Source organism: Aphelocoma coerulescens, chromosome 20 (genome assembly GCF_041296385.1).
Source record: "Aphelocoma coerulescens isolate FSJ_1873_10779 chromosome 20, UR_Acoe_1.0, whole genome shotgun sequence".
Taxonomy (NCBI): domain Eukaryota; kingdom Metazoa; phylum Chordata; class Aves; order Passeriformes; family Corvidae; genus Aphelocoma; species Aphelocoma coerulescens.
Window position 1 is genome coordinate 1,831,034 of NC_091033.1, and position 139,218 is coordinate 1,970,251.

General features: G+C 57.2%; 2 protein-coding genes across 7 annotated transcripts; both read right to left on the reverse strand.

Annotated features, from left to right (window-relative positions):
- Positions 1-6,882: 6,882 nt before the first annotated feature.
- Positions 6,883-13,899, reverse strand: AAR2 (AAR2 splicing factor). Of its 3 annotated transcripts, none has more exons than XR_011156084.1 (4): positions 13,101-13,899; positions 11,325-11,554; positions 8,082-8,826; positions 6,883-8,022 (listed from the first exon to the last, which is right to left on the reverse strand). XR_011156084.1 is itself a non-coding variant. In XM_069034322.1 (3 exons), exons 1-3 carry the CDS (start codon positions 13,846-13,848, stop codon positions 8,659-8,661), a joined length of 1,146 nt encoding a protein of 381 aa, XP_068890423.1. In that variant the 5' UTR covers positions 13,849-13,899; the 3' UTR covers positions 6,883-8,658. The 3 variants fall into 3 exon arrangements, 1 of the variants encoding a protein (XP_068890423.1); XR_011156083.1 differs by having other exon boundaries at positions 8,062-8,826; XM_069034322.1 differs by having other exon boundaries at positions 6,883-8,826.
- A 1,349-nt stretch (positions 13,900-15,248) lies between these two features.
- EPB41L1 (erythrocyte membrane protein band 4.1 like 1) lies at positions 15,249-79,758 on the reverse strand. Of its 4 annotated transcripts, XM_069033876.1 has the most exons (23): positions 79,644-79,758; positions 70,506-70,555; positions 43,070-43,260; positions 42,321-42,485; positions 40,775-40,879; positions 40,656-40,698; positions 39,925-40,000; positions 39,504-39,722; positions 39,329-39,416; positions 38,898-39,050; positions 38,084-38,181; positions 37,772-37,947; positions 37,164-37,312; positions 34,741-34,932; positions 33,459-33,557; positions 24,338-24,736; positions 22,920-23,012; positions 22,427-22,507; positions 22,178-22,240; positions 21,165-21,257; positions 20,261-20,341; positions 19,280-19,396; positions 15,249-18,178 (listed from the first exon to the last, which is right to left on the reverse strand). In XM_069033876.1, the coding sequence occupies exons 3-23, from the start codon at positions 43,241-43,243 to the stop codon at positions 18,170-18,172; spliced, it is 2,673 nt and encodes an 890-aa protein (XP_068889977.1). In that variant the 5' UTR covers positions 43,244-43,260; positions 70,506-70,555; positions 79,644-79,758; the 3' UTR covers positions 15,249-18,169. The 4 variants fall into 4 exon arrangements, with proteins under 4 accessions (XP_068889977.1, XP_068889979.1, XP_068889978.1 ...); XM_069033878.1 differs by lacking the exon at positions 33,459-33,557; XM_069033877.1 differs by lacking the exon at positions 22,427-22,507.
- Between the last annotated feature and the right edge of the window lie 59,460 nt (positions 79,759-139,218).

Genomic DNA, 139,218 nt, shown 5'->3' on the forward strand with positions numbered 1-139,218 from the left:
CGCAGACGGATCAGGGACACAGAGCTGTTCCTGTAGCACGCATGCAGAAATTCCAACATCCGCCACCAAACCTGTGAGGATGGAGCCACCCAGAGGTCCCTCTCCTGCTCTGCCAGCCCGGCTCTGCACAGCAGCAGCTTTCCCTCTCTGCAGGGAGCATTTGTTCCATCTGACCAAATTTTAACAGCAATGCTGGATTTGCTGTTGGATGCTCCTCGTGGGAACCCTCCCCAAAAAGGCAGAACAAGCAGCCCCTCTGTACCAGAACACAAGGAAAGATGTTTTTGGGGAAGCAGTAAGAACTCCACCATTAACAGGGCTACTCCTGGAACCTTTAACCCACGAGCTTCTAGCCAGGCCAGGGAAGGGATGAGCACAGCAAGGGCAGAGTCCCACAGGGAACTCCTGTCCTGGCTGGTCTGGGGCACCCAACTCCTGAAAAGCAGTTACTGGGAATTCCCACTGTTTAGAATCCCAGAATGGTTTGGGTTGGAAGAGACCTTAAAGCTCATCCCATCCCACCCCCTACCACAGGCAGGGACACCTTCCACTATCCCAGGTTCCTCCAAGTCCCGTCCAGCCTGGCCTTGGACACTTCCAGGGACCCAGGGGCAGCCACAGCTTCTCTGGGCACCCTGTGCCAGGGCCTGCCCACCCTCCCAGGGAACAATTCCTTCCCAATATCCCATCCATCCCTGCCCTCTGGCAGTGGGAAGCCATCCCTCTTGTCCTGTCACTACATGCCTTTGTTTAAGCAAAGCTAACTCCATTAAAAAAAAAAAAAGAGAAAAAAAAATCTTCACAGGATGAAAGAGGTCAGACTCTCAAGGAAATTCCTGTCCCCTGGAGATCCTTTCCCAATAGACATGACCACCTTTTCACTTGCTCAAGTGCAAAAAGAATTCCCAATTCTGTCCAGTCAAAAGAAACAGCTCTTGTTTCGTGCATCATCTGAAACCTCCACAAATCCACGTCTGCTGGGAAGGGATGTCTTTTCCAAACCCAGCTTTTCAAGAATAATATCCTTGACATACCTCTTTTCCAAACCTCTTCAGCCTCCCCTGTGCCCACAGCTATGCCCAAGTTAAGCTTTCCAGGGTGCTCCAGGCTCTTCCTTGCACTTCCAGCTGCTCCTCAGCTGAGGGAGGAATCAAGGATTTTTGAATAAAAACCAACGGCGATTTCCTTTTATTTAATTTATTTATTTAGAAGCTTGAAACTTGCTTTTGTATTTACTGTAATGTATTTACTGTAAAAATCACAGGGATTCATTTTCTGCTGCCCTCCCCCAAATGTGTGCAGGCACAGCCGCCACAGCCAGGGATGAGAAACAGCTTTTGCTTTTAAAAACCAACAAATGTGGTTAAACCTGCCCTTGGAGGAGGAAAACCCACTAAAAATGCTGAAACCTTTAGTATAGAACTATGTCCCATTTTGGGGAGCCCCGCACATGCCACAGGCAACCAGTGCCCCCCAGCCTCCAGCCCAGGGGGTTTGAGGGGCTCCAGGCTCCCTCCCCTTATCTCCCCACTCTTCACCATCCCTCCTTTACAAATACCAGCTGATTTCTTGAATTATTTAATGGCTGTGATGGGAAGAGACATAATTTTTCCAGGCAGTCACAGTGAGCAAATTGCAGAGGGGCACCGCAGGGGCATTCCCGATTGCTGGCACCTCCCTCCTTCCAGGTCAGCCTTGCCTGGCCCCTGTGAAAGAGCTGCAGCTCCCTCATTGAGGGAGGAAACCTTCCAGGGTTATGGCTTCAGGGATCTGAAGGCTGGGAGACATCTCAGCACTCCTGTTAAACATTCCCAGTTTGATCCATGCAGGACACGGGAGGCACCACCGGCAGCCCTGGGATGGAGCCAAGGGAAGGGAGCCTCAGTTCCTTCTCCCTGGCACTTGGGGGGGGGTCAGAGTGTTGCCACGGAGAATGGCTCTGTCTGGCGTGGGGCCTTGGGAGAGACAAGACAAAGAGCAGGAGGCGAAACAACAAGCAGGAGAGTTAATGGGAGATTGGACGAGGAGATTGTAATCGGGGGTCGTTGGAGATGTAAAACCTGTAACCTTAGAAACGGAAGTTCTGCAGCTGCTGAACTGTTGGTTTGTAACAGCATATAAAGATGTGCCTTGTACAATAAAATTTGTCTTTGCAAGCACCCGGTGAAGTCCGTGTTCAATAACCAACAGATGGTGCCCCGCGTGAGGAGTTCATTACACGCCGATCTGCACATCCATCGGTGAGCCCCGCGGGACTTGGAGTGCTGCTGAGAGAAGCGAGAAACCTGGCCAGCGATAATCCCTGCAAATTGTAGGTGAGCTACGGAGGACGACATGGGGCTGGACAGTCCTCATCGGACAGCCATGTTTTTGAACTCATGTTTTGTTTACTTTAAAAACATGGAAAGTCTGTACCGTCCCAATCCCTTAAAATGATGCTGCGTTGGGCGGCTTCTAATGAATCAGGGGGAGGAGGGGGAAGCAGAGGTTAAGTGATTTGCTAAGAAGCTGTTTGTTAAAAACAATGCATCAGCTTGCTCAACACTTATTGTGCCTACCAAAGCAGGATGAGAAGATAGAAGACTATTGATAATGGGAAGGAATCTCGACCAAAGATCCTGTTTTTGAACCCAAAACTAACTTAAACCAGCCTTGAAGTTTGGACTTGGGCCAGGAACATAAAGAGCATGTGCAGGGAAGCAAGGTGAAAAGTTCAGAAGCAGGAAGACCCTTTATTTTGTCCCAGAGACTCCTGCCCACAACTACCAGACGACACTGCGCAAGCGCAACGCGGATGTAAATGACTTTTGGGCTCATTGTAATAGGAGGCGAGGCTAGGGGGAGCTAGGTGATGAATATGTATAGGCGTACTGGGAAACTCAATGAATATGGAGCTTGTAACCCGATAAATACCAAGCTGAATGCAGCTGTCAGCACACATGGTTTTGGAGGAGCTATCCCCCATGTGTCCCAGTGCTGGAATAAACATTCCTGCTTTACTACTTATTCCAGTAGTGGAGTCTTTTCCGCATATCACTAAAGTGCCTGCACTAAGCCCGAGCAGCGCCTTTACGTCACAGGTGTGGGATGAGATGGGAGATATATTATGGGACCACACTACAAGAGGAGATGAGGTGGCCGCTCAAATGCTGCCTGCCTGGAGGGCGATAATGGAATTAAAGCCCAGAAAAAACTAACAAAGAGAAAGCTGCTGCTGGAAGCGGTTCCCCTTCCATGGAGGGGCTGGCAGCTGACACTGCGCTTTCTCCAACTGACCCTGTGATATGTGGAAAAGACTCCAACTATAGCCCAACTATTTTTCAGCAATTTGTAGCACGTTTTGAGTCCAGTACGTCGATAAGTACCAGACGCGTTAACTTACCATTACACGGATGATCTTTTAATTGCAGCTGAAAGCCATCAACTCATGGAGAAAGCCCCAGCCCGTACCACAGATGCTGTAAACAAAGCGGGACTGTGTATATCCCCAGAAAAAATTCAAAAGCATCCCCCTTGGCAATATTTGGGCTGGTGCATCAAGTTCCAGACCATTCATCCTCAAGCCTTGAAATTGCAGACAAAAATTTCTACACTTCATGATGCACAAAAATTACTCGGGACTATCAATTGCGCACGTCCTCTATGAGGTATTTCACATGTAGAACTTACCCCTCTTTTTGCCTTGTTGAAAGGAGATTCTAATTTGTTGTCACCCCGCACAGTGACACAAGAGGCCGCTGAGGCCCTGCAGAAGGTCACTGAGGCTTTGCAGAAAAGGCAAGCATCTTGATATGACACAGAACTACCTTTTTGCCTAATCCTTTTGAATCCAGCAAAACAGCCATATGCCTTAATTTACCAATGGGATCCTTCTGCACCAGATCCTCTGCTAATTATTGAATGGGTCTTTTTACCACATCAAATGACAAAAACTATTACCACACAGCATGAAATGTTTGCCATGTTAATTATCAGAGTGCGGAACCGCCTTTTCGCTCTAGCAGGACAAGGTTTTATGCAGATATGTTTGCCTGTGATTTCACCTTACTTGCAGTGGTTACTACAAAACTCAGGTGCTTTACAAATAGCTTTATGTGATTTTACAGGTCAGCTTACTTCACATCTGCATGCACACCGCTTGCTGATTGTTTCATTCAACTTATTAGCCACACCAAAGCTGTCTGAAGTTCCTCTGCAAGCCCTAACAGTCTACTGATGGGTCAGGACTACCACATAAATCTGTGCTTCTGTGGATGGACTTAGACACCCATCAGTAGACATCAGCTGTTGCTATGGTGTCAAGTTTCCCTCAAATTGCAGAACTGGCAGCTGTTGTGCGTGCTTTTGAGTGGTGGGATACTGCCTTTAATCTTATCACAGGTTCCTTTTGTGTTGCAGGAATTGTTGAAAGAGCCGAATCTGCAGTTTTGCAAGAAATTACTAACCCATTACTTTTTTCCTGTCTCCAGAAGCTTGTTTTTCTTTTAGATAACCCCAAAAATCCTTACTTTGTTTTATGCACGTTTGCTCACACACAACTCTCCCAGGTTTTATTGCAGAAGGTAACTGACAAGCAGACCTTTTGACATTGCCAATAGAGGTGTTACCTAATCAGTTTGCCCAAGCAAATTAAGCCACTCCTTTTTCCACCAAAATGCTCCTGCCCTGCTACGATCCGTTTCACTCACATATCAACAAGCTAAAGACATTATTGCTGCATGCCCTGGCTCCCAGCGCTATCATTTTACCCCCAGCTTGCATGAAATTAACCCTCAAGGTTTGCAGAGCCTCCAATTGTGGCAAACAGATGTTACACATTTTCCTGAATTTGGTAGCTTAAAATACATCCATTCCTCCACTTTTCAGGACACATTTTCAGGAGCCCTATCTCCATCTTGCCATGCAAGGGAAGCGGCAAAGGATGCTCAACACCGTTTCCTAGCTGCTTTTGCCTTTCTAGGTGTGCCACAAGAAGTTAAAACAGATAATGGCCCTGTGTACATTTCCTATTCTTTAGCTACCTTTTTTGCCTCATGGGAAATACAGCATATCACAGGAATTCCTCACTCCCCCACAGGACAAGCCCTCATAAAATGGGCTCACAGTACACTAAAACGCTTATTGGGGTAACAGAGAGGGGGAACGAGGAGTGCAATATCACAAGATAGATTATACAAAGCCTTACATGTTTTTAATGTTTTAAATTGTTATTCAGATAGCAAAACTCTGCCCATAATGTGGCATTTTGGACAGAGTGCAGCAGCCACTGAAATTAAAGCCCCAGTCCTAGTAAAGGACTTGGAATCAGGCAAAGTACTCCTTTCCCTCTTATTACATGGGGGAGAGGTTATGCTTGTATTTCCACAGATACAGGACCTAAGTGGATCCCTGCAAAGAACATTTGCCCATACGGAGAGAAAAGACCAACGCCACCTGAGAGTGACCAATGTGAAGACGGGGATGCAAAAGCATCGAACACGAGCTTTGATGGCCCTGGAGCGATGGTTTCACCTCCCCCTTCACGTTAGACCCACACAGACATAGAATTTTTGCAGGTTTTAATTGCTGAAGAGGAAAGGGGGAGGTGTGGAGGTTCAGAGTGTCACCACGGAGAATGGCTCTGTCTGCTGTGGGGAGAGATGGGCAGGCCGAATCTGGCAGAGGCAAGACAAAGAGCAGGAAGTGAAACAAAGAGATTGGGCGAGGAGATTGTAATCAGGGGTCGCTGGAGATGTAAAACCTGTAACCTTAGGAACTGAAGTTCTGCAGCTGCTGAACTGTTGGTTTGTAACAGTATATAAAGATGTGCCTTGTGAAATAAAATTTGGCTTTGCAAGCACCCGGCGAAGTCCGTGTTCAATCACTGACAGCTGCCTGCCCGCAGGCCTGGCAGGAGCTGTGGCTCAGGGTTTTGGTTCCCAGTGCATGCAGCCCCTCGAGCTGCGGTGGCCAAGGATGCTGGAGCCCCAGCTCAGCTCCATGGCAAGGGGAAGGTGCCAACCCTGCGGGATGCAGGACATTCCTGCTGCAGCTCCTCCCTTGGGAACACAGGGGCAGGGCAGGAGTGGGACCAGGGCACCCAAGGCAGCGGCTCCATGGATTTTTTCCTCCTATTGATTAACCCATTTGGAGTTCATTTGCATCGAGGCTGCCTTGCGTCATTAGCACTGTCCTAACGAGGCCCCTGCGCAGTCAGTGCCTCCTGTGCATTAATCCCAGGCTCCAGCACAGCCCAAGCTCCCTGCAGCATCCCCCGTCCCTGCTCCAGCTCCACCCTGGTTTGTACCACACTTGTCTCCAGGGGACAGGCTCCCAAATCCCAGCGCAAAGCAGGACAGGAGGTGCAGGATTCAGGAGTGGCTGTGGAATAGCTGAGCACACCAGGAAGGAGTGGCCAAAGACAGCACATCCCTTTGCCAGGGCCAGGGCTGCCCCACATGCCGCTCTGTGGCTGTTTGACAATTACCAGCAGTAACAGGGGTAAATTATTTCCTTTCTCAGAGAGAGGAATCAAGGAGCTCCATTCCATCTTTTTCCATATTCCAGGAGCTCGGTGCCAGCCAGTCCATCTGCAGCAGCTGGTGCAGGCCATGCCCAGCTGCCAAGGCAGTAGCAGATATAAACATTGCTCCAAACAAAGGTGATGTGTGTCTAAGAGACCCTGGAAAACCTCTCCCTCCTGGGAGTTGTTGGAGGCACAAATGGATTTCTATTGTGTTATTTCTGGAGAAAGATAAGGGTACAACAGTAACAAACACCAGGAAAACCTAATAAAAACGGAAGAAGACTGGAACTGAAGCACAGTGGACAGAGACAGGCAGAGTTGCCGCAGCAAAACACAGAGCAATTAAGATAAACAAAATTGCCCAATCAAAATTGATAAAGAAATAACATTTATTATACGACTGAAATATTGGTCTCAAAAGCCACGATCGAGAAAAGCAGCTCCAAGCCCGGGGTCGGAGCTGGGTGAACACGCACAGATCTGATCTCTATCGCACCAGACCTCCCAAGTTCACGACTGCTGCTTTGGCTGGTCCCTTCTTATACAGTTTTTGGGCAGAGTCCGAATTAATTCTATTCTTCTCATAATTTTAGCATATTCATGAAGTTTTCTTGTCCCAGAGTTGGGCTGCACAAAGCCTTTTCTGGGTCTGATGAATCGTCCATCCTGGGTGATGAGTGGGCCATCTCTGATGATGGATGGGCCATCTCTGGTTCCTGGAACAGTTATTTTTAGTTCCCCGAATGTCTGATTCCTTATCAGATGCAGATATCAGAAGGTGGTGATCAAGTGTCATGGTGTGAATGTCCCGGTGATAAGATCCAACCCCACCTAGGTGGAATCCTCACTTATTGATTACATCTGTGAGAGAACTTCTTTTAGTGTTGTGAAATTTTTCTCTCAGCCAGGCTGGTGGAGGGATTTTGAAACTCTGTCTCTGCATGGTCTTATTACATTTCAGTTTTATACATAATAGCATGAATTATATACTTTATTTATAACACAATGAACAAAAATTCAACTTAGCATTGAGCAGGAAAAGAGAAAGCCCCAAGGAAGAGTTGCTGGTTCAAAAAATAATTAACCCTGAGCTGACTCCAGATTTAAAACCGCAGCACTGCCAAGCTTTCCACACCTTCCCACCTGCCTGCCCCCTTTCACCTTGTTTGCTTTTAGAGAACAAGAGCAAGAGCCCCCGGGCTCACATGTGACACCACACAGATTGGTGCTGCTCGAGGGCTGCAGGCATCGCTGCCTCGGAGCTGCACAAACCCAACCTGAACTGCTGAACTACACCAGGAGTGATTCCCTGTGCCACACGGGATCATGGGCACCGATCCACCCCAAAAACGGCAGAAGTGGTCTGGCTGCTGCCTTGGCAGCGGGCAGCACGTGGTGGAAGTTACAGGGGAAGCCAGTGGAGAAAAATGTGTCATTTCTCTTCCCAATAAAAAAGGGAGGAGTGCCATGCTGCGACAGGAAGACAGCTCCCCACAGCTTCAGACAGCCCCCACAGCCTCAGACAGCCCCCACAGCCTCGAACAGCTCCCCACAGCCTCGAACAGCTCCCCACAGCCTCGAACAGCTCCCCACAGCTTCAGACAGCCCCCCACAGCTTCAGACAGCCCCCCACAGCCTCAGACAGCTCCCCACAGCTTCAGACAGCCCCCCACAGCCTCAGACAGCTCCCCACAGCTTCAGAACCACTCGGTGGGCTTGCACCCCTACACCACAGGTGCTCTCCAGGCAGGGCATCAGCCCCAGCCCAGCAGGAGATGGGAGTAGGGATGCAGAAGACAGCTGAATAAAGGAGGATCTTGGCAGTGTTAGATTGAGGGCTGAACTCTGTGATATTGAAAGGTCTTTTGAAGCTTTAATGATTCTGTGACTTTGAATGTGGTGTTATGTTCTGTGAGGAGATGCTGCAGAAGGGCTGGGAAAACCCCAAGGTGTCCGAAGCAGCCACGTGGCAACACTCAAAGTCCTCCAACACGTCTGGTCTCCTCACAAAGCTCAGCATCCTCCTGGGTTTCCCACATCTGCTTCTCCAGCAGAAAGAGGATCAGCTTCAGAAGCATCTCTTAAGAAGCTGGCAAGGTTGGAGGAGGAAAGGGTCATTTTAAAAGCTGTTTGCTCCTAAAGGGGCCTTTGTCTCATTCCACCTGCAAACCCTCAGGCAGCTCCACCACCACAGGGGCACAGTCATCAGGCTCTGCCTCGAAGTCCCATTTGAATTTCTTCGTTAGGTGAGCCTTGAACTTTTCAGCCTTTTTCCTCAGAGTCTCATCCACAGCAGAGCTGCACGTGCAGGAGAACAGCACCTGAAACAACGAGTAGAGGTCAGGGAGAGCTCAGCCATGGCACCAGCTGGACATCTCCTCCCTACAAAGACACCAGGGAGCACCAGGAGAGAGCAAGGTTAGGATCTACCACCCTGGGACTACTCCAGCTTTAGGGGGACCCAACCAAAGCCCACACCACTCACCTCACAGCCTAAACCCATCCTGTGCCTTCACACCACTGAGTCAGCACCAGAAATGTCTGCACTCAGGTAAGAACTTTGACTGAAGCAGGAGTGTATTGGTAACTGAATTTGTACTGTGGAATTCTGAAATGTGCCAAAGTATGAGCTAAGGAAAATGTCTTGGCAGAAGGAATTTTAAAAAATTAAAATACAAGTAGCCAATTTCCAGCAAGTGTCCAAAAGGCCAGTAGATAACTGCACCCTTTGTTTCCATGGGTAGAGATCTCCCAAAGCATTTTTTAATATGGTATTATCAAGTCTTTAGGATATAGACGAAACTTGATGAAAAGGTCTTGAATGTAAGAGAGAGATGGGAGCTGTCTGGAAAAAGCCTGGTTATCCCCAGCACAGCCATTCCCTTGTGCACAGGGTGCTGAAGTCTGGAGGAACCCCTGCCTTCCATCCCCCAAACACAAACCTATTAACGTGTCCCAGATCCACAGCTTCTGCTGGCACCTCAGAGGGAAAGCATCTGTGTGAGTAACGGCACCCAGCCCCAGAGCCCAGCTCTGATCAGCCTGATTCTGCTCCTCCTGAACTTGTGATCCAGAACTAATTTCCATAAAAAGAAACCTCCTCTGGGGAAAAGGCAGCCTCTTATTTGGGAGAGACCTACTGAAAGCTGGGTAAAACACTGACACTGAGCAGCAAAGTCCGTTGCTTTGTGGATGAACATTTGCGTTTTCCTTGCTCACTCTACTGGAAAACTGCCTCTTTCTAACAGAGCTCTTACACAGCAATGCTGCTGGTAAGGAAAAATGGATTAGAAGATTATAGTTCCCACTTCTTCTCAATGAACTGCACATCAAATTAGTTATTTTACCAAGGTTTTTTTTTTCTTTAAGCACTGGTAGTGCTGCACAGTCACTGGTGATGGTGCTCTGCTCTTCTTGCCTTGGATCAAACTCCAAAAATAAAGTTGCTGCTTCCAGAGCTGAGCAGAAGCTGCACAGACAATGCCCTCCCCCACAGCTCTGAGAATCTGCCCACGGCCAGCTGAGGCAGAGAATTCTGATGTCTGCATGTAAAGATAGGGGTAAGGAAAGGCCTAGAGCTTCCCTGGCACTACTGCAGGGAAATCCCATGGGAGCAGAGAAATGGAGAGCTCTGACTGAGGAAGGGCTCAGTCTGCAAGGCTTTTCTTTGTCACTGGGAATGTGGTGACCCCTGCCAGGGCTTGAGGGTGATCCTGACACCAGCACAACTCCTGCTGAGGGAGTAAGACACAGACTGATGGAGCCCAGGGGTGGACAAGACTTAGGCAGCCAAAACCAGCAATAAAGGTTCCTCAAATTCCCCTCAGGGGGAAAGAATGGCTGATTGCCATATTCTGGGTACTGCTGTGAACTGACAGCACTGCTCTGAGAGTGCTGCAAACAGAGCTGGGCTGTCCAGTCCTGTAGTGGGATGGAAAAATATCTACCAACAGAAATAAAATATAAACTAAAACCCCTACAAGACTTGTAAGAATCCCAATTGAAGCAATGCCTCCCCAAACATTTTACCCAGCAATTACACCCAAACACCTCCACCCTCCCCAAAACTACAGCAAGAACTTGGGGTTAACAAGGAGAGGAATGGAACTGCTCCCTGGGAAAGGAGAGGGCACCAAACTCTGACAGCACCTGTAGCACAACTGCCCACAGCTTCCTGCAGGGCTGGTTCCCACTGCTCATCTTCACCAGTGTGCCTGCTTTGGGCTTTTTTTGGTAAACTAAGACAGTTTGCTGCACTGCCAGCACGGTCACCATCAGTGGGAGTAACTGGTTTCACTGGGGCTGAGCTACAGACCTGCCCCCCCCATCTCAGCAGAAGGAGCATCTTCTGCATTTTGGAATAACCATAAATTCCCTCTGGATAAGAACCTGACTACAGGAAATCCTCAGCTGTGCTAAGGAATGGAAAAGCTTTTTAAATGCTATCAGTGCCCTTAGCTCAATAATGTTCTGCTGCAGCTTCCCTGCACACTGAGCAAACCATTCCAGCTGCCCAAAAATCAGCATCATCAGTCCTTTATGCCAAAGCCTTTTGTGTTGATTTTTGTTTTTAAGCAAGAATGGCATTTTGGAAAAAATTAAACAGAAATCACATTGCACTTGCCCTGCCTCTCTTGTAGCTGTTGGGCTGAACTTCTTGCTGAATAACAGAGGAAAAAAGTGAAAGAAAATCCCTGAGTGCTAAGGCAGGCTCCCATCTCCCACAAAACTTAACTCCTTTGGCAGCTTCTTCCCTAATCTGATGCCCCTTATGCCCTCCCTGCCACTCCCACTTCTCAGGGAACAGCCACAAAGGTACCTGTAAGGTGCTGGTTAAAAAGTTGTCCTGGGAGACAATGTCCACAAAAAAATCTGCTGGGATTTCATTGAGCTGGTGATACAGCACGGAAATGAGGTTGATGTAAAGGTCTTGGTACTTCCCTATGGCCTCCTCAGAACGGCACAGGATGTTCAGGAGTCTTTTCCAGTGCTCAAAGGCATCATAGACGTTCCCAATCAGGAAGCAGATGAAGGCAAACTGCAGCTCAGCTGTGTGGGTTCAGAGAAGGGAAACAAAACAAAGCACGTAAGACTAAACAGATATCCTGGGAACGTGTCCTCCCCAAAGCTCTGCATATGATGTACAACCCCTGGTTTGGCTTTTGCAAAGTGCATTCATATTCCAAACACTGACCCTGTGCTGCTCTCCAGCTGGAGCAAAGCAAAGCAGAATGGGGCAGGTCACCTGTGACTGTGATTATCAGCACTGGAGAGACTTTACAGACAGCAAACACCAAACCACAGAGCCAAACATCAAGCCAGAGCCTGCTGTTATCCTGTGAGTGTTCAGCCTGCCTGTGCTGAGTGTCCAGAGTCACATGGGACTGCAAATGCCACTGTCCTGGAATTCTGGGAGAGGTCAGCAATGCATCAACAAGTGTGTTTGCCTTGTTGAACTAAGAGCCGGGGTTCATCGCAGTGGATGCTTGGCATCGACTGCTTTGCTACCTTTCCCTAAGGTAATCTGTTCTCTTTGCATCCTAAAGTTGTCTTTGATAATTTTGAAAAATAATAAATTGTATAATGTTAATGTACAAAAAATGGAAAAAGGGACAAACAAAGGCTTATTCCCAACCTGGGTTCCAGCTGGGAAGCTGGGAGGGCTTCTCCCTCCATCCTGCAACAAAACAAAACCCTACTCCAGGACTTCCACAGATGCAGTATTTATTTGTATCACAGGCTGTAAAATAGGCTGGAGAGTAGTTGAGCTCCGGGAGGTCTGGCGTGCCCACAGCAGGGGTGGCACAGCCGGACACTGCCACTATCACCAGCAGCACATGGAGCACACACAGAGCTGCGCCAGGGAAGGACCGGTCACTGCACCAAGAACCACCAGCTGGGAGGCCCAGACCCCTCCCCAGCCAAACAGGAACAAGGGTCTAGGGGTGTCCATCCCCACCTGATGCACCCAGGACTCTGTAAGATCTGTCCACAAGAGGTTCACTTAGCAGGTAAAGTGCCAGACACAGGGCCAACCGTGACTGCTGCTTTTGGCTTAATCTGGGGCAATCTGGGCTGCAGCACCATGCCTTCACACCAGAGTCATGGGAACAGAATTACAGAATATGCTGAGCTGCGAGGGACCCGCAGGATCATCCAGTGCAACCCCTGACCCTGCACAGACACCCCAACAACCCCACCCTGGGCATCCCTGGCAGCGCTGTCCGAACGCTCCTGGAGCTCTGGCAGCCTCGGGGCCGTGCCCATTCCCTGCAGAGCCTGGGCAGTGCCCAGCAGCCTCTGGGGGAAGAACTTTTTCCTGATATCCACCCTAAATCTTCCCTGACAGCTCCAGCTGTTCCCTCGGGTGCTCTCCCTGCTCCCACAGAACAGAGATCGCAGTTGCCCCTCGGGAGGAGCTGCAGCCCCCGAGGAGATCTGGCCTCAGTCTCCTCCAGGCAATGGGAACAGCCCCTACGGCTAAAAACTCCACAAACTTCTGTCCTGCACTGAAGAGACACCGCGGCGCGCCCGGGAACAGGCACAGGTTCCACCCTGCAGCCGTGGCTTTGCACAGCAATGACTCGGTGCTCACCGAGCAGGCCCAGCGGCCGGCCGGGGTAGCGCTGCTCCATCACGCGCTGTAGGGCGTAGCTCAGGTCCATGCTGTGCCGGGTGATCTCCTCGGGGGTGGCCCCGTCGGGGAAGGCCTGCCGGGGCAGCTCGGAGAAGCGGATCTGGGTGCCGGCCCGCGGCCGCATGCGGGGCAGCCGGGCCAGGCCCTCGGCGTAGCTGCGGCACTCGGCGCCCAGCGGCGGCCGGCGCTGTCCGGCGCGGTCCCGCGTGTGCCGCCCCGCCGCCTCGGGCAGCACCTCGGCGAAGGCGCAGATCTGGCCGCTCTCGGGCTGCAGCTCCTCGGCCGCCGCCTCGCTGATGAAGTTGCTCAGCGACACCCACTTCTTCAGCGTCTCGTAGGGGTAGGGCCCCAGGAAGGGGTCCAGCTCCCGCAGGCTGTCCCGCAGCGCCTCGCCCTGCTCGGGGGGCTCGGGCCGCACGGCCTCGCCTGCGGGGTCCCAGCGCAGCACCCGCACCTCGCGGCGCCGCAGGCTGAGGAAGCGGCCGGAGCGCGGCCCCGCGTCCCGCCCGCCGGCGCCGGCCGCGCTGCAGTGCACGAAGTGCAGCCCCGGCGGCACCATCTTCACGCCGCGGAACCGCGGCCCCACGGCCCACGCGCTGTAGTCGATGCCGAACTCGGTGCCCTCGGGCACGTCCAGCACCACCACGGCCGCGCCCTCGAAGAAGAGCTGCCGGGCCAGCTCGGGGTCCTGCCGCAGGGCCGCCATGGCCGCGCCGCTCCGAACGGCCCCAGCCACCCGCGGGCACCGAGCAGCCCTGCCCGGATATCCGGGGCCGGCGGTTCCGGGCACGGCGGCGGGAGGAGCCTCCGCGCCGCGCGGCCCCGCCCGCGGTGGGGAGGTGTCCGGGCTGGGCTGCCCGGGCTGGCACTGCGGCGGTGCCCAGCGGACAGTGGGCACTGCCCCGCGATTGCTCCCGGCTCGCTTTCTGCTCCCGCTCATCCCCGCCTCGGTCCCTTTTCCCCCCCGGCCATTCCCCGCTCCCAGCCCCCAGCCCGGCGCTGTTCCCTTTTGCCTTTCCATGGCTGGCGGCTGCTCCCCACTGGCCCATTGTCCCCAAAGCCGGTCCCCAGTCCTCCCCCCCAGCTGGCTGCCATTCCCCTGGGCCCCCCGTGCTCCCAGCCCCGCAGCGGGACAGGCGGACAAGAGCCCTGCCTGGGAGTGATGGACCGAGAGCTCCCCCGGGACAGACACACGGGGACCCTCACCGTGACACACAGAGCCCTGAGCAGGACAGACACTGTCCCAGCACCACGTCCTCCCTCCCAGGACAACAGACAGAGTCGGGGTCCCCAGAGAGGGGCAGTTCCCACCACCTCCCTGCATCCTGAGCATTCTCACAACCACCTTCGCTGCCCACGCTGTGTCCGAGGCTCAGCACCTGCGACATGAAGCCGCTCCCGGCTCCACCAGCCGCAATTCCCAACCTGGCATCTTCATCTGCCCTTGATGGGGTGAGATCCCACCTGCAGAACTGCATCCAGCTCTGGGGTCTGCAGCACTGGAGGGACGTGGAGATGTTGGAGTGAGTCCAGAAGAGACCAGAGATACTCCGAGAGCTGGAGCCTCTCCGCTCTGAGCCAGGCTGGGAGAGCTGGGGGTGTTCACCCAGCTGGGAGAAGAGAAGGCTCTGGGGAGACCTCAGAGCCACTTCCAGGGCCTAAAGGGCTTCAGGAGAACTGGAGAGGGATTTTGGACAAGGGCCTGGAGGGACAGGACACAGGGAATGACTTCCTGCTGCCAGAGGGCAGGGATGGATGGGATATTGGGAAGGAATTGGTTCCCTGGGAGGGTGGGCAGGCCCTGGCACAGGGTGCCCAGAGCAGCTGTGGCTGCCCCTGGATCTCAGGAAGTGTCCAAGGCCAGGTTGGACATTGGGGCTGGGAGCAGCCTGGGACAGTGGAAGGTGTCCCTGCCCAGAGAAGGGATGGAACAGGATGAGCTTTATATTCCCTTCCAGCCCAAACCATTCTGGGATTCCATGATTTCTATGATCTTCTCTTTAGACAAAGCCCTCTATTTCCATGTGCAGTACCCCTCATTCCAAGGTTCCCCCTTCATTTCTCCATCCTCTCAGTAGGAAAGAGTCCACCAAGGCCCCAGGCTGATTTAGCATCAAACACATTTATTTCACTTTTATTGAATACAAGAACAGTGAGCACACACGCATACACCACCGAGCACTGAAAAGGAGTATGACCAAAGGGGGAGAGGGAGAACAAGGGAAGAGAAAAGGAGAGTTAGTGAAGGAACAACAGAGTGTTGCAGTTGGTTGGTAAGGTGCTTCTCAAATAAAAATAAATATTATTATTATTGTTACCGTTATTATTACTCATGCAATCGCAGGCCAGGTTCAGAATGAATTTGTGGGATTGGGTAAAAACAGGCACTCGTGTCTCCCACCCCTTTCCACAGAAAGGCCCCTGAAAGAAAACAAGCAGTGGCCAGCTATCTGAAACAGAGCGCGGTGATGTGCAGGCTGGGGCTGAGCAGCAGAAAGCCACACCTCGCCAGGAGAACAAGCAGTGAGCTTTTTTCTTTCCTTTTTTTTTTTTTTTTCTCTTTTTATTTTAAAGAAAAAAATGTTTTGGACACTGCCACCCATGAACACGCCAGGGGAGCCAGGGGCTGCTCACTGCAAACGGAACTCACAGCAGTCCAAGCGCACAGACAGGGAGCCTAACTCTGAAAGGCTGCTCATTCCCACAGGAACCTTCGCTTCCCACACTGTGCACAGCGCCAAAGCAAGTCTGGAGGGTGGCGGTGGCCTTGGCTGGGCTGTGGAGGTGCCCAAGCCAGGTGGGCTCTCCCGAATCTGAATTGTGCCATGTACTGGTGAACACCAGCATGGCAGGCAGGCCCCAGACCCTGGCCCTCACCACCCCTGGCAGCGCCACTGCTGGGCATGGCTGGCTTGGGTGCACTGGGAAAACAAAAGAGAAAAGGAGCCTCTTTGCTACTGCCTTAAGTGCTGTTAGGTTGGGGCTGTGCTCTCTGAGGGCGCGTGGCTGGAGCTGGGGAGCGGCGCTGGCACTGGCAGCAGCCCCTATGCTCTTGCCTTCCACGCCTGCAGGAGAAACCTCTCTGCCAGGAGAAGAGACTCCCCAGGGATGCACTGGTGAGCAACTGGTGAGCAGCTGCCAGGAGCAGCTCCCCTCCTGGGACAGCGAGGGTGGGAGCAGAGTCTGCCCGCGGCATCCTCACGGCTCGGGCGCTCCTGCTCGGGCATCCTGCGAGCCCTGGCAGGAGCTGGCAGAACGTTCCTGTCCCTGGGCACAGTCTGTGTGAAGGGTGAGAGACTAAAGGCAAAATGGTGCAGAATCATGGGCCCTTCTGTTTCTGCAGGAGCTAGAGACAATTCTGAGAAGGAAACCCATTTCTTTCCTTTCCTTTCTGGTTTTGGTTCCGAGCCTACCCGAACTGCCTGGTTCACAGTGTACAGGGCCCTGGGCTTGGCCCATGGTCCCCTTCCAAAGGCAGCCCTGGAGGGAGCCTGTGGCTGAAGGCCGAGCTGGGAGCAGCTCCACTGACCCTTCCTGGGCTCTCGCGTGCAGCCTGGCATGTTGGGGACACTGCAGGGATGGACACAGCACGGTCCCTCTGCTGCCCATCCCTAGGCAGGTCGGGGGAGCACTGCCATGGCCCTGCCAGTGCTGTCCCCAGCCCTTTGCCATCACACCCCGGGTAGTGGGTGAGGCAGGGCACAAACAGCCCCTCTGCCTTCGACCCTACTACAAAACTCAAGTAACTCCTGGGATTTCTGGGATCCAGAAACAAAGCAAACCCACCCCACCCACCGGCACGGCTCTGCGGGCTGGAGGGGAGCCATGAGCCCTGCGGCTCCCACCTTGCTCCCAGCTGATCCCGTGGCTCTGGGGGGGCTGGGAGCCCATCCTGCTTATGGCTGTCGGAGCTGGAGCCTTCCCTGCCCCTCCAGGTGACCGCTGCCCCTCCTCACCACCACACACTGCAGATCAGCCGGCAGGACATTCCTGTCGCCCTCTCCCCTTCCCCCCAACCAGCAGCAGCCGAAACCTTCCCCATTCCCTTCTTGCAGGACTCAGAGTCCCACGTGTGATCTAAGAATCTCCAAATACACCAACCACAGTCAATCCAAGAGTTAATAATTTAAAAATGTCGGCATCGTCTGTACCAGCGCTGTTGAATTATTTCAGCATTGTTCCCTCCCTCCCCCTCCGTTATATAGAATAATATACAGAACTGAAATGCACATCCATATGAAACCCCACAGGCTGCTCGTTAGAGATGAGAAGCCATGTACATATCATTGGCTTTGTTTGAAATGAAACCCATTCCTAAATACCTTCAGAGAACAAGAGGTTGGACAAGTGCACAGAGAAGATAAGGAAGGGAAGGGGAAGAGTTAACAGAACCCCCAAAAAAATGCAAAAAACCAGCATAGAATGAGGAGAAGGGCGAAACGACACTTGTGAATTGGAAAATAACTCTAAGGTCATAACTTGAATGTTTTTCTCTCTTCTTTCCAGAGGTGGGGAATGGTTTTGCTTCTGCTTGTGGTTTTTTACTTCAGTTTGCTTACTTGCTTTGTTGCAAAGCAGTTTTCCTTTCCATTCAGTGTGCAACAAATGAACTCATGATTGTGTGTCCTTTCATGTAACATGCAAGATGGTGGCTAATTGTATTGTTACCGAGATTATTGTTATTATTATGACTTTTTAAATCTGATTTGATCACCAATCCAGGAAATTCTTCAATTTATCTGCAGAGGGTTGGCTTTGTTTGTTGGTGGTGTTGTTTGCTATTCGTTTCCAGCATATAGCAGCAGTGCAAGGATGCATTTTGTTTCCTGTTTATATATATATATATATATGTATGTATGTATATATATATATAATATATTTGCTATTCCTTTTTTAAAAATTTTTGTCTCTTGCCATGAACATTGCAGCCAGGATGTCTATGTCTTGCTGACAAATCCAGCATGAAGGCTTCTTCTCCCCTGTTCTCCAGGTTGGAATACAGATGTTGGCTTCCAGGAACATGTTGGTCAAGATTCCTGTGCAAGGCAGATGGGAAGGACCAAGTCACAGAGTGCCAATCTGTGGAGGCTCCTCTTTGGATGAGGGCACTGGATAGAAACTTTGCAAACACTTGGGGCCACAGTTTGCACTTAATTAGCAGGAGCTCTGGTAATTAGCAGGAATTCAGGCACTGGCTGATGTTGGTGCATGGGGGACGTAAGGGGGAGTTGCTGCTCCCTCCCTTTAAGCCATTCCATTAAAACTGTGGATCCTATGGGATGCAGGAATGTCTGCGCTTGTCTGTGCTGTGGGACAGGACCAGGCAGCTCCACGAGCCTCTCCTGACCCTCCCAGCTGCGGTGCTGGTCACTTTTCCAGGCTTAAAAGCTGCCAATCAAAACCTTCATACGATAAAGAAACGGAAAATCCCAGTTCCGAGGAGCCTCTCCAAACGCACCTGCAGCCTGGCTGCCACCAGAGCCCCCAGAACTGTCCCCTGTCCTCTCCACCCCTGTCCTCACTGCTCCCACACAGGGGTCTGGTGGCTGTGCCAACCCAGAGGAGCTGCAGCTCCTGGCTGACAGGGGCAATGGGGTCAAGTAGGGGGTTTAGTGTGGGGCAGGAGTCCCCAAGCCATGGGGAATTGTCTGGGACTGTGACAGCTCTGGGGTGTCTGCAGGGAGGTGCAAACCTTGTGTGCTGCTGCCTGCTCCTGTGTGTGTATAAAAACTCAGCCTGGGATCCTAGTGGGACTGAAGAAACTGTACGGTTCTTGCACAGAAATTATCATTTGTGCCAGCACTGGTCTGACACTTTGGCTTTGCAGAACCTGTAGCCAAAGCTCCTCAGCCCACCCACAAACCTCAGGTGCCCTCATTCCCTCCCCAGCCCAGGGGGACGAGCAGGTCCTTTCCTTTTCACATCAAATGCCTCAGAGCCCTGTGCTGAGCAGGACAGCAGGGTGACATGCACAGCATTGCTTTTGGTGGCATGGTGGTGGCTTCCTGACCACAACCCGGTGGCCATGCTCAGAGCCACCATGCCAACACCTGTGGTGGTGGGGACCAGAGACTGTGACCTGTTACACCCCCCTTGCCCAGCAGGTGTAAATCACACCTGACAGCTTCTCCACCTACCTGAGGTTTCTTGTCCCTTTCCTCTGGAGAGGGCTCTGTTTCTCTGTACACCACAGCTTTGGTTACCAGCATGTCGGGGTGCTGGAGTTTTGCCTCTTTGATTGCTAAAGCCAGTGCCTGGAAAGCAGAAGGGTGAGAGAGAGCATTTATCCTTCCTCTCCTGCAATCCTCCCTGACTGCAGCCAGAAAGCAGCTGAGGAGGATTCCAGGGAGCACAGTGGGATTCCAGGAGGACAGGGATGCCGGGGTTCAGAGCTGAACCCACAGCAGCCTGGCAGAAGAGGCTGGGGCCCAGCATGGGAATCCAGCATGACTGGGAATTCATCCACCATTGGGAGCCCTCATGTGCTGCCTTTCTGTGCAGTTTTTTGTACAGAGGTGCTACTGAAACCTGGGCAAAGGAAAACACTAGAAAAATCTACAGGAATTATCAAACTCATTATGATAATCCCAAAAATTATTTTAGAGCCTTTTAATTACTTTATCTCTTTACCTTTTTTTCTTAAGCAACAAATCCCAAATGGTGAGGCCACAGGAAAATGACCTTGTGGCCCTAAAGACTTGTGCCAGTCTTTGTTATTTCATCACAAAAGTGTCACTCTTTGTCCTCTGACACCGAGGCAGAGGCAAAACACCACACCTGGAGAGAGTCAACCTGCAGTGAGATTGTGCTGGAAGAGAGAGGTGACCTGGGTCACTGGAGTATTTCAACAGAGAAAGGGCACCTAGAAATGTGTTTATGACTGTAAAAAAGTGATGCCATCATCCCTGTGTTCTGTACTGGGATGTGACCTTTGCCACGGCTTCATGGTGGGACATGGCCTGAGGGTCACTGCACCCATGGGGACCCACCCTGCTGGACAGGTTTGGGGGTCAGTTTTTGGATAAAAGGGGTAAACAGGTTCAGCCAGAGGCAGAAACATGCAGTGCTGCATCCAGGGACAGCAAGAAGTGGGCAAAGCCAGGGCATCCTGCTCCTACCTGGTCCTGGTCCACATCTTCATCTCCCGTGATAATGATGCGCTTCTCTATCCGGGTCTCGGAGAACCCCCCTTTCACAGTCTGCATGAGGAGAAGGACAGCTCTCACCCCCTGTCCCAGCAGCCAGCTCCAGGCAGGGGGAATTCTGCCACAGGAGCAGGAACAGCACCAGCATCCCCTCAGGAACTGCCCTGTAGGTCAGCAGAGCTCCCACTGCCCTTGGCTCAGGGAGAACTGTGAGACACAGCTGCCCACAAGGGGAAGGAGAAGGGCTGGGGGCAGGCCCCAAGCACCCTCCTGCTGCTCAGCTCCTCACTGAGCTGCTGCTGTCTCTGTAGGTAATCACGGAACCACTGAGGCTGGCAAAGCTCTCTGACATCACCAAGCCCAACACTGACCACGTCCCCAGGTGCCACAGCTACCCATCTTTGAAACTCTTCCAGGGATGGGACTCCACCACTGCCCTGGGCAGCTGTGCCAGTGCCTGACCACCCTTTCTGTGAGGGAATTTTCCCAAATATCCAATCTAAACCTCCCCTCGTGCAACTTGAGGCCATTTCCTCTCATCTTGTCCCTTGTTCCCCGGGAGCAGAGTGTGTATTTAATCTGGGGATGCAATGGCCGTGGGTGAGACCCTCTGCTGCAGCCTCATCTCCTTCACTTCCCACCCCTGGCCTGCCCCTGGCTGGATGCACATCCTTGGCTGTGCCTGCCTGCTGTGGTCACACGTGGCTGGATGGGCACAGGGCATGGAGCACTCTGTGGGATCTCCGTTCCCACGGGACACCGCACAGCTCCGGGCTTGTTGGAAGGAGAGGGGCCCTCTCTGCTGTACCAAGCACAATATAAATCCACCCATCCCCTAGTTCCAGTGGCTCTCAGGAAGCCCTGGAGCTGCTCTCACCTTGGTAACGTGGGTGGTGGTGGAAGTGGAGAGCGTTTCCGCAGTGGCGCTGAATATGCTGGTGAGCACCTCCTTCCCAGAGCCGCCGGAGATCTGCAGGACACGGAGTGGTGGAGTCAGGGGACATCGTGGGGGAGCCCCAGCACCAGCTCCCAAAGAGCCAGGACCTTCCCACTGGGATGCACCCACTCAGCCAAGCACGGGAGAGGAGAGCATGGCAAGGGACAAAGGCACTGAGTTGTGTTTCCAACTGCATCGAGGGCTTGGGGGGGACAGGGAGAGGTTTCCACAGGTATTCCAGGCCCACAGCTGCTGGAAAGGGCCTCTGCAGTAGACACAGAGTCTCAAGGCAGCTTTTGGCTCTTCCTCACCCTCCCTCAGGGCCACTCTAGACAGAGCTCTCAGGCTGCCTCTGTCTGTGTCCATTCCACTGTGCATGCCAAGGGCTGGGAAGGCTGGGAAGAAAGGCTGGGAAGGATGCACTGGAACCCCAGCCCCAGTGCCAGCTCTGCTCTCCCTGCAGCACAAAGGGATGAGCCTGGGGCAGCACCTGGTGTTTGGCCAGGCTGGACGCCATCAAAACAAGGGGATGGAGTAAGAAATCCCTTTCCAGAGGAAGGGCTGTGCTGGGCAGGGTGGTTGGTGACCATGACCTCCACTGGGAGTCAGGAGACTTTGTGGGTAGCCTTGGGTGACCCTGCAGGATGCCCAGGGCTGAATGCATCTCAGCCCACTGCACCAGGGACTGGGGTGTTTTTGGGAATTATCCTCCTCAGGCAGGCGCTCAAGGTACGGAGCTGGCATAAGAAAAAGCCCACAGGTCAGGGTCTCCTGACATCTTGCTCCCCAGCCTTGTGAGCATCCTTCTGCCTGTCCCAGCACCAACACATCAGCCAGGTACCAGTGCTGGGAACACGGCACGGGGCCGTGTGGGACCAATCCCACCCAATCCCAGACCCACAGGGTTGCCTTCCCCAGCTTGGCCTGGCTGGTGGCACCACGTCCCCCCTCACCGGAGACAGGGAGCGAAGGTCTGTGCTGGGAGCAGCCCCTTTGCCAGCCTTGGTGCCGTGATCCTGAAAGAAGAGCAGACGAGCATGTTGGCCCAGGTGCATGGGGCAAACCCGGCAGGTGTCACCCTCCAAAGATACCCCCGGTGGGGCAGGGTCCCCCCAGCACAGCTGGCCCCGGTCACTCCTGCCGGAGCAGAGGGACCACAGGGGACAGCGGCTCCCCAGCCCTGGAGGGCCAGCCCCGCTTACTGAGGTTGCCAGTGGCGTCTCTGTGGTGCCAGCCTGGGCAGTGGTGGTGGTGTCCCTGCTCCCCGGGGTGCCTCCATCCACCTGCCGGGGCAAAGGAAACCAGGTGAGCCTGGAGGTGCCACCAGGGAGTGGGTGACACTTGCAGGAACAGTTTGGCCATATCCCTGCTGCCAGAGGAAGCCAGGGAGGGCCGTGAGGCCACAGACAGCTGTCACCCACTGCAGATGTTCCTGTGTGCCAGCACTGCCTAGTGGCATGGCAGGTGGGGCCAGGGACACTCAGAGAATATCTCTGCGTGGGCTTTAGCTTGTGTTTTGGGGACTTCAGCAAGCCAAGGGCGAGCAGAGGCCCCCAACCACTCCACAAAGGCCCCACCCTCCCAGCACTGCTGCCAGGGATAGGCTTTGGTGGGCTGAGGCTTTGGGGAGTCTCAAGGCTCAGCCTCTTTGGGGCTCTGGGGAGCAGGGCCATGGGAACGGAGCCAACACATCACCTGGGCCATGTCTGTGGTGCTGACCCGATGGGGAGCGGAGCCTTCTGCCTCGGGCTTCTTCACAGTCACAGCGTCCACTTTTGGGGCTGAAGGCTGCAGGAGAAACAGCACAGAGTCAGCAGAGCCAGGCCCTGGGGCACGATGCAAACAGCCCTGAGTGCTCTGTCCATGGCAGGGCGCTGGGAAGAGATGACCTTTAAGGTCCCTTCCAATCCAACCACTCTGATTTTGTGCTCCTTGTGCACCAGCCCCTGGCAGAGCATCCCTGCCCCGCTCCTCCACAGGTGCCACACACAGGGTGTCCTCTGAGTGTCACACCGAGCCCTGCCTGGGCAAACAGCAGGGCTGGGCTGCTGCCCTGGGCAGATGGGCACCACCCACAGTGCCCTGTGACCCACACACCCCAAATCAGGCCTGCTGCTCTGTCCCTGGGATTTTTTGGGTAGATTTCTAGACACCATGGATAAGGACAAACTGTTCTTCAAAAGCTAAGTGAGACCCACCAAACCAGCTTCCCCCATGTGCTGCAGCCATTTTGTTGTGATCTGCACCAGCTCCTGGTGGCTCTGGATACACCTGGGGTGTCGGAGCCTCGGGGAGTGGACACAGGCTGCCAGCACTGCCCTGCTGCAGGAAACTGGAGCTGCCAAGGACTCCTGCACGGGGAATGCTTCACCTGTGCTCAGTATTCCTGAGCCAACAGCGCCCTGCCCACACTGGCCCTGGAGCGGATCCCCCACGGCCACAGCACCGGACACTCCACACCAGGGTTTCCAGGCTGGCTCAGAGACAGCTCCCTCTAATTCTGCAGCTCCTTCCTGGCTTCAGGTCTGGACTAACCTCAGCAGCCCTGGCCAGCGCTGGGGACTTACCTGCAGGGCTGGAGGTGGCCCTGGCCCAACACAGAGACAAGGCCACATGGAGCTGGGGCTGGTTCTGCTGTTTCAGCCCCCACGTGCACTCAGCCCCACACACATGCACATGCAGTTTTGGTAGCCCTGCTGTGATCCCTCCCAGCACAGAGTGACCCTCTGTGAGCAGCTCCATGAGGCCAAGCCCTCCCGGCCCCAGCATGACCAAAGAGGTTAGTGGGCAGCACACGGCTCTGCACTACACAGACTGGTCACTGAATTCATGCAAGACACGAGGACAGCCCCGGTGGTTAGTGCCACGTGCCCTCCCTGTGGTGCGCATGCTGCCATGGGCGGGACAGCCAAACACAGGGACTGAGAGGTGACAGTGACTTCTCCTGGTTAGCAGATGCATGAAGCACGTGACAGAGCCATGCAACACAGAACACGTGCAGGAGCAGGGGGGCAGCCAGCATGCTCCTCCAAACCCGCTGGGAGTGCTGGGCACAGGGGACACGGAGGCACGATGGCACCGGGCCAGTCCCGGTGAAGGGCGTCCCTGTGTACCTCTGGCTGGGAGACATCTGGGCTGGGCTGGGAGACCTTATCCCTGCCTTTGACATCCACTTCCAGTCCAGGAACTACTTTGTCAGTGTGCTGGAAGGAAACCAGGCCTTCGTCCTCTGTTTCACTCTTGTCCTTGTCCAGCTCAGGCAGGCTCCGGGAGATGTCCTCAAAGGCTGTGCCGTGGAAGTCCCCGATGACGGTGAAGTCCACCTCCGCTTCCAGGCTGGAGGTCGAGCTGACCGTGATGCTGGAGCACTTGCGCTCGATGGCCAGGTGGTTGTCCTTCAGGAACACCGAGTCCTTCTCCTGATCTGGCTCCTCGTCGCCGGTGTCGCTCTCGGGGGCCCTGTGCCGGGGCGGTTTCACCCTCTCCTCGGGGCCCTCCCTCACGCCCGCTCTCTGAAGGAGACACAATCGTGGAGAGACGGGGCCCGTGAGCACCATGGGGCAGCGCCGGCAGGGACACGGCGGGAAGGAGGAGGAGGAGGAGGAGGAGGAGGAGAAGGAGGAGGAGGAGGAGAAGGAGGAGGAGGAGGAGGAGGAGGAAGAGGAAGGCTGCAGCAAACATCCACAGAGTAGAGTCAAACACAACTCAAGCATGGAGACCGAAACCTTTCTGACAGCAGTGGCTTTGCTGGGGGAGAGAAGGCGACTCAATTGGATTGTGCCGAAAGTTTGGTGGCAACAAATCATCTCAAAAAGGCTCGGTCACACGGAAAAAAAGCTCGGCCAGCTTGGAGGCACTTCAGTGCACTGGTGGAAGCAGATGGATGCAAAACAATGGGTCTGATAGGAGACATTCAGAAAGAGCTCAGACGCAGGGCTATCGGATGTCAGTGACTCAAAAAAAAACAAACAAGGGAAAGAAAGAGAGAAGAGTTTGAAAGGAAAGGGCCCTTCAGCCAGGCACGGTGAGGGAGAAGCAAAGGAGGGTGCCAATTCCACTGAGGAGGAGTGAGCCAATTCCACTGAGCATCCTGCGGAGCATCACCCCGGGGGGAGGTGCAGCCCAACAGCTGCCCCGGGGTGAGTCTGCCCCACTGACACCACCTGCCCTTCCAGAGGCCTCAGGTGAGTCTCAGGGTGACCTGGTCAGTGTAATTGACAGCACGGCCAGAGCCAAGGGATGACCTCCCTCCATCCACTCTTCTCCAGACACAGACATACCTCTCAACTCCACCATCGGAGGGGACGTGTCCCCTTGCCACGCTTTGCCGTGAAGCCATGGGAAATGTAGACCCAGTTGTCCCTTAGGAACAGCTCAAAGCCCATCATGCCAGAGGAAACCCCACCTCCTGGCCTCTGCTCCGAGCGTTTGCAGCCAGAGCCGTCCCCCCACGGCCGGGCTGTGCCGCTACACCCCTCCCTCGGCATGGTGGGAGGTTGAGAGGTATGGGGGAAACACAGGGTGTCCAGCAGCCCCGGAGGAACACACCTGCAGACACGTGTGAGGGTGTGTGTCTGACCAATACATACAGAGAGCCCTGCAAGGGGAGCGGAGGAGCAGCACAGCCCTGGCCGCGGGGCGAGCGCTCGCACTGCCGGGAGAAGCACTTAGCAAAACAGCACGGAGACCTGCGAGACCACTGGAACAGCAGCCTTTACATTCTCTTCTTTCAGGCTGGATTTTACTGATGGGTCACATAAATCCTTTTCTTCCCCACTTGGTTCCTGAGATTTGCTCTGGATTAGAGAAAAGGGTTAGTCGGAAGGAAATGAACTCTGCAGGAGTGGCTCTAGCGCTCACAAGAGTGAGGGAAGCTGCTCCATCACCCGGCCACCAGCTTGCTGAAGGCAGGGCAGGGTGGGAGCTAAGCAAGAAGGGGCATCAACCAACGTAGAAAATGCAGGGGTGAAGCTGGAAGCGTGGGCACGCCGCTGCCGGGGCTGCGTGCCCGTGACAGTCCCAGCTCCTCCAGCCACCCCCCGGCGCCCTCTCCTGCTCCCGGCCCTGGAGCTCGGGTGCCCCTCCTGGGTTCAGCGAGCGGCATTCTCCAGGGAGGCAAAATGTTGGGGGGCGCAAAACAAAAGCTGATGAACCGACTGGGCAGCGGCCGCGCATGCAGCCAGTAAAGCCTGACCACACACACAGACAGAGAGGACAGGGATGCAAAGCGCCGGCTGCCAGTCAATGGATGTGTGAGGAGCCACTGGACAGGGGCAGAGCCACAGAACATGCGCACGAACGTCCTGTCCGGACGGTTCAGTGGAGTTACCACGGCCTCGGCCAGGGTGAGCTCGCAGCCGGAGTCGGGCGAGGCCAGGTCGGCACTGTCTTCTTCGTGCTCGGGGTCAGCAGAGACATTTTCCTTCAGGGAGCAAGGCTGGGAGGTCTCTCCTGAAGCAGCCCCTTGCCCGAGGGCCAAGGAGCCCACACTGGACACAGGTCCCACTGCAGGGGGTGAGGCGAGGCCGGTGCTCAAAGGCACGTCCTGTGCCAGATTTGTCTTCCCCGTGGCTGTCACCGGTGTCTCAGCTTCAGGCACGCGCTCCTGTCCCTCCTGGGCCTCCCTTCGCTCCACTTCACTTTGCTCAAACATCTTGATCTTGGAGGCCACGGAGGTTTCCCTGTAGCTCTCACTGTCCTGCTGGTTTCCTGGGGCTACGGTGGCATTCCCGTGCTCCTGGGACACAGCTCCTGCCAGCCCAGCCACGAACACTGACACCCCAGGCTCTGCTGGATGTGTCCCAGCATTCGATTGTCCTGCCCCGCCTTCATTCCCCAGGGCAGAGAGCTGGCATGTCTCGCTTCCTTGGCACAATCCTGCTGCAGGGGACTGGAAGTGTGGGGCATCAGCAGCTTCTCTGGGAGGAGACTCATCCTGCGGTGGCTGCCCCAGGGCCAGGTCACTGTTCCTGCTGCTTTCTCCCACTGTCGGGCTCCCACCCTGTGGATCTTGCCCTACGTTAAACTCCGAGTCCCGGTGTGGCTCTTGTGCTGTGGGATCTGCAGTGTGGAGAGGCCCTCCAGCCACGGGGCCCTCTTGGGGCACGTCTCTCAGGATGGTCTCAGTCTGATGTTCTGCTTCTTCTGCCTTGGGGGACAGCTCAGCCATGCCAAGGCTTTTGTCATGGGACAGTTCTTCCATCCCAGAGCCTTCATCTCTGGTTGGCTTCCCTGCCCCTGAGCCCTGGAAGAGCTCTTTGATCACGGGCTTCTCCTCCTGTAGTGGCTCTTCGGTGGCAGGGACATTGCTCTGTGCTGTGACAGGGTCCATGTCCTGGGCCACCTCCCTGGTGGCCGGGTCTCTGACCTGGATCGACTCTGCTGCAGTGCCTGCGTTTTGGGGTGGTTCTCCTGTAACAGGACTTGTCCCCTGGTGGGGTTTCCATGAGGCAAATCCCACCGTTTGGGATTGTTCTTCAGCTTCAGGATCGGTGCCCCTGGGTAGTGCCACCTCCGTGGAGGGGCTCACACCCTTGGGCATGGCCACCTCTCTGGCAGGGCTGGTGCCCAGGGACAGGTCCGTGCCCTGAGGCTTCGTGCCCAGAGACGGCTCCGCAGGGACAGGGCTGGGTTTCTGGGGAAGGGGTGGAGGGACAGGAGCACTGGGTTTGTCCCCCTCCAACCCCACAGTGTGAGGGTGGCCCTGCCGAGACCCAGCTGATGAAGGAGGCGACTTGGGCTCTATCTCTTCCATCTGAAGAACCACTCTGGCACTTTCCTCCCTGTCACTGTCTGCTCCAACCCTTCCCGAGAGCCCCTCCAGTGCTGGGCAGATGTCTGCGGACCGTGCTGGGCTCCCTCTGTGCTCCCCAGCCCTGGGGCCATCCCCTGCCAGCCCACACGGCTTCAAGCCTCCCACTGGGCTCTGCAGCTCTGTCTCCTCTGGTACCACCTCCCGGGAACACGGTAGGGCTTCACTTCCCGTGGGTGCTCCCCCAGGCACCCCAGCACCAGGTGCCTTCTCTGGCTGCAGGGACAGCTCTTCCCACCCTGAGAGGGGATGTCCCCCCAGGCTGGTCCCATCACAGCCCATCCCAGGCGGCTCTGGTGCTCCAGTGGGTTTTCCAGACACTGTCCTGTGTTGGTGACTTGCTGAGGAGAGGGGTTGGAACCCTTCTGCCGCGGGTGCCACGTGCCCAGATCCCTCCCCAGATGTGTTTACTGGGGCTTCTGGTCTCTCCTCCAAGCCAAGCCACCCAGCAGTGCCCAAGACCAGGTATGTTTTACTGTCCTTCTCCTCCCCCTCTGGATCTCCTAAGTAGATGATCCTCTGGGTTGCAGAAGTCTCTGAGCTGTCGTCGCCAGCCTTCACTTTAATTTTCAGGAGCTCTGGGGCAATGGGTGGAACTTTGGCCTCCTGCTTCCTGAAGGCTGCAGAAGCACGTTCCTTGGAGAGCACCTCACCTTCTCCCTGGGGAAGCTCTGGCTCCAAAATCTTGGTCCTTTGCCTCTCTTCAGGCTGCTGACAGGGCTTGGGCAGCCCTGGCTCCCTGGTGGCTGTGCCTTTGCCCAGCTCCTGGGGCTCCCCCTCCACACTCTCGGCGGGTGGATGTGCCGCCCCCGGGCTGGGCTCCCCCCTGCTTTCCTTCTCATAGAGCTCATCCTCCCACACGGACTCAAAATCCTCGGGACTAGCAATCATTTTGGCTCTCTTCCTCGTATCTGAGGGTGCAGCTGCCGGCTCTTCATGGCCTGCCACGTCCTTGGCTTTCCCTGCCGTCACCTCCACTTTCATCAGGCTCCCACTCGTGCTCCCATCCGAGGTCCCTGCATGTGCTTCTTCCGTCTTGGCTCTCAGAGTTTTCCTCAGAGCTACAGCTTCCAGCCTAGGGGCTTCTCTCTCTATAAATACCCAGTGCTCTGAGCCCTGTATTGCAATTGGAGCAAGAAGAGTTAAACGCATCAGACACCCCAGCCCCGACTGCTGCTGGCACGAGTGGCACAGCTGGTCTGCCTGGCACAGGGCTGGCTACATCATCGTCATCATTGTCATTGTCATCATCATCATTATCATTGTTGTTATTATTATTATTATTATTATTATTATTATTATTATTATTAATTATTGTTATTATCAAGGCCAGAGTTGAGGCTCTGTACAAAGAGCCTAGAACTCATTGATAGAGAGAGGGACTGCAAATAAGGGGCTGATGCCACACTGGGGACTGAGCCAGTGTGGCCTCTCTGGGGACAGTGCTTTGCTCTGGCTGGCGGCTCTCGGACACAGCTGCAGTACCTGGGGCTGGGTTGGTGGCACAGAATGGGAGTGAAGCTCCCAGCAGACACAGTGACAGCCACCAGGGTCTCTGCAGAGGCAGGGGCACACAGCTGGCTGCCACCTTGTTTTCAGCTGCCTCTGGCAATTCTCAGGGCTGAGATTTCATTGGAAGCAAGGCCCTTATGGGTAGCTTCACTCTCAGCTTCATCCATGTGCCCTAAGAATGTGTCAGGCTGCCACGATCACGAGCAGGGAAAGAATCCACCTGAAGCCATCAGCAAGGCCCTGTCCCTTTCCTACCACATGCTGCAGCTCAGATTCCCCCAAAGGCCATCCCTCCTTTCCAGCTCACCAGGGACATCTCCTCAGAACCCAGCCATGCTGAAAACAAGTGTTGAGAAACTGTCACCTGGGAAAGGTTCCCTGTGAAGTGTAAAAGACCACGGGCTCAGCAGCAGGACCAAGCAAAGGCCACGGAGCATCCTGCTGCATGGACACAGCGAATGTCACCGTGCTGCTGGCAGGGGACACCAGGTCACTGCTGCCAGGGACACCTTGTACATCCACGTGCTCATCCTGTACGTCAGCTAAAGGCCTCGTGAGTGCCAAGGACAAAGCACTGCTAAAATCCAGCCGCTTTTGGAACAGCGGGTAGGAAATAACTCACGGGAAGAGAGTGGCAGGAGAACATCTGCACCGTGAGGCAGCTCAGCCACCCCTGGCAGCACGTGGAGGGCAGTGCTGGGGCTCCCCGTGGGACTGGCACTGCTCCTGGCACAGCCTGCCTGGCACAGCCTGCAACAGGGGCAAGGACGGCCCTCAGGGGCACCAGGATGCACTGCAGGCCCAGGCAGGGGGCTGCCGGTCCGCTCCCAGCTCCAACCAGGACCAGTGATCCATGGAAATGTGAGCCTCGCCCCATGCCGGGGGCCGGGGGGAATGTTTGGAGCAGTTGCACCCAAAATGCACACCTAGTGTTTGATACTGGAGAAGGGGACACGGGGGTCAGAGGGGAGCAGAGCCAGAGGGAGGGAAGGGAAGATAATATTAGAGGAGAGAAAGAAAGGAGGAAAACCAGTTACTAGTGGAAGAGCTCCCACAAAGAAATCAGAAATCAGTGCAAGCCCCCAGCAGAAAAATGCCATTCCCAGCTGCTGCCTTCTCTGCCAGGTGCCAGAGGAAGCAGAGCTCCCTCGGCAGCTGCCCCAGGCTTTGCCAAGATTCCCTCTGCCCCCAAAATCCCCGGGAGCCTGCAGGGAAGCACCCAAGAGAACACCCACCCCTGAGGGCAGGGAGGTGCCAGCTCCTCGAAGTGCCAGGACATCCCCGGGGATGGGCAGCGAGGGCACCCTCCTCCTCTGGTGCCAGAGGGATCCTTGGCAGGGACTCTGCCCTGGCCAGGCAGCCCCGCTGAGCAGCCTGCAGGGTGTGCAGGAGACCTGACCCCAGCCCGAGCCTCTCCCACAGCCCCTTACCCTGCCCCAGCTGCTCCCCAGCTCCCTTCCTCCACACCTGCCTCCAGCGCAGCTTCTGTTCCTTCCCAGCCCACAAACACCGGATCAGAGCCCGTCAGTGCCTGCCAGGGGCACCGGGCTGCGCCGTGGTCGTTCCCGGCCGGGTTTGACCCGTGCCAGCAGCACCACGCCTGACTGGGAGGCTCCGTGGGCTGGTGTCTGGCATTCCCTCAGCACTGCCTCCTTCTGCTCAGCAGCCAGACTCAGCCACCACACCCTCACCTTCCTGAGGCTGCAGCAGCTTCTCTCCTGCTCCTGCTCCTGCCCTGCTGTCCCACTGCTGAACCCATTCCCAGCCAGGACAAGGATGGACAGGTTGTGGGCACATGTACGAATCTCCTCAGCAAAGCCCTCTCATCCCTCTTGTGAGGCTGCAAACCAGAGTCCTTCAGAGGAGACCTTCCCTGAGCAAAGGGGATGAGTTTCTTCAGTCTCCTCCTCTGAGTTAGGGCCCAAGAGAAATGTGGTAGACCAAAAAGTCTGAAGCCTGGAACATGTTCATCCATGACAGGACCTCTTCACCAGACAGGAAAACCCCAAAGCTTCAAATTTATTTCCAGACCAGCTCCTTCCTTCTCCTCAGACTCTTGAGATGAGCACAGCCCAGCTCAAGGGACATCCGGCTACTCCTTGCTGTGACATGAACTCTGCTCTGGAGGGCTCAGTGCCAGCTCAAGCCGCAGCTCAGGGCAGCCCTTGTGTCTCCAGAGCCTGAGGGCTCTGGGGGATGCTTGGAACCAATCTCTGGATACTGGGGCACATCCCCCAGGGAAGGGGGGCACTCGTGAGCCCTGCAGGTCAGTGGGCTGGAGGATGGAGCCACGGCAGAGCTGCCTCTGAAGGGATGATGCTGGGAAGGCTCTGTCCAGAGACCAGCCCTGACTTCCCGAGGGAAAAGTGACTTTCACACTTCCCTGCCGTCCCTCCCTCCCTCCACATCTGCTCTAGGGACAGGAGCAACTGGGACACTCCCGCTGTGGCCTAGGCAGCACAAGGGACAGAAGGAAAAGGTGACAGCAGGGAGCAGAGACAGCTTCTGCCCCACGAACAGGGGCCACAACCCCGGAGAGCCCCAGGCACGCGGGAAGCTTCTCCCCGGGGCACCCTTCAGTGCCCCTGCTGCCCTTCTCTGCTCTGAGGGACACCCAGCTCACCTGCGGGGAAAGCATGAGCCTCAGGCAAGGATAATGAGGGTATCTGAGATGGTGGGACAATACACTCTCACAGCTGGAGAGGCTCCTGGCACTGCCCAGCCCAGCGCTCCTGTCCTCCAGCAGGAGTGGGGACAGAGGGATGGAAGTGCCTGGGGTGACAGACCACGCAGCCATGGCACCAGGGGGCATTCTGGCAGTGATGAGAGCTCCAGGCTCTGCAGATGAGTCATCCTTGTGCCATCACCCTTTGGGGCCATGAATCTCTCATGGAGACTGGGGGCTCTGGCCTGTGGGGATATGTGGGGACACGCCAGTGCTGAGTCTCAGGCACAGATGCCTGGAGAGAAACCACTCGTGAGGCCACCTTAGCACCTGCACCCCAGCTCAGGCTGGGCACGCCAAGGGCAAGACTGGCTCAAGAGATGTGTGTGCACCTCACAGCTGCTGCTTCTGTCCTCCAGCTCTGAAATACTGCAACGTGGAGGGTGCCAGCATGGACCAGGAGATGCTGCTGCTCTGTTGAAGGTGCCATATCCTTGCTGAAGGCCCAGGCTGTGCCCAAGCCCTCCCTGACACCCATCCTGCCTCCTGGGGACTGCTTCAGCTGGCCCAGGTTCAGGCTCCTGCCTGTGCTAGTGATTCTGCATGGACTGAGGGAGCACGAGTGTGCCCAGCCTGTTCCCCAGCCCTCTGCCTCTGCTCCTCCCTGGGGTGCTCAGGCAGGACAAGTGTCCCAGCACCACGGGTCCCTGGGGCCAACCATGCCAGAAGCAAGGCTCAAACCCCAGCCTGCTTCTGCTCAGTGAAGGCACCACCCTCGGCTGTCCCCTGCCCTGAGCTGAACCCGCACACAGGGGGTGCTGAGAGCTCACAGCCCTCACGCCGATGGAGCGTGACCTGGCTGTGCACAGGCAGGGTCCGAGGATGCCTCCAAGGATGCCCTTTGTCAGCGTGCCTGGGCCTAGGGAATTCCAGCTGCAGCCAGGACAGCCTGAGGCTGCTGGCACCAGGCCACCGGGCCACCCCTGCCTGGGGACCCTCAGCACTGGGCTCCAGCACAGCCCCACACCAGCACTGGGAGCTCTCCCCAGGACCACATCCCAGAGCCTGGCAGGAACAGCCAGGGGAGAGGATTCACCAGCAGCCCTGTCCTGGGAGGGGTCCTGCCTGTCACCAGAGAGGGGACCCACCCACGGGCAGCTTTGCTCAGAGGGCACAAGACCCCTCAGCAGGCTGGAGACCCCCACGGTGAGAGTGAGGGGTGGGGGGGAGAGGGGATGGTGACAACCTCAGGAGAGGAGACAAGGCTTTTCTGCGTGAAAGACTCCATGCTTAGGGAAGCTCCATGCTCAGATGCAAAATCGTCTAAGGTGTCCTCTTCCATCATCTGTGCCAGCACGGAAACCCCAGCACCCACGGGGAGAGAGAGAGGGAGACAGAGACAGAGAGAGACAAAGAGAGAGAGAGAGAGAGAGAGAAAGGGAGAATTTGAGAAGGAATGAAAGAACAAAAGGTGGGCAGGTGGGTGGCTGGGTGGATGGATGGATGGAAGGATGGATAGATAGATGGACAGAGGTCACAGCTGTGCCAGCTCTAGATGCTCCATTCACATCTCTGCACCGGATACATTCCATGGTAAAAGCAATGTGGGGGAAAGCCCCTCTTCCTCTCCCCAGCCGAGTGCTTTGCTGAGGGGCCACAGCCCCCCTGGAGCCCCAACCTCCAGGCAGGGCTGGGGGGGCCCAGCAGGAGCACGGGCACATCCCGAATTCCTTGCAGAGCCCGTGCCCCGTCCATGGCAGGGGGCAGCCAGGGCAGAGCATCCCCACGAGTGGCACCCACCCTCCCGGGGCCACGTCCCCTGCTGTGGGCACAGCACTGGCTCAGGGCCCCACAGGGGATGATGGGCAGGGAGGGTCCCTGGCAGGGTCAGGGCATCCAGGCTGGCAGTGGGGACACTCTTGTCACATGCTGCCTGCACAGAGCCCAGCTGTGCCATGTCCACACCCCTCCGGCACCGGGGGCTCTGTCCTGGCACCCTGCACCCTGCACGCTGAACTGCAGCGCTCTCCTGTCACCCCCGTGGTCCCAAAGGCAGCATGCAGAATGCCCAGAAGGGAGGATGTGGGTGTGGGATGCCAGCGTGGCACCACTCATCTTCCACCTCCTCCCACCACCCAGGTTCCACTGCTGAGAGCACCACGGGGCACCTCTGCACAGGGGCCTGGTCCTGCTCTGCCAGGGACACCCCTGGGCAAGAGCTGCGCTGGCACTGCCCCACAGGCTGCTCGTGACAAGGGTGAGCAAAACCCCACCCCATGGGCCACAGAGCCACAGCCCACCTCTCAGGTAGCCCCAAAACACCTGCAGACAAGGGCTGTTCAGCCCCCTGCCAAGGAGATCCCCCCCAGCAGTGAAAATGGTTCAAAAGCTTAGAGACAACACCCCTGTCCCCAGCACGTCACTCCCACCGTGCTCCCTCAGGGCAGCCCCGGAGCAGAGCCCCCGAGCTGAGGGACTCCTCCCCAGCAGATCCTGATCCTCTCTGGAAGAGAAGCAGCAGAACAAACCTCAGTGGCCTTTTCAGGGGTTCCCTTTGGTGTTTCATCCTCGTGCTTGGGTGAGGAAGAGGCTGGTGAGGAAGGCAGCCTCCTGTCCCGGTCCCTGTGAACCAGTTTGCTGTTGGGCTCCTTCAGGGTCCGCTTCAGCTCATTGATGCTGGCCTGATGCTTCAGCAAAACATCCTCTGGCTTGTCTAAAAACTTGGGAAGGAGAGAGGAAGAGAGAGGTGGTTAAAGCATCAGCCAAGTCCAAAGGGATGAGCAGGGGCACTGGGAGGGTTGGCTTCATACTGGGCTGGAATTTAGCCAAATGAGGAGCGCAAATGAGGATTGCCCTGGCCTGCAGGCCTCACTGTAGGAGAGGGAGCAGCTCTTTCACTGCAGGCAGCAGCAGAAGGGCAGCACGGGGCCGAACGTGTGTGGCATCTCCAGGGCTCTGCGTCCTCCTGGCTGGAGACAAGCTAAAGCCTCCTGGAGGGGAGAGTGGGCTCTCCCTCGGGATCAGCAAGGAATGGGGCCCTGCTGGAAGCACCAGCAGCCTGTGCTGCTCTCTGGTGCCCGGCACAAAGGGAGCCCAGGCTCTGTCCCAGAAGGGCAGGCGAGCGGCATTTCCAGCAGAGCTCCTCCAGAGCAGGCCCTGACAAAGGGGTGGAGGTCCAGGGCTGGGCAGGGATGTCCAGCACGGATCCAGGCCTGGATCCCCGTGGAGCAGCCCAGGGTGGGGTGGGTCTGATCTGCTGTGGAGAGAGGACAGCTCAGAGCGCTCAGGGGAGAGGGGTCAGGTGTCGGAGCGTGGCTCGGTGAGGGCACAGGCGCCGGGGTGGCCCCCTCGTCCCGCCGCAGAGGTGGGCAAACCGGCTCCCAGTAGGAACCTGGCTTCTGCCTCCAACCCAAACCCAAAGCTCTCCTGAGGTTCAAAAGGAGGCCCATAAAAACCTCCCCGGTACCTCCTCGGCAACAGAGCAGAGACCCGTGAGAGTCCCAGGAAAAGCCCCACTGAATTTTCCAGCACAGCTCAGGAGAAATCCCGCCCTGGCCCCGCATGTCCGAGCTGAGGAGGCCCAGGTGTGCCCACCTCTGGGCTGGGCGCAGCACATGCACATGCAGTGGGCAAGCGATGAGGTGGGCGGGGGTCGGGGCCGGTGCCCACCCCTGGCGGGGCTGCACTGGGTGCTGCCAGCGTGGCCAACCCCATCCCCTGGCCGTGCTCGCTCCCATTGGCAGCTCCAGCTGGGATCTCTGCTCATGGAGGGGATCCCCTGGGGAGCAGCCCTGGATTTGAGGCCAGGATGAATGGTTCCTGAGGGGCCACTGCAGGCACAGTTTGTGCAGGGAGGGCTCAGCCTCCCTCTCTGCTCGGCCCCTCTCAGGGTGGGCAGGCACAGGGCTGGTGCCAGTGCTGGTCCCCTCAGGCAGCTCAGAGCCTCTTGGCCCCTGTGGGGGTGGGATGGCAGCCACAGCGTTTGGGGAGTCCCAGCCCAGCTCTCGGGGGGCTGCAGGAGAGCTGGGCAGGGGGGATGAGGCAGTTTGGGTCAGGCAGGAGCAGAGCGTGGTCGGGTGCCAGCAGGAGGATGGGACCAGCTCCACAGGAGAGGAGACACACGGCGAGGACACGGCGGGGTCAGGAACATGAGCAGAAGCCAGGTCATCCCAGTGGGCCAGGGGCTCTCCTGCCCTTGGGAGGGCTCTTGCTCACAGGTACGATCAGGACCACCTTACTTAGTGGGATAGAAGATGCCACAGCTGATCCCCAGCTGTCTGTTCCTCGGGCTCCTCCAGCACCCAACCCCCGGCCCGGTGCATCTTGTATTCCAGTAAATAGGGTGCCACATGGACTTGTTTTGGGAAGGATGGACAATATGATGCACCAATGAGGACTAAGATACTCCAGAGAGAGAATACCTCCTGCTTGTGCCTGGGGGTTGTTTCGTGCTCCGGCTGGCAGCAAAGAGAGGGTTAAAAGTAACCAGCAGGGTCAGTTGAGGGCACTTGTCACAAACACCACAGTTAAGTTGATGGGCTGGTAGGGACCCCCCTCCCCTCCCAGCATGGGGCTGAAATGGGCTGGGACAGCCCAGGGACCAGGGCAGGAAGGGGTGGGCTGTGCCCAGGCAGTGGTGGGCACTGATGTGCTCAGCCTGTCCCCATCCCCATCCCTGTCCCAGAACCGGGCTGCTCCCAGCCCTGCCAGGGGATGAGCCTTGAGACCACCTGGAGGGCTCTGGGGAATCCAAGTTAAGCTGAACCCCTGTGACAGCTCCACTTCCACTGGTGGGGCCAAGAGCCACATGCCAAGGGTGCCATCAGCCTGGGGCACAGCTGACAGCGACAGGGCTGCAGGGACCCTGCCCCGAGTGACCCTTCCTGCCTGCGCCCGGGCCCTGCCTGCCGACCCCTCCACCCCCACCCTCCTCTGCCCACCTCGGCTGTACCTTCAGCTCCTTGATCTTCGTTGGGGTGGTCACCTCCTCATCCTCCGTCTCAGAGCGTCTCCTGCTGCCAAACTCACCGTCCTCATCCTGCTTCTCACCCTCGGGCCCGGCGTCGTGGTTCTCGCTGACGGAGGCTGGGCGCGAGAACTCTGCCCACGGGGAACAGCCGGGTCACCCCAGCCCTGCCACCCCGCTGCTGCCCCAGCCCCCCTGCCAGCTCTGATAGCTGGGTCACCCCAGCCCTGCCACCCCGCTGCTGCCCCAGCCCCGCTGCCCCTGCCAGCTGGGTCACCCCAGCCCTGCCACCCCGCTGCTGCCCCAGCCCCGCTGCCCCTGCCAGCTCACACCTGGGGCAGATGGTCCCAGGAGTCGCAGGGCACAGGGGAGGGGGTGATGTGTCCCTGAGCTGCCTGACCCCGGCCCTGCCATGTCCCCACAGTCTGAGCTACCCCTTGGGGAGGGGACAGCCCCTGTGCCGGGGGATGTGGCTGGGGACAGCCTCCAGAAGGAAGCCTGATGCTGCTGTGACCCTGCCCAGAGAGGCCGGGCAGCTTCCCCTGGTTGCTGCCAGCAGAGCAGGGTCCCTCCCTGTCCCAGGGGGGCCGTACCTCCGTCCAGGCTGCGGGACATGGTGTAGCGTTTGCTGGAGGAGCGCTCGAAGAAGGGCGCGGGGCGGTCGATGAGGGCGCTGGCCTGGCGCGTCTGCGCCTGCGTGCGCCCGCTGTACCGAAACTTGGAGCCCATCACCAGGAAGCCCTTGGGGGGTGGCTCTGGCGACACCAGCCTAGGGGTCACAGGGGTGGGATGGTGTCAGCGAGCCCCGGTCAGACCCCCCCGCACTGCCCCCCACATGCACCCGCTGCGGCAGGAGCAGGAGCGTGCCTGCCTCCGGGAAAGGAGGCCTGGAGAAGGTTCCTCACCTGAAGAAGGTGTGATGCTCTATGCAGACCTTCCAGAGCCTCTTGGCCGAGCGGTGGTTGGGCAGCTTGAAGCCGATGGTGCTCTCAAACTGTTCATACTTGGGGGAGACAGAGATAGGCTGTTACCCGCACATCCTGCCCCGGGGGACATGGCAGGACAGCACCTTGCCAAGGCCCTCGGGTTCCCCTGGCAGGAGCCATAACCGTGCAAAAAAACCCCAAAAGTCTTCTTCAAATCTGTGCTGGGACGGTCCATGCCCAGCACCATGCCCAGCAGGGTGATGGGATACACCCCACACCTCTGGCCGAAGCACTTTCCTCAGCTGAAAATGGCTTTTCAGTGCAAGGTAAATTCCCTCAAGAAACAGAAAGCTTTTACAGCTGTTTTGGTCTGAGGGCATCACTCCCAGGTGTGCTGTCCTTGCCCTCCAGCCTGCTGGAACACATGGGTGGAAATGCATTTTCCCACCATAAAAGAGTGAAAATTAAGTCTGAAAATTAATGAAAAAGCTTCCTGATTATTTTTTGTGAAGATGTGACAAAAATGGCCCTCAACCCCCATTCCTGGGCAAGCTCCCTGGCCAGCAGGGTCATGATGTCTGTCAGGGATGGGATCCCAGGGTCCCTCAGCTGCTGAAGTCACGAGAGCACATGGAAGAAAATCCATGCCACAGGAGATGTGCTCTCTTGGCCAGCATGGTCATAAACGTGGGATCCTTGGAGCAGAGGCCGGAGCCAGATGAGGAAATCCTCACCATCAGCCCCAGTCCCTCAGGACAGGCACCAAGGGGCTGCACCAGCGCCTGGCACGCACCTCTCCTGGGCGGATCTTGATGTAGAAATTGCTCCTCTTGTAGGAAATCTTGAGGATCTTGGGCCAGGCGAAGCGGTTGATGCGCAGCCGGTCCCTGTAGATGAGGAGGCCGTTGGCGCAGACGCCCAGCATGATGTCGATGCCCTCCGAGTCCTGGAGGAGGCAAGGGGACAGGAGGGGACAGCTCAGAAGCTCAGCAAGAGCCAGCCAGGCCAGCAGTGCCACATCCTTCCTGCAGAGTGCTGCGGGGGCCTGGCTGGCAGAGGGGGCACTGAACCCCAGGCTAGTGGAGGTTGATCTCCAGAGCTTCTCTGGTGCCACCCAGAGCCAGCCAGAGCCGTGCCAGGAGCCTTCCCTGTGGGAGGAAGGGTGGGCAGGAGGCAGGAGCAGGCTGGGAAGGGGCAGCGCTCTGGCAGCCCCCAGCCCCGTACCTTGGCATGGTGCAGGTCCACCCCGTACATGGAGAGCTTCTTGGCGTTCTCCAGGAAGTGGATCTCTGCTTCCCCGGGGGTCATTCCCCTGCAGGGAGACAGAGAGGGGGACACGTGGCCGGGAGCCCCAGGGGCGTGGGGCAGCTGTCCCGTGCTGTCCCCTCCCGGGGCTCACCGGTAGGTCTTGTGCAGCTCCATGATGCGCTCCTCCAGCTCCCGTGTCTGGTTGGGGGCGAAGCGCAGCTCGCTCACGTAGTTGCCCACGTGCTCCTCGGTGTCGTGGTCACCCAGCTCGGCCTGGACAGCGTAGGAGCCCAGCAGGGCGTGGGTGACGAAGGAGCAGGGCAGGCGCCCAGTGATGATGTCGGCACGGAGCTGCAGGCACAGGTAGTATCTGCAGGAGGGGCACAGGGTCAAAGTGTGGCAGGGGAGCAGGCTGGGGCTCCCCAGGAAGGAATCTGGTGCCCCCCAGGGCAGGCTGGGGCTTCCTGGGAAGGTCTTTGACCCCCTGGAGCAGGCCAGGGCTCTCCAGGAAGGAGATTTGTGCACCCTGCAGCAGGCTGGGGCTCCCTGGGAAGGAGGCCCGTGGTCCTCACCTGGTGATGTCCTCTGTGAGCTGGGCAGGGTCTGGAGGGTAGAACTTCACGGTGAAGGCGAAGTTCCAGGGCCCACCTGGAGAGGGGAGAGAGCAGCTGAGGACAGCACCCGCGGGGCTGCACACAGGGCACAGGAGCAGTCGTGTGCCCACTGAGGATCCCGCTGCTCCCTCCAAGCCTTGCACAGGGCAGGGGCCAGGGGGCTCCAGAGGCTGCAGGGGGCACAGCCCTTGGGACTCCAGCACAGCTTGGTGAATCCTGCCCCAAGAGCTGGGGACAGCAAAGCATCACAGCTGCAGGAGCCACGAGCTCCATGTCCCAGCTAAAGCCTCCTGTGTGCCAGAAGGTGACACTTTGGGCTACAGCTCTACTGCCACGCCAGCAAGGCAACACCATGGCAAAGGCACCCCAGGACCTGTCCCAGCAATGGCCCCTCACTCTCCCCCACCCTCCCTGTACCCCCTGCATGGGGCAGGTGGTGCTCAGAGCGGCACCAAGTCCCAGCCAGCTCTCCAGTGGCACAGATAGGGTCCTTCGTCCCCCCGCCTTTCACAAGTAAGAGAAGAGGTGACTAACAAACAGCTGAACAAGCAACAGTGTCCCTGTCCCCAGGCCAGCTGCCAAAGGTCCCCTCCAGGGCAGGTGGGGAGATGACCTGCCACAGGACAGCCACACTGAGCCATCCAGGACACCCCAGGGCTGGGGAGGATGGACCCTCCCCGGGCACTTACTGCGGATCTGCTTCTTGATCTCCTTGGAGGGGTCCAGCCAGTTCTGCAACGAGGAGACAGCAGGTTAGGGGGGCCCCCACCCTAGGGGGGGTGGCTGCAGAGGGACTCCCCGTGCTCACCTTCTGGCTGTCCGAATCACAGAAGGTGAGGCCGAAGTAGTCCTTCTCCAGGAGGTTGAGGTGCTCACACACCATGTCAAAGAGCACCTGGCCCCGGGCGTGTTTCTGTTGGAGACATGGACAGATGATGGTCAGCTGGTGCCTTGGGCTCCTGGACACCCTTGAGGTGAACACCAAAAGGTGCTCTCACCCAGCGTGGGCTCCACCACGTCCCATCCCTGCAGCCCCAGGACCACCTGGGTGTCCCCACAGTGGTGCCCCATCTCTGCAGCTCCGGGACACCCTTTGGCACCACTGAGCACATCTTTGGGTGACGTGGTGAGGGGCATTGCTCTGCTCTGCTCTGCTCTGCTCTGCTCTGCTCTGCTCTGCCAGCACCTGTGGCCTGAGATTCTCCTGCCATCCCAGTTTGGTTGGCCAGTGCTGCGGGGAAAGCCAGGGAAGGATGACTCTGTCAGGGCTCGTGAGCCCCTGGGACACTCCGCTCCTTTCCTTCTTCAGGAAGATTTTCCTCCTGGTGCCAACCCATCTTTCCACAGCTTTGTGACCAATTTTACTGCTAAAGTGACAGCACAGGGACCAAAGGCCCTGCTCCCCTGCCATGGGCAGGGGCCAGACCCCCCAGCCAGCCTTGGGCTGCTCCCTGCTCCCATCCCCTCTGTTCATCAATCCAGGCAGCTGAGCCCTGGGGCAGGCAGGACCCACACACAGATCTGCTCTGTGCTGCCAGCAGACACCCCTGTGCCCCTGGCCACAGCCAGGGCAAAGGCCTCTGTGGCAAAGGCTCTCAGATCCCTGAGGTTCAGGCTCCTGAACAACCCCAGCTTTTCATTTTTAAGCAAAACTGTTAGTCCTTAAAAATGTCCCTCCCTCCCTCCTGCCTGATGGTGCAGGTTGGAGCAGCGCTGCCTTCCCAGCCTGGGGACAGGAGACAGCAGCAAGTGCTGGAGATGGGAACAGGGGCTCCTGGCATGTCCTTCAGCTCCCTGCTGCCTTGTCCCCATGGCAGGGCCACCAGAACCTTCCACAAACACCAGCCCCAGCTCCTGAGTGAATCCTGGGTGTCCCCCAGCTGTCCTGGAAGGGAGAGGTGCCCGTGCTGATGGTGGCTGAAGCAGCCCCGCAGCATCTCCCAGTGGTCAGGTGGCCACTGCCAGCTGTGTGTCCCCTCTGTCCCTCCCTGCAGCCACTGCCAGCTGTGTGTCCCCTATCCCTCCCTGCAGCCACTGCCAGGTGCCTGAACTGCTGGGCAGAGCTCTATCCCCAGCCATTAAGCTTCTGACTTAGACACTGTTTTCCCCTGTGAGTAGCTGCCAAATTTGGTTTCACTAGGCTGAAATTCCCTGCAAGGGTCTTTACAGATTTTTAATTCATTTTGAAATTTCAGCTTAAATGGCTATTTCTGGGGGTGGTTTTTTCCCTAGGAGAGAGGGGCTACAAAGCTGTCCTAGGAAGAGTCCTGTCCTTGAGGACTCTCTGGACTGGGCAGGATCCCAGGAGTGTCTCCTCCTTGGTGCCAGCACAGGCCCCCAAATCTGGGACTCACCTCCACCTCACACTCATACTCAGAGGCATCGAGCAGGGTCACCCTGCACAGGGCACTCTTCACTTTCTTGGTGGTTTTCTGGGGTGACTTCTGGGTCTTGCTGGGAGTTGTTTTGTCAGAGAGTCCATCGGTCTCGCTGTAGTCCTTGTCCTCCATGTCTGTGCCCTGGAGCGGGGATGCACAGAGGGTTACCTGGCACCGCTGCCACGGGGACACAGGGCACAGGGGGCAGGCTCTGCTCAGCATAGCAGGGCAGCCGCTGAGGGGCCGTCCCCAGCGCAGGCCAGTCCCACCAACCCACACTGCCAGCACAGCCCAGCTCCCTGGAAAATGGACACCCGGGGTCAGTTCAGCACCCAAATCCTCCCTGCCCAACCACCAGTGCAGCAGCGCAGCTCCCCAGCAGTTCCCCAGCCCACACTGGGCGCAGCCGGGGCTCCCAGCCCCGCCCGGGCCGGCTCAGCTGGGGACACGGTACCGCCGCCACTCTGTCCCCGTGCCCCGGCCAGCAGTGCCATCCCCACCCCGCTGGCACTCGGGGCTGCCACGGCTCCTGCTGCCTGTCCTGCCTGCCAGCAGCCCTGCGGGCAGCTGGGGCAGCGGGCACAGCCCCGGCTGAGAGGCTCCTCCCGGGGATGTCCCCCTCGGGCACCGGGGACGTGCCCCCCTCAGCGGGCAGCAGCGAGCGGTGGCGCGTCCCCTCCAGCGCGGCTCCTGCCCGTGCCCCGTCCCCGGCCGTGCCCGCTCACCGGCTCCATGTTGCGGGGGTCGGGCTGTGCCCCGGGCTTCTCATTGGGGTCGGTGTCGCGGCCGGCGGGGCTGGGCGCGCCCGTGGGGCCCTGGGCGGCCGCCTCCAGCTGCTGCTGCGGAGCCTCTTCCTGCGCGTTCCTCACCTCCGAGCCGGGGCCCGTCTCCGTTGTCATGACCGCCGGTCACCGCGCTGCTCACCGCCGCCGGGGGAGAGACGGGAGCTGTCACCCGCGGCTGCGGGATGCTGCCCGGGCAGCCGCCGCTGGGATGCCCTGGCTGCTCGGGGAGGCTGCGACAGGCTTGGGATGTGCCCGTCTCTGCCTCACAGGGATCCACTGCCAGCCCCAGCTCCCTGTCTGCTCACAGATCCACTGCCGGCCCCAGCTCCCTGTCTGCTCACAGATCCACTGCCAGCCCTGGCTCCCTGTCCGTGCACAGATCCACTGCCAGCCCCCAGCTCCCTGTCCGTGCACAGATCCACTGCCAGCCCCCAGCTCCCTGTCCGTGCACAGATCCACTGCCAGCCCCAGCTCCCTGTCTGCTCACAGATCCACTGCCAGCCCCCAGCTCCCTGTCCGTGCACAGATCCACTGCCAGCCCCAGCTCCCTGTCTGCTCACAGATCCACTGCCAGCCCCCAGCTCCCTGTCCGTGCACAGATCCACTGCCAGCCCCGGCTCCCTGTCTGTGCCAGGAGGTGGCTTTGCAAAGGGCTGGTGGCAGCAGCACAGGACACCAGGATTTCATCCTCTGAGCTGGAGGAGGAGAGCCAGCAGTGGGGAGGGACACCGGTGACAGGGAGCCACCAGGGACAGGGACCCAGCAGAGGCATGCACGGGCTCATGCCCCATCCCTGCACTCACAGCAGGCAGTGAGGCTGCTCTGACCCCCTGCTCCCACAGCCTGCACCCGCCGGGACCTGCTCTTGTGTTCTCTAGGAGTGGGAGGAAAAGCCAGGCGGTGAGTCAGGGGAAGGCTGCACTGACACAGGAAATGGCAAACACGGACAGCTCCACAGCTCGCATCCGGGCTGGCTGGTCTGCTCCCCTCTGGCCACCCCAGCAGCAGCAGCACGCTGGGTTCCCACGGCCAGCGTGGGACCCTGTGGATTCCTGCCTCCAGCCCCAGCTGCCTGCAAAACAAACCCAGGCCAGGAACAGGGAGGGGAAGGCACTTTCCAGACTGGGATGCTCAGCAATGTGGTTTTTGGAACCTTTATGGTTTGGAAACCTTTTATGCCAACACAGCACGGGCTGACAAGGTGTCCCAGGAGGGTCCACGCTCCACAGGTCATGGAGCACCCTTTGGACCATCACCCACTCTCCACTCAGGCTGCTCAGGCCCTGCCAGCTCCCCACCAGGCCACGTCCAGCTGTGCAGGACCTGCTGGGATCATCCCCACCTGAGTGCGAAGGCTGTGGCTGCATAAGGTGGCTCAGCTGGAGCATCTGTGACCCTGTGGTCACATCACCCACCCTGCTCACAGAGCAGCCACACCAGCAGCCCTGAGCAGTGCCTGCAGATTCTGTTCCAATTCCAGACCCTGCCGTGGGCAGGGACACCTTCCACTGTCCCAGGCTGCTCCAAGCCCCATCCAACCTGGCCTTGGACACTGCCAGGGATCCAGGGGCAGCCACAGCTTCTCTGGGCACCCTGTGCCAGGGCCTCAGCACCCTCACAAGGAAAAGCTTCTCCCCAGAATCCCATCCATCCCTGGCCTCTGGCACTGGGAAGCCATTCCCTGTGTCCTGTCCCTCCATCCCTTGTCCCCAGTCCCTCTCCAGCTCTCCTGGAGCCCCTTTAGGCCCTGGAAGGGGCTCTGGAGTCTCCCTGCAGCCTCCTCGTCTCCAGATGACCATCCCCAGCTCTCCCAGCTCAGCTCCAGAGCAGAGGGGCTCCAGCCCTGGAGCATCTCCATGGCCTCCTCTGGACTCACTCCAGCAGCTCCAGGTCCTTCTGATGTTGTTCCCCAGGGCTGGAGGCAGCTCTGCAGGTGGAGTCTCACCTGAGTGGGGCAGAGGGGCAGAATCCCCCCTGACCCCTGCCCACGCTGTGGGGTCAGCCCAGCGCAGGTTTGGTTTCTGGGCTGCCAGTGCCCATGGCTGGGTCACATCCAATTTGTCACCACCAGCACCCCCAAGTCCTTCTTGAGGGCTGCTCTCCACCCAGCCTGTGCTGGTGTGGGGCTGCCCTGACCCAGGTGCAGGACCCTGCACTTGGCCTGGCTGAACTTCATGAGGTTCACATGAGCCCACTTCCCCAGCCTGCCCAGGACCCTCTGGATGCCCCATCCCTGGAGGATCCACGCTCAGGCTCAGCTGTGGCACCCCCGCCCTCACTGTTACAAAGCAAACCCATCCCACACCACAGCTCCTGTCCCACTGCTGCCCTTCAGGTGTCCTCAGCAGTGGGAAGATGTGAAACCTTCCCAGGAAAATGACTAAAACTGGCTCTGGGGGTGGAGGGAACGGAGAGGAGGTGACGGAGAAGACAGGGAGTCAAGCCTACGCCTTCCGCCGGATTTGCAGCCAGGAGACCCCGGGAACATTCCCCTCCCGTGCCTGTGCTGGCTGTGTGGTCACCACAGAAGCCTCAGTTCACACCCAAGGCCCAGGATTTCACCCCCTTCTGCCAGGGCCACGTCCTCCTGGCCGTGACAGGCTGGACAACCGGCCCTGAGCAGCATCGGCTCCTCCTGACAGCCCCCACTGCTCGGCCAAGGCCACCAGGAGCCTTCAGAGGTCACCAGTGGTTTGTTTTTTCCACAGAGGAAACAGGGCTGCTGTTTTTCCACTGCAAATTCAAGCAGTTACTCGCTCCCAGCCCCAATCCCTGTGCAGATCATTCCCAAGCGCTTCCGCTCGGATCTCAGTGTGTGAATTTTTAATCAACATGAAATCTCTAAAATGACAACTTTGGGGCAAAAACATGCTGAGCTTTTCTCTTGACATTTCTAAACTTTCTTCCAAACTCCTTTTTCCCCGCCGTGATCCCTGAGGAAATGAGGGGGTTTTTAAGGGTAGCAAGCTGGGAATTCATCCCACTTCACTTTTGCATCTTGAGCTCCAATTCCAACCTTCTGATGGTGGAGCCTGATTCAGGGACTGACTTCCAGCTGAAGCCAGTGAGAGCATGGCACAGCAGTGCCAAGGGGGCAGAGCTCTGGGAGGGAGCCTGGCAAATGCCCAGGGACCATCTCCCTGCTCCCAGGGCAGGGAATCCCTCAGGCTCTGGCCTTGCAGCCGTGCTGGGAAGGCTCTGGTCCCCAGACGGGGTCATTGCTGGGGCCAGGAGCTGACTGAAGGAGCCAGGGCTGGCAGGGGCACGGCCCCGGGCACAGCCCCGCTGCAGCTGAGCCCTGCAGCTGCACGGCCCCGATGCAGGGACCACGCTGGCACTGCCACGCTCCCGGGCACAGCCACAAGGGCCGCATTCAGGAGCTGTTCCCAGCCCACCCTGGGGCTGAGTGGGGAGGCCGGGGCTCCTCCAGCACTGCTGCTCACCCCAGTGCTGCTGCAGCGAGGCTCAGCCCCAGCCTGGCAGCACCAAGCCCCTGGGGATGGTGGCACCAGCAGTGGGACGCTGCCACCCTCCGTGACAGCCTGGTCACCCGGAGCTGTTGAAGGACACCAAGGCTGACATGTGGGAGGACCACCAGCACCCTCGGTGCCAGGCTGGGGGTGCTCAGCACCCTGGGGGCACCTTCAGGCTCTGTAGGGACCCGAGCAGCACTCACACTGCTCGTCCCAGTCCCTTGTCCCTCTGTTTTGCCCATGGCCTTTCCCATGGCTGCAGAAGGAGATGCTGCCCTGGAGCAGCTCTGTGCTGTAGGCAGGAGCTGTCCCTGCTGGGAGGGGGCAGCGCAGCACGGACAGGGAGCAGCGGCCATGGAGCCCTGCCCATCCCACAGCACCTTCCGTGTGCAAACAGCTCCTGCTGCCCCACAGAGCCCCTGGAGTGGGGGCCATGGCTGCAGAAAGGACACAGATCCCAGCGTGCTGCCCAAGGGACAAATTCACTGAAGCACCTGCTGTCACAGACCCGTAGAAGAGGTTTACACCCCAACTGCAGAGAACCTGATGGACACCACATCATTTAATTTCTTTCTAAACACTTCCCACAGCAGGAGCAGGACTCATCCCACTGGGCACCAGCCTTCCCACGCTGTCCCAGCCCTTCCCAGCACCCAGCCTTGCTCGTGCCTGTCCCACTGGAGCAGCTCCTGTGCTGAGGCTGTTGGAGGCAGGACACAGACCCCGAGACCCTGCCCTGTGCAGGGCAGCAGCCAAAGGGTTCCTTCTGGCACCCACAGGCCCTGGTGCCCCGTGCCCAGTTTCCAGCGAGGGCTGGGGGATGTTCTCCTCAGGGAAGAGGGCTGGAGCCGGAGGGAGCTCCAGACTACAGAACAACACGTGGGAATGGTGACTGCAAAGGAAGCCTTAGCAGGATCAGAGGCAGACCTGCCTGTCATGCCTGGAATCTCCTCCCATCATTTGCCTGCCTGCTCCTCCTCCCCTCGGTGTTTTCCTCTTCCTTCCCCTTCAAGCCGGAGTGTGGATTTCCCAGCTGCTTTGCCCCAGCACCTTCCCAGCACATCCCAGCTCCAGCCTCTGCAGTGCTGCTCTCCCAGAGCCTTCCCTTCCCTTCCCTGCAGTCTGCTCTCCCCCTCCCCTGCCCAGTCACTCCCAGCTGCCGGGAGTTTCCAAGGCTGAGCATCCTCCTTTTTGCCTGGGCTCCCCCATACCCCCCTCGCTCTCTACAGAGGCTCTTGCCCACCTATGAGGCTTCACCTCTGGAGCATCTCGGTCACAGACAGGCAGCAGACCCTGCTGAGTGCCCAAACTGGGCTCCACAGAGATGGGTGACAACCCAGTGACAACCCTCACCCCTGCCAAGGGCCCGTGGGGCTGAGGGTGGCATCGAAGCCCCCATGACACGGTGGGATAACACTGGGGGACAGATGCTGCCTCGGAGACAGACAGACACAGGGAGCAGCCTGTGGGGGTGGCAGCAGCTGCGTGGCACGGGGCAGGGGCCAGGTACCTGCCAGCCTCCAAGGAGAACAGAGATGCTCAGCAGGGCTGTGGCACCCCAAGGGGGCAGGGGCTGAGCTGGCAGGGAACAGGAGCACAGGCAGCACCTTGCAGCCATCCTGGAAACCTGAGGGGAGCCCGGCGGGGAGTCCTGGGTACCCAGGGACACAGCAAACAAGGAAAGCAGCCCCAGAGCCCTGGCAGCACACAGCACCCTGAGCCCCAGTGCCACCCCTGAGCCCCAGTGCCACTCCTGGGCCCTCACCCCCTGGCACAGGAAATCCCCACACAAATCCCCAAACTGCTCCGCAGTGCAGCCCAAGAGCTCTCCTGTGCTGCTCTGCAGCAGGGCCAGAGAATCATATGAGCTGTTTATGGTGAGGGGGGGATCAGAAACACAGGGCATCCCCTGCTCCTGGGGACTGAACCCTGATCTCCTCACGGGGACTGGCAGGGGCAGAGCTCTGCAGTGTCCCGAGCTGTAAAAGCGCCCCGTCATAGAATCATAGAACCGCCAAGTTTGGAAAAGACCTCTAAGATCAAGTCCCACCGCCCCCATCGCCGCCAGGCTCCCGGAGCCGCATCCCACCCGGCCGTCCCCAGGCACCCGTTGCTGGCTACAGCCCGGGCCAGCAGCGGCAGCAGGGCCGAGCATCGCCCTACCTGGGTGCCAGCTCCGCCTGGCTCCGGCGCGGCTCATCCCGCCGGGCTGGCGCTGCGTCCGAGGCAGCGCTTTCTGCAGAGCCGCCTCTTCCCACGCCCCGCGCGGTGACGGACGGGCGGATGGATGGATGGATGGATGGATGTGCACTGCAGCCGCAGCCGGGATGGGAGCTGGGAGCGGGGCTGCCGGGCTGCCCCCCCAGGCGTGCCGGGGGCGTCCCCCGGGGGTGCCGGTGCCAGCCCCACCGCCCCCGTGCCCGCAAACACCTGACTCATCCCGGCCGGGCGCTGCTGCCGGGATCCTTCCCCGCGCCCGCCCGGCCGGGAGGGAGAGCTCGGCTGCGCGTCTTTATGCCGAGCTGAGCTGGCACTGCCCTGCACTGCCCGGCCCCCCGAGGGTGCAGCCAGCACCGCGCTGCCACCAGAGCCCGGCACCCGCTCGCCCCAGGCGCTCCGAGCTGTCCCGGCAGCGGCGGCTGAACAGAGGCTCTTTCATGGGCCCTGTCCGGGGTGAAGTGCCAGCGTGCCAGCCGGCACATCCCTGTCCCCGGGGCACACGTCCCCTCCTCGTGCCCCGGGAGGGACAGCCCCACAGAGCAAACACGGGGGGGACACTCTGCGGGGGTGCTCGCACCCCACAACGCAACAGGGGGTCCCCCGGAGCCCAGCGCTGACCCCGGCGGGCAGAGGGACAGGTCCTGCAGGCGGTGGGGACACCCAGAGCACAGGCAGGGGCTGGGGTATTCTGGCCAGGTGCTGGCAGCCTGCGGGAGCAGCAGTGCCCAGGCAGGACCCACCAGGTCTGGCACACGCTGATGGAGTCGCGGGCATGCCGAGCTATCAGGAACCCAAGGGGACAAAGCACAAGTCTGGGGACGTGCTGGGAGACTCCTGTCAGGCTCTGGCTGTCGGGATACAGGCACCCACTGTGTGGGTGACCACGCTGGATGCAGAGGGAGAAACCCCGCCTGCCCAGTTGCTCACCAGTGGTACCCATGTACCTCCCCAAGTGGTACCCGTGGGTTGGGATGCTCATGGACTGTTCCCCCAGCTGAGAACATCAGCCCTGGGGGAACCAGATGGGCAGGGATGGGGTCGCAGCCCCCACAGCCCTCCCTGATCTCTCCGGGGCTGGGCACCTTCACAGGGACTCCTGAGCCGCTGAACTGGGACAGCCCCGGGGGTCCCAGTCTCAAACACAGAAGCCTGCAGCTGGGAGAACCAGTAATCCCACACTTCCCAGTGAACTCGTACTCCTCCAAAATCCTTGCCTGGTCTGCACCCTCATCCAGCACCTCAACCATGCAATCCCCACAGTTCAGGCCGGCCAGGGGCCAGTGGGGCCTGCAGCTCCCCCAGATCCTGCAGCCCCCATGGGAGCACCCACCGTGCCTGGGCAGCCTCAGCATCCCCGATGGCACTTCCAGCCCTGAATCTCTCCCCGTCCCCCACTCCAGGAGGGTGCAGCCACTGGGGGTTGGGGCTGGGGGCTACCAGTTCTTGGCTGCTCAGCATTGGTCAGGGCTGGTGTCACCCACAGCTGTACAGAGCCCCTGGGTGGCTCCATCAGGCAGCCTAGGTGTCATAGGTTAGCAGGGCAGGAAGGGTCTTCCCTCCATCCCTGGCAGGAAGCAATGATGGACCCAGAGAAAGGGGCTCAGGCTCTGGGGTGCCAGGCTGGAAGGAACCCAGAGCATCCACTACCCACTAACTGCAGAGGGGCCTGTGGAAACTCTTATTGGCTCCAAAATCTTAATGGAAAGGGTAGTCTGGCACTGGCACAGGCTGCCCAGGGCAGTGGTGGAATCACCATCCCTGGGGGAATTTAAAAGACATCCAGATGTGGCACTTGGGGACATGGGTGAGTGGTGGCCTTGACAGTGCAGGGTTAAGGGTTGGACTGGACACACAGAATCCCTTTCCAGCCTCAGTGGCTCCATGACTGTGAGACCCCCAGGGTGCACAAGGACTGGGGAGACCTGAACAGCTACAGGTTTCAAAGGGGGTCCTGCTGGCACTTGGGCCTTGTAGCATCAGCACCTTCACTGTGCCCATGGAGCACCAACCACACTGTGCCCTGCTGAACCCGTGCACGCTTCCCGGGCCAGAGGCCACTGCATTGTGCTCAAGAAGTGGAACACAGGCTGGGGGAGGCTGGAGGCACCTCTGGAGGTCACCTTGCCCAGCCCCCTGCTCCATCAGGGCCACCCAGAGCCGGCTGCCCAGGATGTGTCCAGGTGGCTTTTGAGTCTCTCCAGGGATGGAGACTCCACCACCTCCCTGGGCACCTGCACCAGTGCTCGGCCACCCTCCCAGTGCAGAAATGTGTCCTGAGCTCGGAGGGCCCCTCCTATGTGTCAGTTTGTGCCCGTGGCTCCTGGGGCTGTCCCTGGCCCCGTCCTCTTGGCACTCCATGGATGAGCTCCCACATTTTCTCTCTAAGGAGAGGCAAATGAACCCTTTGGGCTGGCACAGGCCAACTCAGGCAGCACTTTGGAGGGGGAGGCAGGGCCTAAGAGACCTTCACCTGTGTTCCAGCGCAGGGATGGGGCCAGCAGAAGGACATCAGCCATGGTGCCACCCCCCAGAAGAGCCTCCCCCAACTGCCATGGTGACAACAGGCTCAGCGAGGACCCAGCTAATTCCTGAGTCATCCCATGGAGATGGGCCTGGGCCTGATCCTGCACCTCCTCACCCACCAAGAAACCACACCAAGATACCTCCTGGAGGAAGGAGCAGCTTGGGGACCTCACAGGTGCCCCCCCTGCCCCCAAAAGTGCCCCCCAAGCAAGCACTGAGCCGAGCTCCTGCACAGGCAGTGCTGTTGGAGAGACCTCCCTTGCTCCTGCTGACCCCGTGGCACTGTTTCCTCACATCCCTGTGGTCCCACATGGCACAGGAGGGCATTGGCTGCATCCCCCACTGCCACCCCGAGCACGATTTGGTGACTCAGGCAGGGAAGCAGAGCCAGCTCCCCTGGCCCACAGCGGGACACAGCTCAGTCCTGGAAGAGGTCAGGGCTGAACTGGGCTTTGGTTTTAGTTCAGTGTCCCAGGAAGTCCTCAGATCCCAGCAGGGGATGCTGTGGGGGCAGAGGGCTCTCATCCCTGCACCATCACTCTGGCAAAGCTGCCAGCCATCCTTTTGGAGGCATTTGGGAACCTGGAGGAAGGCAGAGAGCTGCTGACAGAGCCTCTGACTTCAAGCACCAACATGTTCCTCATTAACCGGGTAGAAAAAAAGCTGGGGTGGAGGGAGGGGAGGGCCGGCAAAGTCAATCCCTGCTGTGCTGGAAAGGCTGGAAAATCAATTGGAAAACGCCCCCCAATCTAGCCCTGGGCACATCCCTCCCTGGACCCTGGCATGGCCACAGGGCAGGAGGGGAGTGCAGCCCGGGGGAAGGAAGGGCTGGCACAGCTCGGGGATGCCCGCAGCAGCGGGGACAGGGCGCTGGGGCCCGGCTGCACCAACCCCGCTCGGGGCTGGCTCTGGGCCCCCGGGGCACGATGGCTCTCCCTGCGCGGGAAGGGGACTGCCTCGTGCTGGGGGACAGGAACATCCTCCCTGTGTCCCCTCCCCGAGCTCACCCCATCCCCACAGGGGAAACTGAGGCACGGGGGGCTCGGTCAGAGCAAGGCAGCCTCCCTGCCCCTCGCCCTGGCAGGGGTGTTGGCATTTGGCACCAGCCTCATCCTATACCCAGCTGCCATCTCAGGTCCCCGACAGGGAAACACCCCATTAATCCTTGAGGGTTTAAATCCAGCTGAGGGCTCATCATTCCCTGCAGCCTCCAGCCATCAAAGGCACCTCGGGCACCCCAGGCACACCCAGTCACGCGTGTCCTTGCTGCCCCCTCCCTGTCTGAGCACGAGAAGGGAGGATTTGGGAGGCCAGGGGCTCTGGCATGGCACAGCTGATCCACACCCACACCAGTCATTTCCCAAAACACCCCGCTTGGACTACTTGTCCCTGTCAAGGTCTGTCCTCAGCACCCACCTCAGAACACTCACTGGAGGCTGCTATTTGAATATTTGTGGGGTTTAGTCCAGTTCTCCATTTTTGGGATGCCTGGCTCACACTTTCTGAACATCTACAGACACCAGAGCAGGCTTCCCTCTGGTTCCTCCCCACCTGACCCTCTCCCAGCCATGTTTGTCACAGAGAGGGGACCCTGTGGCTGCTCAGCCATGAGCCCCATTTCCACCATTGACAGACTGAAACAGGACCGGGACCCTGAAAAACCCCAGAGTGTCCCCAAATGAGACTAAATAACACAAGCATGTGCAACACAGCCCCCCTGCCCATGCCAGGATCCCACACCACACCAAGGAACAGGGGTGGGGCACCGACTCATGGGACAAGGTGGCTCCACCAGGACAGGAACACCAGGGAGCAGCCTGTCCTTGGGGAAGACCCACAGCTCCAAGGAGAATCTGTAGGGCAGATGAGGAGGAACCCTCTGCCATGCATGGAAACATCCCCCTGGTATCCAGGATCCTGGGATGCTGCAGGGAAGGACATGGCCCCTCTGTGGGTGCCCGGGCAGGAGAAGAAAGAGAATTTTCAGCTTTTGCCAAGGCAAGGGCAGCTCAGAAGCCTCAGGGGTGCTCAGGCCTTGCAGGCAATTATCAAAGATAAGAGACAAATGTTTTTAGGGGAAGGGATGCAAGAGGGATCAGAGAGGGGAGAAGAAAGAGCGAGTGAGCTCAGAGCTGCAGCAGGGTGGGAACAGCACACGGGCTTCCTTTATCAGCTCTGACCTTCCTTGTAGGGGACACCCCGGGACACAGAGGGGACTCGGGTGCAGAGGAGAAGGGACCTCAGTCCTGCCCCAGGGCTGAAACTGCACTGCAGGGAACCCCCCAGCCCCACACAGGTGCCCCCAGAGCTGCCCACACCGGGGTCCTGTCACCTGCCCCCACCCCAGAGGCAGGACATGCTGTGCCATGCCCCAGGTCCCGTGGGACAGGGGTGTCCCACTGCTCCGGGAAGCCTCCAGGGCCTCCCACAGCAGCCAGGCTTGCTGGTATCTCTCCTTGTGTTTTCCAGTTTATCTTGGACAGTGCTCCAGTGCCTGGGGTCCCCACGACCCCCGGGACTCTCCCTGAAGCAAAGCTCCCTGGGAGCCGAGACAGGGAAGGACCATGGCCAGACATCGCCCCGGGGCTGCCCCACAGCAGCCTTGGCACAGATGGATGGCAAGAGGCTCAGCCTGGAACAACCTTTCCTACCCACCTTTGGCTCTGCTCTGCTGAGAAAACACTTCCCCAGTCTCCCTTCTGTACGAGCTCACAGCAGCAGCATTGGTGCCCCCACAAAGCCGGGCAGAATCCTCTGGCATCCACGTGCCCCAGCACTACAAACACCCAAACTGGGGCCGAACTGGGAACTCCTCAGTGCCTTGCAAAATGTAACCAAAGAAGCAAATGTCCCCAGGGGCTGTGCTGGCCAGGTCCAGGGCCCTGGCAGGCTCCTGCTGGGGGGAGCACCCCCCTTCCCCAGAGCAGCTCCTTGTGTAGGACAAACCTCAAGGGCACCGAAGAGAGGAGCCACCAGCCCTCCCCACCCTCTGTGGAGGTGACAGGGAGGGGACAGGCCATGCCACCAAGCCTGGAGGAGCAGGAGTGGAGCTGCCCCCTGCCCACCTCACCGAGCCCCACATCAGCTCCCCACATCCCCCAGGAGCTGGGACCCCTCAGCCCCAGTGCTGCTGCACAAGGTGAGAAGTGCCCACACCCCGTGCTGGGGAAGGGATTTACTCCCATTCCCTCCTGCTTCACCTCCTTTAGACGTTCCCGGCTGCCTCTGAGCAGCCATCAGCCCTGCCCAGGCTGTTCTCCCTGCCTGTTTGCTGCTCAGGATGTATTTATAATGGATGGCTTATCCCCATTAATGCAGCGTCACCACTGCACAGCCAACACACCCTGACCCCTCCCTCAGCCTGCACAAACCCCAAAGTCCCCGGACAGCACCCACCCCTCAACCTGAGGGTTTGAAGCTCTCAGTCCCCAAGTCCTAAAGCACACGTGTGGCTTTGCTGGGCTCCAGCTGCTGCAGGGAAACTGGAACTTGGAAATTTCCATCCTCTGAAGCATCTCACAGATACACAAAAGGACTAAAAAGGTGTCAAAGGAGATTGAACAGGAGCCAGAAATAGCATCCAGGGAAGGACCATGGCCAGACATCCCCCTTGAGCCAGCCCACAGCAGCCTTGGCACAGATGGATGGCAAGACGTTCAGCCTGGAACAACCTTTCCTACCCACCTTTGGCTCTGCTCTGCTGAGAAAACACTTCCCCAGTCTCCCTTCTGTACGAGCTCACAGCAGCAGCATTGGTGCCCCCACAAAGCCGGGCAGAATCCTCTGGCATCCAGGTGCCCCGACACTACAAACACCCAAACTGGGGCCGAACTGGGAACTCCTCAATGCCTTGCAAAATGCAACCAAAAAAAAGCCCCCACTCTCAGGATCCAGCTTGGCACAGGGCACCTGCTCTGCAGAAGTCCTTCATAAGGAAAGCAGGGGCTGGGAAGCACCAGCCTGGCCACGCACTGAGGCTGCAGAACAGCCTCTGACCCCACCCTGAGCTACAGCACCGAGGATGGGCCAAGGCCCCGAGAGCACTGTACCTGTGGGCAGTTCTCATGGCTCCAGGGGACGGTATCCGAGCCCAGAAAAGACACGGAAAGATGCCCAAATAAGATTTTTGAAGCATAACAATGGTGCTTGGGTTGGTTCAGGATAGCTGAATGGATTTCAGCCTGGAGAAGAGAAGGTTCTGGGAAGAGCTTAGAGCCCCTTCCAGCACCAGGAGGTGCTCCAGGAGAGCTGGAGAGGGACTTGGGACAAGGGATGGAGGGACAGGACAGAGGGAATGGCTTCCCAGTGCCAGAGGGCAGGGATGGATGGGATATTGGGAATTGGGAATTCTTCCCTGTGAGGGTAGGGAGGCCCTGGCACAGGGTGCCCAGAGCAGCTGTGGCTGCCCCTGGATCCCTGGCAGTGTCCAAGGCCAGGCTGGACATTGGGGCTTGGAGCAGCCTGGGACAGTGGAAGGTGTCCCTGCCCATGGCAGGGGTGGCACTGGATGGGCTTTAAGGTCCCTTCCAACCCAAACCATTCTGTGATTCCATGATTTACAGTGGTGCCAGATGTGCTGGAGCTCCCTTGGCAGGCAGAGCACATCTCCCCATCTAAGAGCTGCTGTACCTGGCAGCCAGGCTCGGGAAACGCTGATAAGATGAGGGAAAACATCTTCTCCAGCTCCTCCCGCGCTGCCCTCCTTCCAGCCCATTAATCCCCGCTGCAGCAGCCCGTGGCTGTCTCTCACCGCCGTGAATCATCGGCACCAAACGCTGACTCACAGAGGTGAGGAGGCTCCGGATGCGGCTGACGCGGGAGCCCCGGGCCCGCAGCCCCCCCTGCGCAGGGAGACAACCTCCAAGAGGTGCTGGAATGCACTCGGCTCCACACAGGGAGCAGCTCCATCCATCCCGGCCCGACGAGCCTTGAACACTCCGTGGTGGAGAGGAGAGTGGATAAGGCCACAGGGATGCTACAGGGCTGGAGCCCCTCTGCTCTGGAGCCAGGCTGGGAGAGCTGGGGGTGTTCACCTGGAGGGGAGAAGGCTCCAGGGAGAGCTCAGAGCCCCTTGCAGGGCCTAAAGATCACTGGAAATAAAGAGAGACTTTTTACATGGAGAGAGAATGAAAGGACAAGGGGGAGCTGCTCCAAACTAAAACAAAAGAAATTCAGATCAGATGTTAGGAAGGAATTGTTCCCTGTGAGGGTGGGAAGGCCCTGGCACAGGGTGTCCAGAGAAGCTGTGGCTGCCCCTGGATCCCTGACAGTGCCCAAAGCCAGGTTGGATGGGGCTTGGAGCAGCCTGGGACAGTGGAAGGTATCCCTGCCCATGGCAGGGGTGGTACTGGATGGGCTTTAATATCCCTTCCAACCCAAACCAGTCTGGGATTCTGTAACTCCTCTCCTGCACCACCACCTGTGCCAGGGCTTTATCCTCCTCAGCTTAGAGAGTTGTTCTCCCTCTCAGCAAACCTCCCTCCCTCCAGATCTGGGCTGTTGTTGTCCCTACCTTGAGCAGCCAGAGCAAAGCTCCTTCTGCCTTTCCACTCTTTGAAGCTCTGCAGCTCCTCACTGTCCCCAGGCCTCCATGACCCCTCCACAGACCAGCCCTGCAGGGATCAGGTGGCAGTGACAGCCCCGTCCTGCACGGAGAAGCCAACAGCCCTGGTGGGTCACAGAAGCCCTCTGCAGCCACCATCCGACCAGCAGGACCTGACTCCACCCCAAGCACCAAGTAAGTGCCTGCTCAGCTCCATCAGGCTCCAGCCTTGGTCCTTCCCAGGGCCAATCCAGAGGCTCTCCGAGAGCAGCAGGACTCCAGAGCCCTGTGGAGCTGCCCAGGGAGGACCCTGCAGCTCCAGCAGCTCCTCTCTGTCCACCTGGGCAGGGGCACCGAGCGCTGCCAGGGCCCAACCCGACACATTCGGTTCCTCCTCCCGCCTGCAGGGCCTTGGCTGCTCCCAAAGGGAATGGACCCTGCAGCTGGATGGCCCCTGGGCTTCGCTCCTCCTCTCTGCCTGGCTGCTGCAGGTCCCCGTTAGCTGGGACAGCACAGCTTTGTGACCACAGCACCGAAATCTGCCCTCTGGTGCAAAACCTCCTCTGACCCCTCATCCCCACACACTTCTCTCAATCCCCCTCTCTGTTCCCTCCTCAGGTCCAGCTATTCCCCCAGTGTTGCTCAGGTCAGTCACACAGAGGGGCATTTCAGCCTCCCAGTCTTTTCCCAGACAATCACAATCTTTCCTGCTGTTCTCCATTTACAGGGAGCAGTTCCTGCTCACCTTGCACCGCATCCCCTGGGCACCTCGATTCCTGCAGGCGCACAGGGACACTGCGCTGCTGGGACAAGCTTTGCTCCTCCCCTGCCACCACCATCCACCTCATCCCACCCTCCCTGTGGCCACCAGGTGCCTGCAGGCATCGTCCCTCTGTTCCCCCGAGCCTCACCCCACACATCCCTCCCTGTCCCCACACATGTGCAGGGTCACGGCCACGCTGCCCCAGTCCCCTCCAAGCCTGCTCCTGCCCACGCCTTGGCCAGGAGCCTTGGGAAGGATGGCAGAGCAGGAGAGCACATTGTTCTCCTGCCCAGCAGGATGCTATTGAGCTCAAAAACATCACACTGGGAACATGAAGGGCAGCAAGAGCATTCCCTCTTCACCTTCAGGTCCCCAGCCTGTGAGCAGGTTCCACACCAGCCCAGGTGAGCTCTGTCACCTTGTCCTGCCAACCTGACCTCAGCTGTCGCACCCCATGGCAGCACAGCACCGGGAAGCACCAGCTCCTCATCTCGAGTGCTGTGTCCAGTTCTGGGCCCCTCACAAGAGAGAAATCAAGGGGCTGAAGTATGTCCAGGGATAAGAACAGAGCTGGGGAAGGGGCTGGAGCACCAGGAGCAGCTGAGGGAGCTGGGAAAGGGGCTCAGCCTGGAGAAAAGGAGGCTCAGGGGGCACCTTGTGGCTCTGCACAAGTCCCTGACAGGAGGGGGCAGCCGGGGGGGGTCAAGCTCTGCTCCCAGGGAAGAGGGACAGGAGGAGAGGGAATGGCCTCAAGTTGCACCAGCAGAGATTTAGATTGGATACCTTGGAAAATTTCTTCACTGAAAGGGTTGCCAGGCATTGGAAGGGAGCTGCCCAGGCAGGTGGTGGAGTCCCCATTCCTAAAGGTGGTCAAGAAACGATTGGATGTGGCTACAGTTTAGTTGGCAAGGTGGTGATCAGTCAAAGGGTGGAGCCAAGATCTGGAGGCCTTTTCCAACCTGAATGATTCTGCAGTCCAGGAAGGGAAGAGCAAAGAGGTCTGAACCTGCCAGTGGAGGAGATCACCATGGACTGAGCACGGGAGGCTGCTCCCAGGGAAACCGCAGGGACACGTCCACTCCTGTCCCTCTGGCACAGAGGATGGGTCCAGCCCAGAGCCTGCCTGACCAGGGAGTGCAGGAAGGGCTCCTCCAGGCTGGCTGGACCGGTCCCTTCCTGGGGACAGGCCCTGTAGGGCTTTGCTGGTGACTCCAGACACCTTTGTCCAGACAGGTGGGTGCTGTCTAGCCCCGAGCCAGCGTGGCAAGCTCAGGCTGTCGAGCTGGTATGCTCAGCTCCACTGACCTGACCTGGAGTTCCCCACAGATGCTGAGGCAGGGAAAAGGAGCCAAGCCCAGGCTGAGGCACCAGTGAAGCAGACAGAGCAGACAGCGGCTCATCACTGACACAGAGTGTGACAGCCAGGCTGGAGCTGCCAAGCAAAGAATTGGGTCAAGGGGGGGAAAAACAGGAGAGCAAAGGCTGTAAGGGTGGGATGATCTCATGGGAACACACACGAAAGCAGTGATCCTGTCGGACACCTCCGCAAGCTCTGGGATCCACCACCCGAAAGGAGCCCACGGCATGGGGGTCTCCCACCTCCCTGCAGCCAGCCCAGCCTTAATTGACATGTGTTGAATGTGTGTTTGGGCAATTATGGATTTACATTATGTCAGCAGCTGCCAGGAGCCCAGACATCTGCTCACTCATCATGCCCGAGCCAGGCAGCGCGGAGACATCTGACCCTGGAGCACACGGAGCTGCCAGGCAGCAAAGGGCCTCCCCTCCGCAGGCTCTGTGCTCCCCTGGCATCATCGCCTGCAGGGCACAGGCAGTGACCTCCTGCCCACGCTGCCAGCCCCTGATCCGGGGTTAATAGAGCAGTCTGAGCTTATTCCACAAAGCTACACCCTGGAAGTGGAGATCAGCATCCCGGCAGCTCCAGAGGCAGCGTGCCACATGTCAACAATGAATCATGAGAAAGTTGGGGGGAGGAAAAGAAGCCACCAAACTGACAGGGAGTTGTCCCCCGAGCCAGGCAGCGATGGCAGCTCACCATGACACAGCTGCCAGAGAGCTGCTGAGAGCAGCCGGGACAGAGCCCATCCCAAGAGACCAAACCCTCCTTCCAGCTTGCTCTGGCCCCAACCCTTCTGGCACCAGGAAAAACCAGGGAAGAGGAGCACGGCCTCTGCTGCATCCCAGGGGGCCGGGCTGAGGCACCTCCTCCTCCTCTGAGCCTGCCAGGATGCGAAGGCAGCGTCCTCCCTCGCACGGTGGGACACGATCCTTTTGCCAGACCTGGGAAGTTTGGGGCTGCTTTCAACAAGGTTTCACTCCTACCCTTTTGAGTGACACCTCCCAGCTGAGAAAATAAGTCCAGGAATGAGTTGCTGTGTCCCCTCAGAAGCCAAGAAACACCTTCCACAGCCTCATTAAGGCTCAAATGAAGATGTCCCAGCTGGCGGGCAGGAGAGCTGTGGGTCAGGCCCTGCAAGCACCCAGTGCCTCTCCAGATGGAAGCACAGCCCAGACACCAAGGAGCAGGGAGAGGGAAGAGCCAGCACACTCTGCAGCCCCCAGTCCCCCCTGGTTTCTCCCCCTGCTCCCACCGGAGCAGGAGTGGACCAGCAGCAGTGCCACAGCCACCGTGTGCCACCACTGAGCCCTGGAGTCACAGCACCGTCCTTGGGGCACACCACGTCCTGCCCGCTCAGTGCTCTGGGGGCTTTCCTGCTTCCTTGGCACCCACGGGCCCCCCCATCTCACCTGCAAAAGCCAGGCCCTATTGATGCCCTCAGCCACACCAGGGCACCTGCCCAGCAGCTCCACAGTCCCACAGCCCCTGGAGGTGCCACGGGGATGATGCTATTCCAGAGCTCTCCAGTTCCAGCCCAATTCCCTCACTCTCTCCCTGGGACTCAGCAGCACAAGCAGAAGTTCCTCTCTGTCACCAGTGGTGAAAAACCATCCTCTGCTCCCAGGCAGAGCCTTGGCTCCGTGAGAGCCATCCCTGCTGCTCACCAGTACCCTCCCTGACTGGGGACCTTCATGCCAGCACAGCCACACCTGCCTGCAGGCTCACAGGGACCCCAAAACTCAGCCCAGAGCACAGAATTCTGGAGTGTGGCACTTGGGAGCAGCAGGTGCATCAGGGACAGATCCTTGTGGCAGGATCCAGCAGCAAACCAGGCATTCCCTGTGCCTGCACAGCCACCAGCAACCCCACCCCACTGCCTGATCCCTGCCCACTGCTCCAGGGAAGAACCCAGGGCTCTGGAAGTCCCTTGGGACTTCCTGCACAGCCAGAGGCTGCCCAGCTTGTCCCCTCCATCACTCCAGGCAGCCCTGTAAAGCCAGGAATGTGCCCCTTGCAGGGAAACACTGACCTTTCAAAAGGCACGGCTTGCATGGTCAGCAGAGTAGGGAGCGCACCAACAGAGGAGAGAGGGGAAATTCACAATCTGACAGCACAGCTGGGGCTTTCAGCTCTTCCAGCAAAGTCCAGCAAGGAGCACTGGCTGGACAGGAGGAGGCTGGGGAGAAAGCAGGTGCTCAGCACACAGCATCCTCCAGTGCCGTGGCACGTGGTGAACCAGCCCTGGGGAGGCACTGAAGGGCTAAAGCTACCCCCAGAACATCCTCCCCATCCTCCAGGCACACAGAGAAGGCTCCTTCCCACCTGCAGGGTGTCACCTGAGCCAAACACCCTCCCAGTGCCTTACAAGCACCCAGCCTTGGGAAGGGCATAAAGAAACAGGAGCCTAGGCCACAAAGTACCCAGGCAGGGTTGGGGTCACCCTGAGGGCCACCCAGCCCTCCTGTACTCAGGCGAGTGTCCCTGTCCCAACACAGCCAGCACCTAAGGAGGGCCCAAGGCATCCAGGCTCCCTGGGCACAACTGTCCCAGAGGGGAAAGCTGCTCCTGCAGCACTCCACAGCCAGCCCACCCACACACCCAGCCTGAGGGCTGCAGGGTGTCTCACGGTGCAGGAGCCTTGGGGCTCCCCACTTTTGGCCCTGCTTCCCAGAGCCAGGCAGGGAAGTCGTGCTGAGGTGGGAATCCCAAGCAGAAGGGTCAACAGAGCTCCAAGACATCTTCCTTCCCCAGGGAAGGGTTTCAGTGATCTTGGGCAGAGAAACCCCAAATCAGGGTTTGGTGGTGCCCAGAGACACCCTGGGGTGCTCTCCTGCCCCAGAACAGGGTGGTGTGGGCAGCATCGTGGAGGGGAGGATGTGGGAATGCCAGAGCAGGCAGGCAGGGCTTGGGCAGGGATGCGCTGGGAATGGTACCCGGGAAGCTCCACCTCTGCCGGTTGCTTAGCGACCGGCATCCCGCAGGAGCCGCCGCCAGCAGCAGCCCTGCTGCGGACACGGGGCAGCCCAGGAACCGGCCCTGCTGCGGACACGGGGCAGCCCAGGAACCGGCCCTGCTGCGGACACGGGGCAGCCGAGGAACCGGCCCTGCTGCAGACACGGGGCAGCCCAGGAACCGGCCCTGCTGCAGACACGGGGCAGCCCAGGAACCGGCCCTGCTGCGGACACGGGGCAGCCCAGGAACCGGCCCTGCTGCGGACACGGGGCAGCCCAGGAACCGGCCCTGCTGCCCTCCAGCCTCCCCTCCCCGCCGCAGCACCAGGATTTGGCTCCACCGGGATGTGCCCCGCTGCACCCCACAGCTCAGCCCCACCTCGGCACAACGGCCTCCAGCAAAGGGAGCAGCAGTCTAAATGAGACCCTCCCACCCCAGGTCCAGCTGCTGCCTCCAGAAACTGATACATGCTATACAGGGCAAGGAAAAGGACACATGGGAGCACCTCCAGCCCTTCTGAGTCCATCTCAAGAGCCAGTCCAGCTGACTGGGATCCCAGACTGGTTTGGGTTGGAAGGGACCCTAAAGCCCATCCAGTGCCACTCCTGCCATGGGCAGGGACACCTTCCACTGTCCCAGGCTGCTCCAAGCCCCAATGTCCAGCCCTGGCCTGGGCCAGGGATCCAGGAGCAGCCACAGCTGCTCTGGGAATTCCATCCCAGCCCCTCCCCACCCTCCCAGGGAACAATTCCCTCTCAATATCCCATCCATCCCTGCCCTCTGGTAGTGGGAAGCCATTCCCCTTTGTCCTGTTTCTCCATCCCTTGTCCCAAGTCCCTCTCCAGCTCTCTTGGAGGCTCTTAAGGCACTGGAAGGGGCTCTGAGGCCTCTCTGGAGGCTTCTCCCCTCCAGGCTGAACACCCTCAGCCAACAGAAGCCAACATCCCTCCAAACACCTCAAAATTCATTTGCATGGAAGCAAACACTATGAGTTCACAGGAGAAGAGCAGCAGGTCCATAAATGAAACAGGCAGGAGCTCAAGGGACAGAGGTGCTCTTGCAAATGTCTTTTTGGGCCCTGCCTGCAATTTATGCTGCTGTTCATCTCCCTTCCAGCTTACCTGGCTGCAAAGAGAAGCAGGAAACTGCTGTCTTAACCATGGAAAATCCCAGCTGGAAAACAGACCTTTCGGGGCTTCCTAAAACTACCCCCAGCACTGGTGTCTCTAGCAGAGCTCTGACCTCTCACAGGTCAGAGGTACAGAGTAAATCCAAGCTTTCCCTTTGACTCGGCACCCGAAAATCCGACTGATCACCAGTGCTGCAGGAAATCAATGCACCCACCAGCACATGGAGGCTCCCACGAGCTTCCCACCCTGGCACTGCCCCCTTGCACCCTGGCACTGCACCCTGGGCATTGAAGGAGCTTGAGAGAGCTGCAGTTGGCTGCTCCCCAAAGTCCCCAGCTGCCCCCACCCCCAGCCAGGGCACCCATCCCTGCTGGCATATGGATGTGCTGGGGCACAGCATCCCACACTGCCTCACCCACCAGCAGCATCAAACCCTAAGGTTTTTCTGGGAAGTGGAGGAGAATGTCTTAGGTGGGTTATTTTGGGTTTTTTTTTTTAAGATATGGTAAGGAGATTTTTTTTTTTTGCAACAAAATGCCTATTGCTATGAGGGTTTTAAACCGAAAGAAACAGCCCAAAAATCCATTCTTCCCCGAGCACAGGTTCACCAAGGCTCAGGGGGCTGGTCACAGGCCCCAGCAGGGCCAGGGCAGCCCCAAGGAGCCCAAAAGGCTGCTCTGCTGAGGCCTACAAGGTGCAGCTGGCACCGGCTTGGGCCAGAGACCGAGGTGCTGACACGTCTCCAAGCGCTGCCTTGATCCAGGCCTGACACCACAAACAATGCCCCTGCTTGGGATTTATTCCATTTGCTTTGTATCACTCCCAAAGACAAAGCTGAAAACTCCTTTTTTGCCCCTGCTGAGCTGACAGTTCAAGCCTGACTCAGCCCTGGCACAGGCAGCAGCGGCTGCAGCTCCATCCCCTCCCGGCCTCCCCTGCCCACGCCGTGCCCTCAGAACCCGGCGGCTCCAGGCCAGGTGTTCCCCCAGCTCTGCCATTCACCGAACGCTGTCCCCCTGCCCCGCTCCCACAGGCTGGGGGGAGCTGAGCTGAGCCCCTTCCACACAGCCCCAATCCCGACAAACAGCCCCAATCCCGACCCGTCCCAGGGCCAGCCCCGGGCGAGGCACGGAGCTCCCGCTGCAGAGCTGCTCCAGCCTCCAGTGCCCCCATCCAGCTCCCTCCAAGGCCTCCCCCCACGGAGGGTCCCCCATGCCAGCCCCTCCCAGGCACAGGGAAGACATTTTCTGGGAAGCAAATATTGCTGCTTTTCCCTCGCTCTCCCCCAGCCCTTCCATTTTACCTCCTGGACAACCCTGAGCACAGCAGTTGTTCTTCCTGGCTGTTTAATCTCTCCCCAGCTCCCAGAGGATGTTCGCTCAGCGCCTGCAGAAGCTCAGCTACCTTTGATGTGTCTCAAATTCTACCCTCAGGCAGGTGACAAGTATTCAGGGAACTTGGACAATTAAATGACAAGAGAAGGAAGGGCTGCAGAAAAAACTAAAAACCATAGTAATAAATAAATAAAGGGGAAGCAAAAAGCAAATCGGAGCAAAGCCTCCCCTCCCCACCACACCCAAGGGCAGAGCCCGAGGAGGACAGAGCCTGAGAGAGCCACCAGAACCTCCTGCTCTGAGAGGAGTGTCCCAACCCAGGCACCCTGAGCCCCACCCTGGGAGCAAGGATCCCACAGCCACAGCCAGAATGGGAGCAAGGATCCCACAGCCACAGCCAGAATGGGAGCAGGGATCCCACAGCCAGAATGGGAGCAGGGATCCCACAGCCACAGCTGGTCTGGCCCCACCACAGCACATCCCAACACAGGAATTTGTGTCCAGGGTCCTGGACCAGGGACCAGCCCTGGGCAGAGGCTGGCACTGCTCCTGCCCTCCCAGCTGAACTGGGAAAGCTTCAGGCAGGAGCAGGAACACAAATCCAGAGGCGGCTCCAGCTCAGCCAGTCCACTGCAGCCTGAGCCCTCTGCCCCACCCAGCCTGGGCTGGCACAGCACCATGTGCCTCCGCTCGCCAGTCCCTGGGCACCCCTTGGGCACATGAAGGTGGTCCGTGACCGGTCCCTTCTAGAAGAGGAGAGAAGCTTGGACTTTCCAAGAGTTGGGGCTGCCCACCTTGGTCACCAGGGGGATGAGCTGAGTGGTGGCAAGGCCACCTGCCTCCCCAGACAGCATCACCCTGCTGGGGCTGGCACAGGGGACACACTTGGCGATGGCTCTGGAGCCTGGGCCCTGCTCCATGCCACAGGCACCCACAGCCACCCGACTCTTCCCAGCCTGCCCTGACCTCAGGGCGCCATCCAGGGCAGCCACAGCCACCAGGAGCCACCGGTGAGGGTGCTCACAGCACCGAGGCCTCTTGGCACACACATGGCTCAGCACTGTGCCCCCTGCAACAGCCTCAGGGACTGTCCCTGGGGCTGTCCCTGCTGGCAGCGAAGGGTGGGGCACGATCCGGTCAGGGACTGTCCCTGGGGCTGTCCCTGCTGGCAGCCAAGGGTGACACAGTCCTCCTTGCACGGCCGCAGCACCCGCCACATCCCACGGCTCTGTCTCCCCGGCAACCCGGGTACCTTCTCACTCACTGAGCAGGCTTGTGCACAAAAGCCGAGCTGAAGCCAGAGTAGCATTAGGGCAGCCCTCTCCTTCCCTCATCCTCCCGAATTCAGCCATTCCCAATTTCCCACCCAAAACCCACCACGAAGCACAGCCTCGCAGTGAGGAACAGGCTGTTCCCGCCCACCCCACCTGCCCCCACACCAGTGGCTGCACTGGCAAGCACTGGGATTCTGGCTGGAGGAAGGTGGGACCTGTGGAGCAGGTGGAGTGACAACACTGCCTCAGCACTGGCTCCCTTGAGTGACAGCGAGCACACAGGAGCTGGGCAAGCATCTCCAGGTGGCACCACTGGCAACCAGACCCAACCTCCCACTCCACCCAGCAAGCCCGGTGGCCTGAGGCTCTGACAGCTCCTCCACAGTGCAGAGCTCCCTTCAGTGCCCCACCAACCCCCCAGCATCCCACCAAGCATCCTGCCTGCTGCACAGGGGCTCCCAGAAAAAGGAAAGAACGGCAAGGGCTGTGGGAAATGGGCTGGAAGAAGCCAGAGAGGTGCTGTTGGAAGATGATGCCCCAGAGCACAGCTGCACCAGGGCCAGGTGCTCTCCTGAACATGGTCCAGCCTCTGCTGCTCCCCGGGGAGCAAGTCCTGCAGGTCCCCAGCCCACAGTGGGCCTGCTCAAACGCTGCCCACAGCTCCACATCCCCTGGGTCCTGCTGTGCCAGAAAAGCTGTTAAAACACCACTCCCGGGTGGCAAATCCTCCTGCACAGGGATCTGAGAGCAGACAGCTCTTCCTCTCCACCCAGCCCCACAGGGATCCCCAGTGCAGCAAGGCAGGAGCCAGCCCAGCCCTCAAATCCTTGGCCAAGAGCAGTGGGGAGGGTGGGACAGCAGGTGGGAACAGAGCTCTCCATCATCACCTGCCGAGGGCTTGGGTGAGCACAGGGCCACCAGGGCAGCAAAGCTGCACCTTCCCAGGAAAGCCCCAGCTCCTGGTGCCTGCACAGGCAGCCCTGCATGCCAAAGGAGTGGCAAGATCCCAGCGTGGCTCTGGGCAAAGCAGGCTCCAACAGCCGGGCACAGGGGTCAGAGTGGGTGGGCACCCCAGCCCGCCCTGCCGTGACCCAGCATGGGGGAAGCCCAGCTCCTGAGTGCTGTGATGCACAAGAGGTTAAAGGGTGGGCCAAGGTAAGCAGGGGGTTGGCCAGCAGCCAGCCTTGCCCAAGAGTTTGAGGGAGCTGGCAGCTCCCCCAGGCTTCAGGGCCCGCATTGCCACATACCACAAACGTGTTTGCTCAGCCCAAGCAGCTGGGATGGCACAGAGCAAGGCTCGTTGACCAAGGCATGTCTTGCAGCCAGGATGGGCCCCAAATCAAGAGGAAAGTGCAGCAGCAGCCCCAGGGCAGGGCAGGGCCAGGCAGGACACTGCCCTGGTGCCCGCAGGCAGCACTGCCAGCTCCCACAGGCTGTGCCAGGGTTGTGCCAGGGCTGTGCCATGGCTGTGCCAGGGCTGCCAGCCCTGCCAGGGTCCTGCTGTGGCGAGCAGTGAAGGGCAGGGAGCACAGAACAGCCTCATCCTCCCAACTACTCTGTCAAACAGCCCGACAGCCTTTCTGAGGCCAAAGGGGATCTGTGCAGTGTCCTGGGCCAATTCCTCTTACAGGGACTTAATCCTGCCCAGGCTGTTGAGGGGGCACCTCAGCAGGGGCTCTGTGCCCACCTGAGCTTTGCAGGCGTTAAAAGCTGCCCGTGAGCAGAGCTGTGGGACTGAACCCCCCAGTGACACATCCCGACAGCCCCGGGGCTCTGCCTGGGGCACGGAGCGGCAGTGCCGGGAGCTGGCCCTGCCCTGCTGACCCCCCTGTGCTTTTTGGGATGGGGAGTCCAAAAGGTGCCACAGCCAAGCAGAGCCATCAGCCCAGGCAGGGGGCAGGACCAGCAGCCCTGCAGCCATCCCTGCCCTCCTGCTCCAGCCCTCACACGGGGGATGGCAGCAGAGCACAGCCCTGGGATGTTCTGGCGCAGCAGGGGAGGGACACTGAGCCAAAGGCTGCGATGGCAGCAGCCAGCGCCCTGCAAAGCCAGTTCAGATGCCACTGACCACTGTGGAGCACCAGCAAGGCCCCTGGGTGGCACTCCAGGAGCAGGCAGGGTGTGGAGCCCTTGTGGAAGGGCCATCACCAGGGAATGCTCTTCCCCTGCCCGTGACTGGCAGAGAGCTGCTCCCATCCTTCCTGCCCGAAGAGGAAGGCAGAGACCACGGGTTCAGCTGCCTTGTGCTGGGATGTGGCAGCCAGGGGAGATCAGCTGTGCAGGAACACAGGGCCAGACACCCTGGGAAGCAGTGGGCTGGAAGAGGAGAGGAGCTTGAGGAGGGGAACTGCACCCAGAGCAAGGGGAGCCACCAAAAGGAGCCCAGTCCTGGCACAGGCGCAGCCCTGCCTTCTCCCATCTTCTCTGCCTTCCAAAGGAAGGGCCAAGCACTCTCCCCACCATCATCATCCTCTGCTCTGCAGTCCCATGAGGGCCCTGTCTCTGTCTAAAGTGGTGACAAAGTGTCACTTTCCCCAAGGTAGTGGTGACACCTTGTGCACCACTTCGAGGAGGATGGGGTAGCTCAGCTGGAAGGGACCCTAACCCTAACCTTACAGTGACCATCAGGCCAACCGATTCCCAAGGAATCGGCCCCCACCCAACCCCAGCAGCCAGGAGCCCTGCCCAGGAGCTGGGATACAGCACCAGCTGTGCGGGAGCTGCTGGAACGCAGAGACAGGAGAAGCTCATTGCCAGCACAGCCCCTGTGCCACGACCTCAGTGCCACCAACCCTTCCTGAAGTGGGGGGACACCTCCCTGGGCACACAGCAGCAGCTGGCCTGGCTGGCCCGGGCTGTGCTGGCAAGGATCTGCTTGCCCAGACCTGTGGGGGACTGGCACAAGCTGGGAGAGCAGGGACACAGAGCAGCTCTGCTGCAGCTGCCCCAACGCCCAGCACTCACGAGATACAAGGGGAAACTGTGAAGCCAAAGATACCCAGACTTGGGCCACTGCCCCCCAGCTGCACCTGGGCCACCAAAGCCACCAGCAAAGGCAAGGGGTTGGCCGGGTACCAAGGGTCACCATGGGGATGGCACATGTCCTGCTCCTCATGCCACCCCCGCACGGGGGACCCCAGCAGGGATTTGCACCCCATCCAGGGGCAGAGCTTCCTGGGGCATTGCCCAGGAGCAGAACACTCCCACATGGGTGCCCAGCCTCCCAGGCAGCCTTCCTGGTACAGAGCCCAGCACAGAGCCCAGGGCACCCTGACCCACCCTCGAGGGACACTGAGGCCATGCAGGAGCACATGAAATACAACAGTGATGTTGGGCCTGCAGCTCTGCCTCAACCAGCTCCAGACTGTCACCCTGCTCCTGAAGCCCTGCCATCCTCCTGGCTCTCCCTGCAGCCCTGCAGCCCCGGGCACGGGTGGAGCTGGCATCTCACAAAGTGCCTGGAGGAGGAGAGCTGGTGAGAAACTGCTCATGAAATGTGGAGACCTGCCCTGCTCCAAGCCAGAGCCAGCTCTGGCCCTGAGGAGCCCATCAGAGCAGCCCACCACAGCCCTCAGCAGGGACTCAGACCCCCTGCCCACATCCACACCCACAGTTATGGAATATCCTAAGTTGGAAAGGACCCACAGGGATCATCCAGTCCAACCCCTGGCCATGCACTGACACCCCAACAACCCCACCCTGGGCATCCCTGAGAGCTCCTGGAGCTCTGGCAGCCTCGGGGCTGTGCCCATTCCCTGGGGAGCCTGGGCAGTGTCCAGCACCTTCTGGGCATGGAACCTCTGGATGAAGAACCTGCACCCATTGCCTCGTGTGGGCAGGAGCCAAACCCCGTGGGCAGCAGGGTCTGAGCCCTGTGGTGCACATTGCCACACACTTCTGTCACCTGGGAAAGAGCCAGGACAGCAGGGTGCAGCTGTGGAGCCTCATCCCGATTTTCAGATAAGGACATCGTCCTCCCACCTCAGCCCAGGGTGAGGGTCGTGCTGCAGCCCTGCTCTGCCCAGGCTCACATCACTCTGCAGTCAGAGAGCCACAGCCAGAAGCAAGACCTTGTCCCCCCCAGCCATCCCCAGCCCACACGGGCCCCTGGAAGCAGCTCACATCTGGTTTCACATGGATGTCACTGGGCTGTGCAGTGGGGCCCTGGAATGGAGCAGCTCAACCAGTTGGAGGGACCCGGGGGTCCCTGAAAAGGCCTGGACCACAAGCCCTCGACTCTTTCAGGCATCACAGCAATTGAATTCTGCAGCTCAGACCTTTCCCGTGCTTGGCTCCCAGCTGCCCGGCAGTGCCGGCCTTCCTGGGATGCACCTCAGGCCAGCTGTACCCAGCCCCGTGAGCCCAGGGACCTGAGCCCTGGGCAGGGATCTGCAGCCAGCAGAACACCACTGCTGGTTTGCTGCCTTCCTGAGATCCTCCACACAAAAGAGACCACGGAAGCCCAGAGCAGGGAAGCCCAGCATTGAGCGTGACATCCCAAAGCCGCTCCGTCAGTGCACAGGGATTTGGGCAGGAGCCTTTCTGCAGGAGCCTTTCTGTTGGGGGCTGTTGCACGAGCCCCAGCTAAACCAGGCAGCAATCCCAACACAAGGAAAGCCACCACAAGCCCAAGCCTAGCAGTTTGGTGTTTTGGTGGGAGCAGGCCAGATTCCTAGGGGTTCTTGGCAGACGAGCCTCTTCCTGCAGCACCTCTCCATGCTGAGCAACCTTTTCTGTGCTGCAAAACCCACTCAGCCTCATGTGGGATGTGGAAAGGAGAACAAAAGCTTTCAGGATAAACTCACGCTGCTTCCAGGGGCTGCTCTCAGCACTTGCCTTGGGCACGATTCACAACCTGCAAAGAAGAAATCAGATTTGGTTAGAAAGAAGGGAAAAGCCCTTCCCAGAGATGATGGCAAGTGCTCAGAAGGACAGCTACAGCTGTCACCAGAGGGTGCCTGCCCGGCTCCGGCGCTGTGCTTGGATTCCACACAAATCTCCCTGCTGGAAATGGGAGCTGTGGATTGCTTTAGACGTCGTTTTGCTCTCCTGATGTGCAGCCAGCCCCGTTCCTTCCCAGAGAACAGCAAATATTTACTACAGCAGCGCTGCAGAGCCCACACAGCTCCGAGTGCCACCGGATCCCCTGGGCATGGCCCAAGGTCTCCTTTCAGGCCATCTGTGCCTTTGTCACTGTCACCCATCCTTGTGGCTCACGGTGACACCGAGGGCAGCATCTGGTCGGCAGGGCTTTGGCTGCGGGCCCCGGTGCGGGGCAGTGGTGCGGGACCCCCGGAGGCAGCCCCGCTCCCCCGGCCATGGCAGTGTGAACAGGGACAGCCCAGCCTGCAACAGCCCCTTCAGAGCCACTTTGTACACGCTAACTGCACCTGACGAGGGAGAGAATCTGCCCGGCAGCACTGCCGTGTCACGGAGGAGGAAGCACGGTCTGGCACAGCAGGGACACCTCCCGCTTTTCCAAGGGTTAATTTTCAAACATCCTTGGACAGGCAAGGCCCAGCCTCCCCCCGGGCAGAAGCAAAGCAGGCCTATGCAAAGCTCCCACCCCTCCCATGGATTCAGCAAAATCCTTTCACTCTGCACAAGCAAACATCAGCTGTGTGCAGCCGACAGCCTGCCCGGAGCAGCACCGACCCACGGCAGCTTTCCCAGGAGGCACGAAAGCTGCTCTGCTTTTCTTTGGACCAAGCCAGAAAACTGATGCAACAAGGCTGTGAGCTTCAGCACCTCCAAGGAAACAAGCCCACCCATGAGCAGGTGATCAAGAGAGATAAGGTGAAGAGGAGGGGGTCACAGCCACCACCTGCGTGGCCCTTCTCTGTGTCTGTCACCCTGGGGAAGCACAGGCAGCATGTGCTGGTTCTGGGTACACTCCCGGACACCCCTGCCCAGTGGGCACAGATTCCTTCCCAGCCATGTGGTTTTACTGGCTCAGCTGTCCTGGGGTGTGGGGAGCAGGGCTGGGTGGCCACACAGGGCACCCCTGTGCCCAGCTCCAGCGCTGGTGGCACGCACAGCCCTGGGTCCCCCCACCCACAGGCACCGCAGTCACTGTCACAGGGCCTGCGCACTCCCACACCAGTGCCCAGCACCCGAGCATCCCAGTGTGACTGCCCACGGACCCAGGGATGCCACTGGTGTGCGGGGGCTGCTGTCCCATGCCCACACCACTCCATCCAGAGCCCAGACAAACCTCCCTCTCCTTCACCTGCCTCCTCTGCTCATGGAGATGCCCCTGCTCAGAGGCTCAGGTGATGCCTTAGGTTTTAACTTTTATATTTTTCAAATCCTGTACTGCCTAGTGTGTAACTCGGAAGTTTTGTGTGGCCTGTTAGCTGCTGGTCTCTCATGCTGGTCAGACATAACAAACCCTCTCTAGGTTTACTCTCCAAGGACACCTTGATTGTTCCAGGCCCCAAAATGTGAAAACTAAAGCCTTCGAAGAGGAGGGACAAATTGGGGTAATTACGTCATTAACTGAAATTATAATTGGAGAATTAACCCTGATGTGCAAATGGATCAAACTTATAAAAGTGTGAAGAACCCGTGACCCAGTGTCCATCTTGGGTGGAGCCCCTCGGAGCCTTTACACTCCCAGGGTGTACTTTTGAAGGCCCTTCAGATAAATACCTACTTTTATTCTCTTAGTCTTGTCTAGCCTCTGTTTTCACGCAGCCACTTCAAGGCATCACAGGAGGCAGAGCAGACCAAGAGACCCATGAGAAGGGCTCTCTCTCTCCAGCAGGACACATGGGTACCCCAACACCGAGCTGACCCAGGAATGGACTCCAATACCAGCAGCTGCTGGCCCCAGCTGCAGACACAGGTCACACAGGGGATCTGTGGGATTCTCTCCCCACGCTGGTGCAGCCTCCATGGCCCTGCTCGTTCTCTGCTGAGCCCAGTGATTTCTGTGGGTACTCCACGCTGCTTCCAGGTTTGTGTGCTTGGATTTCTCTTCTCCCAGCTCAAGGGGGGTCGATAGATGCCCAGCAGAGATGGGCAGGCAGGTGCAGGAGCAGCCAGCTTCCCACATATCCTGAAGGAGGAGTATGGCTCCAGTGGCCCCAGCAGCCAGGGCGCCCAGGGCTGCACCCCGTTCCTGCTGCGAGGGAGGAGGGAGGATGCAGCCATCACAGGCAGTGGCACTCGGCACTCCCCAGCCTGCCTGTGCTGACACTGCCAAACAAAGCCCCTGCACTCCCCATCAGCCCCAGAGCATCCCTCCTGCCCTGGGAGAGGCCGCAGCCCCGGGGCTGCTGTGCAGCCTCTGAGCTCTGGCCATTTTGGGATGTGAGACACTGCATCAATTAGGATCATTCTCAGAAGGCTTCATTAATATACCAGCAGTGGGAGCAAGGCCTCCCCCAGCCCTGCTCGCTTCTGCCCACAAACAACAGCTCCCCATCATGCTCCTGCGAGCAGAAATCCACGCCAGACTGCGCCCCGACCTCCTGCCACGCAGCTCTGCCGGCGCCGGGCTGGTGTGGACAGCCTCTGAGCCACAGACACTGCCCTGGGCTCACAAACATCCCACAGTGACCCACATTGTCACCACCCCGTCATCGCAACCAGCCAGCCTGCCCTGACAGGTCGGCGTGACGCTGCCTGGGGACAGGCGCTGGGATGTGGTGGAACACGGATGAAGGCACCGCTGGCTGGGCTTAGGAAGGAGCCCTGCACTGCTCCAGCTCCCTCAGATTTAGACCAGCGCCTTGCAAACCTGCTGATGGGTCCAGCCAAGGGACAAGGACTCGTAGTGTCCAGAGCAGGGATACACACAGGGCAGGGAGCGCTGCTGGAGAGGAGCCCAGGAAACACGGAGGAGTCCATGGACCACGCCAGGGACCGATCCATAGACAACATCACCATGGCCTTCCCATGCCTGGCCAGGGTGGGACTGAGCTCCAAGGCTCCATCAGCAGCATGGAGGTGGACAGGAGGGCTGACAGTCACCCTGTCTCCAAAACAGGGGGAGCTGCACCTTCTCTACATCCCTTCCCTTGGTCATGCCAGGTCAGCTGCATTTCTTACAGACGGGTCTCATGCCAGACCAAGGTGACAAGCAGGGATTTACTCATCCCATGGAATTCCAGAATGGGATTGGAAGGGACCTCAAGGCCCATCTCGTTCCATCCCCTGCCATGGGCAGGGACACCTTCCACTAGAGCAGGATGCTCCAAGTCCCATCCAGGCTGGCCTTGGACACTTCCAGAGATGTTATGCTACCATGGCCACCATGCCCTACCAGCAGGAAGCATTCCTTGGTTCCCTGAAGAACAGCCCCAGGGAATTTGCAGAGGTAACAGGGATGTGCATACCCAGAGCCAGATCAGCCCTCACAGGAGGCTTCTCTTGTTCTGGCCAGCTCACTCCACAGGACCTTCATCTATCAGGACTTGAGTAAACCTCCTAAAGGGAAAAACTGCTGAGAATTTGGGCTGGAATTTTCCCCTACCAAAGTTCACCATCAACATTAGTCTGTATCCTTGTAAAAAACGGTGCCTTCCCACAGTGAGCAGCAGCCCCAGCTGTCCAACCACCCCTCTCCCACCTCGAGCCCTTTGCCACATCCCTCTCAGCATCACCAAAGCAGAGCCCCAAAGCTTTGTCAGGCACCACGACCCCCACACTCTGCAGGGGGCTGCCAGCACAGACACTGCCAGCCCCAAGTGCTCCTCATTGCAACACCCGGCTGCTTCCCTCCCACACAGAGCAGCGCTTCCCACGGGATCCAGAGAGAAAAACCTGCAGGATCCCCCCGTCAGCACCGCAGCCCTTCATGTCTGGCCACCTGGGGATGCTCCTGTCAGGCTGGGCCGGGGGCTGGTCCACCCCCTACCCTGCCTCCAGCCCGGACAGGATGTCTCGCTGCTGGCACTCGCCCCAGCCAGGCCGATTAGCTGATTACAAAGCGGAATGTGTCATTTCAAACACACAATCAGATTTCCCGGCCCTTCTGCCCATAACAAAATGTCTCGTGAAATGGCTCATTCTGTTCTCCCATAGAAACGTGTTTCCCTTCAAAAGCCTGATACGAGGAGAGAAGGGGAAAAAAAAGGAAAAGGCAAAGCTAAAAATATCATCCGAAAGATACCATGACAGCAACAGATTCACAGGAAAATGAGGTGGGAAGGGGGCTGTGAATGTGTTAAGATCCTGTTTAATCTCTCCCCAGCCACCTAAAAAAATGCACCGAAGGCAGAAACGATACCTCAACATTTCCTTTGTGCAAGAGCTGACTCCACCCTGTGTTTTCCTCTCCATCTGATGCTCGGGGAAGGATACCAGCAGACATCTCCGCTGCTGCCAGGCAGCGAGGGGCCCCGGCAGTGGGTTAGTAGGAGCAGAGGGAGGAAGGAGCCGGTGGGAGGAACCTGGCAGAAGGGCTGGGCTGTGAATCCCCATTCAGCATCGCCTCAGACGCAGGATGCGCTTTGCACTGGCGCAGCACCTGCTCCTGTCCCCACCCCAGCCCCTCGCCGAGGAGCAGCGGCCCTCAGGTCCCCGGAGGGCTCGGGGATGGCGAGACCCAGTGAGGTGGGCCCAGGGTCCAGTTACAGCTGGCGGGCAGCAGGCTGGGCACTGAGAGGGGGATGGAGCAGATCCCAACCTGCGGCCACATTTCACTGCCACAAAGAGGCCAAGTGCCCGACTGAAACTGCTGACCTGCTGGCAGCCACAGATCTGCCGCTTCAGCCTCATTTGTCTCGTGTTCTGAGCACAATAGGTCAGCCCAGAGTCCCCTTGGAGCCGTGATCCCGCCAGGCCCGGGGTGCTGTGCAGCTGCTCCCGGCCACGGCAGCTCCTGCGTGAGGCCGGCCCGGCCCAGGGCCCTGCTGAGCCTGCAGGGAGCCAGGATAGCCCTGCAGAGGACAAGACATAGATCATCCGCAGGAGATGGAGAGAAAATCCTCTTCCAGAGCATTATCATCCAGATTTTAAGGCTCTGTCTGCTGCTCCCACACCTGGGGAGGGGTGCAGGAGTGGGCTCAGGGGTGTGCACACACCTGTCAGGACACCGACAACTCTGAGCTGCATCCAGAGCCCCCTCAGCTGTGTACTGGGACAAGCAGACAGGAGAATTTGTGCCAAATCACCCATCCAGGGCTCTGGGATGTCTGTCCCATTCCACACAGTCCCACCACTCCCTGCCCAGGGCAAGGAGAGCAAACCTTGACTCCTGTCCCAGTCGTACCAAACTTCAGCCCAACAGCTCTTCTTAGGACTGGATATTAGGGAGAAATCCTTCCCTGTGAGGGCAGTCAGGCCCTGGCACAGGGTGCCCAGAGAAGCTGTGCCTGCCCCATCATTGGAAATATCCAAGGCCAGGTTGGACACTGGGGCTTGGAGCAGCCTGGGACACTGGAAGGTGCCCGTGCCCATGGTAAGAGGGTTGCAATGAGATGAACTTTAAGGTCCCTTCACACCCAAAGCCACGATTCTATGGCTGCACACATCCCCAAAGAGTTCATCCCCTTAGAGCAAGGCAGGGCAGAGGGAGCAGCTGTCCTCCAAGACAAGGGCCATCCATGGGGCCAGGGGCCAGCACCCAGCTTTGCACCAGGGACACGCTGTGTGGGGGAGAGCTGCTGCAGGAAGCAGCCATTGCTGCCACACTGGAAAACGTGGCTGCCCAGATTTCCTCCTCTTCACTTGAAGACACACTTAGGTCCTGGACAACCCACAAGCTTCCACTCAAGGGCTGGAAGGAGAGGAAGGCTGGATCTGCAGCCACAGGGAAGCACTGCAACATGTCCCCATCAAAGACAGGCTTCTCCCACCACACTTTCCACCTCCAGACAAGAGGATGATGAAGGACCAGACCAGGAATCCTGGCCAGCAGCAGTGATGCTCAATTTTAAAGACCTGAATGGCACAGGGTAGGGGCTGGAAGGGGTTCCCAAGGGAGGCTGTCCCCCAGCTCCCACAGACACAACTCCGTCCAGGCTCAAGGGACAGCACAAGCTGGCAGCGCCTGTGAGTGCAGGCTCACACCCCACATCCCCCCGCAGCAGGGTCAGGGCCAGCCCCGCTGCTCAGCACCACAGACCCGCACAGGCTGTGACAATCCCAAACCTGCTGACTCAGAGTCACCGACTGCTCCAATAAGAACAATGAGCCACGCAGCCATCGCTGTCACAGCCTCAGCGCCAGCACATTTTAGGTGCAGCGAGAGGGTCAGGTATTCGTGGCTGCACAAGTTTCCCTGTGCAGGAGCTCCCAGCACCCGGGGACTTGAGAACTGCCACTGTTTTGTGTTTCTCCTTTGGCAGAGGGAGCTTCAGGCTCAGCTCAGACCTCCAAGTGACAGGCACCGCATGAAAGTCTACTACACGCAGGCCTTGCAGCCGCCCACGCCGCTCTGCGCGGAGCCGAGCCCGTACTGAGCCCATTTCCTCGCGCACACGCGCTCCCCATCGGCGGCCCAGCTGTCACTCGGCGCCGGAGCACCGTGCCCAGGGGAAGGAAGGCAGCAGGGAAATAGCCCGAGTGCACAGCCAAAGAGAATGAAGGCAAAGGACACTCCAGTGATGTCTGTGAGTCTGAGCAGGAAGCTCGGAGCAAGGCTGGGAAGAGCCACCCCCTGCCCTTTAACCGACAGGCCATTCTCTGCAGCTTCCTAATTTAGAAATCCTAATTAGTTATGGGAAAGATTTCTTCTGTTAGGGACAGAATTAGTCAGGCACCTGACTGGTCTGTGTGTGTCTGAAGGGCTCCCCTAGGAAAGCAGAAGTCCCCAGCAGTGCTGGAGGGAGGGGAAGGCAGGCAGGACGCCCGGAACGATGGCGGAGGACCTGCAGGACGAGGGTTCGCTGCTGCCAGCAGAAGGCCTTCGTGTTAGTCTGTAAATCAGTGAGGGATCCAGCTCCTCACCAGGAGCAAGGTCATCACCCAGAGCTTACCAGGGAGCTCAGCTGCCTGGGGTAAGAAAATGGATTTTTAAGATTTTCCCCATTCTATGCTGCAGTGACTTCTTCAGCCAAGCCAGCCACCCCTCCTGGCTACAAAGACATCAGGCGCCAGGAGACACTTACCCTGGAAGGTTGTGGTGGTGGTGGCAACCACGGCAGCAGCCCAGGGAAGGGGGCCCAGCATGCTCTGTGTCTCCACTGCACAGGGAAGGCACCAAAGCCTTCCCCTTCCAAACGCCAGGAACATGGGATCTCTGCTACACTCATACCTTTAGCCCAGAAATCCGATACTGGACTTCAAAAACCCTTTCTAGATGCTTCCTCCAGACCAAGACATCTCCCCTAAGAGTTCTGGAGAATGCACACATCTCAAAATTTGATAAAAATAAAAAATTCTGGACAGTTCCAGGCACAACATCCACAAGTAGCCAAAGCAGCAGGGGAAGAACCCATCCCCTGCCAAAGGCAGCCAAACACAGGCTCTGCACCCCACAGCCCTGCCCAGGGCTCTGCTGGGAACGGCTGCGTTAAGGAAAACAATCCCCATGGCACAGGGGTGGTGGGAAGAGGAGAGATGGGGATCCTCCCCTCCCAGTGGGGCTCACACCCCGCAGGAGACAGCTGTACCCTGGTCCTTGACTCTGAACACGGAAGTCATCCCTGGGTAAGGAGGGAACGCTCTGGACCTGCCCCAGCTTCCAGAACATGCCCTGCATCCCTGCATGCAGCAGAGACAGGTCCTCATGGAGAGCACGGCTCGAGCACCCCAGGGAGCTCTGCGGACGGGCTCCGTGCCTGCCGAGCCAGACTCTAAACCAGCATCATTAAAGAGTAATTAGTTCCCTTCTTGCATGGAGCATCACCCAAAGCCAGGCAGCCTTCCCTCAGCTCCAAACTTGCCCGATGGCAACAAGGACACGCAGCTGAAGGCCACCAGAGCCACTCTCCAGCCATGGCCCAAGGCACCTGACACAGCCAGAGCCCTCCCGTGGATGTGGAGACCCACAAGGAACAGACCAGAGTAACAATGTGCTTCGCAGACCCCGAGTTTTTCAGGAGCAAAAATCCCTTAGGACAAGCGTAGCATGAGAAAGCTGGAGGGAAAGTGCCAGCTGAGTGCAGGAAGGAGACGGATGCATGGGCTGGTCTCTCTGGGGATGCTGGAGAAGCCACACCTCATCCACAGCAATGGAGAAGGGGCTGATCAGGAGTCACCTCACACCATCCACAGCTGAATGAAGCACAGCTTTGCTATCGCCTGCAGCACACTGTGACTGCCCAGCCAGCACACCCAGACCATTGTTTGCCCACAGGAGGGTCGCCACCGAGACAGGCTGAGGGCCGGGCACGCTAGAGGGAACAATACCCCGGGAAACAGCCAGAGAAACAGTGATGGGAAATACAGAATCCACTGATGGGGAAAGGGCCACGCAGGTCCTCTAGTACAATCTCCCGGGTAACCAGCCTATGGAGAAAATGCTGAGCTCAAGGATACCTCCAGAGCCCACCTCCTGCCATATGACGGTACTCCAAAAATAACCACAGAAATATGCGAGGACCCATTCCAAGTTGTTCCTGGCTCTCTCCACATTCTCCCTCTAATGTAAATCGTCTCCCTCAGATCACAGCCCGGCAGTTCAATGTGTTGCCGCAGCTCGGGGCTACGGATCCCCGGGGCTACGGATCCCGGGGCCCGCCTCACCCCGCCCGCAGGACCCGGCTGGCGCTGCCGCCCCCCGCACCCCGCTGCGCTCCGTGGCGCTGGGAGCGCGGTGCCCCCGCCGAGCCGCCGGACCCCGCGGGGACCCGGCCCGCGCCCCGCCCGCAGCATCCCGGCAGGACGCGGAGCGGGATGCGCCGCTGCCGGCAAGGGAATGGAGGGGAAGGCCCGGCTCGGGGCAGCTTTCCCGGCGGCGGGGCTGCAGCCCTGCCCGCCTCTCCCTCGCAGGCGCCGCGCCGCACCTGGGGCTGCCCGGCCCCGCACCCCCGCAGCCCCCGGCCGCTCACCTCGGCTCTGCCCGCTGGGCTCGGCTCGGCTCCGTTCCGCCGCCGTGTGCCGGGCGCGGCCGCCGCCGCTGCCCGCAGCCTGCCCGCCCTGCCCGTCCGTGCCCGCTCCTGCCCCGCCGTGCGGCGGGCGCGGCGCAGCGCGGGGCGGGCCGGGCGCGGTGCGGCGCTGCGGAGGGGGCGGGCCCGCACCGCCCCGCACGGCCCCGCACCGCCCCCGCCGCGGGAGCCGCCCCCGGGCCGCGCCGGGGCTGCGGGGGCTGCGGGGATTGCGGCGCTGCGCCGGGGCTGCCTCCGTCCCCCGGGGGCCCCCGCGGGTGTCTCCACGCGTGTCCCGCGTAACGCCCCCCCCCCCCCCCCCCGGCCACGGACGGGGTCCCGTGGAGGCAGCCGGTATTTTCTGTCTCCTCCCCAGGGCCCCATCCCTGTCGAGCCTCCTCTGTCACCCCATGCAAGACACGCGGCGGGTCCTGCGGCTCCCAGGGGTGCCCGGCCCTTCCCGGAGCATCCCGGGCTGTCCACCCGCGGCGTTTGGGGGGCACACCCGTGAGCCGGGCCCGGGAGATCTCCACATCAGCAGCTGGCCAGGCTCGTGCATTTTGGGGATGTCAGGGCAAGCAGCCCCCCCAGGAGATGCAGACAGAAAGGGGAGGCTATTGCTTGTAAAATATGTGTGCACCCACAGTACGGATACATGGGATGCATGGGCACACCGGATGCACAGCAGGGATGCCCCGGGGGCACAGGGATATACTGGGGCACAGCAGGGATGCCCTGGGGGCACAGGGATGCACTGGGGGCACAGCAGGGATGCCCTGGGGGCACAGCGATACACTGGAGGCACAGCAGGGATGCACTGGGGGCACAGAGGTGCACTGGGGGCACAGCAGGGATGCAGTGGCCACTCTGCTCTCGGTGGAACCCCTGAGTATGGTGTTGGCTCTCACAGACAGGAGCAGGGAGGCTGCACACTCAGCCCTCTCTGCCTCCCCGTCTGGCAGACACTGAGCACTGAAGGCTGGAGGGAGGTGCCAGCCCAGCACTGGGTCTAGTTTCCCCATTCCCAGAGCCTGTGGCAGGTCCCAGCTCGGTACCCAGTGCCCTCTGCCCGTGTGCACCGTGCAGGACTCCCAACAGCACCTCGTGCCCTGGCTGCCCTGCAGGGCCTGGCTTTGCTCCGTTACCTGGTGCCACAGCTGCCCTCGGTGACTCTCCCGGTGTGAGGGACAGAAAAGGCCTCCAGTGGCGTGAGGAAGGCCAGGGGACACTTCCCAGCAGGGCAGCTCCCACCTGGCTGCCTCTGCTTGTCCTCTGCAGCCAGGCTGGCCTGGGGCAGCTTGTCACAGTGTGTCAGCACACGGTCACCTCCCTGGCAGCAGTGGGTGCCAGGGCTCTGTGCCAGCTGCCTCTGGGTGCTGCCCCTCAGCTTCCTCCCCACCAGCCCCGGGGAAACCTGCAGTTCCCAGTCCCACAGGGAGCCTGGTCCCTCAGCACCACGGCTGGGCCGGAGCGCTGGAATGAGGCGGGCTTTGTTTTACTGCTTTAGAAAGTGCCTCCTTTATTAACCACACTGAGGCTTTTTCCCTGACAAACCACATACCAGCAGAGAGTACCAGGAACAAAATGAGGCTGCATGGTCCAGTGGTTCGAGCCAAGGCAGCGATGCCAGCAGGATTGTGGGCTCTAATCCCCTGCTGAGCTGTTGACTCACTGTACAAACTCAGGCAGGTCCTGCCGCTTTGTGCTGTGGAGAAGCCCAGCTGGAAAGTTGGGTAAATAGCAGGAACCTCTTGGAAAAAAAACCCACCCCACTGCATGGAAGCCAACTTGAGGGAGGGCATTCATTTACAAATCAATATTCCAGCTGGCTGTTGAGATCCCCTGTGCAGGCACAGCTTTCCCCTCCAGCCTTCCACTGCTGCACACCCTTAAGGGACAGTGCTGAAGGGGTGCTTTGCCTGGTGCTGGGGTGGCTGCCCTGCAAGGGACAGCATTTGCTGCAAGGGACACCACTGGAGTGAATTTGTAGGGAATTTATACAGCAGAAAAGCTGCACTGTGTTGTTGAAAAAAATAATTGCAGTTGTGTGCAAGCTGCTGTGACTGCATTCATCTTCCAGGCCTTCAAAGGGAAAACAGTGATGGCTGCTCAGGGGTTCTGTCACATTCCAAGGGAAAATCTGGGCAATGTAAATGTGAATTCACCCTTTTAAGTGGATTTGGGTCAGATAAGTCAGTGGCTGACCGCACTGGCAGCGTTCTGAGCACAGATATCCTCAGTGTTGCTGCCCACCATTGGGAACATCCCCCTTGGGAGGCCAAGGAGCTGGAAGAAGAACATACAGAACAGATTTCCCCAGTGAATCCTTCACTCCTCTTCTCACACTGGTGCAAACAGCCCAGCCTGTCTTCCACTGACCACCAAGCTAAAGCCTGAAACTCTCCAACAGTCCTGAAGGCGTGGAAAATGCACCCCTGCCTGCTGAGATGAGGGAAAAGAGCTTCCCTGGCAAAATAATCCCCTGTGAGCTCTTGGTGACCCCAGCCATGCTGGACTCTCTCCTGGCTATTCCATAACCAAGAAATGAGCTTTCCTGCATCCCTGTCCAGTCCCTGCTGCAGTGATGGGAGCAATGGAAATACCTGTCTGGCCACAAAGGGCAGGGAGGGGACAACAACACATCTCTTTTCCCCCAGAAAACACCAAGGAAGTGAAAACTTTACAAGGTCTTCAGGAACTTAACTGAAAATGTAAAGATATTTCCAGAAATTTAAAGGCATTTAAAGGAGCTGCCATGTTTTCAGGTATTTTTTTCAGATGAATTGAACACATTTTCAGAGAACACAGGTGTTTTAAACCCCAAATGCAGCCGTCACTCAGCTGGTGGAGCAGCTGGTGGAGCTGCCCTTGTCCAGCATCCACCCTGGTTTTCCATGGGTGCACAAGGGAAGCCTTGGAGCTTCCTGCAATGTCACTGTGAACAGAGGGACCTGTGAGCCCTGGGGAGCTCCATGGGAAAATCTCCCTCTTTTGGGAATGAGGTAATTTTTGCAACCCAAGTGAGGATGTCCTGACCAGATTCCCATTGTCCAGCAGAATCAACCTGAAACAACACAAAAAAGCTACAAATAAATGAGGACTGGCATAAGTTGCAAAGGGCTGGCAGACGTTTCATGGTTCAGCGTTAGGACAGATTTGGCCGTCAGGCTTTTGCCAGGTTTTTAGCAGCCCAGGAAGCCATCCTGGGCTGCATCAAGAGGGTAGTGGGCAGCAGGGGACAGGGGGATTCTGTCCCTCTGCCCTGCTTGGGTGAGATCCCACCTGCAGAGCTGCCTCCAGCCCTGGGGTCCAGCATCAGAAGGATGTGGAGCTGCTGGAGTGAGTTCAGAGAGGCTGCAGAGATGCTCCAAGGGCTGGAGCCCCTCTGCTCCGAGCCGGGCTGGGAGAGCTGCGGGTGTTCAGCCTGGAGAAGAGAAGGCTCCGGGGAGACCTTAGAGCCATTTCCAGTGTTTCAGGCTTATAAAAATGAGGGAGAGCAGCTTTTTACGCAGGTAGATAGTGACATGACAAGGGGAGAAGGTTTGAATCTAAAAGAGCAGATATTTAGATTGGATGTTAGGAAGGAATTGTTCCCTGGGAGGGTAGGGAGGCCCTGGCACAGGGTGCCCAGAGAAGCTGTGGTTACCCCATCCCTGGGAATGTCCAAGGCCAGGTTGGATGAGGCTCAGAGCAGCCTGGGACAGTGGAAGGTGTCCCTGCCCATGGCTGGAGGTGGAACTGGATGGGCTTTAAGTTCCCTTCCAACCCAAACCAGTCTGGGTCTATGGTTCTATCTCCTTGAGAGCCTCCAAGCTCTTTCCTTCCAGCAAGTTTTCCCCTCTCAATTTACCTCTGCAATGACTCTGGCCTGGCTTTATGGGAAGGAAAGCAAAGAGGACCAGCACATCCTCCTCTGGAATGTATTTCTACATGGAAACCTGCTTTTTGTTGAAGGAGATAGATAAGAGGGGTGCAGCTTGGGGCCCAGCTCCAGAATGCAGCTCTGGAAACAAATCTCCTCCAAGGAAGAGCATCTGTGAGCTCTTGGAGCTCCACCTTTCAAGCTCAGAGCAAACTGTTGATCAGCCCTCGCACTCTGGATGTTGGCAAAGCCCATCTCCAGCTAGCAGCCATCCCTGCTGGGGATCCTCCACAGACACAGGGATGCAGCAGGAGCTGGAGCAGGGCTGTGTTGAGGTGAAGGAGGCCCTGCCTGGCACAGGGGAACAGAGCTCAGGCTACAGGGCTCTGCAGAGAGGTGGGGGCACCCAAAGCCTTTATTCCCTAAATCCCAGCAGCATGGAAAAAGGGGTGTGCGTGTCTGTGCCTTTTGGGAGGAGGTTATTTTGGGAATCCCCGCCTGAGCTGCTGCTGGTGCTGATGCTCTGCGATAACAACCTTTCATGCCTCTTGCTTGTTTATGCAGGGCATGAAAAGGCCCTTTGTGCAGCTCGGGGAGCTGGCTGCCAGCTGGGATCAGTGAGACGCTCCCTGTGTGCTCCTCAGCTCCAGCCCCCTCGGCAAAACCCCCACAGGAGCCTTGGGGGTGCCCACGGGCAGGAATTGGCACCCCACAGAAGAGGGGGCATGGGTGCTCCAGCTCCTGGGCATCTCCTGCCCTTCACACCTTTGGGTGGTGGGAACACTCTGGGGAGCTCAGGCAAATGTTTCCACCCAAAGAAAACATTTCCAGCTCTTGATGCCATCTTCCTCTGGGCTGTTTGAGTGGGATCCCAAGCTCAAAGAAGTCCCTGGGATAGATGTCATCAGGGACTGTCACCAGGTCTGGTGATCAAGCCCTTATTATCCCTGCATGTCTGGAGCCCTGAAGTCTTGGGGGATGAGCAGACACCCCACTGCCTTCATCCTTTGCTTCTCAAGGGTTCCCAAGGACCTTCTCCCTAAGTGCTGTCAGTGTCTGGCCTTCAAACAGTTGGGATCCTGCAGATAGTTATGCACGTGGTGGAAAAGTAGGAATGAAAGGGGCAGGAAACGCATTTTTTTAATTAATCAAAGAGATTAATAACCCGTGTCACAGTTAGGACACATCCCACCTGCTGCCTTGCAGGTAGGAGGACTGCAGTGGGAAGCATTGGAGCACCCCTGTGACACTGGGAGGAAGGAATATTTGCCCCCAAGACCCAGGGCAGGGTGTGGGGTCCCTGACGCCACCCAGCACAGCTGTAACCAGGGGCACAGAGAGCATTGGTGATGCAGCAGAGCTGGGGGCAGGTGGGGTCCCTGGCACAGAGAGAGACAATATTGGCCAGGGGTTCCTGCTGTGCTGTGGGGTGTGAGTGGCACGAGGAAAGGGCTGGGCAGGTCCTGCTCCAGCAGCAGCTCCAGCCCCTGCTGCATGTCCTGAGGCCACTGGATCTGCTCCCTCCTTAGCCAGGCTTCCTGCACTGAGCAGCTGGATGGAATCCTGGGCTGCCCATCCCTGCAGAGCAGCAGTGCCATCCTGGTTGGGGCTGCCAAGCCTCTGCCCCAGACTGCACCGGGCAGAGCAACGGGATCTCTGTGTCTTCCCATCCTGAGGCTGCCAGGAAAGTGCAGTTCTCCTGAGGGAGCCCCTGGCACAGGTCTGCCATGCTCTGATTCAAGGGAAGTCTCTAACAGCTTAATTAACTGCCAGCTTGGAGACGGCAGGGTCTGAGCAAAGATGAGGGACACCAGCCTGGCCCCTGAGAGCAGCTGAGCCCCCCCAGCTGAGCCCAGAGAGAGAGGGCAGGGAAAGATGGAGAACAAGGTGTGAAGAGAGGAATGGATGAGGTGACTTTTGCTCCTTTAAGGCACCCTGCTACCATCACCACCCTGCCCTTGTCACCCCTCTGGGTCACATCTCATCCTCTTGCACGGCTCCTGCATCCCTCATGCCCTGGTGAGAAGGGTGCTCCTTAACACTGCCTGTCCTGCATCCCTCAGCTTTGGGGAGCCCCAGAGGAGGCTGCAGTGCCAATTACAGCAGGAACCCCAGGACCCCCAGGTCCCCCCACTGACCTGGGGGACTGCACCAGCAGAAAGTGGCATTTCTGCCCAAGAACCTGACTTTGTGCTGCCCAAGCTCTTCCTTCTCAGTGCAAACATCTTCAGACTGTTTGGGTTTTTCTATTAAGAGTCACAAGCATGAAGGGAATGCCTGAAAATAAAATTAAAAAAAAAAAGAAAGAAGCCATCTGTTGTGGATTTGAGATGCCCAGATACAGCCCCCAGTGTCCCAGCACACAGAGCCAGGTGAAAATCTTGGCTTCCAGCACTGCTGGGCACAGCACCAGAGGTGCCATCCCTGCAAGTGTTCAAAAGGTGTGGGAATGTGGCACCTGGGGACGTGATTTAGTGGTGACCACAGTGCTGCTGGTGAGTGGTTGGACTTGATGATTTTGGAGTGTTTTCCAACCTCAGTGACTCAGTGGTTCAATGAAAGGCAGGAAAATTGGAAAGCTAAAAGCTGGAATGGCAGAAGATAAATCAAGAGAGGGTCAAGAATGATCTAAGGATCTGCTTAGGTGGAAAAGTCACCCAGCCACGTGGAACTGCTGCAACCTGCACAGCCAAGCCTGGAGAACTCCCGTGGGGCCCAGGGCTGGTGGCTGAGCTGGCCCGTGGGGGGACACTCAGCCGAGGAGTGATGGTCACCTGGCCACAGCCTAAGTAAGTTAACGACCTCCGCTCTATGAGCAGCATCCCAGCCATCATTTAGCTCTAATTACCAGCCTAATTACTGGGTCTTGCTGCACGTGTCGGGTTACAGAGTGCTGGATACGCATGAGCCTCTTCCCACGCTGGGTCCTGTGGCTCCCACACACCTCTGTGGGCATTCTCTTGGGGAAACCCAGTGAGCTGGAGCTCACTCTGCTGCTGCCAGGCGGGTTCCTCTGCCCCAGGCTGGGCTGGCAGCTCTCCTGGACCTCTTTCAGCTTCATACCTGATGACTGTAAATGTTTGTGGGTTTAAGACACGCTTGAGACTCAGTCTCATACAGGGAGGATTTGGGATTGCTGTAGGAAGAACAATACTTTCTTTCCCAAGGGTCCCCAGCAGTTTGTGCTTCCTACCTGGGTTCCATACCCGGGGAAGAGGAGGGCACAACTCCCTTCTCTGCTGCTGCAGAGGCAGAGAAATTGTCGGGATGTGGATCACAACAAGCAGAGGCTCCCTCCAGTATCTTCAAAGCAATCGGTGGTTGTTGTGGTTACTGATGGTGCCTTCCTGGGATGTCTGCTGAATGAAGGGAATCCAGGAGAAGTTTTCTCCTGGATACAACAAAACCACCAGAGCTGAGTGAGGGCTGTGCTGCAAGGATTTGTCAGGGACAAGAAAGAGGACTCTGGTCTGGGATCAGCACATGGGGAGGGCTGAATAGCTTACAAAAACCTCTGCTGAAGCCACATTTGGTGCTAAACACTCTGGACTGAGGTCTGAATGTTGCCATGGTACTCCTGGGTTTGGATGCAGGATTCACATGGTTCCCATTTCTCACCAAATATCTCAGAGAATGTCAGAAATTCACCCAGAGACTGGGCAGAAACAGATCTCAGTGTCCCAAGTGGAGCTATAGGGTGGGCCAGCCTTCCCTGAATGAATAAAGTCTGGTCTCCTGTGTTTTCCCAAGAGCCACGATCACACTGCTGGCATCAGCGGGGCACGGGCAGGGCACGGGCAGGGCACGGGCAGGGCACGGGCAGGCCAGGCAGTCTCTGTCCTTGATGGGCACCTATCTCACTCCCCTCTCAGTCCCAGCTGCTCTCCAGGTGCTGAGCTCCTACTGCTCTGTCCCAGCCCTCTGGAGTACCAGCCTTTGGCCCCTGCCTGATGGAAACCGGAGCTCTGCAGCTCTCAGGACAGAAGAGCCTCTCCCTGACACCCAACAGCAGGAGGGAGCAGTGGGACACGAGGGAGCCCTGGAGCAGCCAGGTCCAAACCCAGCTGGATCAGTGCTTCCGCTGCCACTGCCAGAGGACCTGCTGGTGCCAGCAGCAGGAGCTGTTCCTGTTCCCTCCATCCCTGCTCTGTCTGGAGCAGGCAGGGTAGATGCTGATGGCTGGCTGGCCCCTGGCATCCCTCCCCAGGCCTGCCCCCCTGCCAGTCCCTTCTCAGCTGCCTCCCAGTCCTGGGAGAACGGCCTTGGTTCTGGCCTCTCCGAGGGACTCGTGTGCCCCAGCCTGATGGGATACTCATCCTGCCCTGGCACACAGGGTTTGTTCCCAAATGGCCAAACCCCTGGTGCGGTCAGGGTGCCTGGGAACTGAGCCCCAGTATCACCTCTAGAACCTGACCCCTCCCCAGTGCTGGGCAGTTCATCCCACTTCCCTGCTCCCAGTGCCTGGGAAGGTGTGGCAGGACAGTCCCTCACTGCTGGACCTGCTGGCCATGAGCGGCTGGCAGCCGGGGGGAGTTAACAGGAAAAGCCCGAGCCCGTATTGTTAAATTACAGCCATCTCTTCCAGAGAGGATTTGCAGCCAGATTCCCAGTGAGAGGCTCATGGCTGCGCCCCCTTTACTGGCTCTGCCCCACTGCTGGCTGTGCCCATGGGCAGGAGTGCAGCTCAGGGATTAAACCAGAGCCCAGCCCTGGCTGGGACCACCCCTCTGCCAAAATCCAGGGAGCAGCTCTCTGCTCCTTCCCATGAGGTAAGGGAGACCTACCTGTGCCTCGCTCCCTCCACAGGGCCTCGGGCCACCAGGACCATGGGATCAGCGGGATCCACGGGCAGGACACAGCAGGGAGCTCTGCACCTTCACGGGGTCCTTGAGCCACGGGGTCCCTGGCATGTGGGGCTGGTACAGTGCTGTGCCATCACCTCCCCACTGTTGTCTCCGTCCCAGACATCCCTGAGCCCAGACTGGAGGTGGCCTCTCAGTGTGTTGATCCAGGAAAAGCTCTGCTCCCCACCTCCCCAAGCCCAGCCACCCCAGCCCCTGGCAGGATGCTCTTGGTGCTCCAGGGTCATGCTGAGCCTCCCTCCCCTGCAGCCTCAGCCCATGCTGTCTCTCCCTGTGGGGCCCAGTCCCACAAGCAGCATGAGAAAGGGAAGGTCAGGTCCTCAGCGAGGCTTCAGTGAGGACACAGGACCTTTGGCCTCCTCCTCACAACATCATGGGACAAGAGGAGCATCCGTGCAGGGCTGCCACCCCACTGAGACATGGGAACACGAGCCAACAGCTGAGCAGAGGAGAGAAGTCAGGGCTGGGGAAACAAACCCTGTTTTGTCCCAGATTCCTGTTTCCCTGGACTCCGAGCAACATCCACTGCAGCCTCTGGCATGAGCTGCCCCTGACCCCGTGGCCGAGGGCACTGAGAGCAGCGGCCCTAGGGCTGCCAGGGCTCAGCCCCCCACATGCTGCAAGAGCACTTCCAGTGCTCCACAGCCCATTTCCCTGGCCCAGGCACCCTGGCAGCGGCACACAGCGAGATCCCAGCCTTGTTACTGCTCATACAGGGTCATGAATAATATCTGGAAAAATAAAGATCTGTGCAGAGCCAGCCCCTGCCAGGGATGTCCAGCACCCAGCTGGAGCTTCTCCCAGAAGCACAGGACCAGGCTCGATGGTGGGGACCTCTTTTCAGGGTGTTTATTGGTGGTGCTGAGACCTTCAGCCCCCTGGCAGCTTCAGCTGATGCTGGTGGCTGGGAGCAGAAGTGAGGAGGAGGAAAAGGGCTTGTGGAGCAGTTTGTCATGGCACTAGCTCTGCTCTCTGGCCAGAGCTCCTGTGGTCACCATGGCCTTGTTTGACCCCTTGCACACAGTGCAGGGCTCACCAGAGCTCCCCCAGCCTGATGGGATGGCAGCTGAGCACAGGAAAGGGGGGATCTGCTGGGAAGGACTGGAGCCACGGAGCCTGCACTGCTGGCTGGTCCCCTCCAGGCAGTGCTGGCAGAAGCCAAGGGGCCACGTGCCCTCAGCACAGGGTGCACTGGGCAAGCCACTGAACCTCTCCTGATCCCGGTCCTGCCCCAAATGCCTTGGCAGAAGGGCTGGCAAGCCCAGTGCTTGGGTGGCCACAGAGAGCTGGGGCTCAGTGACACTCCAGGCAGTCACTTTGGGGAGGGACATGGGTGTTCAGCACCCGTGTGGGTCAGGCCCTCTCTGACCACAGTTGTGAGGTGCTGGAGCCTGGGCAGGAGGCCTGAGGGCTCTGCTGCAGCTGGGGGCACAGGGACACCAGCCAATGCTGACACCAGCAGGGTGCTTTTGGGACATGCTCTTGTCTTCCACAGTGACACAGCTGGAGCTCCCCAGTGCCAGTGGCCAGCTGGGTGCAGGGGCAGCTGCTCCATTCTGCGCATACCTGCCCAGCAAAACCAGTGTTTGAGGGATGTCCATCCCCACCTCGTCCCTTGGGGTGCACCCTGCCAGTAACTCAGCCTAGAGGGGTCCTGGCTTAGGGCCTCAGCATCCTCAACACGTGTTCTTGAGCTGTCCTGGAGGGAATCAGTGCCCTTTCTCCAGGCCTGGTATCAGGGAGCTGACGGCCGATGGTCACCAGGAGTAGGCAGCTCTGCCAGACTGGTGCTGGAGGTGCTCACCAGAACAGGCCCAGATGAGTCCTGGAGCAGACACAAGCACCAGCACAGGACTGCCAGGGATTTCCTTCTAGCACAAACCACTTGGCTTGGCTTGTGGGAGCCCTGGGGAACTCACCCTGTCCCCTCAGCTTTGGTGCTTTGCCTATAAGGCACATTTCCAGCCCCTGCCCACGTGCCAGGGCCGGGTGTCCTGTGGGCAGCCATGACCCTGTGTGCACTGACCCTGCTCTCAGGCGCACTGACCCTCACAGGTCACCAGAGAAGAAGAGCCCAGGCTGGTGCCCTCCTCCAGCACCACCTGGCTCCTCACTCCCCCATCCCATCACTGGCACTGCTCTCCAGTCCCTGCAGACACACGGATGGATTTGGCCAGAGGAGGCCGGTCAGTGGCTGGTGCTGGGGGAAGCAGCTGGTGAGCTGTGCTGAGGTCAGGACTGTGCTTTGCCGTGCTGCAAAGGATGGAGCAGGCTGGAAAACCCTCCTTATTGCTGGAAAATGCATCTGCGAGCCTGGGACAGGCATGGTGGCACCCCAGCAGGTCACACTGCCCACAGCTGCACTGCACAAGGATCCAGGGATCAGGCCTAGCCCGGAATGCATGGCCCACCTAGAGATGACACCCCAGAAGGGACATTTCCTGGCAAAAGCTCTTTGCAGGCATCCTTAGAAATACCACTGGGAATGCCAGACCTTGAAGAGCAGCCCCAGCTGGCACTGGAGCAGAGCTGGGCCCTGCCACCTGCTGCTGCAGGCACGAAAGGCAGATGGGGCAGAGGGACTGGCAAGACAGGCACCCTACAGGCAGATGTGGGACAGCCTGTCCTGGGAGACCTCAGAGCCCCTTCCAGTGCCTGAAGAAAGCTGGTGAGGGGCTTGGGACAAGGGCCTGGAGGGACAGGACACAGGGAATGGCTTCCCAGTGCCAGAGGGCAGGGATGGATGGGAAATTGGGAATTGGGAATTCTTCCCTGTGAGGGTGGGCAGGCCCTGGCACAGGGTGCCCAGAGCAGCTGGGGCTGCCCCTGGATCCCTGGCAGTGTCCAAGGCCAGGCTGGACATTGGGGCTTGGAGCAGCCTGGGACAGTGGAAGGTGTCCCTGCCCATGGCAGGAGTGGCACTGGATGGGCTTTAAGTTCCCTTCCAACCCAAACCATTCCATGACTCTGTGATTCCACAGGAGAACAGGGCCCAATTTCTGACAGCTCGGTGCTGATTTATCCTCCAAAGGCAGAATTTCCTTCACAAAGCCCTGTTAGGATTAGCTGCCATGATCCATGGAATCCTCAGCTGCAGACAGTGGATGTTCCCTAACTGTGTGAGCTCTTTGTGGCTGTAATTGCTGGGATAAATACGAGCACTTCATTTCTATTAAGGAAAGATTTTAGGACTAAAATTAGCATTATCATCTCTTATCAAATGCTGATAACACCCTTTCCCAGGCCAGCCTTTTTCCATGACAAGGCTCTGAACAGCAAAGCAGCAGCTCCCCGCTGTCACATTTGCAGCCCAGGCCCTGCAGCCCAGGAGCAGCTCAAAGGAACTGAAATCAGCTGGAAAATGACTCTCAACCAGCCTTGCTAAATTGCCATGAAAATTTAACAACCCGAGCGCAAAACTCTTTTGCCTGTTTGCTTTTTCCATCATGGCAGAGAGGATGGGAATCAAGTGCTATTTTTACACCCCAGCCAAGCCCGAAGGGACACAGTTCTGAGCCCTGCTGCTGTCACCCAAGGGCAACACCAGCCCCTCTGCTCACGGGTCCCAGGGTCACCACGTGTTGATGGCTTGTCCACAGAATCACAGGACCATGGAATGGTTTGGGTGGGAAGGGTCCTCAAAGACTCTCTAGTTCTGACCTGGGCCACCAATGAAACACACCCAGGGCCGCAAGGTATCCTCCCCCTTGGCTCTGTTCCCAGCAGAGCCTGACCCTCTTTTAAGCATCTGAACTCCTGGGCAGCAGCTCTGCCTCTGGAGACAGCAAGTGGAGACCTGTGCCCTCCCAGCCCAGTGTCGCCCACCAGCTGCCTGCACACTGAGACTGAATTTGAATCCATGGAAAAGGGTTTGAGGCTCCCTGAGTGTATCAGAGTGCCAGCCCTGTTCCCACCCCCTCTGCCTCTGGAGAAGGAGACAGCTGGAATTCTGCTTTCCAGCCCAATGGGGTCCTTTTCCTGAGGACAAACAGCGAGGTCCCTGCAGCACCCCCCATCCTGAGCTGCACCTGAACTCCATCAACCCAAGCTTCTCCATCGTGGTTCCTAGAGCTTGAGAGGCTTCACTCAAAGTCCAGAGTTTTGGAAATGCACTCCCACAGATCCTAAAAGAAACACTTTACAAGGGCATCGTGGTGCACTAGTTTGAAAACAAACCAGTGGGAGGCACCAAGTCAGAATAACAACTTAATGGGGAAATTAAAGAAAAGGGGAAAAAAAAAAACCTAAAAGAAAACACTGGTTCAAACTGTCAGAGTCAGGATACAACCTGACACCCTGTTAGGCAGGGTGGTGGTAGCAGTCTGGTAGAATGGTGGCTGCAATCCTCTGAAGTGGTGATCCTGTAGTAGAAGGGGTCTGCTCTTCCTCAGAAAGTCCAGTGGTGGCTGTGTAGCTCCTGTCCTCTGGAAATCCAGTGGAAAGAGTGTCTCTGGTGCTCAGAGTCCCAGATTATATCCACGATGGGATGCTTGGTTCCTCCCTCTGGGTGGAGCATCTCACAATAGGGTAATGAGTCATGAGGCCAAGTGTTGATTAGGCTCATTAACAGAAGACAGTCCGGAGGGAGTTATCTCTGAGTCATGGGCAGGACAATGATGGGTCATTAACAGCAAGAGAGTCTGGGGGGAGGAGGCAAGGAAACAGTGCCCCACCTGATTTCAACAGCTCATGAGGATGGTAATGGAATACACCTTAACCCAGGACATGTGGATATACTGTTTGATTGGATGCTGCTGAAAATTCATGTGTGGGTTTGAGATGCTGTGTAAGGGATGGGCAAGCTGGGCTAGAGAAGGGTGTGCCTGCCCATGGCAGGTGTGGAATGAGATGGTCTTCAAGGTCCTTTCCAACCCAAATCATTCTGTTATTCCATGATTTTGTCCTCTAAGTGAACCTGGCCCCTGCTCTGCCCTGTGCCACAGCTGTGGCTGGAGATGCTCCTGCACTGGCCAGGCATCTGCAAAGTGGGCACTGGTTCCACCTGGCACAGAGAGAAGTACCCCAGATACCAACTGGCCCTCTTGGTTTTTGTTTAACCAGGAGGTGAATGTTGAAGGGCTCCCTGTTTGCCAGGAGGAAAACTCCTGGAGGTTAACCATTAACTGGCAGCTGGTAGAGGATAGGAGGAAAGGAACAGCCTGCGAGGCTGGAAGCTCTTGGCTTGTGTGTAAATCCCATTTAGCCTGGTCAGACTGTAACACGGACAGGGAGACAAGCAGATCTTGTGAGGCTGAGCACCCAAGGGAGCCTCCAGAGAAGGCAGGAGGAGGTGGGGAGGGTGGGCAGCCACGTCTCCACCCCAACCCCAGCTCCCAAGGGACCTCAGGGAACATGCACCAGGGAATAGTTCTGGTCTTGGGGACTTTCACTGCAGGGCCTCCCATATCCATGGATATCCATACCATGGATGGGATTTCCTGGCTCTCTGTTCTCCAGGTGATGCAGCTGGGGAACCTCAACTGCAGCCCTTGTAGGGCCAGGGCAGGAGAAGAGCTGTCACAGTGGGTCCCAGGCCAACTCAGTGGCCCTGGTCTGGTCCCTGATGGATGTTCACATGTGCTGCTGTGCAAGAAGGGAATTTGGGGATATGGGAGATGGCATTAGGGGTACACACAAGCTCTCAGGCCAAGAGCCTGGCTCTGGGAGGGCTGGGGCCAGGGCCAGAGCCAGGGCCAGGGTGTGGCTGGCCTCTGCCTGGGCAGGGTCCTGGTGAGACTGAGCACACTGTTGGAGAGGAAGAGCAACCCCAGCCCATGTGGCTGCCACAGCCTGTGTGTTATGGAAATGGGTAAAGATGGCAGAATCTGGCCAAAAGTTTGTCCACTGCACTGTTCAAATGTTCAAGTTGAAACAGGGTAAAACTTCCTAAAAGATCATGGCCAAGGGCTCAGTGCTCCACCAGGGATGGTTCCACCAAGGCTTTGGTGCCCAGCTGGTGGAAAAGCAGTGACTGTGATGGTGCCTGAAGGGCAGAGCGTGGCTCTGGGAGCGCAGGACGTGGTGAGGTGCTCCTTGGGGAACACACCCCACCCCGCTTCAGCCTGGACAAGCCAACAGCTGTGAGAGCCAGGAAAGGTTGTGATGCTTTGCACACACCAGGGCATCGCGCTCACAGGGCCTTGTGAAACTGCAGGAAAGAGCCAGTTTGCCCCAAAACACCACCCTCAGCACCCAGACGAGCAGGAACATGTGGAGATGGTCCTTGGGAAGGAGCAGACTTTGCCAGACCCCAGTGGCTGATCTGAGGGTCTGTGCAGAGCTAGGGAGGCCCTTGCACTGGGAGAGCTTCAGAGCCAGCCCCCAGGGATCCCCTGGGGATCCTGGCACTTACCAGTGCCCTGGTGAGAGCAGAGCTTTGCTCCCAGAACCCACTGCCTGCTGGAAAATCTTTTGGATGCTCCCACAGCCAGCAGCCCTTAGGGACACCCGCCCTCACCAGAGCTCCCTCCTGACCACACTCATCCTGTGCCTTTGCCAGGGGGTATCCTGGGCTGGCCCACGAGGATGGATGGGCAGAGGTGGCACAGAATTGTGTGCCTGGTACCCTGCAGAGCCAGCAGATCCCCTGGGAATGGGGCTTAGTCCCACGGGAATGTCCATGGGGAGCACTCAGCCCCTCTCCGGGCGATGCCCCCTGTCACTGCCTCTCCGGGAGGGATCCATGGGCAGCGCCGCTGTCCCGGCAGTGCAGAGGGCCTGGGGACACACTGCCGTGCCCATGGAATGGGAATGGGCTGGGGACAGCCGGCACCGTCCGTGTGACACCCCCGAGCGTGGGGCTCGGATAGGATGCAGCCCCTGGCTCCGCTCCTGTCCTGGAGGGAGGCAGGAAAGCAATTCAAATGGAAATGCCGTGCTGCTGAATTAAAGAGCTGGTGTGAGACAGAATGGGAATAAAGAGGGAGAGACTAGAAAGGAGGAGGAGCACAGCTGGAGGGACGGGGAAGATGAAAGATGCAGGAGGGGTGCAGCAGAAAAGGGATGACGCAGGAGATGCAAAACAGGCGTGGAGAGACAGGAGAGGAGAGGCGGGAGTGGCAGAGGGATGGATCACAAAGGGGAGAACTGGAGCTCATGGAGCTGATTTTCCATTCACAGCTCACCAGAACAGCTTCCACCCTCTGGCACAGGGAAAACACCTCCCTGTCCCAGGGAGGCAGCAGGTCTGGACAGGAGTGGGACAGGAGCCCCCACTGCCTCCCCTTTTCCCTGCTCCCACAGCCTGTGGATGGGTGCTTGGGGCGGCTCTGCCCAGCCCGTCCCTGCCTGGCCCTGGTTCACCACGATCCCCCCAGGGTGTCTGGCAGCCCCAAAGTGGCTGGGACTGCAAGGAGCTTCGGAACACCTAGATCCCAGCCAGCCTTTGATGCATCATCATGTGGCACAAGGAAAAATCTCCTTGCAATATCAAAATCCACCCTAAATATCTCTAGATGCAAATTAAGCCAATTACTGCAAAAAATACCCTTGGTAGACCTGAGAATAAGTGATCACTAATCTCTTTCTAGTGATTTTTTGCATTTTAGAAGGCTGTTCTCATATCCCTGCACAGGCTTCACCCTGCCAGACCCAGATTTGATTTGTTCTTCCCCTTCTTGCAGCTCATGTTTTTCAAACTTCTAACCAAGCTTGTCAGCATCTCCTCTGGACTTTCTCCTGTTTGCTTCCTGCTCCTCATGATGACCAGCACAAATCTCTGGCTGAAATACCCCCCAAGCCAAGCAGAGCAGCACTGGGGCTGTCCTTTGTTGTGGCTGCCCCATCCCTGGAAGTGTTCAAGGCCAAGCTGGACGGGGCTTGCAGCAGCTTGGGACAGTCGAAGTGTCCCTGCCCATGGCAGGGGGTGGAACAAGATGAGCTTTATGGTTCCTCCCAACTCAAACCACTCCATTGTTCTATCCCTGCATTACAAGGGCCACCTCACTGGCCATGCCCAGCCTGTGCTGACCTTGCCCTGGCAGCAGAAGGTGCCCAGCCAGATTAGCCATCACCAGAGTGCGCAGCAGTGGCACTGGTCTCAGCCAGAACCTCTGCACGAGGGTGGTGCATTGCAGGTCGCCTGCTTTGCATTTGTCTTTGCTGAACTGCACGTTACCAATTCCGAGTCATTTCTCAGCAATTCAGTTTTATTTTACATTCTGCTCATGTCCTTTGAAGCAGTTGCATCCCTTTGTGATCTGTTTTTAATTCAGCATTTTATAAGCAGGATCACTGTTTCATCAACCTTGTGGTTAATGAAAATATTGACCAGGACCTGCCCCAGGACAGACCTGGCAGGACCTCACTGACCACGACTGCCCAGGCTGGCAGCACCTGAGCAGCCTCACCCTTAGTGCTTTAACCAGCTGGGACTGTGCTCCATCACCTGTGCTTCCAGAGGAGCATTCCCACTCCAAAAACCCATGGAGGCCAAGACATACCATATCTACTGCTTCCTGTTTCCAGCCGGGCTAAATCCCCATCAGTGATGGACACTTGTACCAGTTTGAAAGCAAACCAGTGAGAGACCGGAAATCAGAACTACAATTTAATAGAAAAAATGAAAATAAATAAATCAATGCAATAGTACAGAGACACTGCCAGAGTCAGGACACAGCCTGGCACCTGCCGGGCAGGGCGCTGGCAGCAGCCCCATTAAATGGTGGCTGCAGCCCTGCTGAAGTGATGGATGTGGCTCTGCTGAAGCAGTGATCCTGTAGAAGGGTCTGGTGTTCCCCTGCAGCTCCAGTGCTGCTTATGGAGCTCTTGTCCTCTGGGAAGCCAGGAGGTCAGGGCTGCCTGTGCTGTTCCAAACCTCAGCTTACAGCCAGGCAGGAACGCTCGGTTCCTGCCCCTGGGCGCAGCAGCTCCCAGTGGGATGATGTCATTTGATGGGCCATGCAGTGAGGCTTGGTGGCCCATGAGCAGAAGATACAGCCCGGAGGGAGTTATCAGGGATGTGTCATGGAAGAGATAAAGAACCCTGCCCCAGCTGGTTTCAACAGCTGGTGATAGAATGCTGGATTTTGGTTACATCTTACACTGCAGCCTGAGACAACGCTGGCTTGGTTCAATGTGTTGTGTGATTGGTAAATCCCTGCTGCCTGTTCCTCATCACGCATTGTCCTGGAGAGGTTTAACATGTGCTGTGTAATAATTCCATTCCATATCTCTGCAGGCATCAGTGTCAGGCTGCCCGGTGCATTTCCCCACTCCCTGGTAGGAATACAGGCTGTGCTTCCTCCTGCTCCACTCACTCCACAAGGACCTCACCTGTGCCTGTGTGTTTTCTGAGGTCAGAGACGGCTGTGACTGGTTCCTCAGGTATGCCAGGCTAAACTTTATTAGATTTTGACAATTTGAATATTCCTATGCTCTATTTTTCTCCATTATTCTGTTCTTGCTTTTGTTGCCAACTGTAATCTGGTCAGAGCAAAACCCTCTGTAAATATTTAAAGCACAAAGGTGCTGAACAGTTCAGCCATCTCATGTATCACCTGGCATTCCCTTCTCTGTCCCACTGCCTTCATCGAGACTTTCCTGGACAGAGAGATTTATATTTTCCTGGGCTTATCCATCTAGCAGAGAGAGCAGAACTCATATCTTCCTTGCTCTGCTTGATTTTCCCTCGGTACTTGTGCTTTGCTCTGTGTTCATCTTTACACATTCATCCTTGATGTATAGAAATTCTGCACTATTGCCTTTTTCCTGGCTCTGCCTTTTTCCTGACACAGCTGGCCTGTGCTGTCACACCGAGTCCCTGTGATGTTCTGCTCCCAGGGGATGTTCCCAGCTCTTCCCTGTTGTCCCCATTGCTGCTGCCGTTGGTCTGTGCCCTGCTCAGGTGTCAGGAGTCTTCACCACGCTCCCTCCTTCAGCCCTGTTCAGGCGCCACTGCACCCTCCCACTCTTCCTGAAGGCTTTTATTAAACGTTCTTATTCCTCCCCCTTGTTTTTTTGTCATCAGTCCTTTCAAACAGGACATAAACCTCTCCTCACTGGACAGGGGCACCGGGATCCTTGGATGCTCCTTCTTTCTTCATCAAGGAATCCTGTTCTGCCCAGTTGTTCTGGGAAGGGAACTGAGCCTGAGCCTCCCTCCTGCACCTCTTCCACACCTGGATGAATTCACAGAATCCCAGGCTGGCTTGGGTTGGAAGGGACCAGTGCCACCCCCTGCCATGGGCAGGGACACCTTCCACTGTCCCAGGCTGCTCCAAGCCCCAATGTCCAGCGTGGCCTTGGGCACTGCCCGGGATCCAGGGGCAGCCCCAGCTGCTCTGGGCACCCTGTGCCAGGGCCTGCCCACCCTCCCAGGGAACAATTCCTTCCCAATATCCCATCCAGCCCTGACCTCTGGCACTGGAAGCCATTCTCCTTGTCCTGTCCCTCCATCCCTTGTCCCCAGTCCCTCTCCAGCTCTCCTGGAGCCCCTTTAGGCCCTGGAAGGGGCTCTGAGGTTTCCCCGGAGCCTTCTCTTCTCCAGGTGAGCACCCTGAGCTCTCTCAACCATTCATTTACCCCAGCAGGGCCGTGCCTGGAGCTCAGGGAATGGCCACACCTGGGTGCACAAAACCTTTTGGAGCACGGAATCCCCACCACTGCGTGGGGCAGGGTGGCCAGGAGCAGTGAAGGCTTGAGCTGAGCAGAAGCACATTGTCCTTCCCGCACAGAACTTCCTGCACACAACTCATCCACATTCCAAAAAGGGAAAGAGCACATCTTTTCATTAAGTGGAACACTGCAAGGAACAAAGCAGAAGTGTCACTTCTGGAAAAGGAGAGCAGGTGGGGGGTTTTGATGTGCAGTCAGCAAGTGTTGCCAGGATGGGAAGAGTTGCTGTAGCTTGACAAGCAGATCCCAAGCATTTAATATGGGTCAGTTCAAAGTGACACTTCTGTGTCTCTGGTGCTGTGCTGCCTCACCAGTGCCAGCAATCCTCAGCTCACTCCTGAAGGCATCTCCTGGGTCCATGGATGTGCTGAGGGGAGTGCCAGGGATGCCAGGCTGAGCTGTGGCCATCAGGAATGTGGCAGCTCGGCTGTGGCAGAGCAGAGAGAGCAGCACCCCAGGCTCTGCGGGAGCTCACCAGCCCTTGGCAGGTAACAGCAAGGTCAGGGATGCCGGGAAGCACCAGGGCAGATGCTCTCTGGGGAGATAAGCAGTTTGGCAGGAATTGTTCCTGCAGGCCACACCAGCTGTCGCTCATCCTCAGGGATTGTTATCCCTTTGGATTTGTGCATGAGCACATATTGCTCCTGCGGTTGCCAGGCCAGGTTTGAAGTGCTGCTGTACAGGAGGTTTGAAATCTATCTGGCACAGGGGAAAGGAAGTGTCCCGGTGCGCTCCCTGGATGCCCCAGGAGCCTCTGGCTGCTGGCATCTGCTGCTGGCACACCCTCCCCACTTGGGAGTGACCCTGAGCAGTCACTCAGACTGGTGGGCAGACAAGGATGAGGAAGGAGCGCTGATGATGGTTCAGGGCTGGATCTGATCCATCCCGGAGCCTCCACATGCCAACGTGCTGCCCACAGCCTGCCTGGGTCACTGGGCAGATCTGGGGAAAAAGGCAGTGCCAGGGAGCAGGTTTGCCTTTCCCTGGGCCATCCAGGCAAGGTGCCCCTTGACACAGGGATGGGACTGCTCAGTGTTGTCCTTCATTTTCCAGACGTACCAGCAGGAGCTTGCAGGGAGCAGCAGGCAGGGAAGGTGAGGAGCAGGCAGCACCCAGCAGTGATTGATGCTCTTCAGACACAGCTGGCACGTACAGAACACTGCCCCTGGGCTGCAGCCCTGGTCTCCCACGGGTTTGAAGCTACAGTGAGGGGTCACAGGACAGGACTCAACCCTGGGTCAGTGCCTGGTCCCAGGGAGGCGCAGCTGATGGAGAAGGAGGCCGCTCTTATCCCTGGCTGTGGGGTTGTGCTGGCCTGAGGGGGCTGCCAGGGGCTCGGGGCTGGGGTGTCCTGGCAGCTGTGCAGTGCTGGGCTGTGGGTGAGGGGGGGGACATGCCTGTCACCTGTGGGCCCCCACCAGCCCCAGGGCTCAGCCTGGGTGGTGCTGAGCACAGGGAGCCACGGCAGGAGCTGCCGGAGGGCTGGAGCCGTGGGTGGGAGCTCCGGGGCTGCCAGAGCCAGCGCCTGCTCTTTTGCAGGTGGCGATGCCTTTTTGTGTTTCTGACATGATTGCACCGGCGTAACTACACTGACGAAGCTTTTTTTGACAGTGCTTCCTGCTTGTGCTGATGGCTCTCCACCCCCTCACTGCAGATGGATTTAGGCTGCACGGATCTGGGCATGATGCTTGGGAGGAATCCCTGGAAGTTCTGCGCTATGCCTGCCAGCCCAACCCTGCCCTTGCTGGGCCACATGGGCTCCCTGCTCCCAGCACAAGGGAGAGGTTTCCACAGGTCTCTGTGTCTTTGACACCCAGAGGAATGACCATATTGTTGCTCCAACACTTTCTGGTCCTTCTCTCTCCTTGTTGCCCCCAGTCCTGGTGCTGGTCAGCGCTGCCATGTCCACACGCTGAGCTGGTGCCGAGTGTGTGCTGGAATCCATGTGCCTGCTTGTGCTGGAGTAACCGAGCACAGAGGCTTCCCCAGTGGTGTTAAAATGCCTCTCAGGATACCAGAACAATGCCTGTTCCATCCAGGCACTCTGATGCACCCCAGTGCACACTGCGGTCCGGCAGCTGGGGAAAAGGGGCTGGGAGCAAATTCTGCCCATGGCACCAGCCCAGTGATGCAGCACTGAGGACTGGTCTCCCAAAGCCAGAACCTCTGGCACCTGGGCAGAGTGTAGGAAGCTGCCCAAACAGAGTGGGATGTATTTTCTGCTCCCCAGTCCATGACTGGGGGGCTACGGGGCAGTGGCAAACCCATTCCCACTGCCTCACTCCTCAGCCTGGCTCCTGCAGACTGCAAAATGCAGGTCCCATCCCTGGCTGATCCCTGCAGGGCCCAGCTTTGCCATGTCCCACGGATGGCTGATGGAGCCACCAACAGAGGGGCAGAGGGAAGATCTTCCCTGGGGAGTGGGGCAGGGGAAGGGCGCTGCTCCCTCAGGGCTTTGGGAAGGCCGTGCCAGGTGATGCCAGGAAGCTGCTCACTGGTCCAGCCTGGCCTGCACATTCAGGTCGTGGAGTTTTGGGGACACTCAAGGCTGGGGGTGCAGCTCCAGCCTGCTTCCAGGTGAGTGAGGCAGGAGATGGGATGTCTGATGAGTCACTCCTTCTGTAGGCTCCTCTCCAGACTCCTCCTGGGCAGCTGTGACATCCAGGGCATGGGGAGCAGGGACAGCCGTCAGCGCAGCTGAGACATCTGGAGAGAGCTGATGGGCAGGAGGCTTGTCAGCCCTCCCCAGCTCGTCCCTGTGCTGCCATCCCTCATCCTACCCTTCCTCCCTGTGCCAACAGCTCCTGGGATGCACAGGCTGGGTCCCCACACTGGCACTGCAGCCACTCCCCACCTGGAGAGCTCCTGTGAGGATGTGACAGCCTGGTCAGGCCAGTGATACAACATCTGCTGCACATCACATCTGTCTCAGCAGGACCTGGAACAGGGGATGTGCCCCAGCAGAGCCTTGCCAAGGAGCTGTGCCAGCTACTGGGCTGGGCAGGGTTATGAAAACAAGTAAAGAGTGGGTTATGAAAGTGGGTAAAGCAGAATCTGGCCAAAAGCCAGTCTGCTGCAAAGTTCAAAAGCTCGGGCTAAAATCATAGAATCAAAGAGTATCCTGAGTTGGAACAGACCCACAGGGATCATTGAATCCAGCTCCTGGTCCTGCATAGGACATCCTAACATCCTGTGCCCGGGAGCCTTGTTCCTCATCTCATGAGGAAATGAAGAGCTCGGGTGGAGCGAAGCAGCAAATACCGGGGGTTCCACTTAGCACCCAGCAAATGACAAGACTCTGAACTTTTGACCCTGGAAGAAGCAGAAAGCTATTCCCAGATCCAGCTGAAACCTGGGAATGGGATGCAGAGTCAGAACTGAGGCTGTGTGAGTGCTGGCACCTCCACGTGTCTCTGGGGATGTAGGACTCTGCTTCCAGGAACCTGAACCTGCTTTTCTCCAGAGTCCTGCACCCACACAATTCTCTCCTTCCCGTCTCTCTCCCAGCTTTACCAGGTTCTCCTTGATTGCTGCTGCTTCCTCTCTTACTGCTACCTCCAATCCTGCCCGGAGCTCCTGGGGTTAACACAGAAATAACAAACGCACCATTTGCTTGTGATTTCTGTGGGTTTAATGTTTAAGCATTTGTTCTATGTGGTGTCTCTTAGTTTGGGTTGCACTTAGCAGTCTTGGTGATAAGATAAAAAAAAAATCTTTATGTGGGATTTTCTAAGTTTAGAGAAACCCAAACACTACGAGACATGAAAGACAGGCTGAGAGAAGCGCTGGGTGGCTTGGCTGGAGGCCTCCATACTCAGATCCTCTTCTGTTTTCTTTCCTTACCATCCTCTAGCATCTCCCTCCTTGCTGCCTCTTCCCCTGTTCCCACCTCACTTTCCCATTCATCCCTTTCCTCCCTGGTTCACTGGTTTTCTTGTCACAAGTTTGGCCTGAGCTGACAGCTGAGGGCAGAGAGGAAAAGGTACATACCAGCCTTGTTCTTGAGTCAAAGCGGGGTTTCCCAAAGCTCTGAAGGCAAACAAAGGCAATCTCCTCAGAAATCTGGGTCCTCCCTCCTGGCTGCAGTATCTCCAAGAAACGCTGGTCCCTGGTGCCCTTCCCAAGGCACAGCCAGCCAGATCCCCCTGCCCCCTCGCTGCTGCTCCACTGCTGCTCCCAGCAAACCCCCTGTGGGACCCAGCAGCCACCAGCCCTTCCTGGACCACAGTGGTTGGAAGCTGCAGGTATCCAGAAATCCCAGCATCCTGAGGGCCCTCTGTTTCTCTCTGTGTGTGTCCCATTCCCTCTCTTCCCACAGCCAAGCACTGGGTCTCCTCTCCATGGTTTCTCCCGTGGAAGGAGGAACCACCTCCTCCTCCTCCTCGCCTTCACCTTCTCTCCGTACCCTGGTCCCCACACCATCTATTTAGAAGCCCGGTGGTGCAGCAGTAGTGGAGCCAACTTTTAGAGAATTAAAGCTTTCCCAAGTCACTGAGGTCATGGCGTGTGATGGTAGAGACATGCAGAAGCCTTTGGTGAAGTCCAGCAAAAGCTGGGATAAATTCCTCCTGGGCTGAGGAGCCAGGCAGGTTCTGCAGGGCATGGTTGCTCTGTTGTGCTCAAGAACTTGTTTGAGATACCCTGACCTGTAAGGAAGAGCAGGAAAAGTTGCCCTGCTGTACTTTGGTGCATCCTCAGCACCAGGCTGAGACAGGACAAAGACAGCAGGACTGTTTCCATGGGGCTGAGGAAAACCACAGGGCGTGTAGAAAGCCCAGAGTTTTATAACCCACCAAGGTTAGGAGAGGGAAGGGCTGAAGAGGGGCCATCCAAGGAAGCCCAGGCAGTGTCCCCTGGCCCCTGCAGCATGTGATGGAAGCTGCAGGCTGGGAGCACCCCCAGTCTCAGAGGTTTGGTGGTGCTCGGTCTGGGTCTGCAGCCCCACACGCAGAGCAGGCGCCACCCAGGCACTGTGGAGCACCTCATTAACACTCATTAAGGTGTGCCCATCTCCTGTGAACCAGGGTATTGCCCTGAACATCCCCTGCTCTCCCAGACTGTCTCCATAGCAGTGGTGCCCCAGCCCTTGGAGCACCTCTGTGGTCCTTCCTCCTTTTTTCCCAGTGCCAGGAGCCTCCTGGAGCCTGCCCAGCCCTCCCTCATCCATCAGCCTGTGCCACTCAGAGTGAGGGAGGAGAGGGAGCGCAGATGGCACGAGGAAAACAGCAACACACACAATCTGGCCAGGGAAAGCTGATGGGAAGCAGAACCCTCAGGAGAGCGGAGCAGGGCGGGAAGTGCAGGTCTCTGCTCTGGGGGAATGGCAGAGGATGGTCCCCAGCGAGCAGCAGCTGCACCCAGGACACGTTTCTGACATCGGTTCTCAGCTCCCCAGCCCCTCCAAAGGGTCTGGCTGTGTGAAGGTTGCTGTGTTCCAGCCAAGAGAATTTGTGCTGCGGCATCTACTGATGGTAAAACTGAGGCTGAGCCCCCAGCTCACTTCCCCATCTGTGCTTGGGGTCTCCACCAGGAAATCAGGGCAGGAGACACAACTCTGCCTCCCTTTAAAATCCCATCTAAGCTGTACAAACCCTGCATGTTCACAGCCCATACCCCAAAGGGAGGAGCACCAGGGTGTTCCTCTTCCCGAGGCTGTGTCCCAAAGCAGGCACTGAGTGTGCCTGGGGAGGTGGCCTGGGCAGCGATCACGTTCCCAGCTGCAATATTGGGAACGGAGCAGTGCAGCACCCTCGGCATAAAGCTGCAGCCTACTCAGAGAAGGCAAAATCTGGCAGGAAATTACAGGCATTCCAGGAGCAGACACGCCGTTTGGAGCACGGCCATGTTTGAGCAGCTATCAAAGCTGTCACAAAATAGGGAAGAGTTAAATATGAGACATGAATGAGAGAGTCCAGAGGGAGAGGGAAAACAGAGGGAGATGGGAGAGAGGCTGAGCGCCAGACGTTGGCTGTCAGAGGGGTTCCTGTGCATGGGAAGTGCAGTGACACAGCCAAACAGAGACTGGGAGCGGGGTGGGAAGGTCCAGTTGGGAGCCAGGAGGTGCCAGGCCGAGGGCTGGCCCGGCCCGTTTGTTCCCTTGGCACTTAGCCATGGTTTTAGTAACACTTGTTGGGTTTTTTCTATGAATCCCTGTGTCATTCCATGGATGGGAAGGATGCCCTTAGTGAGAAACCAAGGAGAGGAAGATGTCCTTAGTGTGAGGGGGCAGCAGGAATGTGTGGAGCTCTGCCCTGAGATGGATAATGAACCAGGGAAGTGAATCTGGGCTGGGAGGCAAAGTGATGTGGGGGACAGAGTCCTGTGTGTGCCTTACAGACCTCTGGATCAGGAAGCAGAACACAAAGCTTTCTTCAGACAGCTGGAAGAAGGGTCCTGTTTGCAGCCATGGTCTTCCCAGGAGAGCTTAACCCCTGTGGTACCAGCTGGAGGGCAGCACAGCAGGGCACAGGCAATCCTGGAGGCTTCTGGAACACTTTGGAATCAATTTCTTAGCACAGGTGGTCAAGAAGACAAAGAGGGGAAACCCTCTGATAGATCTGATACCTAAAAACTTGGAAGAACTGGTGAGGGGTGTGAAGGATGAGGTGGAGAGACCACGGTATGGTGGAGTTGAGAGTCCTGAGAGAAGGGAGCAGAGCAAAAAGCAGGATCACAAACCTGGACTCAGGAGAACAGACTTCAGCCTCTCGAGAGATCTGCTTGGAAGAGTCCCACAGGATGCAGTCTGGGAGAGCAAAGGTGTCCAGGAGACACGATTCCTTCTCCACTCCACCCTGCCAGGCAGGGAATCAAGCAAAGGCAGCAGGGAATTGAACAAGGAATACAAGGACACTGTGTGAATACAAATCCAGCTGTGCTGGGATGGGGTCAGGACAGCCAAAGTCCACCTAGAGCTGAGGCTGGCAGGGAACAAGAAAGGCAGCAAGAAAGGCTTCTCCAGCTACACCAGTGGCTGTGAAGGAGCTGGAGGCGCTGGAGCACCTCTCCTCTGGGGAAAGGCTGAGAGAGCTGGGACTGCTCAGCCTGGAGCAGAGCAGGCTTGTGAGGGATCTTCTTAATGGATAGAAAAAACTGAGGCTGGGTGCAAAGGGGACAGAGCCAGTGGTGCCCAGCATGAGGACAAAAGGCAAGACACAAACTGAAACACGGAAAATCCTTCCTAATCATCAGAAAGAGCCATTTTACAGGGAGGTGGCTCAACACAGGAGTGGGTTGCTCTGAGGTGCTGCAGAATGTCCATTACTGGAGCTGCTCCAAGCCCAGCTGGAGATGGCCCTGACCAACCTGCTCCCCTTGGCTGTGCTTTGGGCAGGAGTTTGAGTCATGGAACCATTCAGGTTGGAAAAGCCCTTTAAGGTCATTGAGCCCAACCAACACCACAGCACTGCCAAGGTTGCCACTAACCCGTGTCCCCAAGTGCCACATCTGCAGGGTTGTTAAATCCCTCTGGCAATGGGGACCACCACTGTCCTGGGCAGCTGTGCCAGTGCCTGACCACTCATTCTGTGAAGAAAGGTTTCGTACTGAAGAGTTCCAGCATTGCCTTCCAACCTCAGCAGCTCCGTGGATCTTTATTGAATCAAGTGATTGTTTAATGTCACCAGATACATAAAGAAAGGGCTGTAGGTCCTCTGTGGAAGAGGTCACACTGCTGGAGGTGTTCCCAGGTGCATGTTCCATCCCTTCAGCTCTGCTGATCTGCGGCTGTGGTGAGCAGGATCCCAACTCCAGCCTGCCCTGGAGAGATGGATCCATGTCCTGCTGCCAGCACAGACCCAGCCCAGCTGCGCTGTGAGCTCCAGGCTGTGCCATTCCAGCTGTGCCATTCCAGCTGTGCCATTCCAGCCGGGACACGCCCCCTGCAGAGGAGCCTCCCTGTCACACGGGCAGTGGCAGCAGCGTTTCCAAAGGCTCTGCGAGAGGTTTTAGGCTGTCTTCAACTGAGCAGCTCGGGAATTGTTTTCCTTTTCTCTCCCTGCTCCAGGGCCTGAAAAGGATTGAAAATAACCCCAGAACACCCCAGTGAGGTTCAAGGAGTGTGGAGGGAGCCCAGCTCAGGTCTATCATACAAGTGACTCGTGTTGGATTAAAACAGTGCAAGTGTTGACCTGAGTCATGCTCAGAGCCGGGGTGTGGAAGGGCCAGGGGGGTTCTCAGAAAGGCAGGACAGCTGAGGAACAGGGCACAGTGCCAGCAAGGAGGGAAAAGGGCTCTGATGCCTCCATGTGCACTCCCAGCTGGAGAGATCAGTCCTGGGCAGCTGCTCTGAGGCTTGGGAGTGACCCTGGCCTGGGCAGGGAGATGGGCTAATGCTGCACTGACACAGCAAAGACACCATGGATGGAAGTGAAAAAAAACCACAATCCAGCCCAGCCAGATGTGCCAGAGCTCCAGGCTGGGAGAAAAGGAAATGTAGAGGTAATTAAGGCCCATAAAAGAACATGGAAAAAGCCAGATCCGTCTTAAACGAGGGCAAAGGGGGTTAACTGCAGTCATTAAGGGGAATACTGATGAGAAAAACAGGGCACTTTTTCCTGTTTGGATCTCATTTCTGCTCATAGCAGAGTTTAAATCAGCCCGTGTCGGTGGGATCTGCTGCCCCGTCATCCCCTTGTGTCCCACCATGGGGGGAAACTGAGGCACAGCAAGAGGCTGGTGCAAACACTGTTCTCCACCTCCTTGAACCAGGCTGCCCACAAGGCCAGGGCGCTCAGGGGTCAGCAGGAGCAGCTCTGTTGCATTTGCTCTCCTCCTCTCTCACAACAAGGAGGGTGACACAGGGGCTGGAGCAGCCCAGTGCTGCCAGCCATACCCAGCTTCTTCAGGGCAGGAGGGCAGGGCCTGCTCATCTCCTCCCACCTCTTTGGGATGATTTAGGATGATCCTAAATCCCTGCAGAGCTCTGCACCTGCCAAGGTCCCTCCTGTGCTGATAAAGGAGCTTCTCCCAGCCTAGGATGGGGAACACCCCACTCTCCTGTTGCTCCTGGGAGACAGGAGCAAAACCAGCTGTGACCAGAACATCCTGATACCCAAAAACTTGGAAGAACCATTAAACCTGTGATTTTAACAGCCTTACAGAGTTTTCTGGGCCACTGCTTTTCCAGCTGGCTCTCCAAAGGCACGGCCTCGGGCCCCAGGCATGTGTGCAGCAGGGTTCAATCATGGTGCTTCCAGCTTTCAAGAGCTCCCAAGTCAGAGACCAGGCTCTCAAAACCAGGAGTTATTTGGAACAGAGAAAGCTGAGGACCTTTTAAATTCCCCTCCTCATTTCTAAGACTCCAATTTTCAATCACCTCAGAAGTTGGAGAGCATAAGCACTGGAGTCTTTCTCTAAGGAAAAGCCCTCAAGGTGAAGTTGAGTTCTGTGTTTCTGTGGAGAAGCACAGACATCATCAGCTGGCTTTGGCTCTGGCTCCAGCTCTGGCTCCTCCTTGCCTGGAGTTTCACTTGTGTGCACAACTGACCCAGCCCTGGGTTTGAGAGGTGGCTGTGGTGACAAATCCCCTCTCCTGTGCAAGGCCAACAGGAGCTGAGCTGGTGCCACCAAGGTCCCTGCTCAGCTGCATTCCAAGAGCTGCCCAAAGCAGTCCAGCAGGTCAGGTTGGAAAAATGACTCCCTTTGACAGTATCCCATCAATCTGGGTAAGGGATCACAGCGTGCCCTTCACGTGGATGGTTGTGAATCACTCACCAGTCCCAGGGAAGTTTCGATGTGTCAGAGGAGCACGTGCTGTGCACAGAAACAGCTCCAAAATCAACAACCAACAGCCTGGAATTCATCAGTTTTGCATCCTTGGGGCTCTCAAGCTCAGGAAAAAGCTGTAAAGGGAACCCCCTCATATGTGGGCTGAGCAATTCAGGGTGCACTGAGAATAATCCATGTGCAGGGAAGCTTTTATCCTAACCTCAGGTGAGGAAGTGGCCCCCAAGGGCTGGCCATGCTGCAGGGTGAGGCCCAGGGCACAGGGTGACAATGCTCAGGGGCCATTTCAGCTCTGCAGAGCAACTGAGCAATGCAAACACCATCCCCTCTGCCTGAAGCAGGGTGAGGAAGAGAAAGGAAGGAAAACACCTGGTTTGTTTGGGTTTTTTTTTGGTTGAATTCTTTCCTAAATCAGAAGCTGGGTCAAACAGTAGAAGACTGGAACATTCATTTTGCAGTGAAATGGGGTAAATTTTGTCATGTGGAAGGCAGTGCACAAAATCACAGTGACAGGAAGTGCTCCCTGAGAGTGATGGGTTAAGGAGGTGCTGTGCATTAAAGGCTTTGAGAGGATGAGCTGCTCTGAAGAGCCAAGTGTTGCTTTCACTCCCTCTGCTTCCCCAGGCAGCAGGGTTGTCATCTGTAGCTGTGTTTGTGCTTGTCCTCTGGTGCCTGATTCCTGTGCTGCTCGTGGCTCCAGGGCTGGATGCAGATTTTCCCCAGCAGCTCATGTGGAGTGCCCACAGCTTCCCCTGGAGCAGCTGGGGATGGCCAGTGCCAGCATCCTGTCCCTGGGCTCTCCAGGCTGGAGCCAAATCTGTGCTGGGGCTCCGGGGGGCTCCATCAGTGCTCCTCTGCCAGCAGAACCTGCTGCTCCCGTGGGCAGAGGAGCCTGGGAAGCAGCTGGCAGCTCCCTCCTCCCCTGCCCCAGGGGTGCCAGCCCCCCTCACCTCCCCGGCCACATTGGGGCTAGCATTCCCATTGGAAAGGGGTCTCTGCAAGTGACAGCAGGGTTAAAGCCTTTCCTTGTGCCCAGGTCCTTTCCCTGTGCCCAGGCTGCTCTCCAGAGCTTCTCTGTGCCCCTGCCTGGGTGTCTGGCAGGCAATTTGCAGACGCAGTGAGCAGGCAGAGAGCTGGCAGCAGCACAGCCCTGCTGGCTCTGTGCAGGGAAAACTGCCTCTGGAAAAACCAGGGCACCTCCAGCCTGCCCCCTGGGTGTGCAGGGATGCAGGTTTAGCTCCAGACCCCAGCGTGGCTCACTCCTGGGAAGCACTGCCAGCTTTGTTGGAGCCCTGAGCCCCTGGAAAACGCCTGGTGAGAGCTCATTCAGAGGGGAAGCTGAGGCAGGAGTGAAGTGACTTGGCCAAGGGATGCCTTGAACCTCATACCAGGGTTCAAAATAATGTGTGGATGTGGCTCTTGGGGACGTGGGTTAGTGGTGGACCTGGCAGTGCTGGGTTAATGGTTGAACTCGATCATCTTAGAGCGTTTTTCCAACTTTAATGATCCCATGATTTGATGGGGTTTGAGTTCCTTTCTAGCCCAGCCCCCCCCAAAAACTCAGCATTAGCCACACTCTGCAGCAGAGCCCCCCTCAGCCCAGCCTCAGTGCTCTCCTTCCTGACAGGTGAAAGGAATCCCTGGGAGCCCTGGAAGGGAGCGAGCACAATAAGCAAATCCTGGTTGTTAATGCGCGGGGTTTGCTGTGTTTTCCTTCTCTCTCGTGGTGTGGAGGGATTAGCACCAGCCAGATGAGAGACCTGCCCAGCCCAGCCTGGAGCTCACTTCCAGCCAGGATGATTTCGGACAGACCAGCACCTGTCTGCAGCGCCCTCCAAAAGAATAACAAAAAAGGAGGGGCGGGAAGGAGCTGCTGTTGAAGCGTTTCTTGCACAAAGAGAGGCTCTCTGCTGACACTGCCAGACCCCCACAGCCATGTCCCCACGTCACCCGGGAGTGCTGCCAGCGGGATGGCATTCCCACAGCTCCTCACAGCCTGCCAGGCACGCACAGAGCAGGGCCCCGCGTGGCCCCTGCCCCGGCACCCCGGAGGGACACGTGCCACAGGGCAGGATGGCTCAGGACACAGCAGAACACAACCTGGAGCTCTGGGAATGAGCTGTTTGGGCTCTCTGAACAGCAAGTTTTGTTCTCAGCAGGTACAGGGGCTCTTTCCCAAGGATGCTGCTTCTGTCTCCCAGGGCTCCCAGCAGCCTTTCCAACTTGCCTCTGCCACGGCAAAGTGGGGGGGGGATATTTTGTGTAAAAGCCAAGCTCTTCAGCAGCCTCCAGGATCAGAATCCTGGAATGGTTTGAGTGAGAAGGGATCTTACAGATCATCTCATTCCACCCCTCCTGCCATGGGCAGGGACACCTTTCACTGTCCCAGGCTGCTCCAAGCCCTGTCCAACCTGGCCTTGGACACTGCCAGGGATCCAGGGGCAGCCACAGCTGCTCTGGGCACCCTGTGCCAGGGCCTGACTGTCCTTACAGGGAAGAATTTCTCTCCAGAGTCCAATCTAAGTCTACACTCTTTGAGTTTAAAGCCATTCCCCCCTGTCCCATCAAGCAGCTCCAGCCGGGATCAGGAGCCCTGCAGGGACCAGTGCAAGAGGGCAGCGCTGTCACCCCCTGACCACAGACATCCACCACGGTGGGACAAGCTCGGGGCAGGGCTGGGGCTGGGACTCCTGCAGGGATCAGGGTGATCAGCCACGGCAGAAAGTGGGAATTGCTCCAGGTGTACAGGGGCAGGCAGGAGCTGGGGTGATGCCCCTTCCCACCCTGGCTCCTCTCAGAGCTGACTGGTGCTATCCCAACACCAGACTGGGAGGCCACAGTCCTGCAGGTGCTACACACACCACACACAGGGGCTTTTCTGTGCAAGATGAATCTCTCAGGATAGGGCACCTAAGGCTCCTTTCCTGTTTCTCCACCTTGCAGCTGCTGCTGTGAAGAGTAGGAGCATCCCTTGGTGTGTGGGGCTGCACCGGGATGGGAAGAGGCAGCCCCAGCTGTGCAAGGGAGGTGGCAGGGAGGTGACACCAGGAGCCATGAGCAGGGACAGAGCTGGGGGGTCTGGGGGTGGGGGCAGAGGTGGATGCCAGCTCTGCCCATGGCTGTACCCCCCAGCCCAGGATAACAGGGTGACACCCAAGCTGGGGGGTCTTGCCAGCACCAGAGCAAGGCCAGTGGCCCCTGGTCCCAGCTGTGGAGTTATCCAGACACCCGCTGGGAAATGAGTGGCACTCCCAGAGCTCAGAGCCTCTGAGCCCCTTTTGGGCTGTCTCTGCCCATTCTCAGTGTTGCAGGCTGCCCGGAGCAAAGGCAGCCTAGTGAATGCTGCGGCACATGTTAATCCTGTCCTTTCCCCTCTCCTTTCCTTTCTCCTTTCCTTTCCTTCTGCATCCACCCTTTCTGGTGTCCCTACAGTCCCAAGCAGCTGTGAGATTTCCAGTGCAGACAATACTGGTGCAAACCCCAGCTGGCTCCCTCGGAGCAGCCGGTGCACGGCACTCAGGGCAGGCTCTGGGCTTCCCCAGAGGCTCCCAGGGATTTCCCTGCTCTCACTGACCTTGCAGCCCCTTGGCTGCAAACAAAGGCAAGACTCATTGTCCCTGTTTTACAGGGAAGGAGCCTCATCTGGGTCCCCAAACTGAACCTGGCTGCAGTCTCCCACTCTGCCTCTTTGTCAGTGTCAGAAGAACACGGCACACCCCAGCTGGAATTGTACCTGGCCAAAGCAAAGCAATGACTGCAGACACTCAGGTTCATCATCCAGAGCCCATCCCTGCAGGGACCAGGCCCTCTGAGGGTCACCCTAAATGCTGAGGGCTGAGGAGAGAGTTCAGGCAGGAAAGAAATCAATAAATTGTCATTTTAGAAGCAAGTCACAGTGGAAGAAGCTTCCTCATCATTTGGGCCCTGCAGGACAAGAAAGACCTTGAAGGGCTGGAGTGTATCCAGGGGAGGGGACAGAGACTGGGAAGGGGCTGGAGCCCCAGGAGTGGCTGAGGGAGCTGGGAAAGGGGCTCAGCCTGGGGAAAAGGAGGCTCAGGGGGCACCTTGTGGTTCTGCACAAGTCCCTGACAGGAGGGGGCAGCCGGGGGGGTCGGGCTCTGCTCCCAGGGAACAGGGACAGGAGGAGAGGGAATGGCCTCAGGCTGGGCCAGGGGAGGTTTGGATTGGAAATCAGGAGGAATTTCTTCATGGAAAGGGTGGTCAGGCACTGGCACAGCTGCCCAGGGCAGGGGTGGAGTCACCATCCCTGGAAGTGTTCAAAAGCTGTGTGGGTGTGGCACCTGGGGACAGGGGTTAGTGGTGGGCTTGGCAGTGCTGGGGGAAGGGTTGGACTCGATCATCTGAGAGGGATTTTCCAACCAAAATGATCCTGTGAGTTACTCAGGACTTGGAGCCTTTAGGTGAGGTGCTCCCAGAGTTTCCAATGGCTCTTCAGATTGGTAGGTGGATGATGACCTCTCTCCAAGGAGCCACACAGATCCCCTTCCCTTCCCTTCCCTTCCCTTCCCTTCCCTTCCCTTCCCTTCCCTTCCCTTCCCTTCCCTTCCCTTCCCTTCCCTTCCCTTCCCTTCCCTTCCCTTCCCTTCCCTTCCCTTCCCTTCCCTTCCCTTGTTCTGGGCTCTGGCCAACGTGAGCCGGGATTGTGACACCAAAACACGGTCCTTATGTCCAAGTTCCTCTGTCCCTACCAACGGAGAAAGGCTCTTTGTTCCTGAGGATGGAAACTGCTAATGAAGGCTTTAATTACCACGTCTGGAGCCGGAGGGGGAGCAGGAGCCACTCGCCTCTTTCCAAAGTCCCCAGGCAGCACCGGGAGCGTGGAGGGAACGTGGTCTCCCTTTGATGTGATAATCTCGGCCCTTAGCAGAGGTGCAGAGGGGCTGAGGAGAACCGGATGGGCGCGGGAAGGGCTGGAACTCCAGTGCCATCCTGGTTTGCTGTTCACCACAGGGGAGGCAGCAGTGACTGATGGGCAGAGCTTGGATTCTCTCCCCAAGAGGCAGAGACCTGTCCCGGCACCCAGGGCTGCTCCTCCAGCCCTGTCCTGGGTTGAGGTGTATTCCATTACCATCCTCATGAGCTGTTGAAATCAGGTGGAGCAGTGTTTCCTTGCCTCCTCCCCCCAGACTCTCTTGCTGTTAATGGCCCATCATTGTCCTGCCCATGACTCAGAGATAACTCCCTCCGGACCATCTTCTGTTAATGAGCCTAATCAACACTTGGCCTCATGACTCATTACCCTATTGTGAGATGCTCCACCCAGAGGGAGGAACCAAGCATCCCATCGTGGATATAATCTGGGACTCTGAGTACCAGAGACACTCTTTCCACTGGATTTCCAGAGGACAGGAGCTACACAGCCACCACTGGACTTTCTGAGGAAGAGCAGACCCCTTCTACTACAGGATCACCACTTCAGAGGGCTGCAGCCACCATTCTACCAGACTGCTACCACCACCCTGCCTAACAGGGACTCAGGTTGTATCTTGACTCTGTCAGTTTGAACCAGTGTTTTCTTTTAGTTTTTTTTTTTTCTCTTTAATTTCCCCATTAAGTTGTTATTCTGACTTGGTGCCTCCCACTGGTTTGTTTTCAAACTACTACAAGCCCTCACTACCGCTGTCCCCTCTCCTGCTACCTTTGGACACAGTGGACACAGGAGAGGACAGGGATGGACACCTGCCACGAGGCCTGGGAGCTGCAGAGGACCTGCCAAGAGCTTTGTGGAATTACCCAAAGGGAGCGAATTGTCCCAGGCAGGATAAACATGACAGCATCCAACCTGTGCACAGGGTCACAGGCAGCCCCTGCAACACCTGGAAACCACACAAGGAAAAGCCCAGATATTTCCCACTCGGAGCCCCAGGAGAGAGGGAAGCAGGACCACCATTTTCCAGAAAATTCTGACATTTTGAAATTCTTCCAAAGGCATATGGGTAAAGGGGGGAGAAAAGGCACATTCATATTTTCATCCCAAAAAATCATTTGGGAAGTGTGTATCCTAAAAAAGTTGGTACATTTTCTTCTGATACTTTTAAATGTTACACCATTATATAATTCACAATAGAAAATATGCTCTTGGAATAAAAATGTGCCTGAAAGGAAGGATTTTTTTAAGAACTTTTCTCAAAAGCAGATGTCACTGACATGGACAATTCATAAAGTCTGATTTCAGTGAAACAGCTTCCAGAAAATGTTCTGGAGGAAGGTATTCACTCCCCCTGGGTGAGCTGGGCTACCTCAGCCCGAGGTGGCTCTGGGGGTCTCCTGTGCCCAGAGTGAGGGGAGCTGCACTGCGGTCCCTGCAGCTGCGCTGTTCCTTCATTTTTCATACGATTCCTCCCAAACCGACCGTTTCTCTCTGCACAGCATGGGAGGGGCCTTTTGGTTTCATTGCAATATGAGAAACACCAGAGGAAACGGTCTCCAGTTCATGGGGAGAGTGGTGGGAGAAGGTCACAGAGCATGGAATATCCTGAGCTGGAAGGGACCCCCAGGATCATCCAGTCCAACCCCTGTCCCTGCACAGACACCCCAACAACCCCACCCTGGGCATCCCTGGCAGCGCTGTCCGAACGCTCCTGGAGCTCTGGCAGCCTCGGGGCCGTGCCCATTCCCTGCGGAGCCTGGGCAGTGCCCAGCAGCCTCTAGGGGAAGAACCTTTTCCTGATGTCCAACCTAACCCCATCCCTGACACAGCTCCAGCCCTTCCCTCCAGCTCTGTCCTTGATCCCATGGGAGGATGGCTTGAGGCAGAGGGACAGCAGAGCCTGAGGTTGCTTGGCAGCAGCAGGAGTGGCAGTGGTGGCAGTGGTGGCAGTCACATCAGCTGCCACAGCTCATGGTCCGCAAAGCAGCTCTGGAAAAGACAGTGGCACTGGAATTTCTCCCATGTCCTCACACCAACAAAGAAGCAAGTTTGGACTTTTGTGAGCTCCAGGTGAGCCCCTCCACATCTGCCAGAGGTTTGGGGGGCTCCATATGAGGGGAGCAGCAGGGGAGGGGGTGGATGGGCAGAGGTTTCCATGGGAAGATGCTGGGCATGAGGAGCCAGCTGCCCTGGCACTCTAAGGGCAGGGAGGCCGGTGTGGCCCTGGCTCAGGGGAAGGAGCACCTTTGCCATGTCCCCATCCCCAGCACAGCCAGCACCAGTGGCACCCACTGCTCCAGCACCCTGGGGAGGGAGGAGACAGTGGGAAATGCCCCAGGAGGGGAGAGTCCCACCCTGCTTTCACCAGCACCACAGAACAGGCAGGTTTGCTTCTCTTTATTTTCCAGTGAAATGCTGAGGGCTCATGGCTCTTTCAGGGAATGTGTCAGGAAACAAGGAACGAGGGGTTCCTGCAGACAGCCCCAGCTGGATATCGCAGCAGCGACAGCCAGGGCTGCACTGGGCACAGGATGACCATGGGCACCTCAGCAGGTGAGCACTGGCCTGTTAAAATGTAAAGGAACAGCAAAATCCTATAGCTCCACACCCCAGATCTCAGCTCCAGAGTGTCTTAAAGGCTTAGAGACAGCAGGAAGGAGAAAACCAGCTCGACACTATGACCCTTTTCTAAATTGTATCATATCCCTGGGTATTACAAAATGTTTTGCCATCCCTGGAAGTGTTCACCAAACCCTGGAAGTGGTCAAAAGGCATGTGGATGGGGACTTGGGGACATGGTTTAGTGGTGAACACAGCAGTGCCAGGTTAATGGTTGAACCTGATTGTCTTAGAGGTCTTTCCAAACTGAAAGATTCCGTGATTCTATATTTGAGCCAATTACATTTTCACTCTTTCTCCTGATGTCTGACTCAGACTTTGAGAAAATGTAATGCTGGCACCACTGGAGGAGAAATAAGATGTGAAGATAATTTTAGGTTCCAAAGGAGCTGCTTCGAATGGCTGTGATTTTGCTTTCAGCCAGTGCAAAGAGCCGGACTTACACCTTTTGTTAAATAATGCATCTGGGATGGTGCCTGGGCTGCAGGGAGCGGGCTGGCACACAGCCTGCCCCCTTACACCCTGCTCAAGTGCTATTGAGTGGCTTCCAGGGGATTACAAGCCGGGAGTGGGCTTTGTCCTGGCTCCCGCACAGCCCAAGATGTCATTATTCTCCAGGAGAGCCGCTCTGCAGATGGAGCTTTGTGTTATTCCATGCAAATAATCTCCATCGGGAAGTACCTGCTGCTCAGAGCGCCGAATCGAACGCTCACTGATGGTCACGGCCATTCTCTGAGACACCTGGAACGCGGCAAAACCAGCGAGAAATAGAAGAGCCAGAGGGCAGCATGCTTTGGCATGGAAGCACCCCTGGCTGTCACCTCTCTCCCTCCACTGGCCGAGACCCCGGAGCCCATCGCTGACTGTCACGCCTCATCAGGTGACACTGGGAGTGCTGTGCCTGCATGTCCTGCCCACCCTGAGACCTGCCAGGCTCCCCCAACAGGATTCAAACACGGCATTAACTTGCATCTTCCTGCAGAATCAGCCCCCAAACCACCTCACTTAGAATTCAACGTGAGGAAACGAATCAGTGCCGATGTGACACCTCGGGTTTTGTGTCCCCCCTAACAGTGCTGACAGTGCTCCTGGAGGGAAACATTCAGCTGCTGCCAGCAGCCCCTGGGGAGGGCAGATTTAGCAGCAGGGTCGTGCTGATGTTGGCAGGTGAAACAGCTCCCATCATCCAGCTGCCTCAGGAAAAACCAGAACCGGCTCCCAGCATCCACTGTGCTGGTGAAGTGAGAGCAGCTGTGGGCAGGGTGTGTGTGCCAGGGCTGGGGAGATCCCCCCAGCACCCACTGCCAGCCCCGTGCAGTGCTGGGCACCTGCTCTGTTTTTCCCCCAAACACTCTGAGATACAGCTACAAAACCCTCCACGGCTGCCCACACTCACACCACAAACACGCCCCACCGCTGCTGGCCCCGCGGCAGCCCCGGCCCGCCCTGCTGTGGGACACGTGGGGACACAGGCTGGCACCTTGGCCCTGGGAACCGGCCATCAGCCAGGACAGCCCGTGGCCGCCTTCCCCCTGGATGTCACCCAGCCACGGCCACCTTCCTCCTGGATATCCCTGAGCCTGTGGCCCTCTTCCTCCCGGATATCACCCTCTTCTGCTCATCTCTGCATGGGTGGCACAGCCCACTGCCCTCCACGAGGGGAAGGTGGTCTCTTCCCAGGTGCTGGGAGCAGCCCAGGACCCAGCTCTAGGATGTGGAATGAGCTGAGATTGCTGCTTCCCATCACAGCATCCCCCTGGCACGGCCACCCAGGGGGCCACAGCTTCCCTTGCCACGGCACAGGGCTGTCAGTGGCCACAAGCCCCTGTCCCCAGTGTCCTGCTGTGCGAGCCCACTGCGCCCGATGCCATCACTGCCCTTTCCATCAGCTCTTCCCTGTTGGCTCCTCTCAGCCCCCTGTGGGACTGCAGGAGCTGCAGAGCTCCTCTTCTGTCCACCCTGCACAAGGCAACAAAACCCCAAAGAGCTGGAGAAAGGGGCTGGAGGGCCAGGCTGGGATGCCATGGCCATTCCCAGGGATCCCCAGCACAGACTGAGCTGTCGCAAGGCCCCCTTGGGGTCTGTCAGCACTGGGGTCACGGGGCTGCCTGGCCATGCAGCGATGGATGGGACACGGGGCCGTATCCCAGTGCCATTAGGAAGGCAGAGTTTAAGGGGAGGTGAGGGGTGCAATGAGGAAATTGGGGTTAACCTCATCAGTTGGTGGGCATCACGTATTAAAAATACATCTATTTCTGGTGAGGGCTCTGCCCATAGGGATATTTGCTGTGATTCACACACAATCCCAAAAGCCACGGTGAGATGAGATGCAGTGTCTTTGTCTCACACCCATTCACCAGCCCCTGATCTGAGGAGGGACTGTCCACCCTGCAGGAACAGAGACAGGAGTGGGCAGTGCCCCAGTTTTTTAAGGAAAGCTGCTGAGCTACTTAAACCTTGACCAGCTGGAAGGGCTCACACAAACAGGGTGATCTCCTGGAGCACAGGTGTGACAAGGAGTGGATGAGGGAGCTGGAGGGGGCTGAGCCTGGAGAAAAGGAGGCTCAGGGGGCACCTTCTCGCTCTCTCCAACTCCCTGTGACAGGAAGGTGCAGCCAGGTGAGGGTTGGTCTTTGCTCCCAGGGAACAAGGGACAGGACAAGAGGAAACGGCCTCAAGTTCTGCTAGAGAGGGTGTTAGATTGGGTATTAGGGAAAATATATTTCTTGAAAGGGTGATCAGGCACTGGAATAGATTGTGGAGTCACCGTGCCTGGAAATGTTCAAAAAATATCTGTATGTGGCACTTGGGGACGTGGTTTAGTGATGGGCTTGGCAGTGCTGGGTTAGTGGTTGGACTCGATGATCTTAGAGGGCTTTTCCAACCTAAAAGATTCTGGGAGAGAAAAAGAAGTGCACAACAGACCCCCAGGAGCATCTCTCTGTGGGGCATCACAGTGACTGCCTGCAGCAACAACTGGACCCTGCTCTCAGGGATGCCCAGGGTGGGATTGTTGGGGTGTCTGTGCAGGGCCAGGAACTGGAGTTGATGATCCCTGTGGGTCCCTTCCAGCTCAGGATATTCTGTGATTCTCGGAGCTGCCTCACCCCAGCACCGTTCCTGCACAGACACCTTGGGACGGGACACGGCTGTGGCTGCTGGGAGTGAATGGCAAGGACAGCTCTGGGCCACCTCCCCAGGCGGGCAGGGAGTCCCTCTTGCCCTGGGCAGCAGCTGCAGCCCATAAACCCCTCAACCCTTATTTTGTGTTGAGGACAAAAGCCATCAACAAAGTCCTAATTAAAAAACAACCACCAAGCAAAAAGCACAGCTAATTGCTTTTTGACTGCAGAACAAAAGCTGCTCATCTGCCTAATTACACTGTGAAAATGAGAAGAATTTAAACAGGAATTATAAGTAATCACAGAAGCAAAGAGAGGAGTGAATGCCTATGGAAACCTGGATGCAGGGCTGAGCACAAAAAAGGCAGCAGCTAGAAGAGGGGGATGACAAGGAAAGTATTTAAGGCTCATTAGAGTGAGCTAATTGGCTGCTCCTCAAGTACCTCCCTGCTCAGGTACTCCAAGCACCCTGCGCATCCTGGTGAATTGAAGCTTCCCAGTACCCCAGAGGAGTCCTATGGGTTAAAATCGTAGTCTCTGGCAGGTGGGGAAATGCAGGAGTCACTCTCCCACCGAGGCCACCAACCCTCGGGTGCTGTCCCCACTCGGGCAAAAACACACTTCTCCCACCTCCTCTGAATCACAGCTGGATGCTCCGCAGGGAGGGAGACCATGCAAGGTCTGAGGGCAGAGCTTCCCCATGGCTGGATGCTAAAGGCTCCCTGTGGGTTCTGCAGAGGTCAGGTTCACAGGATATCCCGAGTTGGAGGGGAGTCGCATCAAATCCAGCTCCTGGCCCTGCACAGGACACCCCAACAATGCCACCATGTGCCTGAGAGCATTTTCCCACTGCTCTTTGAACTCTGGCAGGTTCCTGTCTGGACAAAGGGATGGAGAGCCCCGAGGAGAACCCGAGCCCTGCACTCAGCTCCACCCAAGCCTGGGGCTGTGCAGTGGCCCACCCGGGCGAGCTGAGTGGCCTCTCTCTGAGAGACAAAAGGAAAGGAAAAAGTCATTTTGTTCTGAGAATAATCAGCGGGGTAGAAAGGAGGTGGGGAAACAGAAGGAGGAAATCAGGTTACATGGAAAATCTCAGGGTCCTCACTGGAAAAACAGTGGTCAGGAAAGCTGGAAGCAGTCAAATTAATGTTTCCTTAGAGGTAATTAACCTGCAGAGCTCCCTGTGAAGGAGGGAGGTCCTTGAATCAAGCACCAGAATGACTCCCCATCACCCCAAGGCCCTGGACTGCACTTGGACAGATGGGTACCAGGAGAGCAGGGACACAAAGGACACCCTTGGGCCGGAGGTTTTGCTCTCTGGTGGTTGAAGCACCGGAGTGGGACAGCCCGTGGCCACCCTGGCTCGGTCACCTCGAGATGCAGCTCCCACAGCCCTGGAGGGTCGGGCAGAGGCCACGCAGGAGCTGGGTCTGGGAGGGCTCCCAGCAGAACCCGCCCTTTGGGCTGAACCCCCGCTCAGGTCCAAGCCAGACGCAGACCCAGCGTTAGGCCCAACATTTAATCAATCCTGTTACTCCCACCTGCAGTGGAGGCCAGGAGAGCGCTCTCCTCGGAAATGCTGTGTGTGAATCTATCGTTCATTTCTTATCCGAGGGACTGGCGAGGGAGGGACCGGCAGCAGGAGGAAAGCAAAGCCAATGGAAATGACACAGCCACAAGCTGATGTCTGAGCCAGCCCCGCAGCAGCAGCAGCCTCAGGTCAGAGCAGCCCAGGCTCTGCCACGTCACTGTCAGACTTGGAGGTGCTGGGAGATGGGAGAGCCAAAAGCCTTTTGTCACCAGGGTTTGTCAGCACAGCTCTGTGTTCCAGCTGACCAGCGGAGTGGGAGCTCCGTATTGAAGACACCACCCGAGGCCACCAACCCACCAGGGACAGCCTCTGCCCAGGAGCCCAGACACAGCCTGGCATTCTGCACCCAGCAGAGGAATCATGGAATGGTTTGGGTTGGAAGGACGTTACAGACCATCCAGTGCCACCCCTCCTGCCATGGCAGGGACACCTTCCCCTATCCCAGGCTGCTCCAAGCCCCATCCAACCTGGCCTTGGGCACTGTCAGGGATCCAGGGGCAGCCACAGCTTCTCTGGGCACTCTGTGCCAGGGCCTCCCCACCCTCACAGGGAGGGATTTCTTCCGAACATCTGATCTAAATCTCTCCTTTTTCACATTAAATCTCTTCCTTCCTATCACTATCTGCCTGTGTAGAAAGTCTCCCTGGTGCAGGACAGTGCATCCCATGACCATCCCCATCCCATGCCTTTCCCTATTTCTCCCATTCCACAGCTCCAGCCCTAAAGCCCCACAGGGAGCCCAGACATGGCTGTGGTGCTGCCAAGGTGCCCTTTGCTGCAGGAAGGTCTTTTCCCAACACTAATGATCCCACCTTTTGCAGACAAATCCCCACAGGTTTCTAAAAGAAAGGAATTGCTTGGATACGTCCCAGACCCAAAAATAGTGAGAGGGAATTGGCCAGCCTGCAATTAAACATTTTTCAGTGCTAAAAGCAGCATCCCCAGATCTGGGATGATGGCATTATCCTACCTTGAAATCCCTGTTTTGCAACATGCTGGCAAACACCAGCTGCACCAGGGGATGCCCTTCCAAGGGCCATGTCCATCAGGTGGCCAGGGAGGGCCCTGTGCCCAGTGGCACACCCCAGCCCCATACGAGGGGTCACTCCAGTGCCACCAGTGGAGGGCCCAGCACCCAGCCTGTCCCACCAGCAGGTGTGTTCCACTCCTGGAGGAACATTCTGACCACTAACTGCCCAGCTGGCAGTCCAATAAACTACAAACTCCTTTGTGCACAGAAACACAGAATCATTAAGGCTGGAAATGACCTCTAACATGGTCAAGTCCAACCCTTAACCCAGCACTGCCCAGACCACCACTAACCCATGTTCACAAGTGCCACATCCACACACCTCTGGAACACTTGCAGGGGTGGTGACTCCACCACTGCCCTGGGCAGCTGTGCCAGTGCCACCCTTTCAGTCAGTGGCAGCTTTTGGAAATCCTGACCTACCTGGCTATGCCCAGATACCTCTGTGGTGGCCAAAAGTAAGAAGGACTTGAGGGCAATCATTTCTGAACCATCAAAATCTCATGCCTCCCTCAAAATCTCCTGCAGTGCTGTGTTTGCCTTCAGTCCTCAGCAGGAGGCAGATGCTCTGCTCAAATGACCTGGAGAAGGATGACCAACACACAAAGTCACCTCTCCCCTTGCCCCCAGGCTTGATGTGGCTCTGGGCACAGGAGAAGCACATCTGGGATTGTCTCAAGGGAAAGATGCTGGAATGCAGGATGGGTGCCCATGAGAAGAAATGTACAGTTTTCTTTTGAAGAGGTTTTTTCTTGAAGAGGAAAGCAAAGATAAAAGTGAGGATAACAGCAGCCAGCAGCCAGGTTATGGGCAACCCTCTCTGAGTCCCTCTGACACCCCGGGTACAACTCAAACCTCTGCTGGAGGATCACTGCTGGCTGCAGTTCTCCCAGGGGGAGATGGACATGGAAAAGCCTCGTCTCCCTTGCTGCTGGGACACAGCATCCCTGTGGAGATGCTCTTCACAGGCAGCCTGGTCCAGCTGTGGCAGCTCCAGTCCCATCTCTGGCAGAGAGGCTGGGAGCCAGGAGAGCCGGAATTGCCAAAGTCAGCGAGGGAAGTTGGGAGTGGGATTGTGGGGGAGCCTGGGGTCTGGAGGAGCTGGGAGAGGGAGGATGGGGCAGCTCAGGGCTCTGGCAGGGGGTCACCATTAAGACTCATCCGTCCTAATCTGCCCCTCCTTATTCCTGCTGCCCCAAACGCCAGGATTCGGGTGTACCTCAGGCAGCAGTGATGCTATTGCTCATATTCCTTGGAAATGTGCTTCTGCCTCAGCAAACCAGCCCTGGTTTACGTAAGCAACCTCAGGGATATTCGCAGGAGGCAGAGGCACTCGAGCAGGCAGGAGGTGTGTTTTGTAACACTGCACACTCTGCAGGGAGCTGGGGATGCAGTGAGGGAGCAGCTGCCAAGCGAGAGCCAGAGCTCCAGTGCCGCTGCTGCCGTGGCACTGCCGGGGCCTTTTCTTCAGAGAGAAAACCAAGGAACAAGGGATGGAATCCTCCTTGCCAGCTTGTAGCTACACAGGATGGCTCTGACAGGGGAGAGCTTGGCAGCAAGAGCACAGAGGCTGTCACAACCCCGAAACCTCAGGGTCTGTCTGACACCTGGCAGGAGCATTTATCCACAGCTCGTGGAGCTCAGGAGCCCAAGCCATAAGGGAATTACCAATATCAACTCTCCTTGTTCAAGCATTTTTATTCAGCACAGTATCTCCTTCCTCAGCCCTTCCCTCAGCCCTCCCTGCTGCCAAACTTCCCACGTGTTCCAGGCAGCACTGTGGCTGCTGGGTTGGAGGCACCTTCCAAGAAGAATCATAGAAGGTTCATAGAAGAATCATGGAATCCCGGAATGGTCTGGGTTGGAAGCAACCTTACAGGTGATTCCACCCCTGCCATGGGCAGGGACACCTTCCACTGTCCCAGGTTCCTCCAAGCCCCGTCCAACCTGGCCTTGGACACTGCCAGGGATCCAGGGGCAGCCACAGCTTCTCTGGGCACCCTGTGCCGGGGCCTCCCCACCCTCACAGTATCCCATCTATCCCTCTGGCAGTGGGAAGCTATTCCCTGTGTCTGTCCCTCCAGGCTGTTGTCCCAAGTCCCTCTCCAGCTCTCCTGGAGCCCCTTTAGGCCCTGGAAGGGGCTCTGAGGCCTCCACAGAGCCTTCTCTTGTTCAGGCTGAACAGTCCCAATTCTTTCAGCCTCAAGAACCCGGTAGCACTTGTGCTCACCATGCACACACCTGCAGCTGTGACTGGGGACCTCAAGGGAGCAGTTCGGATCTGTCTGGTTTATTAAACAACTCATATAAAATCCTTGCCATGTTTCATTTGACCCCAGTGCAGAAAGCCTGGAAGAAGCTCTGGGTTCCAAAGGCCTCAGACCCGGCAGTGGTAGAGCCGGAGCATTTTGTGGTTATGGGACTGGTTACATTGGTTATGGGATGCTGATGGATTCCAACACTAATGTCAGCCTCAGTTAATGTGTGTAGGCCTCTTGTCTGACCTTATTCCAACCAAACCATCAGGAACCAAATCAACCCCATCCCTGGAAGTGTCCAAGACCCGGCTGGATGGGATTTGGAGCAACCTAGTGGAAGGTGTCCCTGCCTGCAGCAGGGGTGGAATGAGATGAGTTTTAAGGTCCCTCCAACCCAAACCATTCTGGGATTCCACGAATCCTGGACACTTTGGCATCAGACTGGCCCAGGACTCTTACCAGGGAGATGTTGGGCAGTGCTGGGGGCTTTGGAAACTGGATCTGCTGGGCCTGCTGCAGCATTCATACCACAGGGTTGCAGACACCAGCCCAGCTCTGATGCTCCGTGGTGACACACTGGGACCAAGCCACGGAGCAAGCCAGGCTCCTGCTGAGCTGGGAACCTGGGCCTGTGCTGGACCATTGCACTGGTAAATCCTGTTCCCCACCAGATTTACTCTGCTCTCAAAGATAAAGAGAGAAATGTGGTGGAAGAAGCAAGGACTTCTAAAGCTGTGACTGTAAAATAGGTTGTTGCAGGGTTATGGACACCCTAGAGGTCAAAGCATCCCCCTCCTGCACTGACAGAGGATAAATATATCCAGGCCAGCCCTCATGGCTGCTCACCCAACCTGTTCCCCAGCCCCTGTGGTTAATGGGCTCCAGAAGGCTGGAATGTGAAATGTTTGGAGCCTGCAGCTCTGCCCAGGGGCTGTGAGCTGGGTGCTGGGGGCTGCAGCCAGGCTGCTCCAGGCACATTCCTCTGCAGTCCCTGTAATTCAGGAGTCAACAGGGAGCTGGTGCTGGCAGGTGGAGGCAGTTTGCTCTCGTGTATGGGATCACTGAACTGGAGGGCTATAAAAACAGGACTCACAGGCAGGATAAGGCAAAAGCTTGGTGGATCACTCACCTGGATGAAGTCAGGTGTGATCCCACAGCAGAGGTGAAGAGATTCAATTCCTGCTTATCTTCCAAGCACTGCTCTTTCTGCACATCCTGGCCTAGCTGGAAAATCTCTGTGCTTTTAAGGAGGCCTGTGGCAGTTGCTGAGCAAGAAATCCTGCAGTAGCAACCACCTGAACTCCCTGGAAGAGATGCTTGCACCAAGCCCTGCAGCCCCTCACCCTATCCACGTCCTTCCCACCCTCCCCTGCTCCTGGGATCCCCCTCACACCATCCCACTGCAGCCTGGGGTTTATTGTGTTTGCATCTGCCTCTTTGCATTATAGATTTGGCCTTTGTCTTTGTTATTTGTGTCTCCAAGTCTTCCCCTACCAAGTACATCAGTCGCTATGGAAACGATTATTTCCTCGGGATGAGTAATCTTCGTGACAGCCCCGAAAACAGCAAAAAGTCAGTACACATGCTGCACCTTCTACTTAATTCAGCGAGTTGTTAATTAGCTCTTCCCTTCAAAGGGATCAAAATCTCTGCCACCAATGATCTACAGGGAAAAAGAAGGAGTTTTGACTGGCTGCTTTGATCATTTTGTGCTAACTTGGCATGAATTGGAGAAACCCAACAGGCAGATGCTGGAGCAGTAACCACCCTCCAGTCCCTCTGCGTAGGAGGACCAGAGGATGTCAGCTGGATGTAGGAAGCTCCCAGTAACTCACAGCATCAGTGGCTGAACCAGTGAGCAAAGCAGAAATCCCAGTGGAATTCCAGCACTATGGAGCTGACAAAATCACTGCACCACAGCTGGGGGGTGCAGGATCCCCCCACCAGTGTCCCCAGGTGGGCAAGAGGCCAGTGGCACCTGGCTTGTACCAGCCATGGTGTGGCCAGCAGGGCCAGGGCAGTGACTGTCCCCTGTGCTGGGCACTGCTGAGGTCACACCTCAAATCCTGTGTCCAGTTCTGGGACCCTCACAAGAGAGACCTTGAGGGGCTGGAGTGTGTCCAGGGAAGGAAACGGAGCTGGGGAAGGGGCTGGAGCACCAGGAGCAGCTGAGGGGCTCAGCCTGGAGAAAAGGAGCTCAGGGGGGACCTCACTGTCTCCAACTCCCTGACAAGAGGGGGCAGCCAGGTGGGGATCTGGCTCTGCTCCCAGGTAACAAGGGGCAGGATGAGAGTAAATGGCCTTAATTTGTGCCACAGGAAGGTTTAGATTGGATATTTGGGAAAATTTCTTCACAGAAAGGGTGGTCAGGCACTGGCACATCTGCCCAGGGCAGGGGTGGAGTCACCATCCCTGGTGGCATCAAAAGCTGTGTGGATGTGGCAGTTGGGGACAGGGGTTAGTGGTGGCCTTGGCAGTGCTGGGGGAGTGGTTGGACTTGATGATCTGAGGGGGCTTTTCTGACCTTTATAATTCCATGAGATAAAGAGAAACTCTGTGGCAGGGCCCCATGAGCATCTCCACGGGGCACCACAGCCAGCAGTGACCGCTGGCAGCAGGGACAGCGCTGGCTCTGCTGGCTCCATTTGCAATATCCTAAAGCTTATCCAAGGCTTGACATTAATGAGAGATGATTAAACAGCTCAAGCCCTCCCAGGGTGTCTGATGGCACAGCTGGGGCTGGCCCTCTGTGCCAGGATGCCCAGACCCCTGAGGCACCTGCTGCTCCTCAGACTGCAAGGCTGAGGGTGAGCTGCCCCTGGTACTGCAAGCTCAGTGAGAATTGTACTTTAACTAAGTTCTAGAAGGATCTAGGGATGAGAGGCAAAGAGGAGCCTGAGCAGGGCATCTCCTCCTACCTTCCAGAGGAAGAGGCTCAGGTAAGGATGTCCCAGAGGAGAGCCTGGCTGGCTCCTCAGGGGCTGCTGGATGAGAGATGCAGGTGAGCACTGCCAGGTCTCTGCTAAGAGCCGATGGCACAGGGCCAGGCTCACATCAGCAACCACAAAAGCTCTCTGGTGTGGAAACAAACAGGCAAAAAGAAGACTGGGAAAACTACCCCAATCCCAAACCACTCCAAAAGAAGTCCATGACTCCAGTGATCCATCCACAGGAATAAACACAGGGAAATCCCCTGACTCTGATCAGCCTGGCTCTGCAGGCTACGCCACCGAGGACTGAATGTGTGGATGGGATGGGACAGACTGAGCTGTTGCTTTATTCCTCTTTGTCTCCACCCAAGGAAAACGTACTGCAGCTCAAATAATGGCCCAGCAATGAATCCTTCCTGCTCTCTCCATGTGGCCTCGTGCCAGCAGTGATTGGTACTGACATGTCTGAGGGCTGGGAGCAGCACTGCGCTCCCTGCCACCTTCCCTGGGAGCGTTTCCTGCCCCAGCACCCCACGCTCCTGCTCCATCCACTTGGCTGCAAAGGCAGCCGCTGCTCCCAGAACCTGCAGGACCCTGGGCTGCCACCTCCAGGATCTTCCTTCCCAACCTGTGGAGAGCCCATGGGATGGTGGGGAGCTGCCTGCAGCCCAGCACCGCACTTGGGCACTGCCAGGTCCCAGGGCAGCTTGTGAAGTGTCAGGTGGGTGCTCATCCCTGAGCAAAGAGTTTCCCTGAGTCACTGCACTCAGACAGGGGCAGGCTGAACAATCTATTTTCCATCCTCCCCAGCACTGCAGCATTATTAGAAGGTGCTGATGTCTCCAGATCGATCACCAGGAGCAGGGAAGGTCACGTGCAGACAGGCTGATTGCTTCTTCACGTTGCTGAGTGAGGCATTTTGCATGTCAAGTGTCACCTCTGGGCTGCACTTCACCCCTGTGCTCAGCTCAGGGATCTCTGACCCTGGAGAGGACACATGGCACAGGCACAGGGGGGCCAGGCCAGGCTCTAGCTCACCTTCCCAGAGCTCTCCCTGGGCTGGAGCGCAGGGAGAAGATGCAGAGACCCTGCTCCAGGACTGCCTAAACAAACCCACCTCTTCTCCCCCACCATCTCCCCAAGCAGCTTGATGTGTTTTCATATTTAACACCACCACTTCTCACCCTGCACACTCGGCTTTTCTCCCTACATCCCTGTATCCCCGGCTGCATCCACCCATGCTGTGGGTCTACTGCAGGGACTGTAAACCCGGCCTGCACTAAGGTCTGGTCTAGGGCATGCTTAGGTGCAGTCTGGGAGGTTGGGACTGCTGTAAGGGTCGCATTCAGCTGGCCAAGTTGCTCCTAAATCTCAAGGTGGAAAACAAGCCACTGGAGTAGCCTTTGGACGTGGCCAGTGGGGCAATTCCCTGACACAGATACCAGCTCCTAAAGGAGCCTGCCCCTGGTAATCAGGCTTTCCCTGGGGCTCTTGAGGTCATCCCCATGGCACTGCCCGTGCTGCCAGGGCTGGGGGATGCCTTGCTCCAGTCTGAGCCCACCTCCCTGGTGGAGCAGCACGGGATGAAGGAGGCAGTGGGAAATCCCTGCACATCACCCACAGCACCACACGTGTAACAGATGGTGAGGTCACCGCGGTGACAGCAGGAGTCTTTCAAAGTCCTCTGTGCCTTCTCATGGAAAATCTCAGATCCACACCCCATCCCAGTGAAAACCCACTGATCTGCTGCCTGTGGGCATCCCTCTGCACTGCTGTGCCACCACCCAGGTGCCAGAATACAGCCAGATCCATCTTCACACCACGTGGCAAATGCTACAGCCATGGGTTTTATTTTTCTATGGATGTATTTCAGGTTTTACTGTAAAAAGAAAAAAAATATTTAGCTTATTAAATGACATCCAGACAATCTTCTTATTAAGACACCCAAACATTCTTCCATCTGTGTTTGTACTAAGTGAAAACTAAACCATTCTTATCAACAGGCTTGTCAGCAAGTCACGGGAGAAGGGTAAAATTAAGCCATGAGTGCAAACCTCTTCTTAATATGAGCATCTGTAATGCCCTCAAAATAGAAGGAAACTAAAAATCAACTCGGTAAGATCAGGGGAGAAGCAAATTTACAAACTACTCTTAGAGTACAGTAGTTTTTCTTTCTTGAAAAAATCCACTAACAGGTTGATCTCCTGCTCTGTGTCATTTAAAAGGTGCAAAACCGTTCTCCCTTCAGCACCCTCCACCCCAGGCCCTCCAAGCTCAGCCCAAGAGACAGCCCAGGTGTACCAGCAGTTACCCACACTGGGGTCTTTCCTCCATTCAGTTATGTGTGCTGTTAAATCTCCCTTTCTTACTCATGGCACAGCCCAGAGATGTTCTGCTGGATTTACCTGGGCAATTCTGAAGTCTGGTCACATAAAGCTGTGGCAGAGAAAAATAAACTCAGCACATCTTAATTCAAAGCCCGAAGACACAACCTTCATGGAGAGCAGTTGGCACTGCTGAGAATAAATCTCTACCTCTGCTCATGTATAAAGATCTAAGAATAAATTATTTGATAATGTTTATCCTTGTGTGGAAGTCTTATATCATTCATTACATGCTCAGGATAAGCAGCTGAGCTCTGAGCTGCTCTCCTGACTGGACAGGAAAGCTCTGAGGTCCTGCCAGGGTGAATGAATTACTCTTCCCTTCCCTGGGCACTGAAGGGTCATTGCCTACAAGCCATTGCTGAGCCCAGCCCCACTCCCGTGTGCCAGATCCCTCCATGTGCCCCCAGCAGTGTCCCAGAGGGACATCACCTCATGCACCCCTGTCACAGCTCCTGACAGCTTCTCCCCACGCTTCTGCTCTGCTCTGCTCACCAGATCTCCTGGAGCTAGGGCTCCTCCAGAGCCTCTGGCAGCAGGGCTCCACCCTCCTGCTTGGCTTCATCGTGGTGCTCCAGCTGAAATCCTTGCTGGCATTCCAAGGAGAGCCTCCCACCCACCAGGCTGGCATGGCTCATCAGAGCCAATGGCCGGGGCACAGCCTCCACATCCCACCAGCTGCATCACCTGGCAGTGCTGGGCACCAGCAGGTCAGGAGTTCTGCTGCCAAGCCTTAACCCTCCACTTGATCCCAGAAAGATTTTTATTCCAGCTCCCACTGCTGCAAACTCTGCCCCTTCCCCATGGTTGGGAAGGAACACTGACAGGCTGCTTCAGAGAGGAGATCAGCTCTTTGGATTTCCACCCATAAGGGTTTAGGTGTTATTAATACTGTAGGGAGTAGCATTTTTAATGCTAAATCAGTTTCAGCTTGAGCCAAGGAGGCCAAGTATCGTGGGCAGCACAGAGAAGGACTCACAGGAAGGATTCACAGAAGTTAAGGAATTTTTTTATTTAAAAATAAAGATATCTGTGATTAATCTCCTTAATGCAAAGAACACTTTCTGGGATGTCACTTTAATGACTCAACACTTCTGCCGCAATGTCACAAAGTCCCTCCACTCATCCAACTCCTGGAGTCCAGGGAATTTCTGGCTTTTATTCAGAGTCAAAAGTGCTGAAACCCAGGGGAAGGCAAATAGCTGGAGAAGGGAATAGAAGTCCCCCAGGAAGGCAGGCAAAGGCACTCAGCAAATCGCCCTCCTCAGACCAGACGGAGGTTTTGGAGTCCCATCCCCACCCACCTGCGCCTACACCAGGCTCTCCCCATCCCGACATCCCCCAGCACTGGCACCGCAGGGCTGGGAGAGTGGAGCACGCAGGGACAGGGATGGGCAGGGCTGGGTGCGGCCAGACCCCGCGGGCTGGGCACTGATGGTGGTCCTGGCCACGGGCCTGGCAGACCTCGGGGACGGGCAGTGAGCGCTGCTCGGGGCGTCCCAGGGGCTGCTGCACCGTCTGAAAGCCGCCCCACAGTGACAAATGTCAGCCAGGCCTGACAGAGCAGATGGACAGAGGCTGGGAAGCAGATGGAGAGAAGGGAATTTGGAGCTGATTTTGAAAGGCCCCAAAGTGGCTCGTTAGGAAAACACACAGCCAGGCACAGGCAGAGCAGCCTGCAAAGGTAGGGAGGACAGGATGGGAGAGGAGCTACCACACACGGCCTGCTCCTGTCACCCAGAGCTCCCAAGGGACACCATTTGCGCTGGATGCAGACCCAGGTGGGAGCTTTCTCAACCAGCCACACACTCCAAGCAAATAAATCCAGGAGGGGCTGGGAGCCCCCATAAGAACCCAGAGCACTCCTGGGGGTTCCCTCAGCCCAGGATCACAGCCATCATCCCTGCTGAGGGCGATGCCGGGCTGGCATCGTGTCCATGCGCTGCCTGCGCCCGGAGCGATGGCCAGGGCACAGCCCTGCGTGTGCCCAGCCTGGGGCTGTGCCCTGGGCCCCGGCACCTGCAGCTCCTGGGTGGCTTGGCTGGCTCCTCCTCGCCCCCTCCATCACCTCCCTGCCCACCTCCCTCCCGTCCCACCCACCTCCAGCAGGTGCAGAGAGAGGGATGGGATCTGCGGGCAGCGGGGATGAGGAGCTGGGAGCAGTGGGAGCTGGGTGCCTGTGCTGGTTTCTACACCCCTCTGCTGGGCAGCCAGCACAATCGCTAAACAATGTGGCAGGAACCGCAGGAAGCAGGCTGGCAGGAAAGGGAATAAAGCCCCCACGTGTTTTTAAAATTAAAATGCCAGGGAAAAAAAACAACTTCTCTAAAATTCCCAGTGTGGAAGATCCCCACCAGCACTGTTGGACAGACAAACTGAAGTCCGTGTGAACATCCCTTGGTCCAGCTCTTCCTGAGGGGACAGGACTGAGCTGAGATTTTCACCTGGAGAATCCCTGAAAGAAAAATTAGCTGGGAATCCTTGCCTTGCTGTTCCAGATATTGGATATCTAGAAGAGCTGCATAGGATTCATATTAAAAAATATCACTCATCTTTTATATTCTTGTAAGGCAGCAGAGGCTGGGGATTTGGGCTTGGACACATCAGTTTTAGTCTAAGCTCAGGCAGAGGTTTCCCATGTGTTCTGTGACATTTCTGTCGTGGTTTAGTCCCAGCTGGCAGCTCAGCCCTGCACAGCCACTCGTTCACCCCGGTGGGACAGGGGAGAGAATCAAAAGTGAGAAAAAAACCTCGTGGGTTGAGATAAGGACAGTTTAATATGGAAAGTAAAACCCACACACACAAGTAAAACAAACCAAGGAATTCATTCCCACTTCCCCAGGGCAGGCTCAGCCATCCCCAGGACACCCGGGCTCCCTCATGGTAACATCGCTGGTGGGGTGAGGAGCAGAACAGCCCCTGGCTGTGCCAGCCCTGCTCAACAACAACTAACACATCCCTGTGTTATCAGGACTGTTTTCAGCACAAATCCAAAGCACAGCCCCATACCAGCTACTGGGAAGAAAATTCTCTCCATCCCCGTCAAAACAAGCACATTCCACCCTTTATTCCATACCAGTTATGTCATGCTCAGGTCCCACAGTATCCACACAACCTCATTAACCACCAGCCCCCTTGCCATCTTTTGATATAATACACAGATATCATTCCCCTAGTCTTTGGACCACTGTGGAAAATGTCTATAAAATGTCCACAAAGTGACCATTCAGTTCATTTAGTCCATTGTAGATACAAAAATGCTGCTAGCAAGGATTTTCTTGCTATTTTCTAAGTCCGTGAGAGACTTTTCTCTCTCATAGAAGAGGTAGCAGAATTCTGTAAACAACCAAACACCTGCAACCTTGAAAAGTCTTGTTTATGGTACAGTAGGAAAATATTTTGACAATGGACGTTTTAGGATTTTAGCCAATCACCCCCAAGGGGTGGCTGATCCTTTGTCTAATTAGACTATGAAGAAAAAAGTCTATAAAAGAGTTTGTAAAATAATTAAATAAATCAATCTTGCTGCACAATTCCTGCCTGCTGGATCTTCTCTCCTCCTCCTCCCTATGGCTGTGGGACATGGTGAGGGACATGGTGATACACCCTAGGGCCCAGGCCAGCAGTTATAGTCCATGCCTTTGGGCTCTATGGCATGGTGGTCACTCAGGGCTGGAGAAGTGGTGTCTGTGGGCAGTTCCTGGGCACCAAAGGCAGCCCAGGTCAGGTCACTGCTGCTCTGCAACTGCTTCTTGTGTAGTTCCTCCTCTGGTTCAAGTGGTTCATGCTGTAGTAATTCCCATAACCCCCAACTCAAATCCTGGGTTACAACAATTTAAAGATATTTCCATGACAATCTCCACCCCTTTGGACCTGATTATTGGGTTTAACATTGCAGTGAACTCTTCCCTCCCTCCCTGGCCCTGCTCCAGCTTGGATTCAATCACAAACTGCAGTCCCTGAGGGGTGTCCTTGCTCCAAGTGGAGCCTTATCCATGAGCCACAGTCTCCACTGGGATATACCTGCTGTGGCACAGATCTATCCAGAGCCACAGAGCTCTGAGTTGCTCCAGCGTGGCCTCATCCAGGGGCCACAACACCTTCAGAGACACACCTGCTCCAGCATGGCATTATCCACAGCCACATTCCCTTTGGGAGTGGCCCTGCTCCAACATGGCCCTACCCCTGCCTTCATCCCTCCGTGTGTGCTAATCCACGGCCACACAGTTTCAGGTGCTCCAGCATGGCCTCATGCACAGCCATGGATGGTCAGGGTGTCCATGGAGTGGCTGCAGCACAGACTTATCCCACAGCACCAGATGCCCTGAGATGTCCCTTCTCCAGTGTGGATTTATCCTTGGGCCACAATCCCTTTGGAGGTACAGCTTTTGCAGGATGGACGTGACCACAGCCAGACACTTCCAGAAGCACCTGCCCTGGTGTGGAGTTATCAGATGCTTTGGGGTGTCCTGTTCCCACACGGACTCATCCCCAGGTCCCAGTCCTTTTAGGAGAGGACCTGCTCCTGCACAGGCTCATCCCAGATTCCAGTCCCTTTGACTGGAGCTCACCTGGAGTCCCAGCCTGCCCAGACAGCACAGCCCAGACACAGCAGCGGTGCCACACGTCCCTGGCTGTTATCCAGGTGCTCCCAGGCACTGCACAGTGAGATGATCGGCACCACAGCCAGCAGGGAACGCTGAAAGCTGCCACTAACGAGCACAAGACTGCAATCTGACAGTGAGCCGAGCCCCCAGCAAGCACAGGAACTGTCAATTAACACCTCACAGCACTCACACCTATAGATTCCACCCAGCACATTCCAATCAAACCTGTCACTCTCTTGAACTCTTGGAGCCCCACAGCAGGCACCAAAATAGACTCTTGTGGGCTGCTGCACACACAGGCAAAGTAAACCAAGGGATTAATTCCCCATTTCCCATGGGCAGGGAGGTGCTCAGCCATGCCCAGGACAGCCAGGCTCCGTGACGGTAACAGGGACTTGGGCAGACAACTGTCAGCACCCCGAACATCCCCCAGTTCCTTCTTCTTCCCTGGCTTTACATTATGGTCTGGAATGTCCCTTGGGTCAGCTGTGCTTAGCTATCCCCACTGTGTCCCCCCCAGCTCCTTGTGAACTCCTCTTGCTGGCGGAGTGAGGAGCAGAACAGCCCTGGCTGTGCCAGCCCTGCTCAGTAACTAAAACACCCCTGAGTTATCAGGACTGTTTCCAACACAGATCCCAAGCACAGCCTACACCAGCTACTGGGAGGAGAGTTAACCCCACCCCAGCCCAAAGCAGCACAATGTTATTAACCCAGCAGTGTGCCAGCTGGATCTAGACGCTCCGTGTGGAGAGATCAGCTGATTTTCTATAAGTACACACAGGAGAAGCCGAGACAACAGCCCTTTCATACAGTCCCCAAACGGAATAAAATGAGAAATTTGGGTTCAGAGTGCAATTAATGCTTTTTGTGGGCACAGAATTGATGGCATTCCTCCTGTGGCTTTCTCAGGGGCAAGCAGGACCTCCTGCCTCCTCTGCCTGAAGCAGAGAGAGAATTTTGGCTGGAGTCTGTGACCATGTTGGAGATGCAGTAAGTCCACATAACATCAGCTGGTGCCACTGGGCAGAAGAACATACACGTTCAGAGCCCAAGGATACCCATTTCTCTCAGCATATGTGAGCTCTAGCTGTACCAACACCCGCTCTGAGCCATGCTGGGAGCCCCTGCTCACATGGAGGGACCATGGGGGAACGAATCCATTGGCAGAAGAGAGAGCAGGAGTCTGAGAGCCAGTACAGCCCATGTGCATCTGTGCTTGCCTGCTGTGCTGCACTGGGCACTTCAAAGACCAAGCCCAGAGGGGACCCACAAGGCATATGAGGACATTCCCTCCCATTTTGCAGAAGAAAGAGTGGGAAGAAGACCCATCCCAGCACATTCTGATGCACAGAAACAGTCACAGTGAGTTCAGCAGTTCTCTACATATGTGTCAGGGGGCCCCATTTTGCTCCAAACCCAAGAGTCAGTGGCTGGGATGGCTCCGAAGGAGGTGCTAAGGCACAGCAGATGGATGAGCTGCTTGATCAGCTCCTTGGAGCTGCAAACATCACCCATGCCCCACCTGACTGAGAGGCACTTTTAGTTTGTGCCATGACTGGATGCCAATAGCTTTTGGAGCTTTCATGTTTTAACAGGGCAGAGGACTTAAAATCCTTAGGAGCTGTAGATGGAGGGCTAAAAATCCATAGGAAATGACCCATTTGAAGCTCACTGACTTGCTCACTGAGACATCACTCCTTCATCCCTCTGCTTTCTTCCCCCCACCCTATGGAAGAGAACATTAAACCCCTGCAGTGCTCCCTGATCCTGAATTTTGGAGAGAAGAAGCCATGTGCAAGAAGAAGAGACCCTTATAGGCAGGGCCACACCTTCAGGTGCCACAGGGACACCTCCTGCCTTCTGCTCTCCCTCCATTCCCCACAAACACAAGGAGGATGAAGGTGAGACACCCAGAGATGCTGGGAATGACCCCAACAGTGAAGCACCCAGCTCCCAGGAACAGCTGAACTGAATGGGGCCATTTGGCACATGAATCCCTCTGGTGTCAGTGCCTATGGGATTCCCACAGAGGAGCTATGGGAAAATGGGAGAAAACCTGCCCATTTTGCCTCTGGAGCAGCCCCCAGGTTCAGAACTGGGCTCCCAGTCAGAGAAGTGTGATGAGAACGGGGTGATAGGAGAGGGAACTGCAACAGAAGCAGCCGGACACTTGACAGCAGCATCCTGAGACACCAGTCTTGCAACACACAGATGGTAGATAATAAATTCATCATATGCATATTTTAGACTGTTTTCAGGAGCCACTCATATATGGCCATACCTTCTGCTGGCACGGCTGGAGAAAGAACATGAATTTCTCACCAAGGGCTCCTCTGACAACAGATTACAGGAAATAATCACAAGCCAAATATTAGCCCTGAACAAGACAGACAAATTAGACTGCTATTTTTATTGGACTAACAATAAAAGGCCTGTAGAAGGTTACCAGAGCTCTGCTTCATATGTCATAGATTATGATTAATTACAAATACAAACCTTTGTACCGAGAGATCAGAGCCTTTTGCCCCTAGGAGGGAAAAAGATGAATGTAGTTTCTTCTTCTGACACTCCTCCCTCCTTCCACTGTGGCACAGAAACACCATGATACTTGTCTGTCTTCATTTCTCTTCAGTGCTCAGGGAAAAGGAACAAAGGTTTGAACTACAGAGTTGCAAGTTCCAGTGGTGCAGCTCCAGCTGATTTGGTGGATCAAAGCATAAAACTCACAGATTTGGGGGTTCATCCTGGGTCCCAGGAGCACACATCCCTCTGGGTGTGAGAAAAGCTTTGGATTCAGGGCTGAGCCTGCTGTGTGCTTGTGTGTGTCAGGAACAGGATTGCCAAGCCAAGGGTGTAAAAATGACAGGGCACAACACAGAGAGGTCAGGCACTGATCCGGAAGGAAGGAGAAGATAATTGGATCTCATCTGCATCTCTTTGAGCAACCTCTACCAGCCTGCCTGGACTGTGGGGGAGGTGAGGTTCACCTCTGGTCATTGTCACTGTTTTACAGCCAGTTCTTGTCTTCCAGGATTTCCAACAGACAATAAGAGAAGGAATAAGACAGCACAAGGCTGAGGCCATCCTAATTACAGCCAAGGCTGGTCACAGAGGTCCCTAAATGGCCTTGGAATAGGGGGAAGTTTTGCCATTCCCCTTCTGGGCCCCAGCCTGGTCCTAATCCAGACTAAGGTGGGAGAAGGCTAGAGGAAGAACAAGCAATGTGAAAAACACATCACTGATTATGGGGGGCAAACAGTGAAAAAAGGGCAGGGGATGTGAGAAGGAAAGATTTGCAAATGTCTTGAGTGGGCACTGAGAGGGAATATGGCACCAAGTGAGGAGGCACCTTGAAGACTCTTGATTCTGTCTCAAGGACAGAAATGGAAAAACAAAACAAAAGGGCGAGATCCTAATGTGAATCCTCCCTCTCCTTCCTTGTGGCCTCAGCAAATCTTACTCTGCTGCCACCTGCCAAGGGCCTTGAGGTGTTCCACCAGAGACAGCCCTTGCATTATCAGGGCCCTTGAAGCCTGCAAGACACAACAGGCAGTGCTGGCGTATAAGCATCCCGTGGGACACGGGACTCCTCATCCCATGTGGTCACATCCTCTGTGTATTCCAAAGAGCACACGGGGGCCAGGAGCTGATGCTTTGGAGAGAGGGGCTGTGGCTGTGGAGGCCCTGGCCGGCTGTGGAGCTGCTCCAGGGGCTGTGCTGGCCCAGCCCCAGGAAGGTGCCTGTGCTGAGATCGGCTCACACACAAGCAGGGACCAGGGAACTGTGACTCCTTTCCCCATCTAGATACTCCCGGACCCAGCAAATGCATTCTTAGTGCTGTTAGTCCCTTTCCTGATCTGTCTCACTCCAGTCTTACTTTGTTGCCGACTGGTTTGGGGATTTTTCCAACCTAACTTTGCTTTTGGAAGTGGGTTTGTCACGTTGTCTCATTGCAGGAGAACAAATTCCCTTGTGTGCTTTTGTTTGGTACTACCTGTTGTCCCAGGGTGGGCAGGGCCAAAGCTCGACTCTCTGCGTGCACAAAAACCAGCCAGGAAGCACAGGGCCTGTGATCATTCCCACTCTGAGCTGAACAGGCTGGATTTCATCTACTTCCAGGGCACGGCACAGGGATGTTCTCCCCAGAAAAGGTGCTGATGTGAACACCAGCTGAGGGCTCAGAGCTCAGAGGTTGCGTGGATAGCACTTTGCCATCAAGAATTTCTTTTTTCCCTGTTGGAACAGGGAAGGAAATTCCTTATACTGAGAGGCAGAGATGTTGAAATGAGCATCATCACCCATGAGCGAGCAGCTTTTATGGGCTGTGAAAAAAGCACTGAAGGGCAGATACTTGGAGAAAGGCAGTTCCTCAGGGCTCTGGTCCTGAAGAGCATCCACCTGCAGGGAAGCCCTTAAAAACAGGCTGAGTTTTCCACCTTATCCTTGAACTTTAGTCCAGGCTTTCACACTGCCTTCACTGGGCACAGGATGCAGCTGTCCAATGGGGTTGTTTCCAGTGGGTCTTACAGGCAGCTCCATAGGTGCCAGCACAGACAATTCCAGGTGAATGCCCCTATCAAGGGTTTTTAATTTTGTGCCAGGGAGTGGTTTCCTGGGGAGAACAGGAGTGGAAAGTAACAGAATCCAGCTCTAATGGGGAGAGGAGCTTTGGGACTAGGCACAACAACCTGCAGTTATCCCAAAGGAGACACGAATGACTGAAATAATGGATTTTTTGACATTTTAAGTCTTCGGTAGAATTCATCCTTTATTTCTGTGTATGCCCCACATGGCATATGCAATGGTGTTGCTGCCCAGAGGAGAGGCTCAGAGACACTGGGACACTTTAGTAAGGAACAGTTTTCCCACTTACCAGTTTCTGAGAAAGCTCTGGTGCTTCAGAGCTTGTTCTCCAACAGAACAGCTAAACGTGGAAAATCCTGAGTGTGAGCTACATCCCAACACTTCCAGGAGAGCTTTTATTACAGTAGGCTCAGGGCAAGGTACAACATCTCTCGTATGTTCCTCTCTGTGTTGGGCTAT

Coding starts and splice junctions, on each gene's coding strand:
- AAR2 (XM_069034322.1), bottom strand. CDS start 13,848: ATGGCGGCCCTGCGGCAGGACCCCGAGCTGGCCCGGCAGCTCTTCTTC. Junction 11,555..13,100: donor CCGGCCGCTGGGCCTGCTCG/GTGAGCACCGAG, acceptor GAACCCACACAG/CTGAGCTGCAGTTTGCCTTC. Junction 8,827..11,324: donor TTTTAACCAGCACCTTACAG/GTACCTTTGTGG, acceptor TCGTTGTTTCAG/GTGCTGTTCTCCTGCACGTG.
- EPB41L1 (XM_069033876.1), bottom strand. CDS start 43,243: ATGACAACGGAGACGGGCCCCGGCTCGGAGGTGAGGAACGCGCAGGAA. Junction 37,313..37,771: donor GTCCCGCAGCCTGGACGGAG/GTACGGCCCCCC, acceptor CCCCGTGGGCAG/AGTTCTCGCGCCCAGCCTCC. Junction 34,933..37,163: donor CGAAGATCAAGGAGCTGAAG/GTACAGCCGAGG, acceptor CTCCTTCCCAAG/TTTTTAGACAAGCCAGAGGA.